General features: G+C 39.7%; 4 protein-coding genes, 1 non-coding gene and 2 pseudogenes across 9 annotated transcripts; 4 read left to right on the forward strand and 3 right to left on the reverse strand.

The window, feature by feature from the left end:
• Positions 1-9,768: 9,768 nt before the first annotated feature.
• Znf30 (zinc finger protein 30) lies at positions 9,769-119,032 on the reverse strand. Its single transcript, XM_078033099.1, is given in 4 exon segments — positions 9,769-10,925; positions 10,927-13,213; positions 21,238-21,287; positions 118,956-119,032. Coding segments are annotated over 2 exon segments (2,241 nt in total). The 5' UTR covers positions 12,975-13,213; positions 21,238-21,287; positions 118,956-119,032; the 3' UTR covers positions 9,769-10,732.
• On the forward strand, positions 31,763-42,392 carry LOC144370972 (histo-blood group ABO system transferase 1-like; annotated as a pseudogene).
• LOC120887937 (zinc finger protein 211-like) lies at positions 47,465-66,861 on the forward strand. Its single transcript, XM_040279527.2, has 7 exons — positions 47,465-47,564; positions 48,338-48,376; positions 50,291-50,417; positions 51,602-51,672; positions 63,963-64,089; positions 66,338-66,433; positions 66,692-66,861. Exons 2-6 carry the CDS (start codon positions 48,350-48,352, stop codon positions 66,418-66,420), a joined length of 435 nt encoding a protein of 144 aa, XP_040135461.2. The 5' UTR covers positions 47,465-47,564; positions 48,338-48,349; the 3' UTR covers positions 66,421-66,433; positions 66,692-66,861.
• On the forward strand, positions 60,169-60,275 carry LOC144371134 (U6 spliceosomal RNA). The gene has a single exon (XR_013431240.1). It is a non-coding gene; the product is annotated as a U6 spliceosomal RNA (small nuclear RNA).
• On the forward strand, positions 75,848-89,049 carry Znf599 (zinc finger protein 599). Of its 3 annotated transcripts, XM_021730044.3 has the most exons (5): positions 75,848-76,277; positions 76,587-76,663; positions 78,969-79,095; positions 81,232-81,321; positions 87,056-89,049. In XM_021730044.3, exons 2-5 carry the CDS (start codon positions 76,631-76,633, stop codon positions 88,579-88,581), a joined length of 1,776 nt encoding a protein of 591 aa, XP_021585719.2. In that variant the 5' UTR covers positions 75,848-76,277; positions 76,587-76,630; the 3' UTR covers positions 88,582-89,049. The 3 variants fall into 3 exon arrangements, with proteins under 3 accessions (XP_021585719.2, XP_005330674.2, XP_077889264.1); XM_005330617.5 differs by lacking the exon at positions 76,587-76,663; XM_078033138.1 differs by lacking the exons at positions 75,848-76,277; positions 76,587-76,663 and having other exon boundaries at positions 78,967-79,095; positions 80,530-81,321.
• On the reverse strand, positions 111,240-119,769 carry LOC106145055 (uncharacterized). Of its 3 annotated transcripts, none has more exons than XM_013360920.4 (5): positions 119,704-119,769; positions 118,956-119,028; positions 114,791-114,911; positions 114,452-114,535; positions 111,240-113,465 (listed from the first exon to the last, which is right to left on the reverse strand). In XM_013360920.4, the coding sequence occupies exons 2-5, from the start codon at positions 118,962-118,964 to the stop codon at positions 111,979-111,981; spliced, it is 1,701 nt and encodes a 566-aa protein (XP_013216374.2). In that variant the 5' UTR covers positions 118,965-119,028; positions 119,704-119,769; the 3' UTR covers positions 111,240-111,978. The 3 variants fall into 3 exon arrangements, with proteins under 3 accessions (XP_013216374.2, XP_013216373.2, XP_077889272.1); XM_013360919.4 differs by having other exon boundaries at positions 114,452-114,538; XM_078033146.1 differs by lacking the exon at positions 114,452-114,535.
• Positions 119,770-137,334: 17,565 nt separating this feature from the next.
• Positions 137,335-137,444, reverse strand: LOC120888197 (small nucleolar RNA SNORA51; annotated as a pseudogene).
• Between the last annotated feature and the right edge of the window lie 3,999 nt (positions 137,445-141,443).

Raw genomic sequence — 141,443 nt, forward strand, 5'->3', positions numbered from 1 at the left:
CTTCCATCTTTTAGTTTTAGGTTTAGTTTGTACTTATCTTACTAGTTTCCTAAGTTGTAAAGTTTGATTTTTATAAATTTGAGATTGTGCCTCTTTTTTAATGTAAGCTTTATTCCTATAAATTTCCCCATTTGCACTGCTTTTGCTATATTCCATAGTTTGGGCATATTGTATTTTAATCTCTAAGTATTTTATAACTTCCTTTATGATTTCTTCTTTAATATATTGAATGTTTAAGAGTGTGATCTTTCATTTCCATAAATTTGTGAGTTGTCCATTTTTTTTATTTTGCTGTTGACAATCTGACTTCGTCTTTTTGTGGTCAGAGGAGATACTTTATATTGATATCTCTTTTAAAATACACTGAATCTTTATTTATGGCCTAATATATGATCTAACATGGAGGATGTCCCATGAATACTTGAAAAGGATATGTATTATGTTACTGTTGGATAGTGTTCTGTATATTTCTGTTAGATCTAACTGATTTTTTATATTTGCTATGTCCCTTTTTCTTCATTGATCTTGTGTACAGTTCTATCTATTATTGAGAGCAGGGTATTTGAAGTCTTTCAACTAGCATTATAGAACTCTCTATCTCTTCTTTCAATTCTGTCCAATTTTGCTTCATATATTTTCATAGCCTATTATGTAGAATCATTAGTAACATCTCCACTTTCATTTCTAATTTTAATAATTCTAATCTTCTATCTTTTCTTTTTGAGAAATACTTTATTTTTAAAATTATTTTTACTTCTTTTTGTGGTGCTGGGAATTGAACCCACAGCTTTATGCATGCTAGGCAAGAGCTGTACCCCAGAACTTCCTCCCCACACCTGGTATGTCTTATTCCATTTGGTGTTGCTACAACAGAATACCTGAGTCTGGCTGCTGTCTTAAGAAAAGAGATTAAAATTCTGGAGATTCAAGAGCATCTTCTTGATTCTTGCAAGGGCCTTTTGGCTGCATCATACATGGTGGATGTCATCATGGGAGCACATGTGAGGGAGAGATCACATGACAAGACAGAAAGTAAGAGACAGTGGAGACCCATGAACTTGCTTCACAACAATTAATTTTTGTGAAAACTCTTCCACTCTTTGAGACCAGCATGAACCCTTCTTAGGCCAGTACCGCCATGACCTCACCATCTCCCACTAGGTCCTGCTTGCCTCTTAGAGGTTCTACCACCTCAACACCATCACAATAGCAACCAAGCCTCCAGTGTGTGAACCTTGAGAGACACATTTAAACTTTATCCAAACCACAGCAGTGTGTAAATGTTTACATGTGTTCTTGTTATATTGAATCTAAATATATAATGCCTTTTGTTTATTGTTTTCTTAAGTATACTTTGTTTAATACCTGCATAGCCACCCCTATCCTCTTTTGGTTACTATTTACATGGAATGTCTTCCCATCCTTTCACTTTCAACTTATCTGAACCTTTGAATCTGAGTCTTCCACAGACAGCATACCATTGGATCGTGGGATTTTTCAATTGTTTGTATTGTTTTGTAAACCAGTCTACCAATCTCTGTGCTATATTTAAAGTAACTATGAACAAGGAAGACTTACTTCTGTCATTCTGCTACTTGTTTTTGATGTTTTTTGTTCTTTATTTTATGCATTACAAGCTTCTTTTATGTTTGATTTTTAAAATGTGAAACATTTTAATTTTCTTTTTTATATATTTTATGACCACTTTCTTTGGGATTACACTTAATATCCTAGAGTCATAATACTTTAAGTTGAACTTATACCACCTTATTTGATAACATAGAAAACTCTGTTCTTATGAAACTCCATTCCTAACACCTTCAGTTATTGATGTTACAAAATCTTTTTTTTTTGCATTTTATGTCCAAAAACCTAGATTAATATTTTTTAAAATATATCATTCTCTTAAATAGTATAGAAAAAGTGGAGCTACAATAACACAAGCTTTTAAAGTTTCCTGTGTATGAACCTATGCCAGTTATCTTTATGTTTTCACATAGTTTTGAGTTACTGTCTAGTGTCCTTTCATTTTAACCTGAAGGGCTTCCTTCAGCATTTCTTGTAGAACAGGTCTATTGATGATGAACTCCCTCAAGTGGAAATGCATTAATTTCTTCATCACTTTTGAAGGATAGTTTTATTGGATAGAGACGTCTTGTTTGGAGAGAAGCACACAGAGATGTGTGCACACCAAGAAAAGATCATAGGAGGACACAGCAAGAAGGTGGCCATCTGTAATTCCACAAGACAGGCCTTAGGATGAATCAAAACTACCCACACCTAAATCTTGGTCTTCCAGCCTACAGAATAGAAAGAAAATATTTTTACATTGCTTAAGCAACCCAGTCTGTGGAATAATGTCATGACAGCCTTAGCAAACATATCAATTAATACATAGATCATCTTGCCACCTGAAAACAATGATAGTTTTATTTCTTCCATTCTAATCTGTTTACATTTCCTGTCTTGTAGTAGTGGCTAGAATTCAAGTTACAGCAAGAGTGGTGTCATCAGAAATCCACTTTTTGTTTCTGATTTTAGGTGGAAAGATTTCAATGTTTCATCATTATGATTGAAGTTGCTTGTTCATTTTTTTCAGTAGTTATTCTTTATCAAGTTGAGAAATTTCCCTTCTATTTCTATCTAGTTTGCTGAGGTTTTTAATTATTTTAAAATCATGGTTTTATTTGGAAAATACTTTGTAAGTATCCTTTTATTCTTCACTTGCCAAGTGTCCCGTGGGTTTGGCATTTATCATTTCTGCAGGTTTGCTCATGGTATGCACAGGGAGAACCTTGGGGAGAAATGGATGGCCCAGTACTGCTGAAGTATTCTGTGCTGATGTGCAGCCACAAGCAACTTAAGAAATTAATTTGGAGGAAATAGCAGTTGCCAGTGTGGACTTCAGCTAGCATTGGGTAACTAACGAGAATGAGGTAGATGGTGGCACAAAGGTGATCTGCAATCAGCATGCTCTCCTCTCCCTGGTCTCCCTAATGTCAAGGTTATACTTGGCTTCAGGCTAGAAATTTTTACAGACTCTTAGGCCATTGTCCAAAGAGTTTCCCCTTTGGGATAAAGAACGCTGGGAATATCTTACCAGGCCTCAGTGAGGCACTTGTCCCTTTCAGAATCCCAGACATTATTGACAATGACCAAGTACTCTTCTCACTTCTCTAAATGCGCCTGCTGGGCACTTGCATGAGACTCTCAGTGGAAAGCCCACCTTCCTAGCAGGCTTCAGGCTTCAGGTCTCATAGCGTGCTATAATGGCTGTTGTTAACAAGTCAAATTCAGTTAAACAAAACATGGCATGTTTCAGGTCATCAACCAAACTTCAGGGGTGAATTGTAATGAAGAGTCTGACTCCACTTTTTGATGTTTGCTCATAGCTTTTAAGTCTCATCTCTTTCTTCTTCTTGTACCTCACATCCAGTCAAGCTGGTAAGAAAGTGATCCCACATCTTAACCACAATAAAAACCCAAGCCTGACCCCAGGGACCTCACTATGTATAACAACCCTTTCACATGTGTGTGTGTGTGTGTGTGTGTGTGTGTGTGTGTGTGTGTTCATCAGTCTCCATATATGAACTAAAGTTTAGGTGTGTGTGTGTGTGGGGGGTCCATCCTGTCTTGTAGGGGTGGCTAAAACATAACTTTCTATATATTTTTAAATATGGCATCAGACATGTTAATTATTTCTAAATATTTAAGTTAAAAGTACTGAGCACTTTCATTTTTATAGTAACCTTAGTAATGTTGTTCTGAAAATATTGTGTTTCCATTATAACAACAAGTGGAAAGGGGCTGTGGCTGTGGCTCAGTGGCAGAGTGCTTGCCTCACACGTGTGAGGCACTGGGTTCCATCCTCAGCACCATATGAAAATAAATAAACAACATAAAGATATTGTGTCCATGTATAACTAAAAGAATATTTTTTAAAAAGTAGACAGGAACTTTGTTAACTGGAAATGAAGACATTTAGTCCAAGAAGGAAAAAAAAAATACAAAGCCAAAGCTAAACCTAATGATTATTATTTTTTAAATGGACACTTTCTCTATGTAAAATAAATAAATTTGGTTAAAATGTTTTTATCACTATGAACTGAATTGGTTAAGAAACATCACCTAAAATGTAGTGAGCAGAGCATCCAGGGTTTTGCTTTTATCTTAGCTCAAGTTGCTATAGCAAAGCACCATAGACTGGGGTTTAAGCAGTGGACATTTTATTTCATCCACAGTTCTGGATGCTGGAAGTCTGAAATGAGGTTGCCTGTGTGGCTGGGCTCTTGATGACAGCTTTCCTTCTAGTCTGCTTTCTCCTGTGTGTTCACAGGGCCTCACCTTGATGCATCCACATGGAACACATGGAAGGGAGAGAGAAAACCAGCTTTTTTTGTTTTGTTTTTAGATGGACCCAATATCTTTATTTATTTATTTTTATATGGTGCTGAGGAACGAACCCACTGCTTCACATGTGCTAAGTAAGCACTCTACCACTGAGCTACACCCTCAGCCCCACCACATCTTCTTTTAAGGGCACTAATCTTATCTATCATGAGGGCTCCACACTCTTGACTTCATCTAAACTTAATCAATGACCTAAAGCTTTACCTTGAAATAACATCTCACTGGTAATCAGAGCTTCCACCTATGAATTTTGGGGGGCATAAATTTCAGTCCATAACATTTTCCCCCTAGTCACCCTCAAATTCATATCCCTCTCACATGCAAAATAAATTCATTCCATATTACCCCCAAAGATCTTAACTCATTCTAGCATTGAGTTTTTTTTTTTTCTTTTGGGTACTGGGGATTGAACTCAGGGGCACTCAACCACTGGGACACATCCCCAGCCATATTTTTCATATTTTTATTTAGAGAAAGAGTCTCACTGAATTGCTTAGCATCTCGCTAAAGTGCTGAGGCTGGCTTTAAACTCGCAATCCTCCTGCCTCAGCCTCCTGAGTCACTTGGATTACAAGTGTGTAATCCTACAAGTGTGTAATCTGTGCCCGGCTCCAGCATTGACTCTTAATCCTAAAGTTCAAAATCTCATCTAAATATAATCTAAATCACATATGGGTGAGACTTGAAGTATGATTTAACCAGAGGCAAAATTCCATTCTACTTATGAACCCAGGAAATCTGACAAGCTATGTTCTTCCAAAACACAATGGTAGAATAGACAATCCAGTCCAAAAGTAGAAATTGCAATGAAGAAAGAGGAGGCGAAACCCAACCAACTCTAAAACCTATCAAAGCAAATAAGACAACATGGTAAATTTTAGAAATAATCCTTTTTTATTCAATGCTCCACTATTTGTGATGCTGTGAGCCTTTCAGGTACAGTTGCATCCTGAGTATTGGTTTACCCAAAGACACTGCTAGTTGGAGGTTGTGCCCTCAAGACTCCAGACTGCTCCATTCCCTGGGCTCTCAGCAGCTGCAGTGTGGTCTGTTGAAACTGAGGTGTTGGCACCCCTGAAAATAGCTCTGTAATTCAGTCCTTTGATATCTAAGAAGTCAACAGCCTTCTTCATATTTTCCTGTCTCTGTCCCCTTCAGTTCAAACTGACAGAGTTTTTGCTGAGAGCTGATTAGGTTGCTGGTTCACACCCACACTAATCTTACCAATGGTACCTTGCCATACCCTTGGATTTTTCTTCCAAACACACTTTCTCATTTTGTGACACATAAAAAATCTTTTAGTTTATTTTTTGTTATTGTTTATTTTGTTGAACAAATAATTCTTCAATTCATTTCATCTTTCTTATATTTCACTATAAGTCATCAATAGGACCCAAGCCACTTCTTTATGACTATGCTTAGAAATCTCCTAAGCTAAATATCCAATTTTACTTCCTACAAAACACTACAATATGAACAAAATTTAGCTAAATTCTTTGCTGCTTTATACCATGGATAGCCTTTTCTCCATTGTCTAACACATTTTCCACATTTCCTTCAGAAACCTCATCAGAATGGCCTTTACCATCTTTTTTTTTTTTTCAAAATTCTGTTCATGGTTATTTATATATTCTTAAAGGAGCTGGAAACTTTCTTTTTTTTTTTTTTTAAGAGAGAGTGAGAGACAGAGAGAGAGAGAGTGAGAGAGAATTTTTTAATATTTATTTTTTAGTTTTTGGCAGGCACAACATCTTTGTTTTGTATGTGGTGCTGAGGATCGAACCCGGGCCGCACGCATGCCAGGCGAGCGCCCTACCGCTTGAGCCACATCCCCAGCCCCAGAGCTGGAAACTTTCTGTACAACTTTTTTTTTTTTCCTGAGCCCTAACCAGAATCATCTTTGTAAGTCCTTTTACAGCAATCTTGGCTTCTCCTAGCTTGGCATGTGTCTAACATGCACCTCAAAATTCCTTTCTCTTAGTTCCACAACCACTTCCATATTTTTTAGATAGTTGTGTAACAGAACCCATTTGTAGTAACAAGATCTGTCTTTAATCAGCTCAGGCTGCTATCACAAAATACCAAAGATTGGGTGTCTTAAACAACAGACATTTATTTTTCATAGTTCTGGAGGCTGAAAAAGTCTGAGTTCAGGATGCTAGTGTGTTGAGTTCTGGGTAAGAGCACATTTCCTGGCTTGTAGATGACTGCCTTCTCACTGTGTGCTCACAGGTCTTTCTTTGGTGGGGGATGAGGGGTTGAGAGGGAGGAATAGATCACTCTTCTTTTTCTTGTAAGGACTCTAATCTCATTATGGGGGCTTTACCCTCATGACTCATCTAACCTAATTATTTCCCTCACCTCCAAATATCATACTATTGTTGATCTTGGCTTTAATGTATGCATTTTTTTTTGGAACACAAACATTCAGTCCACAATGTTTCATCTTTTATATCACTCCCTACAAATTTAATTGAGATTTCTTAGAGAAATTATTATTTCCAGCAATGGTGCAGGGGAATTGCAAGATGATCTTGGGACAGCTTTGTCCAAAAAGCAAAAAATTAATATATTTTATAAAACACACAGTAGTCAGCTTAAAGGATTTCTACTGACATGAGTTGTGATAATTTGAGCATGTCAGTACAAATCTTTTCAATCCTTAGACAAAAGCCAAGGATGTCCACTCTTACACTTTCAACGTGGAAATAGAAAACACAGTATGAGTTGAATATTGAGACTGGATAGAAAGAAATGTCTTAATTTTGTGTATAGAAATCCTAAGAAATCTACAAAAAGCTACTGGAACTCAAAGGAATTTAATTAGGTAATAGGAAAATTAAGATGCAAAAAATTATTCCTACAGTAGTTTAGATCTTTTTCTAATTGTTTACCAAGAGTACTTGCCATGACAGAATTATTACTTAATTAGGGATAAATTTCACAAAATATATAGAGGATCTGACTCTGATTATTACAAAATATTGCTGAAATTAGAAATCTGAATAAAAGGAGAAATACATGCTGTGGGTGGTGGACTTAATAGTGTTAAAATGTGAATTATCTCCATATTAACTAATAGATTCAATGCAATCCACTTTATAATCCCAGCAGCTTTTTCCTCTCCATAGAAACTGATGTTGATTTAAAAATATGCAAGTGAAAAGGACCTACAACAGTCAAATAATTTTGAATTGTCATAATCAATATTCTTTGATATTGAAGCAAAAAAAAAAAACCCATGGCACAGTGGTATCTTAGTCCACTTGGATTACTATAACAAAATACTATAGACTTGGTGGCTGATAGACAATTCACTTCTCCTGTTCAGGAGGCTGGAGACTTCAAGATCAAGGTGCCAGCAGATTTGATGCCTGATAAGGGCCTGTTTTTTTCATAAACTGTCTTCTCACTTTAACTTCACATGGCAGAAAGAGTGGTGGTGGGGTCTCTCTTGGCCTCTTTTTTTAGAAAAAATATTTTTTTAAGTTGTAGTTGGACACAATACCTTTATTCTATTTATTTTTATGTGATGCTGGGGATTGAACCCAGTGTCTTGCATATGCTAGGCAAGCTGCTGAGCCACAACCCTAGCCCCTCTCTTGGCCTCTTTTTGAGGAAGTAATCCACTCATGAGGGCTCTACTGCCAGGACCAATAAATTCTCAAGGCCTCACCTCCTAAAACCATCTTTGTAGGGATAGGATTTCAATATAAGAATGTTCAGACCACAGCCAATGGTATTGAAGAGTATACATTGAGAAATAATTAAATCAAGCTTGTGGTCTGTTGATTTGCAACAGAGTGACTCAATGAGAAAGGTAATTCTTTTCAAAAACCAGCCCCAGAACAACTGAATATGATTATTTCTTCTTTTAATAGCTTTAGTAATTACATATACTCTGGCAATTATTACATTGGTGAAGAATGAAGAGGTTTCCTCTTGGTATTAAACTATTGGTATTAAACTGTTGGTATTAAAACTATTATATATAAATAAATATTTCAATTTTATAGCTTTGGCCTCAAATTATAATACTGCCAGGTATGGAGGCCTGTGCCTAGTATTCCAGCTACCTGTGAGGCTTAGACAGGTAGAACACTTAAGCCCTGGAGTTCAAGGGCAGCCTTGGCAACATAGCAAGACTTCATCTCAAAATAAGTAAGTAAATACAATAAAAATTAAAATGTTTCTGATGCATAGACATCTCATGTTGCTGTTTTCTAAATAGACAAGAATTTCAAAATTTGATTTTCTCTTTATAATAACTATACAAATAGAGATACAAAAATATCACCATTCAGATTATTCACTGTATAAGGGAGCCTTATAATAGACTCCAACAATGCATCCCAAGTTTTAAGTTTGACTAACTATTGAAAGTCTGTATTACATGTTTCTACATATAGGCAGTATCAGCTTGGAAATATTCTTTAGAACCCAATGAAATCTTTATAATATATGTATGTAAAAAGGGGATAAAAAAGAACAAGTTAAATGACAGTATAAACAATCAAATGCAGAATGTAAGGCATTTTACAATTTCCTTAAACTCTTCCATAAAAATTCAAAATTGTGTAAAATGATGGGGCTCAAAAGTAATAGACTAATATTTAGGGGTGACAGCTGATGTTTTCTCAAATGTAGAAATGACTGTACAAGAGATACAGTGACAGATAAAATAAATAAGACAGCATGTTATTAACAATGACAGCAATTTTACTATTGTTTCTGCTTTTCTCCATGTTGAAAGTTTTCATCATAAGTCTTAAAAGAAAAATTTCAAGTGGATTACTTATATTTGCTACTCTATTATTGATTTCTAATTTACCTTGAATTTTAGACAAATAATGTGGATCATAGGCTAGTGTCAACACATTGTAACAGTGGATCTTTCAAGAATTGTAACTCACCTTATGAAATGATCTCTACATGAATCACCTCTACTGTTCTGTTTTATCTGGAAAGATTTATCTAAAATGGATGAGTGGATACAGAGGCATTTATCAATTAATTATATCTTTAGGGGTTAACTCTCAAATTTTCACTTTATTTATTAAAAAAAAAAATCAAAAGAACCAGGTTCAGTGGAACATGCCTATAATCCCAGTGAGGATTGAAAATTCTAAGCAACTTCAGCAAGTTATCAAGGCTCCAAGCAACTTAGCCAGACCCTGTCCCAAAATAAAAAATAAAAGGGCAGTAGATGTGGCTCAGTGGAGGGCGGTGGATGTGGCTCAGTGGTTAAGCTTCCCCGAGTTCAACCCCAGGTACAAAAAAACAAACAAACAAACAAACAAAAAAAACAAAAAAAACCACCCACCCAACCAACCAAACAAAACTATTATTGAGCACAGGTTTTTACAAGAACGTAGGCTTTATTATCAACACTTTAAAACAATGCCTTGAGGTGATAAGTATCAACAGGCCTGTGGAATGATGATAGTTAACATGTTGCTAAAGGCTTTCACTGTATTACATGAAATAGTTTTTAAAAACCAAGATGAATTACCTAAAGTTCAACAATGGCTTCAGAGTTACAGGGAGGTTTTATTCACGTATTCTTGTTCATTCAATTATATTAGAATACAGCATACAAAATTTCAGAATATCCAAGCTGTGAGAACTAAGTATTAATGTTTCCCACCTTTCCTCAATTGTCCACCAATTCTGATACTGTAAACACAAGAAAGACAAATGGAAGCTTTCCTATTTTCTGAATTACATTATGAATTCTCTAAAACAGAGGGTCCCTGACTTAATGATGGTTTGACTTAACAATCTTTTGACTTTTGGATGATGTGAAAGTGATATGTATTCATTAGAAACTGTACTTCAAATTTTGATTTTTTTCAATAAATTACTGATATATTCAACATTTTATTATGACATAGGCTTTGTGTTAGATGATTTTCCTACAAATTAATATAATTGTTCTGAAAAAGGTTAAAGTATGTTTGGCTAAACTATGGTGTTTGGTAGATTAGTTATACTACATTAAATGTGTTTTCTATCTGTTTATTGGGACATAATCTCATTGCAAGTCAAGGAGCATCTGTTAAGAAAGATGAGAATATTTTCAAAAGGTCTACCAACATTCTTTACTTCAAAAGTTTCTTACCAGTATACTGAACAATTATTGAACCACATATAAAAAAGACTTCCAATAGGTATAGTAGCATACACCTGTAATCCCAGCAGCTCAGGAGGCTGAGGTAGGAGGATTGTGAGTTCAAAGCCAGCCTCAGCAATATCAAGGTGCTTAGCAATTCAGTGAGACCCTATCTCTAAGTAAAATGCAAAATAGGGCTGAGGATGTAGCTCAGTGATGGAGGGTCCCCGAGTTCAATTCCCAGTACCAAAAAAAAAAAAAAAAAAAAAAAAGAAAAGAAAAAAGAAAGAAAAATATACCCATATTTCTGAAATTCTTAGGGTTGTACATCCATATGCTTTCTCTGATGTGCTTTAAGGGCTGAACTATGCCTAAAGGCCTTCCCACATTTTTTACATTGAAAGGGCTTCTCACCAGTATGTATCCTGTGATGTTCAGTAAGAAATGAATTCAGTCTAAAGGCCTTTCCACACTCCTTACATTCAAAGGGTTTCTCACCAGTATGAACACTTTGATGTCGAGTAAGGTGTCCATACACAGCAAAGGCCTTTCCACATTCTCTGCATTCATAGGGTTTTTCACCAGTATGAATTCTCTTATGTTTAACAAGGGATGAGCTAGTAGCAAAGGCCTTTCCACATTCTTTACATTCATAAGGTTTTTCACCAGTATGAATTCGCTGATGTTGAACAAGGTATGAAAAGGTACTAAAGGCCTTCCCACATTCCTTACACTCAAAGGGCTTCTCACCAGTATGAGTTCTCTCATGTTGTATGAGGTACGAGGCCCGACTAAAAGTCTTTCCACATTCCTTACATTCATAGGGCTTCATATCAATATGAATTTTCTGATGCTGTGTAAGATGTACATGCACTCTAAAGGCCTTGCCACATTCCTTACATTCATAGGGTTTCTCACCAGTATGAACCCTTTGATGTACAGTAAGTTGATGGTGACTAATCAAGACCTTGCCACATTCATTACATTTAAAGGGTTTTTCAACAGCATGAATTCTCTGATGCTGAACAAGGTATGAGCCAGTACTATAGGCCTTGCCACATTCCTTACACTCATAAGGTTTCTCACCAGTATGAATTCTTTGATGTTGAACAAGATATGAGGCACGACTAAAGGCTTTCCCACATTCCTTACACTCATAGGGCTTTACCCCTGCATGAAATCGCTGATGTGCATTAAGAAAAGAGCTAAGCCTAAAGGCCTTCCCACATTCCTTACATTCAAAGGGTTTCTCACCAGTATGAACACTCTGATGTCCAACAAGTTGAGCATAAGCAGTAAAGGTTTTCCCACATCTGTTACATTCATAGGGTTTCTCACCAGTATGAATTCTTTGATGTTTAATGAGGTATGAGCTAGAACTAAATGCCTTCCCACATTCCTTACACTCATAGGGCTTCTCACCAGTATGAAGTCTTTCATGTTGAATAAGATATGAGGCACGACTAAAGGCTTTCCCACATTCCTTACACTCATAGGGCTTTACTGCTGCATGAATTCGCTGATGTGCATTAAGAAAAGAACTAAGCCTAAAGGCCTTTCCACACTCCTTACATTCAAAGGGTTTCTCACCAGTATGAGTACTTTGATGTCGAGTAAGTTGTCCATACACAGTAAAGGCCTTTCCACATTCCTTACATTCATAGGGTTTTTCACCAGTATGAATTCGCTGATGCTGAACAAGGGATGAGCTAGTAGCAAAGGCCTTCCCACATTCTTTACATTCATAAGGTTTTTCACCAGTATGAATTCGCTGATGTTGAACAAGGTATGAAAAGGTAGTAAAGGCCTTCCCACATTCCTTACACTCATAGGGCTTCTCACCAGTATGAAGTCTTTCATGTTGAACAAGATATGAGGCAAGACTAAACGTTTTCCCACATTCCTTACACTTATAGGGTTTTACGGCTGCATGAATTCGCTGATGTGCATTAAGAAAAGAATTAAGCCTAAAGGCCTTTCCACACTCCTTACATACGAAAGGTTTTTCACCAGTATGAATATTCTGATGCCTAATAAGTTTTCCATATGCTGTAAAAACTTTCCCACATTTCTCACATTCATAGGGTTTCTCACCATTATGGATTCTTTGATGTTGAATAAGATATGAGCCACTATAAAAAGCCTTTCCACATGCCCTACATTCATGCAGTTTCTTACCAATATGGATACGCTGATGTACAATAAATTGATGGCTACTGTTAAAAGTCCTTCTGCATTCCTTACATTCATGAGTTTTCTCAGTAGTGTGACTTCTCCCATGTTTAACAAAGGCTGATTCCCTAATGAAAGTCTTCCCACATTCCTTACATTCATAGGGTTTCTCAACAATGTGAGTTTTTTGATGTTGAATAAGGTATGAAAAAGGACTAAAGCTCTTCTCACATTCCTTACGTTCATAGGATTTCTCACCAACGTGCAATCTCTGATGCATAGTGAGTTGATGTCCACTACTAAAGCTCTTCCCACATTCTTTACATTTGTAGGGGTTTTCACTAGAATGTATTTTCTTGTGTGGAACAGTCTTTGAGCCTTGACAGAAAGTCTTCCCATATTCTTGACATTCACATGGTTGCTCTCTACTAAGAACTCTTTGATGTAGAGCAAAAGATGTACAATTTTCATAAGGGGGAATTTCTTCAAGGCTGACTATTTCCTTTTCCAACTGCAAATCTGAAAGAAATTTTAAAAAACAAAAAAGTTTCTTTTTCCAAATAAGAAAAAATAATTTCTATGAAAGAGAAAATAAAAATTGAAAAAAATAAACTAGAAATAAACAGCTTAAAAAAATAAAAAATAAATAAATAGCTTAGATAATAATTACTATAAAATTCAAAAAGAAAAAAATGCAGAGTTAATGGGAGTTCATAGTAAGATTAGTGATTAGTGAAATGTTTCATGTCTGATATTTAGGTATAGATCAAAATCTTCAAAGGGCTTGTTAAAAAAACAAAACTAAACTAATGTTCAAGCACTATCTAGAGCCCTGAATCAGGATATACAGAGAAGTTCTTGGGCACTGATGTTTTTAACATTTCTAACAAATGTTTCTGACACAGATGAAACTTTTATAACCCATATTTCATCCTCTCATAGTTTCTTCCTACATTTAGATTAAACCCATATGCCTTTTTATAAATAATATAGTCCCTGTTTACATGTCAGGCCTCCTATGAAGCCACAGCTCCCTTTGTTCCCTATTTACTTCACATCCCCCTTTCAGCACCTAGAATGTGAACACAAATTTTTTCATCTTTTGGTTCTATGAGCAGGTAGCACCATCTCCCCAAAATTCTTTGGCATGTGTTGTTTGCCAACTGGATCTTTCTCATCCTACATAGGTAAAATGTCACTTTACCAGGAATACTAAAAAACTGCTGGCCTTGTCTAAGGATGTCCATGTCTTTCTTTTTTAATCCAAAACTTCATTTCTTGACTTCCTACTAGTTTCTGATTCTATACTTAAGATTTTTCTGTTATGATTTTAATTTATTTTTCCCAAACACCTCTGTAGTAAAGAATATTTTGGTCCTCATGATCTTTGTCTGCTCATCATGCCCATGAATATATTGTGCCACCTGGTAAAAGGTCTATAAATAAGGCTACTAATCGGTTGATTTAAGGATACTTAAACTCTTAACATTTGTTAGAGTTTTCTCCTAGCTGAGGACAACAGAGGCTCAGAAAGATTCAGCAGAAGGGGAAGTAAGAAATATTTAAAGTGTAAAAAGGAGAAGCCTTACTAGCTCTTGGCTTAAATAAAGGTGGAAGGGGCCACAAGGAAATAAATTCTGCCAACAACCAGTGAGCCTGGAAGAGACCCCTGAGTACCAAATGATAGCAGCTATGACTGATACCTTGATTTAGCCAATCTGTGCTGACTTTTGACTTGTAAAACTATGTGATAATATATGAATTTAATGTTAAGCTAGTGAATTTGTGGTAATTTGTTGTGAAGCAACAGATAACTAGTAATACAATCCTCAATTCAGGCCCAACACATCTTTCATTCAGGACTGAACTATAAGCACACAGTAGTAATTAGCTGATTGCAAACAAATCTCTGAACAAAAGAAATGAAATTAGAGCAAAATTAAGAGATAGTATTATAATAATAGTTCAATGATAATCCATTAATATAAATCAGGAAATCCTTGATGGAACAGATAAATTTCCAGAATGAGGCAGAAGTACAAAGTGAGACTCAGTCATCTTATACTAAAAAGGAAGAATAATTTCTAAGATTGATGGGTTTCCAAACTCATCAAATTATATTAAATATGTACAGCTTTTTTTGTATGCCAATCATATCTAAATAAAGTAGTATAAAAATTGAGTTTCATGAGTTTGTCCAAAAAAAAAAAAAAGACTTAATTTGGAGCTCTGGTAAAAACAATAACAAATCTAATGACAAAAATAATATGCAAATAATTATTTTGAATTATAAAATCAATGACAATGAAAAATGAATACATATGATACAAAGACCGATCCATATTCTGAGCTTCCCTGAATGTAGATCTCTTCTAAATTACATGTCTCTTGTGAGGACCCTGGAGACTATACCTATGGCATTGTTACAGATACTAAATTCTGTGAAATATAATCTTCTTTAAGTCATGGCAACTCCCAAACCTGCCTGATGTGTACCTCACTTCTTTGCACCTTACTTTTTGGATGACTGTGAGTGTATCCTGCATGAAACACTCCAAGGATTCATACTAAGAGGAACAGTTGATGCTGCTGTGTTGGCAAGCTGGAGTTCCTCTTGTGTGATCTAAAAGAATGAGCCAAAACACCAAAGACCACCTTAGTCTTAATTGAGCCTAAGATGATCCTTTGGTGGGTACTGCCAGTGAAACATCACGTGTGGGGACTGGGGATGTGAGAGTTTAGGGAGAATAATATCCTTATTCTTAGTATTTAAGGACAAAGTGTTACAATCTGTGAAGCTTACTTAAATAATATAGCTAAAGTTTTATACATATAAGGTATACAGCAAAGTGGTAAGCACTGTGAATCTAGATGAAGATTTTAAGGATGGGCATTGTATTATTCTTTCACCTTTTTATGTAGTTTTTAATTTAGTTGGCAAAATGCTAAAACAAACCAAAATCCTACACCTTTAAGAATAGTATAATATTCCCATATGTTAGGAGATACAAATATGATATGTAACTAAAACAAAATATGCTCAAAGCAATATAAGTAGTCTGCTAAGATACAAGGTATGCTGGATTGAATACTTTCCCCCAGAACTTCAGAACATGATTTTACTTGTCTGTTTCATCTTTTCTGAACCAAAAGCCTCACAAGAATTATTATACTCTCAGGGGTTCTGGCCCTCCAGATCACCTCATCCAGTACTATGGCCTTAAATACTAGCCATATGCCAATAAATCTTTCTTTCTTTTTTTTTGTACATGAGCCTAAATGTTCCCTAAATTCTGGAACTGCATATTCAACAGCCTACTCAGCATCTCTCACTGGATGATTAGTAGTCATCTCAAAATTAACATAGGTAAAGCAGGTATCTTTAGATCTACCTTCTCATTATCATCTCAGGCAACTGTTACTCTTTTAGCTTCTTAAGCCAGAACCTGTTGATTTCCATCTTTGCCTCCATATCATATCATGAAACTATACCTTCTCGCCATTTTGGAACCATTCATGTTCTAAACCAAATACTATCACCCACAGTTTCTACTACTCTTGTCCCCATTCAGACTACCCTCTATAAACATCCACAGCAATTATCTAAAATAGAAATTAGAATTAAGGTGGAAGTACTAGGACTGTTTTTTTTTCAATTTAACCAAATAACTTCCATAAAACAAAGCAAACAATAGAGCAAAACTACAAAAAAGCTATACACAACATACACCCCAAAACTACGGGGAAAGGTACTCTTAAAAACTCTTTATTAGTGGGAGGATGCAAGATAATACAGCTGAGGTTTATGTGGTCTACATATTTGTGCAGGAAAAAGAAAAGAGAGCAGTGTGAAATTACTTGACAAACCCAAGAACCCAAAAACCCCAATAGGTAATCAACAAAATGTTTAGTAGGCTAATTTGAGAAGAACGTGTGAAAGTGGGAGATATGGGATACCTAGAAAAGTTTGAAGTGGCTAAATTATTAATTAGGGAGGGAGAAAAAGGATTTATAATTCGACAGAGGCATGTGAAAGACTTAAGCAATAGTAGGACAATTTTATTTCCTCATTTGGAGAGGGATATATGAAAAATCTTTGTAGAATTTTTTAACTTTTCTGGAAGGCTGACATTATTTTTTTATAAATGTTTAATCTTCTGAACCATTATAATAACTCATTAAGCTGAATATTTTAATGTGTTTTTCTAGTATCTGTTTCATATATCACAGAAATTTTTAAAATTTAAAAATTAGATAAACATAAATTAGATCATAGCCACTAGTCACTTTTAGAGAAATAATTCAAATACTTGACAATTAATAAAAAAACTATATAGAACCTGGCTCCTCCTCTAGCTTCCTTTTTTCTTCTTATTCTTCCCTATTAATCTGCTATCACTTATTGCTCCTGACAGAGCTCATTCCTACCTCAAGGTATTTGTTCACCCTACTTAAGATGTTCTACATAGTCAAATGGCTTGAGCCCTTACTTCTCGTTCTTGGGCCTGATCCAATATTACTACCTCAGGATATATAAATAAATCTAAATGTAAAAGACAAGCTGAATGCAAATTCAAAATACAGATGAAAAATTATACTAGGAAAGAATGTAAACCCCAAATAAAATGAGAGAGAAATAAGAGAAGGCAAATAAGGGTTAAAATGGGTAAACATGAGGCTCCTTTGGAAAGTTTGGTGAGATATCTATTTCTTCCCCAAGTCTCAGGCCTTTTCCACACAGCTCTTTGAAGAAAAACTTCCAACCACCCTACGGTATGCCTCCTCCCTGACAACCTGGGCTGTTTCCAGCAGTGATGGTTTCCACACCTGACTCACTCTTACCTGCACATCGTCTTCTTTTATCTTTCCTCCCTGTCTCCCATGGATCCTTCCATTGTTCCAATAAGGTAATCACATATGGTTTAGAAAGAGAATGCCCTGCTTATAAATAAGCATGCCAAATAATAAAGCAAAGAAAAATATTAATTCAAAAATACCTTGAGCTTTGGTTAATTTTTAATAAAGGCTAAGACAATTTTGATAAATACTTCAAAAAAGGGAAAAGGAGTTCAAGTAACCAGACAGGCAGGGAAATGGTTTTATTTTAAATGAAATCTATGTATCTATCTACATATCTACTTATCAACATATTTATCTTCTGTGTCTTTAACAGAAAGTATGACTATGCAACTGAGAACACAGAATGCAGAAACAAAGTGCCTGGGTTCAATTTTACTTTTGCTACTTATCAGCCATGTGATCTTATTAAGTAGTATGTAATTTACTTAAAGAGCACTGTCATTTAAAATGACTGTAAAAATAGTACCTGTCTTAAAAATGATCCTAAGGATAAAAATCAGTTAATATAAGTATCTATTAAAGATTTGACAATAGTGACTCATACATGGTAAGCATAGCATAAACTATTCACATTACAATGGTCATTTTGCTGATTTTTGAGCATAAACACAATAGGAAACCTGGCCTCTCTGTCAGTGTTTATACTATAATGGAATTCTAATCTTGTTTCATCCTTTCTAGCCTAACAAAGCTAGACTCTTTGGGATCATGGAGAATCAATTGTGTTCACTTAAGACAGCCCTAAAATTTATAATGGACAAAGTTTCAGGGAATACATTTTAAGTTATTTGAGAGAAGTAAACTTACCCAGTGAGACAATATTCCTATAGTTCTCCAACATCACATCTCTGTACAAGTCTCTCTGAGAAGAATCTAGACTTTGCCACTCTTGCTGTGAGAAAGCAATGGCCACATCCCTGAATGTCACTGATTCCTGAAACTGCAAACTCATATAAATCTGGTGAGAAATTAAAGAAGTTATTTCTCAGTTTCAGTGTTATAAGAGAACAATAATATAGCAATCGAGTGATCTGGAAGCCTATGATATGGGAATTGTATGGGAAGCAAAGTATCAGTATATTGTAGAAGAATCTTATTGCCACAGACAAAATTTTCTATATGTTCTAGATACTTCAATTCTCTAGACCTACAGGGAAATGAATAAAATAATACAATTTCCCCTGTCATATAATATAGCACAACAAAGGCACTGCTTGCTAGGTACCAACTAATAGAATCTCAAGAACTATTAGTCTCTATCTTTAAGAGAAAAAAACTGTTTTTTTTTCTTTCAAGTAAATTTCTATTTAAAAAGTAGGCATTACAAAATTTGTTAATTCTTTACACTTCAAGATCATTCTGTCAAATCAAAAGTACTTTTCTTTCTGTTGAAATAAAAATTTTCCATGAAGACATAGAAGATAACTCATCTATAGATAAGAGTTGTTGAGAGCCACAGCCCAAGGGGCCATGCTTACAGTGAAGGGTGCTTGAGGACCATTGGTTGTTACAGCCTCTTTTAGCTGCTTCACTTTTTTGAAATTTAAAGCATGGTGAATTCGCTGCCCTCCTGCTTGCTCAAATACAGGGCATGCTAATATTTGAGATCCTGTCTCAGGATTCCAACTATCAACTGCGGGGGTTGGGAGCCTCCCAGCATATGGAGGTGGTGCTGTTGGTTGGTCACTTACGCCCTCTGGTGATAGAAAGGTGTTAGTAGTAGTCTCCTGTAGAGGTGGCGCTGTTGGTTGGACACTTACACCCTCTGGTGATAGAAAGGTGTTAGTAGCAGTCTCCTGTTGTAACTTTTCCCCTGATGGCTTTTTCTGCTCTACACTTTTGTCCTCTGTCTGACTAGCTCGAGAGACCTTCTCTTTTACTTGAATCTTTTCCTCTGTCTGACTAACCTGAGAGACCTTCTCTTTTACTTGAATCAATATGTCTTCTCCTTCCTCTACCATTGTCTGAACTGAAGGCTTTGGACTAAGCAAACAAGATACGAACGTCCACAATGGCAATGTGCCAACTGGCAGAGTCCTTGGGCTTTTCTTTTCTATTCTTTTTAAATCTTCACCGTGATGGTTCCATTGTGATATATTTAACAACTCCTCCTTAAAAAGCCATAGGCTACATTTTTGTATTGTATCAACGTATGCCCTGACTGCTCTTGATTTTACTGGGATGCCTCCTTCCTCTAACAATTTACTTAACTCTCTTTCAGTTTGTTTTTTAATAATTTCTGATCCCATATTTCTACTATAATACAACCCAACAAGATGACGCCAAACAAAGCCGAGACAGAATGAAACAAAAATGGAACAACACAAAATCTTTATATCAGTCTTTCTATCCTCCTGAAATGTCCATCCGTCCTTCTCCCTATCTGTTCCTCAGACGCAAATAGTTTTTCCTCAGATGTGAGCGGTTTTTCTTCCATCTCACTCATCTCCAGGGACAGGCAACTTAAAACAAAAGCGAAATAAAACAAAAGAAGAATCTTAAAATGGCTACCCATCCTCTCGCCCTGCCCTCAGGGGCGAGCAGTTTACCTTATCACTTACCCTCAGTCATTCCCCGTACGGGCCACCAAATGCCACAGTCTGGCTGGGCACAATTCAGGAGCCACTTGTCAAAAGAAATGAACTTTATTTTTAGAACACACACACCACACCACACAGCTCCTCAGGAAAACCTTCAGAGCCCAACTGCCACCACCGGCTTCCCACAAGCCTCTCCACCTCCCCCACTCCTCCTGCTCTTGAGGCCGATTGGCTGGGTTGCATGGGTGGAGCCAAAAAAAGTCCCCCAATGAGCAGCTCCGTAGTCTGAAAGGGCGGGGAAAAAAGCCCAATGAGCATCACCGCAGAGGAGTTGGCAGCTAGAAGTTTGATGGGGCCGCTGTGAGCCAATCATCAGCTGGCAGCTGGAAGTTTGCTGGGGCCCCTTTGGCTGTGGCTCTCAACAAAGAGTTAGCAAATTATTTCATATTTATAAATGTAGACTGGACTGTCTCGGGTTTCCCCAATCTGTAATCTATTAACCTACTACTTAGGAAAATATACTTGAATTGTTATACAGGATTCCTCACTTGACACTTTTTGCTGTTCTTGAATCAGTGGATTATTATCAAGATGACTCAGAAACAGATTATGCTACCATTACACAAGACTAACCTAGCATCACCCTCAACATCCCCTGGCAAAACCATATGAATGTTTTCATGTCAAAGTGAAGTTCCCAGTCAACCTTAAGAGCATGTTATCTCATCATACTAAGATTGAGATCAATCAATACAAAAATTCCAATTTATCAGGATTCAGGGAAACTATGAATCTTTGGATATGTGAACTAGTAAAGCCAACAGCTCTAACTCACCAAACCAAAGACAGAGTAAGCTCAATAATTCTCTCATGGATTTCACTCCTTCATTATTTTATCATAGCCCTTCCACAAAGACTTATCACATAGTTCCTGCACAGTTATTTGTTCAATGAATTCATGAACACTGATTAGAAGAACAGAGGACGTTGTAAGGAGGAAACAGTTATTTGGCATCATTCTTTCAATGAAGAATCAATAAGCAATTAGATGGTGTTCTCTTAGGCAGATCAATTCAGCTTAATTAGTGAAAATGGCTATGTAATCTAAAAATCCCATTATTTTAAAAATAAATACTAACTTACCCGGGCCATGCTTTTTGAAATAAGGGGTTCCTCTTCAGAGAAACTCAGAGCTGAAATAAGAAAAGGAGGCTTTAGTATTCCCAATGATGTAAATTGATAAACTTTTTTTGTCTCTTCATTTTAGCTTCCAAACCATGCCACAACTACCATTAAGCAAAATTTTGAGGAAAAACAAGAGGATTCAAACTCCAGCAAATCAAGCCATTCCCCTGGATGCAAAGTTGTGATGAAGGCAGAATCTAATTTCATCACATGATTTTACCTAACCATTTACATTACACTGAACTTATACAAGATCATTATCAGATATTAAAGTATTTGCACATCAATGGTTCAAAGTATTTTTATGATGCATAGTATCTTTGTTAATAGAATAAAATCACAATGTTTCTCCCCAGAAAAATATGTGTGTGTGTCTGTTTATTTTCTACATACAATTCCACATGCATTTACAGGTGGGTTGTGATCACCTGGAAGGCTCTTAAATAATGTCAAATATATCATTTTAAGAATTTTATTTTTTTAGCCAATTGAGTTTATTTCTGTTGCTACTGAATTCTGAAGGAGAATAATCCAGAATTACTAACTAATAAACAGTTAATATTTCCTGAACATGTGTAATGTTCCAGGCACTGTTTTAATGGACTTTACACATACTAAAACATCTTATCCTGCTGGATGAGGTGGTACATGCCTGTAATTCCAGCAGCCCCAGAGGCTGGGGCAGGAGGGTCACAGGTTCAAAGACAGCCTCAGTAATTTAGTGAGGCCCCAAGCAACTCAGCAAGATCCTGTTTCTAAATAAAATTCTAAAAAGGGCTGGGCATATGGCTCATGGTTAAGCAGCCCTGAGTTCAATCCCTGGCATTGCCCCCCCCCAATTCTTATCCTTATATCCTTATGAAGCAGAAACTATTATCAATCCTATTTTAGAGATGTAAACAAGAATGCATAAACAGATTGTTCAAACTCAAACATCTAGTAAGTGGCAGAACCAAGATTCAAAATCAGATATTAAAAATTCAAAACTCATACTCTTCAACAGCACACCACACTGCATCTTACCGGCCTAATGATTCTGAAATAGACTCTGCAGTCAAAACTCAAAGAATACCTAATAAGTTTCTCAGGACACAGAGCAACCTATATATGCTCCAACCTACAATCACATTGCCACTTCTAGAAGCTTCACCCAGAATACGACTTTGTCATGTTTACTAAAATCATTAAACTGATTTCTGCTTTGCTAAGCTTTGATAATGATGCCTCAGGCAAAAATGTTACCTAGCATGCCATGCAACATAGATACTAAGTGTCCTCCTTACCAAACCAGAATCTAAAAAGTAGTTCTAAAAGCCAACTTCAGAGTTGTATTTCTCCACCAAACCATCACAATGCTTAGAAAGAGAGCACAGAAGAGGATCTGAATGATTTGTTCAAAGGGAACAAGAAATTAACGAAGAGATAGAGAATGAGCAGTCACAGGGAACGGAGGCACAATCTCCCAGGACCTCATTCACAAGATCTAGAGAGGTCACAATTCCGGAGAATATTTCAGGCAAAGGAAAGTAAATATTCTCATATTCTGAAAACAATGATTTTATGTACAAAAGAGAAACACAAATTTTCCTAAATCTTAATTCTTACTTAGGCAGCAGTTATTTCTTTGCGTTAGGGTCTGTCTGTCTCTTAAAGAATGACAGAATTGGAAAAAGAGACCATGGAGACAAAAGGCCTTTTGGGGACTCAGAAAACCCTCTCCAGGCCAAACTCAAACCTTCCTCACACATATAACCGGATGGAAGTGAATGGGAGGCAGAACCTGTCGTCAGTGCCCCGGGAATGCCGCGTTTCTCAAACTGAAACTGGCACCCACAGACGCCCCATCTGGGAGGAGGGAGATTTCCCAATCTTGTCGGTCCCCCCCCCATCCCCCGAAAACACTTCAACTCTAAAATTCCCATATAGAGATCATCTCGAGCCTTCCTGCGGGGAAACTTCATTCCAGAACTGAGCTCGCTTGGGGGCCACCTGTTTGGGAAAGACCCTGTCGCGGTTTGGAAACGGGTGCAGAAGGCAACGGGAGCCCAGAACACCGGGCACCGCGGCGCACCCCGCCGCGGAGAGAAGCCAGCTTCACAGATCACGCACCCAGTCTTCCTGGGGACACAGGGTCCCTGTCACAGGCGCGGACGTTCCCAATCCCGCCCCGCCCCCCAGCTCCCGCGCGCGCACACACACAGGCTTCGGATCCGGTCTGGACTAGCTCTGTCGCCGTCCTGTGTGTCCCGTCCACTCCACGCTCAGCCCGCGGCCGCGGACTCAGTCCCCCAGCCCCACAGCTCCCCACACTCTTTTCCTTCACAGAAGCCCAACTTACCCCGTGGGGCTCGCCCGAGTCTGCAAGACCTCGGCCTGAGGCCGGGCGCTGATTTTATTTTCCTCACAGAAATCCAAAGTTCGCTGCCAGGTTAAAAATCACAACACCCTGGACAGTCAGAGCGCAAGGCGAAGGTGCCCCGGTGGCCTCTGGGAAGCGTAGTTCCAGGCTAAATTGGTTGGATCGCAGTGGCCTACGGGACAGGGAGTCCGGAGCCGGAAAACCGGAAACGTGCGCGGCCACCCGCCCACTCTGTGCCCCGGAGGTTTGTGGGAGTTCCTGTAGGTGCTGGGGCGCAGGCGCAAGCGTTCATCTTGGTTAACCCGTGTTGACTGTACCCACCTCAGAGGTGATATGCGGATTTGAGGGGTCGGTGGTCGTCGCCCAGAAGAGAGGGGGCCTGGGCGCGCCAGGAGTTCTAGATTTCTCCCCGTCTGTGACCCGAAGTAGATGTCCAGTTTTCCAGACAGCCAACACCAGAAGAAATAAACAACAGCACCACCAACAAAAACCCACAATGTGTACTAAAATGGTTTATTATCTCAAACCTATGAAAAATAGGTGTTTGAAATGATTTTTCTTTATGGAATGCTATTATTTAATAGAACCTTAATAGGACTAATTTAGAGTGGTGATTAGTACGACTAATTACACATGTGTGTGAGGACAATATTTCCACTGGTACAGCAATTTAACTTTAATTTATTAGACAAATTCTGTAGGCTATATTACTGTGTATTCTTAAGAGGCATAAATGTAAGATCTTTTAAAAGGAGAATATAAATATGAAATGACTAACTATATTTAAAAGACACGTTTCTGTCCTGTATATATTAGGATATTTTTACTCTTTCGGCTGCCTTTTCCAATAATAACACTTCTGCCTCTAGCCTTTATGGCATTCTTCTTGTGTAGTTGTAAAACTTAGTACAGACAAATGTAAAAATCACTTTGACTTGCAGTTCTGCTCGAGCCAAGCCCACATGACATTGATTCTTGTTGTCCGTCCATAGGATGACATTGACTTAAATATCCTTTCAACAGAAGTTGAAAGGATATTTGAGTGTGTTATACTTAGGATTTTACTTCCTAGCAACAGCAGTATTTTTTAGCTTTGCTAAAAAATTCCATCCAAATGAGAATGATTACAGTATCAGTACTATCATAACCCAGAAATCACCAAAAGAAAATTCTATATAACTATTCAGTTGGAAGAATACATACAATTGACTTAGGTAAATTCAACAACATGGTGCACAATAGGAAGGACAGATTTTCATATTGTGCATGACAGACAACAGCATGAAAGAGGTGTTGGAGATGGGGATTTTGCAAGTCCAGGATGAATCATAGAAATAGTTCTAAGTCTAAATTTTAAAAGATTGATGTTTGTCAAAAATGAATAGCTAAAATATCTTGGACATAATCACATGAACAAACATGTGTTCTATCATTCCTTTGTTTATGAAACTGAGTAAAGTTACATTTCCTGATCCAGATATTGTAACAAAAATAACTTGTGGTTGAAGAAAATGAGACATTTTGATACTACCTATGTTTACCCCTTACAGTGCAAAGATGATTATATCAGATCTTACCTATCATAGTGTGATGTATGGGATCATGAAAGCACAAATAAAAATATTTCCTGTGCTTCTTGTTACTTTGATTTGAAAAAATGGAGTTTCAAATGGTACTTATTTCTATGAAGATCATAAATGAACCATATAAAACTGAAATAAAAGATTGTTAATATCCACAAACAAAACTTTAATCATTTATCTGTATCTTCAGTAAGCAAAGAAGGTGTAAATTTTGGCAAAAATTCATCCAGACCATAAATTTCTTATTAAATAAAATGAAGAGATCTATTTGCTAATTGTTCTGGACAACCAATACACAGAATGACTACAAGTGATGTTGCCAGGTTTCTATTCCCAACTAAAAGGCTCAGGAGTCACTCCAGGTAAACTGGGCTGACTGGGCTGCACAAAATAACCACACAAGAGACACAAATCCTTTTTCTTTGGGGGCACTGTGACGGCTCCTCTGACCTTAAGGGTCCGCAGGAAGAGAGAGAGCCATGCTCTGACCCCTTTTATTGAGGAGAAGCTGTTCAAATGAGGCAAGGGGTCAGGTTTCAGGGGGCTGAGTCTATCTTCATTATGTCCACTGTCAGCAGGTTGACTGACACCTGGGTAGGCCACACCCAAGGGCACAGTAAGTGAAGGGGACACACTCAAGGCACTTCCATGGAACATTCTATCCTAAACAGGGCAAGGGGTAATATTACAAAGGAACAAGTGAACATAGCTCCACCCATGGGGCTGTAGGATGCTTGATGCCACATCGCCCAGCAGGGGAGTTAACTCAGTCACATGCGAGGCTGGTCTCCCACATGATGTCATTTGCTTATCTATGATATTAAAGACTTTACTAAAGTTTTTGGCCACTTCAGTTTCCTCAAAATGTGGAAAAGCACTTTGTAGACTTTGTAGAAATGGAAGAAGACTAGACATGTACTTACAGTAAACACAAGAGTCATTGTTGTCAAACAAACACTGGTTTGTTGACCTCCATAAAACCATATTTTCAAAGTGTGGGACAAGAAAGTGCCTTTCTGTAATTTGGAAATGCATTGACAATAAGAGTGGAGGAAAGGATTACAGTAAAACAGAAATGTGTATGACATCACCCCGTGATTGCCTGTTCCACAGTGACTGCTCTGTGATGAATGTTAACCTGTTATGTAAAATAGTCACACTTCACATCTACTTTCATATTTCAGCCACAGACCCTTATTCCATCTGGGTCACTGGTCACTGTCTAGGAATTTACATATATTCTAACATTAGGTTATTTCACATAAAATAGATGCCCGTGTGCTGTGTTCACAAGTCAGTTCAATGGAAATGCTTTTCATCTGCACTGTCAAGCATACTCCAAATATGAATTTAATGTCCCTGAACACTGAAATGATTTATTTCACATTTATTTTCTAGGCATTTAGATATTTTCTAGTTCACTTTTTGTTCTCTGACTCATTATATCTGTTTCCATTTTGCTTTCACTACATCAGTTCTTTATGTAACTGTATTTTATGATTAATGTTTCCTTTAGTTCTTTTATATTATTAATATACTTAATTTCTTCTTTAAGCAGTATTACTGTAATCATTTTTATTATTGCATTTAAATGGATTTTTAGTATTTTCCAAAGAGCTGCAGTCACTTGAGATAGGAACCTGTTGCTGTAAGCAAAATGTTGCAGGTAAATTCAGGTGGTTCTGGGAGAATATGGAGAAGGGCTTTTATGCTGATTTACTTCCACTGCTTGAGTCTCCCAAATAATGTCTGCCAGCACCAAACATCCCTACAGTATTCAAACATGATTCATCACTTCACATTTGAATCTTCCCCATATCTCATATCACTCCTTAACTGACTATATCATTAATATGACACATGATGATTTCATATACATATCTCTCCTTACGGAGTATGAAAATAAAGAGCACATCAAAAATGTAGCTACATTGTGAAAATAAACTTTATTTCTTCACTCATAAAGGAAAATTTCCATCACATTTTTTGCATAAACCTACAGAAATGAAGGCACTGTCAAGGTTAAATCTCTCAGACTGCTCTCCTTGAGTTTATGGAAGTTCCTTTATGGCAATTTCCATACAGTGGCAGGAAAATTTAGAGGTGACAATGAAGATATTCAGCCCAGTAGAACTGTGGTAATCAGCCATGCCCCCTGGTCTTTCTGTCTCAGCCTTCTGTCTTTAAATTTTACTTTTATTTTTAGAAGTTATTGAGTAGCTATGAACAATGAATGAGTTCAGAGGTAATAGTATTTGCATGTTGACCATATACTTTCTATAAAGTAGGATGAATATATTTTCCCAGTTTCCTATGTGTGCATAGGAAAAATCTAGCAAAACAACATGTAAATGAAATCTAATGTGTGATCAAAACACAATACCTAAAGGTGATGCGGAATTTCCCCATGTCCTTGGATGGTGCTTAATTTATTTGCTTAATAAATCTAAAATTCATAAGTATGAAATATAAACTTTCATTTTTCTTTAAAAATAAAATGCTTACCATTTCTTCCACTTTTAAAATTTTATGTAACCTCTTGTTCAGTCAAGACTAGTTTGTTTATTCTTCTTCTTAAAGTTTCATTCTTGCTCCTACTCAGCAATCAGGTGCAACCCGGTAAGCAGATTAGTTCTTTTCTCAGTATCTTTTAACCATACCATAAATTCCCTACTATATTCAAATTCTTCTATATATCTTTTATTTTCTATTGGCATGTATAGGAAAAGAACATATTTCTGTGTAAAAAAAATGAACACATAAAACAGCTTGTATTGCATATATATTCAATAAAATGGACATACACTTCCAAACACTTCCAAAATGAACTCAAGTAGATGTAGAAAATATGAATGGATCATAATAGGTAGAGATTAAACCAGCAATCAAAATTTCAATACAACGAAAAGTCCAAACTGGATCATTTCTATGATGAATTTTTTAAAATAATTTTTTATAATTACTACTTAAGCATACTAACATGAACCTAATGAAAGTGTCAGATGGAAAAGAAATAAAGATGGGACAGAAATCACATTCCATCACTATTGCTGGTCCACACCATCATCATCTCCCACCTGGACTGTGGCTTTATCCTCCTGACTGTTGTTGCCTCCACACTCACTCCCAGGTAAAGAACAACACTGCCAAAAATCAAATCAGATCAGGCTGTCCTTTTCTCTAAGCCCTTTAATTACTCCAATCTCTGAGTAAAAGGCAACTTTCTTATGACCTCCTGCAAGGCCCTCCTAGACTGTGTGTTGTCCTCTCTCTGCACTCTTCTACCCTCATATTTGTTGACTCTATTTCATCTTAATAACTACTCCCCGAGGACACCAATCTATGCTTCTCCCTACCTGCAAATTCAATTCTCCACGAACCGTTTTATTCTCTATAGCAGTCGTTATCAACTAGCCTACAAAATAATTTCCTTCTTTATTCTGTTCGTTGATGTTCTTCCCTCTAACTAGGATATAGATGTCACTTAATCAGGGATTTGCCTTTTTTATAATTACTACTTAAAATTGTCTTGAGCACATCCTCACTTCTAAGTATGTTAAATTCATATACAAATGAATTCACGGCCCTCTAAATATCACCTGGATCTTCACATTTAAAAATTAAACTTATTATATGTTTCCCAAACTTCTCATGTCCATTGATCCAAACCTGGTAGCTAAAGTCATCGTGGCCTCTTTGTAGACATCTGCTTTACCTTCTCTTCTGTTGCTTCCTCACCATCCCCACAATCAGCTCCTCTAGACTAGGAGCACATTGACTTCTTTGCTTGAGTTGCTGCAAAGAGTCCTTTAAGCCCCTTTGTCCTGGTAGGCATTAAATATGTGATATTATGCACTACTCTACCTTCTCAGGCACACACAGAGGTATTTCTAAAGTACATAATATAATTAATGTAATATATATTCCAAGATATATATCTTAGAAATAATATATATTAGAAATTATATATATTAGAAATAATATATATTAGAAATTATATATTAGAAATTATATATATTAGAAATTTTATATATATATATATGTATATATATATGTATTTCATTCTTTTTTACTTGTTTGTTTGTGGTATGCTATGGTTTGAGTATGTTCCTGAGAGGCTCATGTGTTGGAAGTTTGGTCCCCATTGTGGCAATGTTGAGATAGTGGTAGCTCTAAGTGGTGGTGCCTAGTGGAAGGTAATTAAGGTCATCGGGGGCCTCACCCTCATGAATGTATTAATGCAGATCTCGGGTATCCAAGTGGTGGGTGGGTGCGGCAGGAATGAGTTCCTTCCTGGGAGAATGGGCTGTTAAAAATGAATGCACCCCACCCCTCCCAAGTCTTTTGCTTTCTATCTCATCACCTAATCTCTTCTTGCATGTGCTCTTACCATTGTGATGCCATCTGCCAGAAGCCTTCACTGAAGCCAAGCTGATCCTGCATCATGCTCTTGAATCTCCATATTTGGAAGTTCTTTCCTTTATAAAGTACCCAACTTTTAGTTTTGTATTTTGTTATAGCAACACAAAATGGACAAAAATATAATCCTTCATGTCTCTTCATGTTATAGACCTGCTTAGATTATGGCTCAGCTCATAAGCACCCTATATAATGAAGGATATTAATAGATAAGACAAGGTAATATAACAGGATAAGTAATGTTAAGTTATCCTGGCTATAAGTTAGAAAGAGTACTTAAAAGAACTTAGTCTGAGTGACTCCATTTTTAAGTTCCACCATAGTAACCTTGATATAACCCTAGTTATATAACTTATTTTTTGTAAAAGTTGGTTTTGTACTAGATGTGTTGGGAACAAGGATGTGGTTATATGCATTGGCTGGCTGACTGCCAACTTTAGCTTCTGTGTCCTGCTGGCTTGCCTGCGCCTACATTTTCAAGGATATGGTTTTTCCCCTTGTAAACCCTATAGAACTCGGACCCAGCGCTGTTCCTGGCACAGACAGTTTGGGTCCTGCAGGGAGCAGTCTCCATCTGGCTAAATAAAGACTCTCCAATTTGGACAAAACTTGGACTGAGTATGTTTTCTGAGTGATCGGCCCATAACATCCATATGTTTAGGATCATGGAAAAATCATACGTCCTTATTGTAGCCACATCTCCAGCTTTGGTTTCAGTTTCCACCCATACCTGATTACCTTACCTTTTCCACTGGCTTAATTCCTTACCTGGATTTTTTTCATGCTATTTCATTGACTTTGGAAATAGCCCATCTCTACTTACTTGCTTCTTTAGGCACAAGTCAAGTTTTGTCTCCTCCTAAGTTTTAAGTCCTTCTTATCTGCTCCCATATTCCTACAACTATTCTTTTCAATTATAATTTATTTACTAATTCATTTGTAGTCCACACTGATTATAATTACTACTGTGGCAAGAGATGTCTTTCAACTCATTATGACTAGGGTCTAGGAAAGACTGTAGTGTAGAGTCAGAAATGTTTTATAAAATAATATGTAAGATTGAAGGTTCAGTCCTTTCAACCTTAGAGACAAATTGGCTGATGGATACTGTGGCCTTGGCAGTGAGTGTCTGCTCCACACTGGGTTGGGCTTGGTCAAATGGGAGGAAGCCCTTGTTAGGACCTGAGGGAGACCCAAAGATGAAAGTCTGTGAAAACGCAATGGTATCCACATAGCTTATACCCAAGCACAAAGCAGGCTTGAGATTTAGTGTTTAGATGTGCAGCCTGCAATGGTGGAGTGGTTGCGAGCGCAGTGATTGAGTGGTTGGTGGAGACAGGAGTAACTATGTCACTGACTAGAGGAGAAGTCTGTAAGGAAAAGACAGAAAAACCCACACGCATAGAGGTCGCTGACGCATGTGGCAGGAGGTGGGCTTTAGGAAAATGATGAGGGATTAAGAAATCTGCAGCTAAGGAACTTGAATGCAAATTGCCTCCATTCCCATTTATAAGTGGAGTTCCAAAACTCATATGGAATTTAAGAGAGAGAAATGGAAGGGATGGGGGGAAATAAAAGGACCACAGTGGCCAGACATGGTGAATTCTTGTTGGACAGGTTATCAGAAACCTTTCCTCCCTGTGTCTTCTCTATCTTTGTGAGGCTAGAGAACTGGATCAAAGACCCACATCAAGCTGTTCTTTTGTTGAACTTTCTAGCAGCAGAGGGCCCATTATAAATGGACCAGAAAGTGTGGGGCTCACTTCTAAAGAACCAGGAATCCTCCAGCAGACCAGCAAGAGCGGATGAAAGCCTGGCCTTTGAGGAAGGAGCTCATACCAACCTCCAGGAACGACTGCCTGCTCAAGTGACAAGGGAGAAGAGCCAATTAGCATGTTGAGTGACAGATTTTGATATTTCTGAGTGACTGAATATTGGAGTCACTAGTAGTGGGCAATGGTTTTTTTCAGAGAGTCCTGCCTTGACGCAGGAGAGGCTGCCCGAGAGGAGCACCGAGCTCCTGAATCAGATACCAACAGCAGTGAGGTAAAGCCCAGGTGATAAAGACTGAGCCTACAGTGGAACAGCCTTCCAATAGTCTCACCCAAATCCCATGCAGGCGATGGAATTGGGGTCCCTCTGTGTGGAGTGGGCTGGCTACGAAATAGAAGGTAAGAGAGAGAAAATGGTGAAGTAATTTTGAAAAGAAATAAAAGGTAAGAGAGAGAAAATGGTGAAGTCATTTTGAAAAGTACATGGGAAGTAATTTTGAAAAGCTGGGGCAGGATGGCTCTTTGATCTTAGGGATCCAGCTTCCACAGTGGAAAGAGAGATGGAGCCCACCCCTGCTTTAATTATAGTGTGGGGGGGACATCAATGGTTTTCCATGGAATGTTCTTTGTCAAGTAAAAGGAGGAGGTGGGATGTTCAGTTCCCAATGGGTTACACCCAATTCCGGAGCTAGGAGAGCTGTCTCACTAGTAGAGCAAAGACAGAGATCTAATGCCTTGGGCAGTCTGATACCGCGGGAAAGCTGGGATAGTTCCCCAGGAAAAAAACCTAAGTCTCCAAGGTTCAGTACCGAGTAAAGACCCCTCGAGTAGTTCACGGGGAGGCGGGGGCTTCCCACAAACCAGGGCCCAGAATAAGGCAGCCATCAGCTACCAGGTGACCCCAGCCAGACAGAGGATCACTGGTGGCCAGTGGCCAGGTAGCAGGAGGAGCAGATATGAAGCTTGCTGATGAAGTTGCCTATGAAAAGTCGCCTGTTGATTGTGAGATCCTTGGAGTGGGGTGGGAAACTCAGAGAAGTGTTTTGGTTGCCAACGCCTTCAAAGAAAAGCTTACACTGTTCAAGCTGATGCAGGGGAGATACCATTGGAACACATGAAAAAGATAGGGGACACAAGAAGAGGACAAAGGGTGGGCGAGGTCCAATGGCCAAGCCCAGTTAGACTCTCAAACTTTGAGCTTTAGCTCACTTGTCTGCAGCCATTTGGCACCAAGTGCCGCTCCACCCCCTATCTCCCAACCCCTTGCCCCTACCGCCATAATTGCTCAGGAAGGACCACAGGGGTGCTCATCATCTGGCCTGGGGGCATGGGCTTCAGTAGCCAGGGCCTGTAAGTCCTGGCCTAGCTACTGGGATCACTGGAGGCAGATCCTGGCAAAAGTCAGAGGTGGGAGCAACCCACATCCCAGAAAGAGGACATGTTTATAGGGAAGGGAGGGAGTAGAAATGAGAGGTTGGTGTTGCTTCCTGACTCTGCCCAGTAGCCAGGGATCCTACATCTTGCCTGTGCTCAGGTAGGAAAGAGAACAAGAACAAGAATAGCTGGAGCAGAACTATTGAGTTCTATAGTTTCTTTGTTCAGCTTTTGTTTGGAAGATCTATCTAGTGATGAAGGAGGTGTGTAAAAGTCACCCAAAATTATTGCGTTTTGGCCTATTTGACTCTTGAACTTGAGAAGAGTTTGTTTGATGAACATAGATGCTCCATTGTTTGGGGCATATATATTTACAATTGTTAAGTCTTGTTGGTGTATGGTTCCCTTGAGCAGTATGAAATATTCTTCTTTATCCTTTTTGATTGACTTTAGTTTGAAGTCTACTTTATTTGATATGAGAATGGAAACTCCTGCTTGCTTCCGCAGTACATGTGAGTGGTATGATTTTTCCCAACCTATGAAAAGTCGCCTGTTGACTGAGATCCTTGGAGTGGGGTGGGTGAGTGGTATGATTTTTCCCAACCCTTCACCTTCAGTCTGTGGATGTCTTTTTCTATGACATGAGTCTCTTGGAGGCAGCATATTGTCGGGTCTTTTTCTTAAATCCAATCTGCTAGTCTATGTCTTTTGATTGGTGAGTTTAGGCCATTAACATTCAGGATTATTATTGAGACATGATTTGTATTCCCAGCCATTTTTGTTTATTTTTGGTATTTAACACGAATTGGTTTCTCCTCTGATTAGATACTCCTTTAGTGTAATACCTCCCTCTGCTGATTTTCATTGTTGTTTTTCATTTCCTCTTCATGGAATATTTTGCTGAGGATGTTCTATAGTGCAGGCTTTCTAGTTGTAAATTCATTTAACTTTTGTTTATCATGGAAGATTTTTATTTCATCATCAAATCTAAAGCTTAGTTTTGCTAGATGTAAGATCCTTGGTTGGCATCCATTTTCTCTCAGAGCTTGGTATATGTTGTTTCAGGATCTCTTGGCTTTGAGGGTCTGCATTGAAAAGTCTGCTAAGATATAAATTGGTCTCCCCCTATATGTGATCTGCTTCCTTTCTCTTGTGGCCTTTAGGATTCTATCCTTATTCTATATGCTAGAAATTTTCATTATAATATGCCTTAGTGTCCATCTGTTGTAATTTTGTACACTTGGTGTCCTGTAAGCCTCTTGTATTTGATTTGCCGATTCATTCTTCATGTTTGGGAAATTATCTGATATTATCTCATTGAAGAGATTGTGCATTCCTTTGGTTTGAAACTCTGTGCCTTCCTCTATCCCAATAACTCTTAGATTTGGTCTTTTGATACTATCCCATAATTCTTGGATGTTCTGTTCATGGTTTCTTACTATCTTCACTGTGTGATCAACTTTATTTTCCAGGTTGTATACTTTGTCTTTGTTATCTGATGTTCTGTCTTCCAATTGATCTAGTCTGTTGGTGATGATTTCTATTGAGTTTTTTATTTGATTTCTTGTATCCTTCACTTAAATGATTTCTGACTGTTTTTTTCCAGAGTTTCTATCTCTCTCTTGAAGTAATCTTTTGCTATCTGAATTTGCTCTCTTATCTCATTGTTGGAGTGATCGATTTTTGCCTGTTTTTGCTCATTTAGGTCATTCTTTAATTCACAGATCATTTTAATTATGAACCTTATGAACTCCTTTTCTGATATTTCATCAACTGCACTGTCCATGGGTTCTGTTATTGTAGTATCCTGGTTTGTTTCGGGCACTTTCCTCCCTTGTGTTTTTATGTTGTCTATGTGACTTCCTTTCTTGCAGTGTGGATCTGAGATATTACAGTCTCTTCCCTAATATTCTTGTAGTACCCATGCAGATTGTACCTCATCTTGATGTTGGGTTTCCAGACCCTACTGGTGTCCCTCAATGTATGGTACTGCATCTAAAGGTGGTGGCGGCAATAGCCGAGGTAACTCAAGATAATAGTTGAGGTGTCCCAAGATGGAAGCAATGTCTTACAGAGATGGGGCTGAAAGGTGGGCTTCACACTCCCTTTGGGATTCCTGCTCTGAGATGCAGCTGCTTCTAGGCCCTGTCTGTTGTCAAAATGTTAGGGGCCACTGTGTGGGGAAGGCTATGGCAATGACTGCAGTGTCCCAAGATGGAAGTGGTTTAGGCTTGGGCTCCCAGGTGGGGGCAGGGGGATAAACTTGAACCTACCCTGGATCTGGGTCCTGAGCAAGTCCGTGTGGGTGGATCTGGGCCGGGCATGGGCTTCTGCAGTAGTCTGCTGGTCTGAAGAGGCAGTCCTGTGCCAGAGGCTGGACTCTGGCGGTGCCTGCCTGTGGAGGGATGGTCCTGGGCCTACTGTGAGCCTGGATCCTGTCCAGGCTGGTGTGGGCAGATATAAATTATTATTTATAATAATAAATATTTATAGAGCACAGGGTGATAATTCAATGTATTATATTAATTTTTGAATATTTAAACCAACATTGCATTCTTTATTTTTTTGAGGGATCTTTATTTATTTATTTATATGTGGTGCTGAGAATCGAACCCAGTGCTTCACACACAGGCTGGGCAAACACTCGACCACTGAGCTACAATCCCAGCCCTCAACTTTGCATTCTTGAGACAAACCCCATGAGTTGGCTGAAATAGACAATATCTTTTTATAATTGTTATATCTTCTTGATAAACTGATTCTTTCTTCAGTATTCAATGTCTTTCCTTTGCTTTTATAACAGTTTTTGAACTAGAGTGTATTTAGGTGACATTAGTAGAGCTACCCCAGCTCCCATTTGGTTACTATATTTATCAGGTAATTTTTCCCATATTCTCATTTCAGTCTGTGTCTTTGGATCTAAATGAGTCTCTTTTAGATAGTGTGTATTATATCTTGGGGTTTTTTTAATTATTAAATCCATTCTTCCAGTTTGCATCTGAACTGAAGGGTTTAATTCATTTAAATTTCAACTGATTACTGATAAGGAAGAGCTCTACTATTTTTCTATTTGTTTTCTGTATGCCCTGTACCTCTTTTGTTTTTCTTTTCCTCTATGTCTGCCTTTTTGTGTGTGTGTTTATTGATTTTTTTTTATGAACTGCTTCTATTCTGGTCTCATTTCCTTGTGGTTTACATGGGAATTACATTTAACATCCTAAATTTATAATTTAGTTTGAATTTAGTTCAAGTTAACTCCAGTGGCATATAAATATCTACTACATAGCTCCTCCCCCTTTTATTTTATTTTTATGGTTACACATTTATACATTGTGTGCCCTGAAATGTGTGTTTTCAATTTATTTTATGCATTTGACTTTATATTATGTAAGAAATTTAAAAAGTGGACTTCTAAGTTAAAAATGCACTAAAACTGGCTTTTATGTTTGTTTGTATGGTCACCATTATTAGAGAAATTTGTTTCTTCAGATATGTTTATTGTATAAAGCTCTTCCTCTAAAATGTAAAAATAAAGTAAGTATGCCCACTGACAACAGCTCTTGCCAACTATGGACATCCTAGCAAGAGCAACTAGGAAAGAAAATTTTTTTAAAAAACATCCAATTTGGAAAGAAAAACTTATTGCTACTTATAGATGGTGTGATCTTATATGACAAATAATGATTCTACACACAATAATCCTGTTAGAAGCAATATACAAATGCAGAAAATTTTCATGAAAATTAGTGCAACCACTCTGGAAAGCAGGATGGAGAGTCCTCAGAAAACTTGGAATGGTACCACCATTTGACCCAGTTATCCCATTCTTTGGTATATGCCCGAAGGACTTAAAATCAGCATACTACAGTGACACAGGCACATCAATGTTTTAGCAATGTAATTCACAATAGCCATGCTATGGAATTAGCCTAGGTGCCTGTCAACAAATGAATGGATAAAGAAAATGTGGCATATATAAACAATGGAGTATTACTCAAGCATAAAGAAGAATGAAATTATGGCATTTGCCAATAAATGGATAGAAGTGGAGACAATCATGCTAAGTGAAATAGGCCAGACACAGAAAGTTAAAGGTCAAAGGTTTTCTCTGATCTGTGGAAATTGGACCAAAATAAGGGGTGGAGGGAAAGGAAAAAGAAAATGTGGAGAGGGAATTCCATAAAAAGAAGAAAGAGGTCTGTGGATTAGAAGAAGGGATTAAGGGGAAGGAGGAGGAATGGAAAAAGGAAAGAAGCCTGGAATGAATCTGACCTCACTTTTCCATGTCCATACATGAATACACCACAGCGAATCTCACCTTCAGGTTTTCCACAAAGCACTTGCTTCAGTCAGCTTTTTCACTGTGGTGACTTAAAGACCCAACCAGAACAACTTCACAGAAGGAAAAGTTTATCTGAGTGCTCACGATATTTTCAGAGGTCTTAATCTACAGAAGGCTGGCTCTATTCCTCAGTGCTTGAGGTGAGACAGGACATCATGGTGGAAGAGTGTGGCAGAGGGAAGCAGCTCACATCATGGTGATCAGGAAGCAGAGAGAGACTCCACTTGCCAGATACAAATATATACCCCCAAAGCCATGCCCCCAATTCCCACCTCCTCCAGCCACACCCCACCATGTCAGTTACCACAGTTAATCCCCATCAGGAGATTAAGCTTTGTTTTATTTTTGTGTAATCCTGAGGATCAAACCCAGGGCCTCGCACATGCTAGGTGAGTTCTCAGCCCCATCAGGGGATTAGTTCACTGATTGGGTTAAGACTCTTACAACCCAATCATTTCTCCTCTGAACCGTCTTGCATTCACTTGAGCTTTTAGGGGACACCTCACATCTAAACCACCACAGCACTAATTTTTTAAAAACTATAAATAAACAGAATAAAGATCAGTAGAAGTAAGGGAACAGTGGGAGAAAGGAGAGGAGAGAGAGGAGAAGGACTGGACACTGGATTAGAGCAAATTATATTCCATGCTTGATAATTATATCCAAATGCACCCTAGTATTATGTCTAACTAAAATGAACTAATAAAAAGTTCCATGATATGAAATCAAAACATAAAATCAGTTGCATTACTAAATACTAACAATGTAAAATTCACTGTGTTATATAAGAAAACAACTACTTACCATAGCAACAAAAAATACTTAAATGATGCAAAGGACTCATATAGTGAAATGTATAAACCTTGCTTAAAGAAAACACATAAATTCAAATATATATATCTCCATTCAATGCATCCCTATCAAAATCTCAACCACATTTTTTGCCAAAATAGAAAAATTACTCTAAAATTCATATGAAATCTCAAGGAATCCCTAATAGCCAAAACAGGTTTGGAAAAAAAAATAACGTTGGAGGTCTCACACATTCCAATTTCAAACTTATGAAAGAGTGTGGTGCTGATATAAAGACAAATAGACAGATGAGGTAGAATTGAGAATCTGGGAGTAATCCCACAAATGTTTTTTGGTGGGGAGGGGACACCAGGGATGGAACCCAGTACACTCCAACCTCTGAGCCACATCCCCAGCCCTTTTTATATTTTGAGACAGGGTCTCTCCAAGTTGCTTAGAGCCTCACTAAGTTACTGAGGTTGGCTTTTAACTTTTGATCCTCCTTCCTCAGCCTCCTGAGCCCTTGAGATTATAGGTGTGTGCCACTATGCCCAGCTCCAAGTATGATCTTCAAAAAGAATATAAAGAGCATTCAACAGGAAAAAAAACAACCTTTCAACAAATGGTGCTGGGGAAATTGGATTTCTACATGAAAAAATAAAATAAAATTGTACCCAGTGCTCTGGTTTGGATCTTGAATATCCTCCAATAGTTTCAAGGTGCGTGTGGAAGACTTGGTTCTCAGGATGACACTATTGCAGGCATGCCCTTGAAGGGGATTGTGGGATCATGGCTTTTTTTAATGAGAAAGGCAATCAGTTCTCCCCTCCACTGCTTTGGGATGAGTAGACTCCCCAGACACGCACCAGAGGCTCAGAAGCACAGGTACACACAGGAAGATTCGCAATCATATTGAGTGTATGCTCTTTATTCTCTGACATCATCTTCCCACCAAAGCAATTCTTCAGTTTACTGGCATTTGCAATATGATAGATTGTTGTATTACTCATCTTTTCATCACCATTACAAAGTATCTGATGCAGGATTACTTATGAAGTAAAGAGGATTTTTAATTCACAGTTTGGGAGATTCAAATTCCAAATGGCATAAATAACATCAGCTCTGTGGTGAGGGCCCATCCCTTAGCTATATCACTTCATGACAGACAGCAATGGCAGGAACACACATAGGAGCCATAAGATTATATCTGGGAACAGGTTTGGTCCTTTTATGACAATCCTTTCCCTAGAACTCAAGGTGTTCCAAGAGAATTTCCAAGAGCACACCCCCAATGACTTAAGGACCTCCCACTAGGCCCCACCTTCCAACAGAGCCACTTTAGAAATCAAGCCACAAATCAAAATGGACACTTGAGGGGCAGTCCAAACATATCCAAACCATAGCAGTTGTCATGGTATTTTGCTACTACATTGGCATATTGATCAGGGGTGATCATGTTAATATTCATACCCACAACTGGTTATGAAAATGTCACAACCCTGGCCACAAAGGTAGAAATGACAGTGCTTTAAAGCACACTTATCAAAACATATTCATTCATATCAAAACATATTCATTTGAGCATGTCGGGAAAGGTCATGTCATGCTCAAAACTTCCTTAATGAGTTTTCAGAATTCCAGGAAAAAACAAAACAAAACATGTCTCCGGCTGCCTTCCTCTGCAGGAGGCAGAAACAAGATTTGACAAAGCAGCTGCACTGTGCAAGAGACAGGTGCTCTCTATCTACAGTGGGACTCCTTTTTACATGTTTTTGGTCATACAGTGGGACAAGATCTAAGTCAAAGGTTTCATCTTCCAGGAGGTACATTCCTAGAAGTGCCTAGATCTATGGAAGGAGGATGTATGTTTGTGGACAATATGGTAAGTCTGAAATTAATTCCCTATCTTGAGGGCTCTGACTGAGGATCAGCTGACTTGGAAACCTAAGGCGCCTATTGACAAAAAAATCTGACTTAGAAAAAAAAAAAAGAACCCCAAAGGATACACAAGTGAGGCAGCATATCAGAATACTGTGTATCAAGATTCCACTTTGGGGGTCTGGCTGATTACTACTGGCCTTTGGCACGTACTGACTTCTATATGGTCATGCTCCAATCATCTATCTCCTTGAGCCTATTTCTCCATTTGTGTAATGAGGATCATTTAACATACATGCTCAGTCTTGTTCTGGGGAGTCAACAAGACAATGCACAGTGTTGCCCTCTGTCCTAGCTGGCGACCTAATGCTGGCTTCCCAAAATCTGACTGTTCCAATGACTTAAGAAAATCTCAAAGAAATCACACAAAGACACAGAAGTAACTTTTCAAAATCTGGGATGGCTCTCCGACCTTAGGAATCCATGGAAAAAGAGAGAGAAAGCCACTGGAATTCTTTATTCTTATATAGGGGACACACAAGGGGAGGTTCCAGGGAACATTCTATCCCAAAAAGGGTAGGATTACAAAGGAACAGGTAAGTGTAACTCAACCCCACCAGGTAACACCTACTCCTGGAGCCACACCCCATTATCCCAGGGGAGGTAAAGCCCAAGTTATTGAGGAACACAGTAATTGTTCAATATCTCTTGCTTAGGACTTAAGGGCATGCGTGTATTTGAGGAGCAGATTAAGTTTATCCACATAATTCTAAGCACAATGCAAGGCCTAGTAAGTAAATTCCCAGTGAAATTTTGTGTGACCAATAGGGGAATAAAGAAAAGTAATCCTAGATCTAAAACCATGGTCTCTTCTACCATGGCTCCCAGATCAGGCTTCTTACATGATGGACTATGTCAGCCTGGATGTAAACTGAAGACAGTCTGCCCTTGACCTTATAGGATTTCCAAAAATCTTAGTGCTAATGGAAACGTTTCAAAGCTAGTTTCAAGGACAGGCCGGAGCACGAGCCCTCTGACTAGTTGAGGAGGCCCTTTTCTGCTTTTATCACAATCTGCCTTTCATCTGCTCAGCAGCCTCTCAGCCTGTTTCAGGAGCCCTGGCTTCTCTCCTCTACTCTGGCCCAGAAGTTCTATTTGCAGGTGAACTGAGTCCTCAGCCTGGTTTTTGGAAATGACCTCAAACCAGACCTGAATCTACCAGTGTTCTGACAGCCCCACTGGGAGACACTGGCCAGACTGCTGTCAGGTGCCCCTTGCACTATGGTAGTCTCAGGGGGCATGGGTGTCTTGTGATCCACATATTCTGCCTCATCTCACCCAAGAAGCGGCTGTGAGCAGATGGTCAAGGAGAAGCAGGTGGCTAACAGCATCTGAGAAATCCAGGCTGCAACAGTCTGAAGTGGGGTCATGGCCGAGCTGCAGAGGACACTACACTGGCCGTGCTGCTTAGTGCATCTGGTATTTCATTTCCTAATAGCTCTTGCCTTGGACTTTTTTGGTTATGATTACTTGAACCCAAAGAGCCAGAACCTTAAAAGCATGCAAGCTGGGGTAAGCACGGTTGTTAGAGAATGTCATGATCCATGAGTCATAAAATTACCAAGAGTGGTATATCCACAGCCAAATGTGCTAAGACCCTCTAGGACAGATGTCCATGTTTTGACTTCTTGATTTTCCCCCATTGTGTGGGAGGGAACTTTCAACAATGACATGCTGAATGAGCAATTCCAACACCAGAATGCTACCATTGGGTTAACTGTGTTTGCAATAAGAGAGAGAGAGAGAGAGAGAGAGACACTATTTGAAGGTGTTCCTGCAGACTACAGAGATACACTTCATGGTGGGGCACAGGGTGAGCTACTATGTCTTCACTGGCCAATCCAACAATGTTCCTCAAATCCTGCTCCAAGAAGAAAGGCAGATGATCATCCTCAAAGTCCAAAGCTATGCCCACTGGCAGGACTTCTTCATGCACTGCATGGAAATGATCAGTAATTATTCTCAGGAGCGCTTCCACAGGGAGGTGAATTATCTTGTCTGTGCAGATATGGACATGAAATTCAGGGACCTTGTGAGTGTGGAATCCTCTCCTCCTTGTTTGGCCCTCTTCATCCTAGCTACTTCCCCATCCAGAGGCGGTTTTGTGACTATGAACACAACCCCCAGTCACAAGCCTGTATTCTAGAGGATGAAGGAGACTTGTATTACACAGGGGCCTTCTGGGGGGCTCTGTGACAGAGGTTGATAGGCTCACCAAAGCCTGTTACCAGGCCACAATGATGAATCAAGCCAATCACATCGAGGCCATAAGGCATGATGAGAGCCACTTAAACAAGTACCTACTTTACCACAAACCCACCAAAGTCCTCTCCCCAGAGTACATGTGTGTGAAAGCAGAGGAAAGTGTATTGTTTCAGAACAAGCCGGGCTTGTCCACCTTCATAAAACGGGCAATATTTGTGGTCTTGGAAAAGAGTTACCATTTTATGAGGGCTCATGAGGGAAGTGTCCAGAAAGGTTCAGAGAAGGGTAACATGGTCAGCCCTAGCCTTCCTCCTAATATGCTATCCTAATTTGAAATCAGTTTTATGTAACAATTGTAAGTCCACCTCTTCTATCTGTATGGATGAGGAAAATTGCCAGTGCCTCAGAATTTAGTCATATAAAGCACCATAGATCTCTGGCCTGTCATCCCTCACATCCCTCACACATATTTAGGGAGGTCACATTACACAGTTTAGGCACAAATTCATGAACTTCCACCACCCAAAGATGGATGAAAAGAGCGAACTGAGCCTGGCTTTGAACTTGCCATCCTTCCTGCCTCAGCCTCCGGAACCACTGAGATCACAGCCAGCCATGCACCACCTCGCCTGGCCTTCAAAGAAAGAAGCCTAACGAGCTCCAAAACTTGTCCCTTTGCCCAGGGCCTGCACTCCCTCTCCCCTTGGGTTTGCACCCTGCTCTATTGTTTGGTTTCCTGAATAAGAAGTCTCTACTCTTTTTGCATGGAGATTCATCTCTAATTTGTGTTTACCTTTGATACCCCCTAATCTTCAGGTACAATCTTAAAACACCTGGCCCATACCCAGGTGCAGCCAGGATGCTGGACTCCATGGCAGGACTGGAACTGAATGTGACATCAATAGGACTGACCTGAGACACAGGCAGGTGCATCAGCTGACCTCCGACAAACACTCAGACCTCATTCCTCACCTCTCTGTTACTGATTCCGTGGTTTCTTGTGCTATCAGAAAGAGTCAAACAGAGGCAGAGCAGCACAGGAACAAGGCTTTCTATCCTTAACTTGAGCACAAGGGAGATGGCACAGAGAAGACAGAAATCCCAGACTGACTCAAACAAAGGGGAAAGATGCAACAAGCTTTGATGCCATCTACAGGATCCACAGGGACCCTGTCTTCTTGATGTCATCATGTGTAGAGGTGAGTTTCAGTTGCACCTGTGCTTTTCCTCATCATGTCTCTCATGCAAACCGTGTCTCGTTATCATGTTTGGACTCCACCATGAGGTGTGATTTTTTACCATGCTAACAAGGCAGAGGTTACTGTAGGGTATTTTAGTGACTAGCCTATGCATGCGCTTGCCCATTACCCACTGGAATTTGCTTCCTATCATCTGAGAAAGTCCCTAATTTGGTTTTGGAGCAGGATAGGTCACTGTTCTCAGTGGATTGATTTTAATGATCTTGTTTTTCTGGGCTCTGACTTCCAATATCTCTGCTGACTACATGGTTTTTGAACATTGAGCTGATTTCCCAACCTCCTGTCGCCTAGTGTATTATCTTAATTTTACAGCCAACACACAGTGGCACAAGATAAACATTCCTGTTCCCAAAGGAAGGAATAAGAGAATACCAAGGAAGGACTGGACCAAAGCAAGACCAAAACTCAGCAGGGCAAACATTAAATCCTACAGCTCTATGTATGGCATGTGGGCACATGGTGGCATGATGTGAGCTCCAGAGTGCTTGGACAGCACTGCCGAAAACTTGCCCACTGAAGCCCATGTGGCCATTGTCTTGAGTTGGCTTTGCTCCTTGTCTTCAGCTTTCCTTGGCAGGCATTCCATGATCCTGCCATCTTTAACTTCCAGGGTCTCCATTGCAGTTTTGGCGTCACTCAGAGTTTCATGCATTGGCCCCTCAGGGACTTATGACATGGCCTGAGAAATTCAGCTTAAAGGAAGAAAGATTTATTTTTTCCCATAGTTTCAGAGGTTTCAGCCCACAGTTGACTGGCTCCATTGCTTTTGTTCTGAGATGAGGAAGAACATCATGGTGGCAGAAGCTTGTGGCAGAGGAGATTGTTCACCTCCCAGCAGCCAGGAAGCAAAGAAAGACAGAGGGGGCAGAGGGAAGGGGCAGAGACAAAATATACCCTTCAATGGCACACCTACAGTGACCCACCTCTTCCAACTAGGCCCCACTTTTTAAAGTTTCCACCCCCCCCCAATAGTACCATTATCTAGGAACCAAACATTCAACACATGAGCCTTTGGGGGACATTTAAGATCCAGACTCTAACAACTTTCCTCTTGTCTCAAACCTTTTATTTATTTATTTATTGCATACATGACAATAGTGGAATGCATTACATTCTAGGGGGAAAACAATAACACAACTGTCACACAAAGCTGGAAAGAAACGTGAGCAACATGAAAAGACAAGGAAAGAAAGGAGCACAAACAATACAAGACAATACAACATTAGAAGAGGTAACTTCTATAGCAGAAGGAATGTCAGATAAAGATTTCAGGATATACATAGTTTAGATGTTCTGGAGTCTCAAGGAAGACATTAGACAACAAATGCAGACAATGAAAGATCACTTTGACAATGAATTACATAAAAAAAATCCAAGAAGAAAAGATGAATTCTACAGGGAGATAGAGGTGATACAAAAAAAAACAAACAGAAATCCTAGAAATGAAAGAAATGATAAACCAAATTTTAAAAACTCCAATGAGAGTATCACAAGCAGAGTAGACCACTTAGAAGATAGAACATCAGACAACGAAGACAAAGTATTTCATCTCGAAAAGAATGTAGACAGCACAGCGAGTCTGATAAGAAACCATGAGCAGAACATCCAAGAAATATGGGATAGCATAAAGAGAGACCAAATTTAAGAGCTATTGGGATAGAGGAAGGTATAGGGATCTAAACCAAAGAAATGAGCAATCTGTTCAATGAAATAATATTAGAAAACTTTCCAGACATGAAGAATGAAATGGAAATTCAAATCCTAGAAGCCTATAGGACGCCAAATGTGCAAAATCACCAAGCACATTATAATGAAAATGCCCAGCAAACAGAACAAGGAGAGAATTTTAAAAGCCACAAGAGAAAGGAAGAAGATTACATTTAGGTGTAAACCAATTAGTTAATGGCTGATCTTTCAACACAGACTCTGAAAGCTAGAAGATCCTGGAACAACATATTTCAAGTGCTGAAAGATAATGGGTTCCAACCAAGAATCTTATATCCAGCAAAATTAAGCTTCAGGTTTGAAGATGAAATAAAAACCTTCCATGATAAATAAAAGTTAAAAGAATTTGCAGCTAGAAAACCGGCACTTCAAAACATCCTTGGCAAAACATCTCATGAAGAGGAAATGAAAAATAACAATGAAAACCAATAGTGGGAGGTAGTACACTAAAGGAAAAACTAATCAAAGAGGAAAATCAAGTCAAGTTAAATAACAAAAATAAACAAATATGGCTGGAAATACAAGCCATATCTCGATAGTAACCCTAAATGTTAATGGCTTAAACTCACCAATCAAAAGACATAGACTAGTAGACTGGATTTAAAAAACAGATCCAACAATATGCTGCCTACAGGAGACTCATCTGACAGGAAAAGACATACACAGACTGAAGGTGAAATGTTGGGAAAAGTCATACCACTCACATGGACCTCGGAAGCAAGCAGGAGTATCCATACTCATAGAAAATAAAGTAGACTTCAAGCCAAAGTTAATCAAAAGGGATAAAGAAAGACACCACATACTGCTCAAGGGAACCATACACCAACAAGACATAACAATTATTAATATATACATCTCAAACATTTATCTCAGGGTTTATGTACTCCCTTTGCACACATGCTCTAACTGTGAACACTTCAACTACTGTCCCATCCTTAGATAGCTTTTGGGAAGTCATTCTGTTATGAGGAGACGCCTCAGAAAGCACTCCAAGTCTGAATTCAAATCAAAAGAGAGCTTTATTTACCTGGCCAGGGACTGTGACCCACCACAGAGAATCAAGCTCTACGGGAGGAGAGCAGCTTCCTGGTCTATCCAAAAAGAATATAAGCACAAAACCCAACCCAAAACTCAGTGACTTGCTTATCATCATGTAAGCTAGTCAATCATAGAAATTAAAACATTAATAAGTGGGACCTGTGGACTCTTGGCAGGACTGGAATTTTCCAGTCAGCAAGCAAGTGATAAACAGAAGCAAAAAAAAAAAAAAAAAAAGCATTAGCTTTGCAGTTCAGTTGACCACAGTCCTGGGTTTAAGCAGGTGCTAGACAGTCACATCCTGAATTTGGGTGGGGGTCAGCAGGGTAAGAATCTACTTTAAAGTCATGTAGCCCTACAAAGGCATTTGCACCCAGGATATAGCTCACTACGACCACCACTACATCCTGAGTAGGGTACAATTTGTGGGACACAAAGTGCAAAAAGACAATTTTTGTAAGAAGACAGTTTTCAGTTTCTCAGAAACAGCTCTTGTAACAGTTTTTTATAGAAGGCAGCAAAATGGAGTCTTAGCCTGATTATGACAGTTCTTGATTTATAATTTTCTTATCTCACTTATCAAAATCTTATATCTATAATCTATATTTTTTGCTAATCTTTAACCCATAACTTATACTTTTATTGATTGTATTTATCAGTTCACACCACAACAACTCAGTTTGATTTAGGTGTCACACTTCCAAAAGGAATTGAATCTCTCAGCATATAGAAGAAAAAAATACTTCATAGATAAAAATAGTGTTGTTCACTGGGTCATATACAAATATTCTGAATGTCAGATACAAATAAGCTGAGTGTCACCCTTGTCACTTGCTTCAGAACAACCCAACATTCCTCTTCTGTCTTCTCTTTCATGGGCCTTTCTGGAGATTTTTCCTTTCATCCCTGACCCAACATACAGAAATTCACTGTTCAGCCTACAATCATTTGAAAAGCAAGAAGTTAATGTTTATCAGTTTCCAGCTATAATCAGGCACACTTTCTGTGTCAGTGATACAATAAAATAATCACTCCATTTGGATTTTTTATGAATGATCATCCCATTTGGGTTTTTAGCCTTTGGGAGCAACAAAAATAATGTTTAGTCTGCAAGCATGCTGAGCTTGATGAAGTCTGAACTCGTGTTCAACACTTTCCGTGATAAACACGGTCCAGAAATCTGGTTCCTTCAGGTCTCTAGGGTGCAGTACCCCTTCACCACCTGTAGGTGTAGTCGTGAGAATTACATGGCTCTTACCCAGAATGCTCTGCCCTGGAGTGAAGTAGCGTTCATCCAATGAAAAGACAAGAGAAAGCAGTCTGATTTTTGGCTGCTGAAAAATAGGGGTGGGACTTCCGGTTTTGCTTTTTTTTGGGCAGTCGCTTTGAGGCTGGTTCACGTGATCACAAGTGCCCGAGCACTGGTAACGGTAAGGCAGCGGCAGAAAATTAGAGAGGAAACGTTCCTATTGCACAAAGGTGAGTTAGAGGTTCTGAGAAGCTGCCCTTGGTGACCTCAGTCAGGGCAGGGCAGGGCTATACATTTGTGGGCATCAACCACATTTGTGGGCATCAACCCACCATGGGCCCAGATTGTAGAGGCATTGCTGTTGGCCCTGGCATGGGTTGGTACTGGTTCCTTTGGACCGTCACCCACTTCCACCTCGTTTTGTATTTTAAAGCTCTAAAATATGGTAGACTGACTGTTCAGGTCACTGAAGCCTAGGCCCTAGTGTCCAGCACCATGTGGTAGCTGGGAGTGTCTTGGGATATGACCCATTTCTGAAAGCCAGTGTGAAGAGTGATATAGAAAGATGAGTCAGTATGTGCAAAGGCTTGGAGGAGCAGCTGAGCCAGGAGCATTTGGGAAACCTTGGGCTCATGTTGTGTCTATGCGGAACAGAGTATGAAGAGAAGTCAAGTCACAGCTGGAATGGCAAGCAAGGAGGTGTATCTTCATGCCAGTGGTGTTTGGAGCCATGGAGAGATGGAAACAAAGGACAAACACCATCTGAGTTAAGAGTTTTAAAGTTTTCCAAAAACTACTTAGAAGAAGGAGTCTGGAAGAAGAGTGAGGATAATAGTAACACAAGGAGATTGAGTTGATCAAAGTCGCAAAGAAGAGGTATTACTGAGGACCGAGATGCAGGGAAAATAAAGTTAGCCTAACAGATCCAGAACTAGGCACAGATACATTGAAGGCCTGAGCCCTTGTATTTTGCCTGCTTCTTATGGTCTCTCTCTTCCCACAGGTTCCAGTACCCATGGAAGTGCTTATGGACACTACACAAGTGAGTTGACCCTCATTCACCCCAACTCCCCCTGCACACACACATGCGCACATACACACACACACATATCTTTTATGGGAGTGTGGTGCCTTGGGCCTATACCTGCCACTCTCCTTGTCCTTGTGCCTAGGGACTCCTGAAAAATGTTAAGCCCAGGGTCTGGGAACAGGGGGTTTATATGGAACAGTTTCTATGTCTAGCACAATGGAAGGAAGTGTGGAAGGTTGACGCACACAGTTATCAGCAGATGCAGATGCTTGTATGTGACAGTGACTCATGAGTGTTCAGCCACAGTCTCCTTTCCTTCTGGTGAACAGGAGGATAGGAGTCAGACCTAGAATGACAGAGAAGTTGGGTGTTTTTTTTCTAGAAATAATAGGAGCAGAGGCATACAAGCAATGATGTGATGTGACCCAGGTCCTAGAAGGCTCCCTGTGGCTGGAGAATAGACTTGAGGATTAAAGGAGGAGAGGCAGGAAAACCAGGGATAAGGCTGCTGCAGATTACAGGTGACTGCTGGTGACATCTGGAAATGGGAAAAGTAGTTGGATTCTGGATCTGGTTTCTAAGTAGGTCTGACTGTTAGATTTTCTAATGTTGAGGATGAGAGAATAAAAGGGATCAGAGATTACCCCAAGGTTTATGAAAGAAGCAAGGGGAAATAGGTAGTAGAAATAATTTTGAAGGGCATGCAGTTTTATTTTGGCCATCTTAAGAGTTTGAGATGTTCCAGAGATGAGAGGAGAGGTGTCAAGTGGGCAGCTGGACACAAAGGTCTGAAACACTTGGTAGTGTTTCAGGGTAGAGACATCTAAAGGGTAATGGACATTTTGTGGACTGAGGTGAGACTTTGGATCACATTTGGAGGAAGAATCTTCAGTTCATGGTGGTAATACTATAAGTTGACCCAAGAAGGGGAGGGTGGTGGCTTGGATCTCTTGCTTGGGCACCTGGTTGAGAATTGTAGGCCTCACAAGCACAACTGAGGGAGAGAAATGACCATAAAGGGTGGGTGTGGGGAAAGGCTAGCCTGGCAGGTAATCAAGGTTTCTAAGGGAATATTCAACATTCATATGGATTTAGAAGTATAGGCATAATGCGGGGAAGATGATACTGAGGCTGGGGCTTGTCCACAGCTTTATGGACTCATCAAGACTTGTGGATGACCCTGGAATTTTTTACTCAAGCTGCTGGTTTAATTCAAGGGCAAACATGGTCATCTGGTATAGTCACTAGACAGGCAGGTCTGGGGTTTGGATCTGAAGTCTGAATATCATTCTAGATAGTTCAGGTTAATGCAAGAAACAGAGCCAGAAGTCAGGTCTTCATAGTAGGATTTAGAGTTGTCCTGTCAGTAGAACCATTGGAGGTCGGGGTAGTACCAGGGCCTGACCAGATTTTCTAGATACTCTCTGAATGATGTGATAAGTAACACTTGATAAGGCCAGGGAGAGATCTACAGCATGGATCAGGGAAATAGTAACAGTGGGAACTGGAGTTATGAGAGACATACAGTCAAAAGACTGATGTGGCATGGAGAGGGGTATGAACTGAACTTCCCAAAGCCTTATTATTAGAGAATTAAAGATAAAGGATAAGCCCAAGTTTGGTTGTGTTTGGAGATACCATCTGTAGGACTTCCCAGTCACTTCCTGGTCGTTGTGGGTGAAGCCCTGCATGACAGCCCAGAAATTAAATGACAACTATCTGCCCACCTGCTTGTTGTTGCTGAGGGCTAGGCACGGTGACTAATGGGGCTATGAGACAGAAGAGTACAACTGGCACCAGGGTCTATCTCCTCTTGAGTTGTGGAAGTTGAAGGGAGCATGAGCATGAGGTGGACATTTAGAAAGGGGAATTGGGGAACCTCAGAAGAGAAATTGTTCATGGTTTCATCTGTTCCAATCATGGCAGAACAATATGACTTTTGAGGATGTGGCTGTGTACTTCTCCTGGGAAGAATGGTGTCTTCTTGATGAGGCTCAGAAACTCCTATACTGTGATGTGATGCTGGAGAACTGTGCACTTATGGTCTCTCTGGGTAAGGTTATCACACTCACCCAATGCCTTGGGATAGGCTCCTTCTTTTCCCCCAGGGACAGAGTCATCCTTTTCACACTACTTCCCTCCCCAGTTTTCTGGGTAGTTTCACTGTTTATAGGGCTGAGTTATTGCACTACCCTATCTTTTTCCCAAGCAGTCCCAATACCTGTTGCCCCAAAGCCTTACAAAGAAGGGGATCAGGAGTCTCACAAGACTGAGATCCCACCTTTCCTTGTTCCTGACCAGGTGACCTCAATGCCACCAATTCTGCTCCCTTTCTGTGGCTGATATATTCCTGTGTCTTCCTGTACCAGGAATTTCAGTCATTGATGGGATCACTATTATATCATCCTCTGTGGTTCTTTTTGTAATATTTGGTTTTCTTCCTTGTGGTCTGTTGCTCTGAGGCACTATGGACACTTATCTGACTAATCTTTCCATGAGATTTGTATCATATAGGTACAGTGCTCAACTGGGGGTGGGGTGGAGGGAAAAGCTGAGTCTTTCTCAGAGTGAACATAATTCTAGATATACCAAATGAGTTCAGAGAAGCCCTGGCCCTGCTGAATAGCAGATTATAGGACATGGCATTGGGTCTGTGTTCAAATCATCCCATCCTAGTAGTGTTCAAACTTTCCACTACTGTTTTGGTGCCAGTATAAGTGCCCACACCTCATTTCTATCTTTCTTTTTCCTTTCTTGACATTTTGCCAGATTGTTACTTCTCTTCTTTTGGCCCAAGGATACTTCCAAAATCTGTGGGTTCCACATCTTAGCTATTCCTATCTACTACCTCTATTCTCCAACATTGGCCCCATGTGCATATATCATTAGATAGCCTCTGAATGTGAATTACCCTATTGGAACAGAACTTTTGGGGAACTAGATTCACCCTTCTGCACAGCCCAAGGGTGAATGTCATCAGCAAATAAGAGGTGCTAAAAACCATTAGCAGAAAGAGAATTTCAGGCCCTACCTCTCTTTGTGCTACACCCCATCCTTGTGACCTTTGCCTGATGAGGCTTTAGAAGGTCATTACTGGACAGCAGCTGATTTCTCCACCTGAACTGTGAAAACAGTCCTATGAACTTACATAGACTCATTCATTGGTGTTCAGATCACATTTGTTGCCCCTTCTCACCTAAGTCAACATGCACTTCATTGGCATTTCTTCACTTTCAGGTCACGGGCATGGATTGAAAGATGAGGAATCACCTTCTGAGCAGAATGTTTCTATAGAGGAAGTGTCACAGGTCAGAACTCCCAAAGAAGGTCCCTTTGCCTAGAAAGCCTACCCCTGTGAAATATGTGCCTTGGCCTTGAAAGACAGGGAAACACATACAAGGCAGACACCATATGCTTATGGGGCCTGTGGAAAACAATTATTTAATATCCTTCAGCAACTATATCACAGCAAAGAGAAACTCTTCAGAAGGTGTGTGGGTAAGTTCTTATTTGTAAAGAGCTACAGATTCCATGTACCAGGGACATCCTTGACCTGAGGGGACATTGGGAAATATGTCTTGATCATTTCAGGTCTTCTCTAGAACCAGGCCACTTACAACAGAAGCCACACAAAGCATCCTGGCCCGAACCAGGCCACTTAAAACAGAAGCCACACAAAGTGGCTGAGGAAAGCAGCCACTCACAGTGAAAAAAAAATTGTTCAAGTGCAGTGAATGCAGAGAGCCTTCAATTGCAAACAGTTTGTTCAGCACCAGCAAGTCCACAGTGGACAAGGATTTTATGAGTGACAAATATGTGAAAGCCATCAACTATAAACCCTTACTTTATAATATCCAAGGGGCCAAACTGGAGAAAGGACTTTGAAGTTCCATGAATGTGGAAAAGCCTTCAGCTGCAAATACATACTTGCTCCTCATCAGTGAATTCATACTGCTGAAAAGTCTTAGTAGTCCATTGAAATGGTGGGAAATTACATAGCTAAGGCTCCAGCTTGATTCAGAAACAAGAGTTCACACTGCAGAAAGACCTCACGAATGCAACAAGTATACAAAACGCTTCAACTGCAACTTGAGACTCATTTGACACCAGGGAGTTCACAGTGGGATAAGGCCTTGTAAAAGCAACAAAAGTGGAAAATTCTTAATTCAAAGCTCCAGCCTTATTATAAACCAAATAATTCAAACTGGAGAAAGGCCTTATTCATGCAGTGAGAAAGAGAAATCCTTTAAGTAAAGCTCTAGCCTCATCAAATATCAGAAAGTACACACCAGAGTAAGACCTTCAGAGTGTAGAAATTCTTTTACCAGAGCTTTGGTCCCATTCAACAACATCACAGCATTCACACTGGAAAAAAAAAGACCTTATGCATGTAAGGAATGTGGGGATTTTTAGCCAAAGTACCTTGCATATCCAGCACTGAAGAGTTCACACTAGAGAAAGTCCTCATGATGTACAGAAAATGTGGATAAACTTTCAATTCAAATTATCTTGAGTTGCCTGAAAGCATGTCTGCAGCTAATGTGGGAAATCCTTCAGCCAAACACCAGCAGAAGCAGCTCCATGATGGAGAAAGAAATTGCAAGTCCCATGAATGTAGTAAAGCCTTCAAACATGTTTTGATTTAGAACAAAATATTCACTCAGATAAAGTTTTTGAGCACAGTGAATTAGAAAAGGCTTCACCCAGAGTTCTAATTTCATTCAGCACCAGCACACAGCAGTAAGGCCTTATGAGTTTAGTAAATGTGGAAAAGTTCCCAGCTGAAGTTCTTAGACATACAGGGAATATGCAATCTCCTTACTTAATATAATGACCCTGGAGAAAGGCCTTTGTGAAGACACATCTGTCCAAAACAAACCTTACCCATGTGAACATGCACAGCTCATATTTCCCCATAAGTTTCAAGTTTGTGGAAAGTTTTCAGGAGCTGCCATGCAAGTTCTACCCTGGCCTGATCCCTTGCCAGGTGTGTTGGCAAAAACAAACTGCTTATTTTTCCTTTAATCTGACTATAGTAAATACAGAAGATTTCTATGGTCCCCAAAGACATGAGGATTTCATCTGGTGGGTGCCTAACCAAATTCATTTCTGTCCACCTAGAAGTAATGTCAGATCCCACAGATTGAGGGCTCAGTCCCCAAGACTCCCCCCTCCACCCACACAATGTCAGTCAGAAGTCCCAGATGGGTTTACCTATTATTCTGATCAACCGGCTATAAATCAGGGTTTCCATAACCCCCTCCTCAGTTTTCATTATGCTTGAGCTGTTCACAGAACCCAGGGGAATTCATGCTTATGTTTATTGATTTATTATAAAGTACATCACAAAGGGTACAGAAGAAGAAGCTACACAGAACAAGGTATAAGAAAAGAGGTACAGAGCTTCCACACCCTCTCTGACCACAACACACTACAGGAACCTCCATGTGTTCAGCTACCCAAAGCTCTCCAAAACCTGTTCTTTGTATTTTTCATGGAACCTTCATTACATAGACATAATTGCTAATAGACTGAGTAAACCTAACAAGTCCTATTTATTACAAGGCTTATCCAGATTCTTCTTGGTCTCTGAGCATCGCTTACTCCAGGGGCAGGACCCTCTGTAATGAGGGTCTTGTGATCTACTAGCAGACAAATCTAGTCAAAGAAATTCTTTATGGCCAGATAGAGGTAGGGGGAAAGTAGTTTTGTGATATACCTAACTTTGGAGATGGAGTTATGAACCAGGAACTGTGGAGGAAAATGAAAATCCATGATGTCATAATACCCATAATACCCCACCAGACTTATATCACCATTGCAGAAGCCATCTCATCTCTACCCACAGGTCTGCACCGTGGCCAGTTTCAAGCTGCCAAAATGATGTCACTGAACATATAATTGAGAAGAGATGTGTAGTAGCACATTGTATTTTGTTTCCATTATATTGATGAAATAGCCATAAATAAACCCCAGAATTTAGAAAAGTGTAAAAAACTAACAAATGACAACTATTCAGTTTTAGTAATAACTTTATTGAACTTTATAACAGCTTTATTGGGTTACAATGAACTTAAACTGAACACATTTAAAGCATACATTTTGATGTTTTGATACATGCTTATACTCCTGAAACTAAAAAATAGTCCTTCTTTTAAATAATTTTTAACATTATTGCTACAAGGATATATTTTACCTTTTGTAATAGGTATTTTCAAATATAAGTAAAACTTAAAAAGGGCAAAGCCCCATGAACTAATCCCCAAATTTCCAGTATTTGTCATTCCATGGTCATTCTTTATTCATCTGTGTACATATCTGTCACTGGATTATTTATAATCATGGACATCATGTCATTTAATTTGTAAAGTCTTCATAATGCTTTCTAAAATGTAAATGCTGTATAAAACATGAAATAAATGTACTTGAAAATATCAAAATGTTATCAGAGTTCATTTTTCTCAGCTGTTTCAAAAAAATTTTTTTAAGGTAGATGCATTGTGATCAGCATCTAAAATGTATCTGTATTGCTTTTGGTAGACATGTCTCATGGGTGTCTTACCTTATAGTTACCACTTATCATCTATTTAAGTTGCTGGGCATTTGTCCATTAGAATTTGTTGCATTCTAGATTTGGCTTTTTGAATCTTTCTGATGCTAATTAACATACTTACCTTTCTTCTATCTTTCACAAATATTGATGAGATGCATAATTGAGGTCTGCTCTTGGCTGAAAGGTATGTGATGGTGACACACCTGGAAACACATTAGGTGTGACAGTATGTTTTGTTGGCACACTGCAGAACAGTCTGAAAACAATATTTCAAGTACTCGGTCCACTACGTATGTGACAATGGCACTGCAACAAAATCTACGATTGTGCATGTATATCGGTGGGACCCCAGGTGATTGGTTTGTGATATACCTAACTACAATCTAGATATCCAACATATGGTCCCCCAACATACACGCTTGGGACACTGTGTGACAGGTATTGAGACACTCCTCCAAATAGCCAAGACACACACACAGAGAAAGCATATCCAAAAAGGAGAGACATGAAACAGTACAAAACCAATGTCATAACACAAAAAACATCAGGGAGCCATGAGACAGGAGGGAGCTACTGACACCAGCAAGTAGGGTGACACAATACTCTGTGGAGACTTGTGAGAAAGGCACTTGTGGTAGGGATACCCCAAAACCTGGTGTGTAGGTCACATACAAACCATCACAAAGTCCCCATGGGCCAAATATGATGAAGCAGGACTCTGGCTTGAAGAGAACAACATGCCATTCATCCTTGTAGGTTCAGTGATTCACTGTTCAGTGTCAGAACAGGATTCTGGGATGTACATCTCAGCAAGCCTAGAGACTCATGCATAGTTAATCAAATGCGAGCACATGAGCACTGGTGGGAAGAAACAGTTGGGTAGCAGAAATGCTGTCTAGGAAGGCTTGGAAGCAGTGGTCTGACTGGGGCAAATTGGCAGGGCTGATTCAAGTTTTACAGGGCAAGTCAGCTTGTGGTCAGCCAGTTTGAGAATGATTGGTCAGCATTCTGGGGGAGAAAGGAAGTGTCCTTGCAGATTAGTAGCCATTGTTGAGCTATTTGCATTTTACCCAGAGGGAGGAGGTCGAGTGGTCTGAGCTAAGGGCACGTGCAGGAGGGTATGTGGAAGAACGACCACAGGCACCAGGACATACAAGGATGGTATGGGAAACTCTCAGTCCTTAAGGATTTCCAATAGTAGCCACAATATTAACCCTAATAATATTGAGACACAAGAGAGGAGGAGGCCTTTAGTATTTAGAGGATGCCCAGCAAGACATTGGGGATGATGAAATCCTTGTGGCAGTGATGGCCAGGGGTATCCTGTGATTCTGTGGGGGATCCCTGGAGTGGTGTTGCCATCGATGATAGTGTTCCATTGTGGTAGAAGTTTTAGAGGAAGGCTCTATACTTTCATGGACTGAGGACTGTCCTCCAAATGATGTCATCCTGCTGGTGGAGATGTCAGGATATGGTTAGTTGACAAGGGCTCAGTGGACAGTCTAAGCTTAGAGTGGGAGTCCCACCTTGGTGAGGGCAACAGTATCCTGAAGATAGATGGGACATTTATAGCTCCTGGACTCTTACAGATCTACAGTCTCCCACATCCTTCCCACCCATGTTCTTTCCTCCATCCCAACCCAATCCAGACTACTGGACATAGGAACTTGGACTTGGCGACAGTAGAAACAAAAACCAGTTCAGGCAAGGCTTTTCATTAGGGCTTCTCCTAAGAGAAGGAAGATGTAGCCCTAACCAGAGTGTCAGGCGAGCTCCCCAGAGAGGGAGGGCTAGATTATTCGTGTGAAAGGGCTGTTTGGGGCAAAGGTTTAGGAATGTTAATAGTCTTTAGGTACATTTCAAAGATGCCTCTCTTTTCCTATGAGGGTGCTTGAACTGAGGAAGTCATGATCAGTTGGTCATCCTGGAGCCAAATGTTAGTTTTTCATTTGGATACCACATGCTGCTGTAGCTGTTTAAGAGAACCCATAGGTGAGAAATGGAAGAAAAGACAGGAAACTATGGCAAGTACAAGTGAAGGCCCTGGGAATTTGCTGTTTTGATGGTACCTCACAGTTTTTATCCTTTATGTTGTTTGTCCATGGAGAGTCGTGGCAAGAGCATCCTGACCCTAGTGATGTACCTGGTCTCTAAAGCTGATAAGGGGGAGGGTAAGGCACATACCAAGCTTTTTTGTACCCAATAAGCTGTGAGTTAAGGTGAGAGGGCAGAGGAAAAAAACTTATGTTATCTTTTAATGGCTGTCAGGTCTTGAGCTAAGGCTCAGGTATGTATTTGCCCTTTGTCCCTATGTGGTCTGTCTCAGATATACAGTTGACCCACATGACCCAGGGATACCCATGTGTCACCATAGATACCAGATAAAGGACAGCCTCAAGGATTACCTTGAGATTCTGTTCATTCGCTGCACAATAACTGCAGCCATGTCCTCTGTCCCCCATGTTCCCAGCCCTCTCTGTTCCATTGCACTCAGCCAGATCTGTTCTTTAATAGTTGCCTGTTGATATGCTCTTTTGCTGGGAAAGGTTTGCATCAAGCCTGTAACTGTGTCCACATAAGTCAATGCACATTTGACCCCTTCTGATAACAGGAGAGGGCCAATGTACTCTATCTGCCATTGCTGAAGAGAGACCTCACTTCTTTTGATATGTTCCTTGGTGGCATCCAGTCACTACTGGCATACAGCAACAACATCAGACATCTTTATGGGCAGTCCCTAGAATATCACAGCTGCCCACCTAGTCTTTTGACCTGCATGCTTTAATCTATGATATAGCAAAGTGGCAATTTCTTCTCCAGGGGCTTCCCCCAGCCATCTTATCTTTGCCAGTTGGTCAGCCTCATTAGTTCCTAGAAATTGAAGAAGGCAATGGACACTTCCATGGTACTTTGTGACAACTTTTTTTTTTTGGACACATCAAGTATCTTCCTGCAGTTATTTCCCCCAAAAGCCTTGCCATTAATTATATACTGTTGTTGCTGTTGAGGCATCTTGCATGAATATGTAAGGACACAGCAAGAAAGCAATCATCTGAAAACCAGGAAGAGAGCTGAATTTTCCAACATCTTAGTCTTGAACTTCTAGCCTCCAGAATTGTGAGGACCTAAGTTTTTGTTGTTTAGGCTGCCCATTCTGGGATATTTTGTTATGGCCGCCCTAGTTGTCTGATACAGACATTTTGCAAGATCATTTGTCAATTTCATTTTTAAAAAATTAAATATGGTTTTACCATATGAAATATCAATCATACTCTTATGAATTTACCCTATTGAACTAAAAATTTATGTTCAAGAAGAAACCTACATATGAATGCTTATAGGAGATTTATTCATAATTTCCTAAAATTTTAAAACAACCAGAATGCCATTCAACATGTGAATGGATAAAAGTGTGTGGGGGGAAATCCCTGTACTATATCCATATAGTGGAATATTATTATGGGCTATCAAGGTCCTAAAAGGTCTAGAGTTTCCTTCCATGCATACTCCTAAATAAAAGAAGCCTGACTAAAAAGGCTATGCTGTATATGATTTCAATTGTGTGGCATTTTAGAAACTGTCTATAGATAACTAAGATTGCCACAGATTAGGTCCAAGAAGGTCCTCAATAGGGAAAAGGGGACCTCACCTCAATCCTGGCAGGTTCTTGATTTACACCACAAAAATGAATTTCAGGATGTGTCAAAAGAGGCACAAGTAAAGATTTATTCAAGAAAGCAAAGAATAGAGCAGCATACACACTCAAAGGGAGAAGGGCACTCAAGAGTGAAATGGACTTTGTAGGTCTCAGACTTCTCTTTTAAAGGAAATCTTGTAAAGGGTGACCACGAGAAGGATAAGGGATAAGCACCGTAACTAATAGATCTAACCAGAACAGTTGTAGGGGAGGAAAAGATTCTTTGGAGGCTCACGGTTTCAGAGGTCTCAGTCCATAGACAGCCAAACCCACTCCTCAGGGCTCCAGTGAGGCTGAACGTCATGGTGGAAGAGCATGGCAGAGGGGAACAGCTCACATGGGGATAAGGAAGCAGAGAGACTCCACTTGCCAGATACAAAATATATACCGCAAAGCCAGGCCCCCAATGCCCACCTCCTCCAGCCACACCCCTCCACCCTGCCAGTTAATCCTTGGCAGGGGATTAATTCACTGTTGGGGCAAGACTCACAACCCAACCATTTCTCCTTTGAACCTTCTTGCATTGCCTCACACATGAGATTTTGGGGGACACCTCACACCCAAACCATAACAGCTGGATTTCTTTGATCATGGAACAAAGCAGGTCACAGAGGTCTGATTCTCAGAATCTTCAGGTTGATGTTATCTACTTAATATATAGCATTTGAACCCTACCCATATTGTGAGAGTCTCATGGTGTCTTTCTCTAGACTTCTTTTAGTTAGTCTGAACACACATTCTATAAACTAACAAAGTATATAGCCACTAATTTTTTAATATTTATTTTTTAGTTGTAGTTGGACACAATACCTTTATTTTATTTATTTATTTTTATGTGGTGCTGAGGATTGAACCCAGGGCCTCTCACTGCTAGGCGAGCACTCCACCACTGAGCCACAACCCCAGCCCCCTAGGCACTAATTACTGGAGACAGTAAAACCTAGGTAAAGACCATTCCCTATAGTATTCAGCCAGTGATGAACCAGGGGGGGGGATCTTGCCCTCTAGGGAATAAAACACTGGTTGTACCAAATCTGGTGCCCCGACTACCAGACACCCAATCTTGCAAGACCATCATTAAAGTAAAGCCTACTTTTTGCTGTACATTGTGTCTCTTAGAACATTCTTTGGGCTTGGACAGGTAAGTGTGTTTCTTACAGCAAGAAAAGACAAATCTCCTGTGCAGAATTCCAATTATATTAGGTAGATACTCTATGAAGGAGGGAAAGGGAAGTATAACTCCTTAAATATGGGCTGTGCACAATGACTTCCTTTCAAAGGTACAATATGGACAATGCGGGGGGTGTAACTTAACAGCAGAGAAATTTGAGGAACACTATTTCAACCAGATGATCACATCACTTTGGTGGTATGTATATATCCTTAATATGATGTAATAACAATGGAACTCTTTATCTGTGATCTTCCTCCCCCATCAAAAAAATTCATAACTTATTGAGGAAAACCTGTAATCATGAGAAAATCATCTAATAAGTTCTAGCAGAAATATATCCTACAATATGCCTGACCTGACTCCTCAAAACTGTTAATGTAGTGCTCCCTTTGACAGCACATATACTAAAATTGGAACAATATAGAGAAGATTAGCATTGGCCCCTGCACAAGATGACACACAAATTCATGAAGTGTTCTATATTAAAAAAAAAAAGGTCAAGGTCATCAAAATCAAGCAAGTTCTACATCTTTCCATCTTCTCACTCCCACCAAGATAATCATCATTTTTCCTTCTATCTCTGTGTATTTAACATTTTAAATATTTCACATATAATGGATATCATGCAGTATATTTACAGCTTTTTTTAATTGGTTGGTTGCTTTTTTTGGAGGGGGGTTCATTGTACTGGGGGTGAACACAAGGCCTCCTGCATGCTAGATGAGCACTCTACCACTGGACTATAACCCCAGTCCTTTTTCTTTTATTCTTTTTTTTCTATTTTTTAAAAAATAAATGACAGCAAAATGCATTACAATTCTTATTACATATATACAGCACAATTTTTCATATCTCTGGTTGTATATAAAATATGTTGACACCAATTCGAGTCTTTATACATGTACTTTGGATAATGGTGTCCATCACATTCCACCATCCTTGCTAATCCCCTGCCCTCTCCTTTTCCTCCCACCCCTCTGCCCTATCTAGAGTTCATCTATTCCTCCCATGCTCCCCCTCCCTACCCCACTATAAATCAGCCTCCTTATATCAAGAGAAAACATTTGGCATTTGTTTTGGGGGGGGATTGGCTAACTTCACTTAGCATTATCTTCTCCAATGCCATCAATTTACCTGCAAATGTCATGATTTTGATCTCTTTTATTGCTCAGTAATATTCCATTGTGTACGTATACCACATTTTTTTATCCATTCATCTATTAAGGACATCTAGGTTTGTTCCAAAGATTAGCTATTGTGAATTGTGCTGTTATAAACATTGATGTGTCTGTGTTCCTGTAGCATGCTGATTTTAAGTCCTTTAGGTATAGACTGAGGAGAAGAATAGCTGGGTCAAATGGTGGTTCCATTCCCAGATTTCCAAGGAATCTCCATACTGCTTTCCATATTGGCTGCACCAATTTGCAATCTCACCAGCAATGTATGAGTGTACATTTTCCCCCACATCCTTGCCAACATTTTTTGTTGTTTGTCTTCATAATAGCTGCCATTCTGACTGGAGAGATGATATCTTAGAGTAGTTTTGATTTACATTTCTCTAATTGCTAGCAATGATCAAATTTTTTTCATATATTTGTTGATTGATGTATATCCTCTTCTGAGAAGTGTCTGTTCAGGTCCTTGGCCCATTTATTGATTGGGTTATTTAGTGTTTTTTTGTTTGTTTGTTTGTTTTATGGTGCTTACCTTTTTGAGTTCTTTACTTGGAAATCAACTTAATGAAAGAGGTGAAAGATCTATACAATGAAAACTACAGGACCCTAAAGAAATAAAACAAAGAGGACCTTAGAAGATGGAAAGATCTACCTTGCTCTTGGATAGGCAGAATTAATATTATCAAAATGATCATACTTCCAAAAGCACTATACAGATTTAATGCAATTCCGATCAAAATCCCAATGGCATTCCTCATATAAATAGAAAAGGCAATCATGAAATTTATCTAGAAAAATAAGAGACCCAGAATAGCTAAAACAATCCTTAGCAGGAAGAGTGAAGCAGGTGGCATCACTCTACCAGAACTTAAACTATACTACAGAGCAATAGTAACAAAAACAGCATGGTATTGGCACCAAAACAGACTGGTACACCAATGGTACATAATCAAGGACACAGAGACTAACTCACAAAATTACAATTATATTAGACAAAGGTACCAAGAACATGCATTGGAGAAAAGATAGTCTCTTCAACAGATGGTGCTGGGAAAACTGGAAATCCATATGCAACAAAATGAAATTAAACCTCTATCTCTCACCACGCACAAAACTCAACTCAAAGTGGATCCAAGACCTAGGAATTAAACCAGAGACTCTGCATCTAATAGAAGAAAAAGTAGGCCCTAATCTTCATCATGTGGGATTAGGCCCCAGCTTCCTTAATAAGACTCCTATAGCGCAGCAATTAAAACCAAGAATCAATAAATGGGATGGATTCAAACTAAAAAATTTCTTCTCAGCAAAAGTAACAATCTGTGAGGTGAATAGACAGCCTACATCCTGGGAGCAAGCTTTTACCTCTCACACATCAGATAGAGCTCTAATCTTTTTCTTTTGTTCTATTACAGGGTCTCAGTGATTTGCCCATTTTATTTCTGTGTCTGTCTTACTTCATTCAGCATAATGTCCTCCAATTTCATTCATATTGTGGTAAATTCAGGATCTTGTTCTTTACGTCTGAGTAATATTTCATTGTGTATGCATATGTGTGTATCAGGTTTTTTATCCACTTATCTGTCAAGAAACACTTCAGCTGTTTCTGTATCTTGGCTATTATGAATAATACTACAATGAACATGGAAGTGCAGATATCTTTACCAGATAGTGATTGTATTTCCTTTGGGAGTATAAAGAGAAGAAACCTTGCTTGGTCATATTGTCGTTTTATTTTTAATTTGTTTAGGAATCACCAGACCATTTTCCACATGGATGCATCAATCTATGGAATCAGAATTCAATAAAGGAAAAAATAGGGACATATAAGTCAAAGGACAAATAGTAGTAGTACGTATGTAGAATGAGAAACCTAGAGATCTAACATACAATGTGAGGTCTGCAGTTAATTATACTGTATTTTGCCCAAATTTTAGATTTTAGATGCTTGTTGCAAAATAATGAGTAACTGTGATATTATGAATACATTAATTTGCTTGACTATAGCAACAGTTTCACTGTATTTATATCACACCCCAATATATACAAGTATATATTTAAAACAACAAGCAAAATCTAATAAACTGTTACAGCTAAGGAGACATAATTAATGCAGCATATATCCTGGATGGGCTCTTGAAACAGGAAAGTTATATTTAATAGACACTAAGAAAATATGAATGAGCTATGGACCTCAGTTAATAACAACAATTCCGTATTGATCAATTAACTGTGATAAATGTACCACACTAGTGTAAGAGGATAACAATAAGTGAAACTTTATTGTGGGAGAGTGTAAATATAAGAGCCCTGTATTATCTCCAGAACTTTTCTATAAATATGAAACTGTTCTAAAAATAAAGCCTACCAGTTAAAAAAAGGAAAACAAATTTCAAAACTCAGAGAAAATTCTTACATAAGCCATCCACTTCAGTATTTGTGTTTTGAAACATTAATTCTCTAACAACCTGGCAATGTGGAAACTTTTATTGTATCAGTGGGGTAGTTAAGGCTCAAAGATATGAAGTGACTTCCCCCAAATCATGCACCCAGCAAATCTTGGTTTCTAGAGGCTGGACTGAAACCCAGAGTTTGGCTTCAGAGCTGGGACCCTCAGACACTTGACTACGTTCGTTGAACCCCTCAGCATGGTGCCAACACCCACCAGGGATCACTGGGCTCCTGATGCTGCTGTTGCTGTTAGCTTTATTGGAATTTTTGTCAACATTTCCTCACCCTGACACAGCAGAGCACCTGCTGTCTGCACCTTGCAGTCTCTTATCAATAGTGTCTCCAGTAGCTTCCCCAGAAAAGGCTTTTCTCTTTGACTCAACACACAAGATCCAAAGGCAGCATCTGCCTCCACAGTGAGCATGTCACAGAGTCACTAGATACACTTGGTGATTCCAGCCTTGGGTCTGTCTGCACCTTTACCAGTGACCAAGCAACAGGCTCTGATCTCATCCAGTCCAAGGCCAACATGTCTGTGTTTGACTTTTCAGTTGTCCATGGCCTTCCAGTACTTAACAATGATCTTCACCTGGGAAGAATGGGGGAAGTTGGACCTGTCCCAGAGGACCCTGTACCAGGAGGTAATACTGGAGACCTGTGGGCACCTGGTCTCATTAGGTAAGCCTCACCTCTCTCCCATGTGTAGACAGCCTCTTACTTCAGGTCTGCGTGGTAGGAAGAGCCTCTGAGCCCACTCTCCCTGCCCAAAATTCCTGCTGTTTTTGTTTCACTTCCCCCTATCTTACTATCCCTGTCTACCCAGGCACCCTGAGGGGCCGAATACAGGAAATCAAGAACCAAGCCTGCACTCTCAATTCTAATATCTAGCACAAGCTGCCCTCTGTCTCCGGTCCTTAGTCCTGATCCTCACCACAGGGAGACTGAATGGGCAAGCTTTGTTGGTTAGGTGTTCCCATGACCCAGTTTGCTTGGGCTGCAGATGATGGTCCATTCTTTTAAAAAGTCCATGAATCTAGCAGGCCAGCTGGCAACTTTCTAAATTACACAGTATCCATTACGCTCACTTTTACCTGATGTCTACACCATCATCCTTGATTCCTAGGGTCTGTCTCATAATCCTCTTTAGGTGCAGATGATTTTAAAAGGTGCACAAATGTATCATCACTGTATCATTGATGGCATTAAATGGAGACCTCTGCGCTGCTTTCTGATTGTTGTCAGGAGAAAGTCTTAATTAGTGATGAGTCTCTGGTGCCTGCCCTAACTTTTGCTAATTTTCCTTTTCAACAGAGGAAGTAGCGATAATTTATAGCACAAGAATCTATAGCATTATTTTTATTTCATTGTTGTATTGTGATGGCATCCTATTTCTGAAAAATGAAACTAGTTTTCCTATTTAAAAGTCATACAAGATTCCATTTCTGAAAGAATCTATTTAAGTAAACAAAATGTGTGTCAGCCCAAAGAAAAAATAGTTTACAGTAATGGTCACACTAATGTCCCTTGAACACTAACATCATGTCAAGCCCTGTTCCAGTCACTCCCCCTACTCCACTGATTTAATCCTCACAACGTCCCTTGTGAAATGTGACTTTATTGTTGTTGTTTAAGGCTACTGGCTCTGCACCCAGTTCTCTCCCCTGTAGAAAGCTGATGCCCAAAGACAACAATGATATTTTTAGCATTAGGGTTTTTTTTAATAAGCTTCCTTATCGAGGTATACCTACTATTTGGTAATTTGTATGATCCTAAGTGTCCAGCTGGTTGCACATTTCATCTGTGGCTTTCATTCCTGTGATTTCCACCTGGATCAAGCTTGGACATTCTCAGCCTATGACAGATTTCCCCCACTGCCTCCCAGTCAGTTCCCCACAAAGGCACCGCTCCACTGACCTCTGTCTCCATAGATTAGATTGGCCCCTTCTTGAACATTATATGAATGGACTCACACTGCATACTTCTCTGTGTCTTGGGTCTCTTGTTCAACATTCTGTTTGAGAAATTCATAGCACAAGTATTACTTTCTTTCCTGAGATCATTGATGCAGATGTTCCCTAGTTCATACACTTTCCCTTCGCTTTACTCTGCTTCCTTAGAATAGCTGTTTTCCCAAATAAAACCGAACAAGGTCAGAGTCAGATGTAGACCAATTTGAACCATGCTTTTTCAATCCTCCCTGCACACTTGGAGAGCTTTTAGAGCTACTAATGTCCAGATCTAATCCCCAGAGATTTTGTTCCATTTGGTTCATGAATCACATCAGACATTCCCAGGTGGTTTTAATGTCCATGGAGATTGAGACCTACTTACTTAGGTTAATTCGAAAATAGCTTTTTCTAGAGGGGGAAAAAGGAAAAGAAAGATATGGCCAATCTCATGTAAATCAAACGGAGATCAGTAGAGGAAAGGGCCTAAGGGGTAGGAGGTGGGGAGGGAGGGGGGGCTTGCTCAGAATTGATATTGGCCAAATTATGTTGTTATATTGTGCATTGTGTGCATGTCTGAATATTTAACAACAAATACCATCAGTATGAACAAATATAATGTGCCAATTTTATAAAATGTAGGAAAAAGAAAATAGTTTCTTGAATGAAAGGTCTCATTCTTGCGGTCCCATGATTCCTTTAAAGGAGGAAGGGCTGCTCCTGAACAGAGTCAGATTCTTCAGGATAGAGATCCAGGGGAGTGGCTGTTAGGTAGATGGCCATCACTACCCTCTGCAGACTTTTGAAACAAGGATGGTGTTTGTGCTCTTGGTTTCCAGGTTACAGGTCAGCATTTTCTTTTCATGGTTGGAAGGAGTAGCCGCATTCTAAGATCTTGTTCTTCCGTTGAATACCATATTGAATATAGAGGTTCATTTTGTCTTTACCAGAATATTGCTGTCCTGTTTCTCCATGTTCAGGGTATCCTGTTCCCAAACCAGAACTGATCTGCCTGCCGGAAAATGAGCAAAATCTATGTATAGTAAAGAGAGGCCACTCCTAAAGTTCCTGCTCAGGTAAGTGTCTGAGATCCAGGCAAGTGGTGTTGGTGGGGAATCCCTGTACCCTACAGACAGTAGGGAACCTCTTGTTGGGAACAGGAAAGGATCTTGTGACTTTCCTGGGGGCTTGGGAAGCCATGTAGCCCTGTGATCTATTCTTTCCGCCCCCTCTCAGTACATACTTTTTTGAGACTCTAACGTGGCATCTTTCTAACTTTGCAGTGGAACATTAGTCATTTTATACAGATAATGAGCAATGTTTTTAATCCACAGATGCACTTCTGTCTCAGATCTTCATTTCATCACTTATCGAAGATATTTCACCTGAGATGACTTTTCATCATCCTTAAATAGAATTTCCTTAAATAAGAATTCCATCTATGCAGTTTATTTTTCATTAAACTTTTAGCCTGAAGTACTTTCATCTCATGCTTTCTTCAAAGACATTTTTACTACATATAGAAATTTAGGTTCATGGTTCTTTCTTCAGCAGTTTCAACTGATCCCCGAATCATAATTATGTATACATAGGTACAGAGTGGTAACAGATAATTTATTCCATTCATAGCTTTCAAGTATTAAGTTAGAATGGGAACAGAAAACCCTAATACTGAGAGAGCAGTGATTATTGGAGGAACTTAGGATTTTTGGTAAAGAGAATGAGAGTATTGGTATGTAGGAAAAATAACATGAATATCTGCTAATCAAATCATTGTGCTGTGCTAGGTGCTCAGCAATCCCTTTCTCCCTTCCTGGACCTGGCTTCCCTTACACTTAAATTGGTTCTCACTTGAGGGACTGCAGATTCAGGTAGTGGAATAATTAAATCTTGCTGAGGGTGATACCAGGTAACTGAACCACTGAATATCAGACTCTGCAATCTCTCAACCCAAACTTTGTACCTGGTATGGCTGCCCTAAAGGTCAGAGGGGAGGAGAAGAGAGGTGAATTTCCTGAGAATTAGAGACTTGTCAACTGATGTCAGACGCTTGAAATCATGTCATCTGCACTCGCCACTTTGGCCAATGGGTAGCTAGCCAGTTTTCAAGTGTTGAATCATGTATTCTGTGAAAATTCATCACAGGTAATAGGCCTACCTATTCATGCATGATCTGTTTCTAAAAATAAAATTTTAAACGGAGCCACATGTTACAAAGATGTACTTTCATGTAAAAACTTTAATGATTACTCTGAGGCCACTTGCTTAATTGTAGTGATTATATTTTATATTTTTAAAATATTTTTAGTAGTCAATGGACATTTATTTATCTATCTATCTATTTATTTATTTTTATGCAGTGCTGGGAATTGAACCCAATGCCTCACACATGCCAGGCAAGCACTCCTCGACTGAGCCACAACCCCACCCCCTGTATTTTATGATTTGACAAATATCCCAAATGCAATACAAACAGGACATCTTAGACTTGCAGTGTAAATGGAAGTCTCATGATGATTCATAGAAATAGCTAGTGTGATTATAGTGAGTAGTATGCTATACATGGTATACTACATGTGTGCCAGATCCTGTGAAAAGCACTTTTTATATCCCTTCCCATGAGGTGTGTAGTATTATTTTATTCACTATGTTATTCACTGGGTTTTAATAAGCATGCCCTTTCTCAAACTGGATCTAGCATCAAAATTCCCTGGAGGACTCATGGAAGCACAGATGTCTGGACCTACTCTCAGAGTTTCTGATTCACTAGATTTGGGTAGGGCCAGAGGACTTGCATTTTTAACAAATTCCCAGGTAAGACTCTTGATAAAGATTTGGGAATGACTGAATTAGAGCAATACTTAATGTCAGTACACAGACTCCAAAAGAATAGTATTTTCTTCTTTTCCCCAAGTGTCAAAGAGGTAAGGAGGCTGACCTTGGACCTCAGAGGCAGTAAAATTAAGGGGTTCATCTCTGAGTGTGAGACATTAGTCTAGGTGGTCATACATATCTGGATGTGGCCCCTTTAAAAGGAAGGAAAACACTGACCCATCAGTATAACCTTGCAACATCAGTATTTCCATCAGTATTTATAAATACCATCAGTATTTCCCAGAGATCTTGGAGTGCTGGTTGGCCACTGTCACAAAGAACAGATACAGGACAGACACTACACTACCCCAAAGTGTTTCTTTGCTTCCACTGGAAGAAGGCATTTTCTGTACACCACAAAGACGGTAGTGGAGTTTCTGGAGATGCTGTTAGGGATGTTCATTTGGCAGTGGTGGGTCACTCACTCCACAGAGACCAAGCTGATTCCAGGTCCTCAGGGCTGTTTAAAAAGTATTCATAAAACTTATAAAGAACAATAGAACAGATTTCACTCAGAGAGAATATTGCAAGAGGTGTAGAAACCACTTTGTGATGGTGTTTTGCAGTGGGGTGGATAGATTAGGCTCAACTCCAAACACAAGGAAAAGTTGGGATTTATAGCCAAGGAGAAGGGCGGTGGTCAGTGGAAAATTTCTAAGAGGAAGCATCAGAAATAAGGGCGCATTCAGGTTAAACTGACTTATGATTCTTGCTAAAACTGAAGAGGCAACATGGAAGTCCAAAAGTCAAGTTCTAGTTGAGAATAGAATTTAGAAGAATATGCTAGAGTCTCGTGGAGTAAAGATCTTTGTCAGGACCAAGTAAGGAAACAGTGCCAAGGAAAGGTCCTTCCTGCGCTCCTCTGTGTGAGCCATGAGTCCCCAGGTCAGGAGTTTTGCCAGGATCCTCCAGAGCGTCTGCACCCACCCTTCATCTCCATGATGCCACAGGCCTTGTGTGTATTTTATATTGGTGGAGACCAAAGCTTGGAGTGCCAGACATCACACCACACCAACTGTAGAACAAAGTGGGAGCTGGTTGAGCCTGGGAGGCACACTTGTCTCTCAGCTGTCATGACCCTACTGCACCCACTTTGTTCACTGGTGGTCCTGGTGCTGACAGACCCAGTGAGTGAGTAGAAGATCTCAGGCCCCAAGATGTTCGACTCCTACTCTCAGGTTCTTGGTGCCAAGATATAAAGAATGATGTTGACCTGCGCCTTTCCCCCTGCCCACATGTGGTGATTTAGAAAGAGGAATTTTCTGGTCATGATGGCAACACTAGTATGTACAAATAAAGGGGCCAAAGGGTCACCTTGCTTGGGCAAATCAGTGAGGTAGTAGGTATCACAGGGACAGGAGAGTGACTATGAGAGGGTACATATAGGGAAGATCAGAATATGGCAATGTCAAATTGTCCCAGGGAGGGTCAATTTGAGAGGGATGCTAAGGCTTAGAGGGAATGGAGGTCAAATTTCAGTATGACCTGTGAGGGAGCTTATTCACCCTTGAATGGATTCATCAGGCTTTGGTGGTGACTGGTCACCACTCCCTGGGTGAAGAGACACAATATGAAACACAGTCGAGAAAGAGGATATGAGGGTATTAGATGTATGTATGGTTGTGAAAGGTTGAAGCCCCACATGGCCAGGCAAGGTCTTCAAAATAAAGTTGGTCCTGTCCCTGTTAGTGGGAACCATCAAAGGTGTATTGAGTTGAATTGTGTCCCTCTCCTCACCAAAAAAAAAAAAAAAGATGTTGCAGTCTCAATAATCAGTACCTCAGAATGTAACCTCTCTTGGAAATAGTCTTATACAGAGGTAAGCAAGGTAAAAAAGAGGTCATGAAGGTGAACCTTCATCCAATATGACTGGTATTGGTATGAAAAGGGGAAATTTGGACACTGAGACATAGAGGGAAGACAACATAAAGACACACAGAGACCTCAGAAAACTTGAAATGAGACCACAGTTTGACCCAACTATCCCCCTCCTTGGTATATACCCAAAGGACTTAAAATCAGCATACTACAGTGACACAGCACATCAATGTTTATAGCAGCTCAATTCACAATCGCTAAGCTAAGGAACCAACCTAGGTGCCCTTCAACAGATGACTGAATAAAGAAAACATTACTCGGCCATAAAAAGAATGAAATTATGGCATGTGCTGGTAAATGGGTGGAACTGGAGACTGTCATGCTAAGTGAAATAAGCCAATCCCCCAAAACCAAAGGCCAAATGTTTTCTCTGATATGCGGATGCTAGCACACAACAAAGGGGGGCGGAAGAATAGAAGTTTGTTGGATTAAACAAAGAGGAATAAAGGGAAGGGAGGGAGATGGAAATAGGAAAGACAATAGAAGGAATTGGACATATCTTTCCTATGTTCACATATGAATGCATGATGAATGTAACTCCACATCATGTACAACCATGAGAATGGAATCCTAATTGGAACAAGTTATACTCCATGTATGTACAATATATCACAATACACTCTACTGTCAGGAATATCTAAAAAGAATTTTTAAATGATAAAAAAAGACACAGAAGACAGCCAATGATTGGAGTGACGCCTCTTCAAACCAAGAGACACTAAAGATGTTGGCATCAAGTGTCAGAAGTTAGAAGAGGGAAGGAAAAATTCTCCCCAGAGCCACCAGAGAAAGCACAGTCCTGCCAACACCTTGACTTAAGTCTTCTAGAATCCAGAACTGTAAGAAAAAAAGTCTGCTGTTTCAAGCCACCCAGTTTATGGTACTTTCTTACAGCAGCTCTAGGAAACTGGTATGCATCTAGGGCAGGGTGAGATCTTCATTGCTTTTACTGACAACTCTGAATGGTGTGTGCAGAGAGACTTGCAGCCAGCCCATGCAGATGTTGGTTTGCAATGGCAATGGGGTTCACAGGTGGGATCTAGAGTGATATGCCTGTGGGAGGAAGCATTAGTTTGGGGGCCTGGTGTTGGGGGTTAAGGAAGATGATCAAGTTCACTTTTGTCTGTATCTGGAAGGTATATTTTATGATGCTTTGACATCTTGGGGCCTGGCTTCAGTCTCCTGGAGAGCCCCCCTTTCCCAGAGCTGGATAACTCATTTGTAGTAAACAACTTGGCAGTAAGCAAGTTACTGATATGTAAACCTATGAATCTGAGTCCATACTCCTGCCTACCTTCTACAGTCCAGGACACTATCCCTCTGCCCTAAACCACTCCAGGCCAGGTACAGAACCTCTAGGAACCACACTTATAGCCCAAAATTCACCAAAATTATTCAAATTTTTCGAATCCTTAACTGGCTCAGCTTACCTGATCTGCCCCTGGGTCATGTTTTTCCCATCACGTTTTCTTCTTTTGTTTTTTCAGAATATCAAAATTCTTTAGCACTTTATTAAGTAGTTACAGCCATTCCAAACATCAGTCAATCAGCCAGAGACTTAGCAAAGTCACTGCTTCCCCCCCTCACTTCCGCCTCCTGACTTCGGATGTCTGTCAGCTCTATAGTGACCCCTTCTCTCTCATTCCCGGCATTAGCAATTTGTATATTTCTTGGTAAAACTTAGCTAGATAATTATCCATTTTACTGATCCTAAGGATTTTGATTTCATTACTATTCTCTATTTTTTCTGCTCATACACACACACACACATACACACACACACACACACACACACACACCCGTGAAACCAGTATCACAATTAAGATAATGAGCACCCCTGCCACCTCCAAGAATCCTACTCTGTCTGTCCCACTCTTGTAATAAGAATACCTGACTTAAAATTCACTCTTTCAAAAAAATTTTAAATATTATGTCATAAGCAGATCTAGAACTTATCCATCTTGCATAACTGAAACTTTATAATTTTTAATATTTATTTTTTAGTTATAGGTGGACACATATCTTTATTTTTTTATTTTATGTGGTGTTGAGGACTGAACCCAGTGCCTCACACATGCTATGCTCTACCTCTGAGCCACGACCCCAGTCCCCACTCCATAACTGAAACTTTATACCTTTTAGTCAGCTTTTTGTTATTGTGACCAAGATTCCAGACAAAAACAATCCAGAAGGGAAAAGTTTATTTTGTCTCATGGTTTCAGAAGTCTCAGTCCAGAGTTGGCTAACTCTATTGCTCGGGGATGGAGGTGTGGCTGAACATCATTGTGGAAGGGTGTGGCAGGAGAGAGAGAGAGAGGTGGGGAGGGAGGAAGTGGGGGCATCCAGGGACACTCCTGGTGCTCTACTTTCTCTAGCTATGCCCCACTTGCCTATACTTACCATCTAGTAATCCATTCAAATTATTACTCTACCAAATGGATTAATCCATTAATTACGTTATAGCTCTCAGATTCTAATCATCTCACCTCTGAACATCCCCAAATTAGCAATATCCATTCAAACCATAACTATAGCTGTTGGACAGCAGCTCCCCATTTACTCCTTCCCCAGTCCCTGGGGCCACCTTTCTACCCTCTGCTTCTGAGTTTGAATATTTTAGGTAACCCATGTAGGTGAAACCATGCAGTTTTGTCTTTCTGTGCCTGGCTTATTGCATTTGTTTTAGTGCCCTCTGGGTTCATCCCTGTTGTTGCATTTGGCAAGACACCACTCTTTTTAAGGCCAAATGATATTCCTTTTTTGTATATCCAAGAGCAATCTTTTTTAATTGATAAGGTCTAGTATTTCTGAATTTTCCCCTTTAAAAGCTTTTGTATCTTGTTCAAGAAATTTTTACCTAGGCTTGGTCTTAATCATTTTCTCTTGTACTTTTTCATAAACCTTTATAGTTATACATTTTGTATTTCAGTCTGTGCTTTACTTTATATTTATTTTTTAATTATAGTTGTACACAGTATTTACTTATTTATTTTTATGTGGTGCTGAGGATGGAACCCAGGGTCTCGAATGTGTGAGGTGAGTGCTCTACCGCTGAGCCATAAACCCAGCCCCTTAAATCTCATATTTTATAAAAATAAGATTTAAGGGGCTGGGTTTATGGCCTCACGCATTAAATATAAAAAATTATGAGGTTTAGGTGGAGCTTTTTTCGCCCAGTTACTCTAACATTATTTATTGGGAAAAAAAAAACTGTCCTACCTCCATTTAGTTGTTTTGTTCATTTATTAAAAATCAGTTGATTTTATTTTGGGGTCTACTTCACAGTTCTTTATTCTGTTCCTTTGATCTGTGTGTTTATCACTTAGCCAGCACCACATTATTGTATCTTGTTTACTGTAGCAACATAGTGAGCTTAACATCAGGCTGAGTGATTCCTCCTATTTTATTCTTCTTTCTCAAATTGTTTTAGCTACTCTAGATCCTTTACCTTTCAGATATATATATATTTAAATTTCCTTTTTAGTTGTAAATGGACACAATACCTTTATTTTGTTTATTTTTTTTACTGTGGTGCTGAGAATCGAACCCAGTGCCTCACACATGCTAGGCAAGTGAGCCACAACCCCAGACCCCATATATATATATATATATATATATATATATATATATATATATAACTTTTCTATTATTCTATTATTTTAACTTTATTATTTATTATTTTTATGTGGTGCTGAGGAAGGAACCCAGAGCCTTGCACATGCAAGGCAAGCGCTCTACTGCTGAGCCATAACCCCAGCCCCGCCCAGATATATTTTTTTAAAGTGTGCTTATATCTATAAAAACTATTTCAGTGATTTTGACTGGCTTTTTGTTAAAGCTACAGATCCCTTTGGGAATAATCAATGTTTTTATTGTGTTGATGCATAAAAATCCATGAACAGTATACCTGTCCATTTTTTTAGGTCTTTGATATCTTTGTGTCTTGTCATTTTTCACATATTCAATACACATTTTGCACAATAGTGTTCCATTTCTTCAGTGATTATAAATGACAGTGTGCTTTTACTTTCAGTATCTCCATGTCTGTTGCTAGTAAATTGAAATGCATCTTAGTTTTGGGTGTTGATCTTATGTTCACTTACTTTGTTTAATAGTATTATGCAGATAACGTGGGTTTTCACATAGATCACCATGTTCTGCAAATGTAGACAGTTTTATTTCTTTTAATCTTTTTCATTTGTATTTTATTTCCTGCCATGCTTTGTTGCCATGGCCAGAATTCCAGTTATAATCAGAATAAGAGTAGTGTGATAAAATATCCTTTCTGTTTTCCCAATCTTAGGAGGAAAGCATTTATTCTTTTGCCATTAAAATTGATGTCACCTACAGATTTTTTTCTGTAGTTATTCCTTATAAGGTTGGAAGAATAACTTTCTATTTTTAGTTGATCTAGAATTTTTTATTATGAATAGATGTTGGAAAATTATATTCTAATTTCCATTTTAATATTTCTTTGACCCATGGATTATTTTTTTATTTAGATTCCACATATTTGGAAATTTTCAAGATTCCATATATTTTTAATTTTTATTGAATTCCATTATGATTAGAAGACAAACCTTGTGGCTTAAAATTTTTTAAATTTATTCAGATTTTCCTTGTAGCCTTAGTATATAGATTATACTTGTAAATGTTCCATGTTCACTTGAAACAAATGTGTTTGCTGCTATTGTTGATTGTGGGATTCTGAACTTGTCAATCGTATTCTCTAGGTTTTCTATACTCTTACTGATTTTCTATCTATTTAGTCATCTGTTATTTGGAGGATTTGATTATTTCATTATGGATTTTTGTTGTTGTTGTTTTGTTTTTTGGTACTGGGCATTGAACCTAGAGGCACTTTACCACTGAGCTACACCCCAGTCCTTTTTTATTTTTTATTTTAAGACAGAGTTTAGAGTCTCCTAAAGTTACTGAGGCTGGTGTTGAATTTGCAATCCTCTTGCCTCAGCCTCCTGAGCCGCTGGAATTCAGGCATGCATTACCACACCCAGCTTCTCCATGCAGTTCTTTCAGATTTTGCTTCATGTATTCAAAAATTATGTTATTAGGGGACTAAACATTTTTAATTTTTATATACATGTTTTGTTTTCGTTTTTGTGGTACTGGGTGTTGATTCCAGGAGCACTTTACCACTGAGGAACATCCCCAGCTCCTCCCCTCACCCCTTTTCTTTTGTATTGAGAAAGGGTCTCACTAAATTGCCTAGGCCATCCTGGAAGTTGAGATCCTCCTGCTTACAACTCCCCAGTAGCTGGGATTACAGGCATGAATCATTACGTTCGGTAAACTTTATAAATAAATATTTGCTGGAGCATCAAAACTCCTAGAGGACACAGTGTCTGATGTAATGAATCTCAGGTAGGGTCTGAGAACTTGTATTTGTAACAGATGCCCAGGTAACACTGACGTGATCTAAACATTTAATATTATTATGTAAAAGAATTATCTTAATTTTTCTTATAAATTTCCAATTTCAAGACTCAAAGACATTAAGTGTTGGTGCGGGGCAGGAAAGTCAAGGGATGGGTCACCTGTTAAAGACTCTGGAAAATCATACCTTCAACGCCCTCTCTTTGGAATCTTAAGTAGCAGTTTCATAGAGTACAGGAAGTGTGCTCCAAGTTCCACTCGGTTCAGGTCAGAAACTACATTACCCAGAAGGCAGTGCTTCGGGCGTCGAGGGCAAGCAGGCGCTGAGTCAAAGACGGAACACGAAGGGGGCGTTTCCCAGGGCCGCGGGGGCGGTGCTTCTGGCGTCCCATCCTGGGATGTCCCTGGGCTGTGGCTGATCTGTCCTTACCGGTGCTGAGCCGAAGCGGCTTCCCAGGCCTTTCAACACCAAACGGAGAAGGACGGTGTGGAGAATAGGACCAAATTCCACCTTTTGTGCGAACCGCTACCCGCTCCTGCCCGCCCCTCAGCAGAGTTCCTCGCTGAGCGCTTTTCGGGACCTTGGCATCACCGGTCTCCTCAGCACCCGGAGACGGCGCCCAGAGCTTTGTGCTCATTTTACGTGGCAGAGACTGAGGTCCTAGGCTGCCTCGGTCTGAAGTGAGGGATCACCTGAGGCCGCCGGACTAGCTTTTGTAGCCTCCGCACACGGCCTCGCTCTGCCCACTGGGTCCCATGGCTGCGCCAGCGTTGGTGAGTGGAGGGTTCCTCCTGGATCTGGGGATCCTGGGGAAGGAGGGCAGGAAGGGACAGGGGCACTGAGCACTTCCAACCCAGGATTTCAATCTAGGACGGGGTTTGTAGGAATTACACATTTATGGCTCTACCTTGGCGCTTGTTGCCTGGCTACCCTTGTCCTCTCTTCCCGGGTCTGAAACGGGAATATTAATAATTATTTTTGAGGGAACTGAGGAAAGTGACTTGTGCCCTTTAGTGCTCAGTACATAAGCATAACTGCCATTTCTGGAGAGGAACTTCTCAGATCCTGCTGTTTTATCTTAGGGGCCCTCTGGCCTTCCTGTCTAAGGCTTCTATCCACCTGAGAGATGGGAGACCAGATGAGAATCTCAAGGACAGAGGTGAGTTGGGAGCAGCATTTTTGGAATTGCTGCTCTTTGACAGGAGTAGAAAGTACCCCAAGAGGTTAAGAGACAAGATCACTGGATTCATCTTTGCAGATGTCATCTGTTTATTACAAGTGAATTTTGCTTACCACTTGAACTCAGTGAATCCGTTTTCCTGTTTAACACATTTGAATAGGCAAAGCAGATCCATTGCAGTATTCATTTCATGACAGTGTACCAGCAATGTTTTGTCTCTTGGAATGTGAACACAAAACAGGCCCCAAGTTACTCTCCAGCATGCCACCCTGGTTACTCTCATTATTACCCTGATAACCTTCAGAACCTGTCTTATTTATTTTTGCTCTCCTGACCTGCTTTCTCACTTCATTCCAGCCTTGTTCAGGGTCCCTTCAGAGATGTCTTCCCTGGCTGCCTCATCTAACGTCTCCCCTAATCTTTTTGGTCATCTCACTCTCTTGTTGTTTTCAAAGCCCTTAGAATCATCTGATTTTACCTTGCTCATTTATTATCGAGAAACCATCCCCAACTCTGGACTGTGAGCTATTAGAACAGGCAGGACCTGTACCACTTACTCAGTAAGTGGTTGATGAGTGAAAGTCTCTGCCTTCTGGAGCTTCCATCATCTTTAGATTAACCCTCCGTGTGGTTAATCTAAACTTTTTACCATGGCTGATAGTTTCCACCAAGCTACTATTTCATTATTTTCTCTGCCTTACCCTTGGGCCATGCTGGCCTAAATATGCCAAACTGATTGCCCACTTTTCTCTGTCACATTGTCACCAAATCTCTGCAAGACTGCCCCTTGGAGGTGTGCTACATTGAGCTTTCCCAGGGTGCTAAGAAGCAAGTGGAAAAATTCTTAACAATATTCCACCCACAATGGGTTGTGAGTTCTAGGGTCGATACCTAAAGTAATCTTTGCAAGAGGAAGGTACAGGCCTATCTCTGGAAAGTGGCCATGGAAACAAAGGGGACTTTGGGAAACTTCAAGGCAAAGGGAGCTGCCAAGGACAGAAGCAGGCTTTGTTCAAGAAGGCATGAAAGGACCTGGGGGATTACCAGGGGCTCTCATAAGCTACTGAAGTGTGTCTCAGGAAGGTGAGATTGTGTAACCCTGGATCCACATCAATCATTTCATCTTCAACCAAGATAGACCTCTTACTAAAGGTTGCTGCCCATGTTCTGAGATCCATAACCTGCAGTATCCTTTGCCACTTGTGTTACATGGTGCTTATGTAGCAATACCTTAGGGAAATGTGCTGACAGTGGCTCAGAATGACAAATAATAGACCGGTGATTCCTTATGGAATCTTTCAGGGAATCTGCAAGTCCCAGCTATAGCTTGAGGGCAGAGAGAGCTTGTTGGAGCACTGCCAACTCCAGACAGTTGGCACCTGCTCAGGTAACTCTTCTGTGAGGCACATGACAAGGGCTCTGCTCTTCTATATCTATGGGAATATTTTCAGGAGTGGCTGAAATGCTTTTTAATGTCGATATTGGAAATGTTTCTTGCCCTTGTTACTGTGGATTCACTGTGGTAATAGAGAATTATACCCTTAGACCTCGAATCAGAGGAATCTGGGTTCAAGTTCTGCCTCTTCTCATTACATGTACAGCTCTGAGTGACTTGACTCAACCTTGATTTGCTGATTGTGACGTGGAGATGATGATTGCATTTATCTTATGGGCTATGGGATGATCATAAAATTTGCAAACTCACAAATCTATCCCTGTGACATGTGGCAGACTCTGCCATGTTTGCTTTATGAACATTTTCTCTTTAATACCCATAACAGTCTAGTGAAGTAGGAACTATTGATGTATTCATGTGGAAATTGAAACTCAAAGTAATTAAGAGATTTCCCCCAAGGTCAAACATCTGGCAATTATTGGTTCAAGAGGCTGGATTGAAACCCCAGGAGACTGGAGACTTTTAGTTGCTTTAACCAGCATGCACAGTCTTCAGGGGCAGGCAAACAGGCTCAGATGCTGCTACTGTAAACATTGTTGGAATTATTGTTTTCCCTCACTCTTCTAATGTCCCAGAGCACTTATTATCTGCTCCTCACAGTCCACATGGGACTATCATTGTCTTGTGGCTTCCTATATAGGAAGCTTTTCTCCCCCATACCTTTGTATTTTGTCAAAGCCACGTCTTCCTCATCCTAGGCCCAGTACCAAGCTAGGTTCTCTGGATATGCTCAGTGGTTCAGGCCTTGGGACAGTAACCAAGCAATAGGCTCTAATCTCATCTGTTAGCCACACAGTTCCCCGACCACCACTCTGTTTGGCTTTCCAGGCATTGGTATCATTTGAAGATGTGGTTGTGACCTTCACTGGAGAGGAATGGAGGCATCTAAACCTGTCCCAGAGGACCCTCTACCAGGAGGTGATGCTGGAGATCTGTGGGCTCCTGGTCTCACTGGGTAAGGCTTCATTGTCTTCATGTAGAGCCTGAACTCTCTTTCAGTCCATTCTCTCTCTCTAGGCATGACTGGAAGAGAAGGCCTCAGGAACCCACTTCCCTCTTTCCTGCCGCCTCAGTGTTTTGTGGTCTGATTTCCTCTTGCTTGGTTTCTCTGCATCTCTGTCAGGGATTGTTGTGTAGGCTACACAGTCCTTCTCAGCACTTTCAGTGTTTAATACAAGCCAAAAGCAGTCTTGACATCCTTTCTCCATAATCCCACATGAAGGAAGGTAATTGGCCCAGCATCGGTGAAGCAAATGCCTTCAGTCTGGTTAGCAGGATTGACCGAGAATGGGAGGTTCTTGTCTTATTCAGACGAGCAATAAGAAGGCATTTGTCTTCAGAGCTACTAGTATCTTTCTAAGCAACAGTCTCATCTGAAAGGCTTCTTTGGGATCAGGCACAATGATATACACTTGTAATCCTAGCAACTCAGGAGAATGAGGCATGAGAATCACAAGTTCAAGCCCAGCCTCTGCAACTTAGCAAGACCCCGTTTCAAAATAAAAAAGGACCGGTGATTTAGCACAGCAGTAAAGTACCACCTGGTTTCAGTCCCCAGTCCAAAAAGAAAAGGTTTCTTTGATCCCTAGTACCTGCACAGTTGAGCCTTATTTAGGCATGTGCCTTGCTTCTCTGCTTGTCTGGGTGATGACTTTTAGCTGATGTATGGACAGGTTATCAAATGGCATTGATGGGCATCTGAGAAAGCTGTCCTTTCTTACATTCCCATAGCTATTGCCTAAAAGCAATAAGAAGTAGCCCCACACTCCCAACCTTGAGCAGGTAGCATGAGCTTCTTGGGACTTAATATCATTTTAATTTTGTCATTTTTATGGTACCTTTTTTGCCAGTTTCTAAAAGCAAGTGAGCTAATATTTATAATGTGCTTAGAAAAAAAATGGGAACAAAGCAAGTTTTGCACATGTATTTGTTTGTGTAACAAATGAATAAATCCCAAGTGTTCTCCCATCTAAACCTTTGACAATGGCCACTTTATCCAGAAATTGGTCTAAGTAGGAATTGAATAAGACCCGAGGTCTCCATTTTCCCAGATGTTCGAATGGTTACCTCTGCTAGGCTTCTACCAGTCTTGCCATCCTCGAGGATGTTATCCTATTAAGTAAGGAGGACAAAATAACATTCTTGTAGATTTTATGACAGCTGAGATTGAAAGAAGATGCATGGAGAACAGCATTCTAGCAGAGTCCCTGAGGGGACAGGGAGCTCGAATCCTCAACAGACATAAAGGGTTGATTCACCTTTACCACTGCCCCATCACCTACCTCAGCAAACATTGGCTAAGTGACAACTGGATGCATTCTAGCCTGCTGTCCAAGATTTTCCAGTTGATATTTGTGTCCTTTTTCCTCAGTCTTTGACTTCTCTTCAGAGTTTTATTTTAGCCTTCACATTTGGCCAAGTTTGTGTGACTGAGTATAATGGAAGACCATCTCATGCTGTTTTCATCCCGAAGAAAAGAAAAATTACCTCATCAAATAAGAAACCCAAGGTAGTACTGGTTCCCAGGTTGATAGAGACCAACCCAGCTCTGTTCATCTGTTTTCCCTCCTGGTCTAGATCATCAGGCCAGCACCTTTGTAGGGGCCCCAGGATGATACCAAAGCAACTAGAGCAGGAGGCTGCCACATGGACTTCTCTCCTCCAAACATGAATTAAAAGCTTTTTTTTTTTTTTTTTCAGAATGGGTAGCTGGCTTAGGTCACCTTCCTGCCTCAGACAATTGACTGTTAGTAGATCTGCTCATCTATTGATTTGGTCCAGTATTTCTAATCATCCCTGGGCACAAGAATAGCCTGGGAAACTTTAAAAACTAGCAGTGCTCTGTCCTGATGCCCAAAGATTTCATTCACTTCATTCCATTTTTGGAACCAAGTATTGCTAAGTAGTTCTCAGGCACAGAGAAGTAGAATCTACTGACTTGGATTTGTTAGAGATTACCTTCAGATGTGAGAGTTGGGTCACCTTTCTGTTGTGGCCTAGCAGCATGTTAAAGATACGTACTCCCATAAACTTGAGACTTTTCCTCATGTCTTTACCTGTATACCTATGTTCTATTTATTTCTTATGCCAGGGCATCCTGTTCCGAAACCAGAGACGATATTGGATCATGAGCAGGGACTATGGACAGAGAAGAGACACCTCTCCCAAAGCACCTGTGCAGGTAGGTGATTAAGAATCTGGCACTGGGTGTCATGGCAGCCTGCAGACTACCAAAGGATCACTGTGTCTGAAATTTATGGGCAGCTTTTTTTGTGGACTTACTGGGGTCAAGTTTGTATGGAGCACTTGGAACTGTGGTCCCCCTACCTTCCCACCTCACACACACTTAGATAGGAGATAAACTCTAGGCTGTAAATTATTTGGCACTCCCAGCCTCTTGATCCTGTGGGAGCTGCACAACCTCACTGTTCCTGAGTTAATGCTACCTGCTCTCAAAGATGAACTCCAAAATATTGGAGGCTCAACAGATTTTTTTTTCTCATTCATGCCATTCTTCCATGTGGGTCAACAGAGGCTCTGTACCACATATTTATTTAGGGATCCAATTGTATTCTGTTGTCAACATGTGTTTTTCAGTTTTCCCTGGCCCATAGAAATAGGTGAGAAGGGCAGCTGTCATATTTACTCACACATGCATGTCACTTCATTTACATCTCATTGATGAGAACTGGGTATTAGGCTACATGTTTGACCAAGCTGGGAAATGTTGTTTAGTTTTGTGCCCAAGGAAAAGATCTCAGGGGTATGGTTGGCCTGCTAAACTTTGGGAAAGGTAGTAATAATAGTTTCTTCATCCTTGGGTTGTTTGAGAATGTAATTGGATAACAGGAAATTATTTAGCACACAGTATTGGGGTCAATGCCCAGCATCTCACTGAGGGGTTCTTCTTCCTTCCCAGGAGAATCTAAGCCACCCTAACAAACTTAAAATCTCAAATAATTATTGAATAACAAAACACAAATATTCAGAAATATATTTACAAAAGGCAAAGCCCCTGATAGATCTAGTCCACATGGGTTCTAGAACTAGCAGTTCACACCCATCTCAGGCCGAGCTTGAGGGGGAAGTTCACCTGCTTCAGGCAATCAATCCCTGTGAGGGTGCCATAGGAAGTTCCCAAAATGCCAGACCTATCCCCTATATAGAAATTATATCTCAGTACAAAAATACAAGGGAAAAATAGTATAGGCTATTTTAGGCTACTATACGAAATATAGCCCACACACAGCCCACGGATGGCTCATGACAACATAACCTGACCCAGAATAGCTCAACAAGTTCCCTGTGGTATTAATATTTATGCTTTATTAGTCATAGTGAATAGTGACATCTAAACTTCCTTCCACATTCATAAGATGGGCCTTTCTTTTTCTGCATGTAACTCCAGCTGTACTCTGCATCCCATCCTCTTTCCCTTCTCCAGACAGTCATTTCTTCACCTTCCATCCATGCACGTGACTCGCCTTCCATTTGTGAATCAGATGCTCAGAAGCATCCCCTAATCCTGTTGTCCTCTTGCCCTGCTGTCCTGTAAAATCCTCAAGGTGACATGTTTTCCCTTGCCAGTCTAAGAGCATCTAGAACTATCAGGTGTATGTATTGCTGACACTGCAGATTCATGGCCTCTCCCCTCTAGTGTTCTTTCAGGCTGCTCAGCCAGCTTCAGCCCTCTCCCTAATTCCCTATCTTCACTTGAATGTCTCAGAGGCACCACACTCATCATGCCTAAAAATAACCTCATGATCTTGCCCACTCCTCCCTTCTCGTTTTCAACTAATGGCCCTTTTAATCAGTGGATAAGTTCAAAAACAAACTTAGAAAACCCACCAATATCTCCATCTCTACCAAACCCAATATTCAGCATTCGGAATCTTGACCATTTTATAACATATGTAGCTCCAAATCTATCACCATCACCCGTCCCATCAGCTCCAGTGATAGCACTCTGGGCTAAGCTGTTTCTACCACTTAACCTGCATGATGCTAACAGATCCAGAACTGGTTTTCCTACATCTGCTGCATGCCGCAGCTCAGTGTGTTATATTCACTTCCCCATTTACTCACACACTATTCCAAATGTCACCACCTGCTTTGCCATTGATGTCTCAGCATATGACCTACTTCATGTTGAAAACAAAGCCTACGTGCTTGTCTTTCTTGCTCCTTCATCCTTACTGAGTCGACCCTGCAGCTTCCTTCTCACCTTGTGGAGGCATTCTCAACCCCAGCGTGGCTCATTCCCCCAGCAGAGTCCAGATTACACCTCTCCTGCCTTCTCAAATGTGTGAGTTATCTGTTGCTGTGTATATAACACAGACTTTGCAGCCTGAGAATCCCTCATTTTATCTCATCCAGGCACACTTAGCTGGGTCCTCTGTAAGGCCACAGTTGTAGGCAGCTGACATCACATCAGCTCACTTCTTCAAATCAAGCAACTGTGTGAGAGACTGCAGCAGGCCTGAAGCTGCAATCTTATAAAATCAGATATATTTTATCACATACATTCTTTCACTTTTTCATAGTCTATTCTTTGGAAGCAATATCCTGCCAATATTCAAATGGAAGGGATCATAAAAGGGTATAACAGGTGTGAACATCATGAGGGTGGGGATTGTGGGAGGCCATACACGAATCTTGAGTGCTGCAGCAGGAACACACTTCTCTTATTTCCTACTTTTCTATCCTCTCTACTCAACCTTAAAAAAAAAAAAAAAGATGAAGTTCTTGACATTTGGGAGAAACAAAAATTAAAAATTTCTTGGCTTTCCAACAGTATCTAAATATTATTGATTCTATCTCATCTGAATAACCAAGCTTTTTGGAGTTTTCTCATTCTTAGAAGAGACATCTGCACAAGATCTACCCTTTATATTTATTTGTAGACATATGATTAGTTTAATTGAAACCATCAGTTTTAGAGTAACTGTACCATTTTACATTTCTACCTGCCCCATATGAGTCATCATTGCTCCACATACCCCTGAGCAACTGGCGTCTTCCTTTTTACTCTGAGCAGTGTTTCTCAGCACCATAGATTAGAAATGTTCTTACTCAGATCACTGTTGCCAAATATAATAATAACAATAATAATAATAATATATAGTGGTCTGCAATTTACTGCAATTTACTCTTCACATGCAAATGGATGTTTTATCTCACGTAATACTCATAACAACTTGTAAGGCAGGAACTGAGAATCTCTCAGTTTTTCAGATGAGGAGATTGAGTTTTTAAAAGTATTACTACTTCAACTGCTGAAACAAAATACTATACAACAGGTATCTTGTGCAGTAGAAATTTACTTTTTCTCTGGAGGCTATAAGTTCAAAGTCAGGGTTCCAGCATGGTTAGGTTATACAGATGGCTGCCTTCTTTCTGTGTTTTCATAGGGTCCCTGGTGCATGCATGCAGAGAGAGAGAGAGAGAGAAATTTCTCTCTGCCAGGCAACCAGCGCTGGCTTCATGAAAGAAGGTTTGATTCATGAGTAAACACTAGGGAGATCTAAATTAAAGAGACAAGACTTTAATTACCTTTAATACCAGCTCTGGGACTGCTTCTCCTAGCTCCCGCCTCCAGCTACCTAATGCAGTAGCGAGGTTTACAGAAGAGACTAGAGAGAGAGAGAGAGAGAGAACACGCCAGGGAGTGGACTTTTATTGGGGAACAAAAAATTCCAGGGAAAATCTCATCCAATGAAGGTTAAGGGGGGCAGCATCCCAAGGTCAGGGGCAACAATTAGGTCTTTGGGGCAGTGGCCAGACACACGCCTCTGCACGGACAAGCCCTTGGACCTGGAGAAGGTAGGGAAAGCTCTGACACAGCCATATCTAAGCGCCTCTCACCCAGCCAGGGAGGTAACTCAAATCACATGCGAGGATGGCCTCCCCATCTCTCTAGTATCTCTTTTTATAGGAACATTAATCCTAATAGGTCAGGGCCCTATCCTTATGACCTTATATAACCTTAGTTACCTTCACAAATGCCTTATCTCCAAATGCAGTCACACTGGGAACTAGGGTTTCAACATAGTAATTTTGGAAGAATATAAATATTCAGTTCCTAACAAAAAGCTAATTTGCCAGGAACGCCTAGCTTTGGTAGAGGCTGAATTTGAACAAAGTGTTCTGGCTTTATAGTCTACATGCCTTATGATACTCTGCTGCTTCTCAGTTACCCCAGAAACTTTCCTCACATTATCATGCTGCAGCTTTATAGCATTCTGTTCTTGTTTCTTCTTTCCTTCTTCTGACTTGACCTTTACTATTGTTTTCTGGTTCTCATCCATTCTTCAACACTGGATTCATGGCCCTTTCTTTCTATTCTGTACAGTTTCTCTAGGTATACTCATTCATGTTTACCATCAACTTTAATCCTAGTGCAGTTGGCCCATAACAAAGCCATGACAGGGATGCTGACCCAGTGCCTGTGCCTTACTACGGACTGTGTATGTGCTGTTTCACATCATCCTCACAATAGTCCTTTCATTGAACCTTTAGGAATTCAAGTGGGTCACTAAAGGTGACAGAGCTAGTGTGGGGTATTGCAGGAATTTCAGAATGGGGTGTTTATCTTCAGAGTTCATGAAGTTAGCTGCAGTACTCTGTAGGTCCTCTCTGACTTTTATAACTGTCTTAAGGTGTGCAGATTTAGAAACTCACTAACTGTGATGTATAACACACTACCATCATTGGTCAGTTCATCTTAGTTTTCTATTGTATTTTATTGTGTTAAGGTATTTATTTATTCATTGCCTTTTAAAAAGACTATAATGAACAACTATGAACCCTTCACCCAAGTACAAAGTTGTCTTCTTCCCACATCTGTTGATATGCTTCTTCCTTTCCCATTTCTACACCACTTCCCTTGCTTATATGGCTACTTTATTGTGGATTTATTATTCTGTGGTGCTTGTTCCATAGGAAAATAATTGTTTTGGATAAATACAGGCAATCCATGTATTCTGTTATTTTTTGTATTAGCTTTGGTAATTTGACTCACTTAAGGGATTTGTCTATATTATCTGATTTGTTTATATATATATATATATATATATATATATATAGCTTTTAAGTGTATCACAATTTATCTTGTCTTCTGATATTCATACTGTTCAACAGGATATTACTAATTCATGATGTGTATAGCAGTTCACTTTTTTCTGCTATACTCATTTGCATGAATATAACAGTGTATTCATCCATTATTAGGGGCATTTACATTATAGTTTTTTGTTCTCACAAACAGTACTGCCATGAAAATTCATATACATGTAATGTTCATCAGACTGGAATTTGGGGATTATAAGGTTAGCAAAAGAAGAGCTTTACTAGATGATACTCTGTTGCCTTCTAAAATAGTTACAGTATTATAATAAAACAGAACAATTATAATAATATACTGCAGTATATTATGTGAATATATATGTATTCTCTCCTAAATCCTTGTCAGGTAACTCTTACTCTTCTTTAGACATAAGCTCCCATAGCGCCTTTTCCAGCTGCATTGCCTCCACCGATGTCTTTCTCCCACCTGTTGCTCCCTGTGTTGTTACAGTGCCATGGGGCTTCTTCTCTTGGAGCACATTAATCACATAGTGTAATCATTCCTCTGCCCACCCTCCCTCATTCCAGAGAGTGAGGCAGTCTCCACTCCATGTTCTCTGTCCCCTCCACCAACTTTTCCTTATATATTTCCCTTGAAATATACCAAGAGCCCAAGGATTAGAAAAGAAAGAAATTGCAAACTTAGTTTTAAGAGGTGTACAAAAAAAAAAGTGAACAAATGCAACAGGCATCAGAGACTCTATTTTCATCTTCATTCTTTTACTAAAGTGATGATTTTCTTTGTTCTGTGTACATCACTAAAACACCTTTTTATGCTGGATTTCCTTCAGGTGAAAAAGCAAAACCCACCATCACAGCACCTACTGCTTCTCAACTGACCTTCTGTGAGAAATCCTCTTTTCAAGAACAACTGGCACAGAGGTCCTCAAAGGATTCCAGATTGGGGCAAACCAGAGATGAGGAAAAGCCATCAGAAATGCAGGAAAGGAACTGGAGACCAGGAACAGACCCCTACAAGGAGACATGCCCTGGAAAGTGGTGCCATAAAAATGATGATTTCGAGACAGATGATAATCTGTGTTTAAGAGTTTTACAGGAGCGAGTCACTCCACAAGATGCTGTCCATGAACATGACTCCCAAGGATCAGGAAAAGACACTGGGATTAATTCAAGGAGCAGCCCCTATAAATGCAAAGAATGTGGAAAAGGGTTTTGCAAAAATTGGGCCCTTGTTCGACATCAGCAGATTCATACTGGAGTAAAGCCTTATGAATGCAGTGAATGTGGGAAAGCCTGTCGTTATATGTCCGACTTTATTCGACATATGCGGTTTCATACTGGGGAAAAACCATACAAGTGTAAAGAGTGTGGGAAGGCCTTCAAACGCAGGTCTCACCTCACGGAGCACCAGCGTATTCACACTGGAGATAAGCCCTATGAATGCAAAGAATGTGGTAAAGCTTTCACCCACCGCTCTTCTTTTATGCAGCACAATATGACCCATACTAGAGAAAAGCCCTTTTTGTGCAAAGAATGTGGAAAAGCTTTTTACTACAGCTCTTCATTCGCCCACCACATGAAGATTCACACTGGAAAGAAGCTGCATGAGTGTCGTGAATGTGGAAAGGCCTTTACTCACCGCTCCACTTTTATCCAGCATAATATGACCCACACAGGAGAAAAACCTTTTTTGTGCAAAGAATGTGGAAAAGCTTTTTGTCTCAACTCATCCTTCACACAACATATGAGAATTCACACTGGTGAGAAGCCCTATGAGTGCAATGAATGCGGAAAGGCCTTTACTCATCGGTCCACTTTTATCAGGCATAAGAAGATCCATACTGGAGAGAAGCCCTTTGAGTGCAAAGAATGTGGGAAGGCCTTTTGTGATAGCTCTTCCTTGATTCAGCACATGAGGATTCACACTGGTGAGAAGCCCTATCAGTGCAGTGAATGTGGAAAGGCCTTTACACACCACTCTGTTTTTATCCGACATAATAGGACCCACAGTGGAATAAAACCACTGGAGTGTAAAGAATGTGCAAAAGGCTTTTATTATAGCTCTTCCTTCATTCGACACATGAGGATTCACACCGGAGAGAAGCCCTATGTTTGCAGAGAATGTGGAAAAGCCTTTACCCAACCTGCAAATTTTGTTCGGCATACTAGGATCCACACTGGAGAAAAACCCTTTGAGTGCAAAGAATGTGAGAAGACTTTTTGTGACAACTTTTCCTTAACTCAGCACATGAGAACTCACACTGGAGAGAAACCCTTTGAATGCAGTGAGTGTGGAAAGACCTTCAGCCACAGTTCATCCTTCACTCATCATCGAAAGACTCATACTAGAGTTTAATCCATTTTGTCTCATCAACCCAAAGATGGAACACCTATAATAATAACTCAAACTGAGCAACAGATATACCCCTGTGGTCACTCTGAAATAAGTGTTTTTACAGTTTTATTCTTTTGATGAGAGAAAAAAAAAAAAGGCCTCATCCTCAGGAGAGTTGGACCATTAAGGGTAGCCTTGCCAACACTTATTAAAAGCATTCTTTGTACCAAAATATTGTCATTTCTACTCTTAAGTAGCATAAGATTTTGTGAGGGAAAAAAAGCGTGAGACATGAAATACCCACATGCACACTTCTCTGTATTTGCAGTGAATTCTTGTTATTCATAGTAGTTATGTCCTATGAATTTGCAACACTGAATTAGTGAATACGGAACCATTGTTGATAGGGGAAATAATACAATTAGATTCCCATAAGCCTCTGGTCCAAACATTTTCATTAACCAATAAATTCATGTTTTTCACTTTTAATTTAAAGACAACTTGTATTATGAAAAAATACATATGTGTGTGTGTGTGTGTGTGTGTGTGTATATTTGGTACCAGGGATTGAACCCAGGAGCACTTAACCACTGAGCCACATCCCAGCCATATACGTGTGTGTGTGTGTGTGTGTGTGTATGTGTGTGTGTGTGTGTATACACACACGTGTCTCTAAATGAAATATGTATTTCATTTACATAATCTTGCTAAGTTGCTAAGGCTGGCTTTGAATCCAATATATATTTTGTAAAAATTTATAATTACTTTCCTTTACAATAAATATTTTAATTACAGTATTTTGGTATAATGTACTATAGTATATTAGTGTACTGCTTTAACTCAATTATATACATACATGCACAGTATACATGTACAGTACTCATGTACAATAAACACTGTGTTATTCATTGGAAACAGTACTTTGAGCATATGGTCTATATATCCAGGCAAAAAAAAAAAACAGCCATAGAAAAAAATCTATTAAAGATTTAAATTTTACTTTCAGTGGAGCTGCAGGATGTGTGATAAGACAGCACTCAGTGTGATGAAACCTCTTGACCTTGACTTGCCCCAAGAAGAGGCTGATGAAACTTATTCTGCAGAAGAGTAAAACATTTATGAGGGTGACATGTTAACATCTGTTAGTGCTACCTCAAGAGCTTGACTCGCCACTTGTTGACAGTATCAGGAATTTTCCCTCCAAAAATGGCTTGAAACTTTATCAGCCCTGTTTGGCTTTTCACTTTAAGCATTCCACACAAGTGAAGTTGGGGCATCAATCTGAAGTTGCATTTAAGCATAGGGTTTTATTCTTAGATGTCATTGAACATTTTTCCAAGGCAGAATTCCAGTTTGATTTTTTAACTGCTGTGAGAAGGACAATTTTTGGAATCAGGCTGACTTTTTCACTATCCTGTCATTACTGGCTTCAGTGCCTCATTTTGCATCTTGTCTGTGTCTCCTTGGTGGGTTCTAGGGCCTTTCCTGCCAAAGTGTTCTCCATATTTTCATGTCATTGAGGCCTTTTCTGCTTACTTGCCTTGCACTGTGCATTCTGTTCGATACTGTTCTTCCTACTTTTTTTTATTGATTGTTCAAAACATTACAGAGCTCATGATATATCATCTTTCATACATTTGACTCAATTGGGTTTTGAACTCCCATTTCTACCCCAAATACAGATTGCAGAATCACATCTGTTACATACTCACATTTTTACATAATGGCATATTAGTGACTGTTGTATTCTGCTACCTTTCCTATCCCCTACTATCCCCCCTCCCCTCCCCTCCCATCTTCCCTCTCTACCTCCTCTGCTGTTGTTCAATTCTCTCCCTTTTTCCCCCACCCCCTTGCCCCTCATAACCTCTTATAATTTTGTGTATCATTGAAGGTCTCCTACCATTTCCATATGCTTTCCCTTCTCTCTCCCTTTCTCTCCCCCCATTCGTCTTTGTTTACTGTTAGTCTTTTCCTCATGCTCTTCCTTCCTGTTCTGTTCTTAGTGGCTCTCTTTATATCAAAGAAGACATTTGACATTTATTTTTAGGGCTTGGCTAGCTTCACTTAGCATAATCAGCTCTAATGCCATCCATTTCCCTGAAAATTCTATGATTTTGTCATTTCTTAGTGTTGCATAATACTTCATTGTGTATAGATGCCACAATTTTTTTTATCCATTCATCTATAGAAGGGCATCTAGGTTGGTTCCACAGTCTAGCTATTGTGAATTGTGCTGCTATAATCATTGATGTGGCCGTATCCCTATAGTGCACTCTTTTAAGGTCCTCAGGGAATAGTCCGAGAAGGGCGATAGCTGGGTCAAATGGTGGCTCCATTCCCAGCTTTCCCAGGAATCTCCATACTACTTTCCAAATTGGCCTCACCATTTTGCAGTCCCACCAGCAGTGTACAAGTGTACCCTTTTCCCCACATCCTCGACAACACTTATTGTTGTTTGACTTCATAATGGCTGCCAATCTTACTGGAGTGAGATGGTATCTTAGGGTGGTTTTGATTTGCATTTCTCTGATTGCTAGAGATGGTGAGCATTTTCTCATGTGCTTGTGGATTGATTGTATGTCCTCCTCTGAGAAGTGTCTGTTCAGGTCCTTGGCCCATTTGTTGATTGGATTATTTGTTATCTTATTGTTTAATTTTTTGAGTTCTTTGTACATTCTGGATATTAGGGCTCTATCTGAGGTGTGAGGGATAAAAATTTGTTCCCAGGATGTAGGCTCTCTATTTACCTCTTTTATTGTTTCTCTTGCTGAGAAAAAAAACTTTTTAGTTTAAGTAAGTCCCATTTGTTTATTCTTGTTATTAACTCTTGGGCTATGGGCGTCCTATTAAGGAATTTGGAGCCCGACCCCACAATATGTAGATCGTAGCCAACTTTTTCTTCTATCAGACGCAGTGTCTCTGATTTGATATCTAGCTCCTTGATCCATTTTGAGTTAACTTTTGTGGCTGGTGAGAGAAAGGGATTCAATTTCATTTTGTTGCATATGGATTTCCAATTTTCCCAGCACCATTTGTTGAAGATGCTATCCTTCCTCCATTGCATGTTTTTAGCCCCTTTATCAAATATAAGATAGTTGTAACTTTGTGGATTAGTCTCTGTGTCCTCTATTCTGTACCATTGGTCCACCTGCCTGTTTTGGTACCAGTACCATGCTGGTTTTGTTACTATTGCTTTGTAGTACAGTTTGAACTCTGGTATCGCTATACCTCCAGATTCACACTTCCTGCTTAGAATTGCTTTTGCTATTCTGGGTCTTTTGTTTATCCATATGAATTTCATGGTTGCTTTATCTATTTCTACAAGAAATGCCATTGGGATTTTGATTGGCATCACATTAAACCTGTAGAGAACTTTGGGTAATATCGCCATTTTGATGATGTTAGTTCTGCCTATCCATGAACAGGGTACATTTTTCCATCCTCTGAGATCTTATTCTATCTCTCTCTTTAGGGTTCTGTAGTTTTCATTGTATAAATCTTTCACCTCTTTTGTTAGGTTGATTCCCAAGTATCTTATTTTCTTTGAGGATATTGTGAATGGGGTGGTTTTCCTTATTTCCATTTCAGAGGTTTTGTTGCTGATATACAGGAATGCCTTTGATTTATGTGTGTTGATTTTATAACCTGCCACTTTGCTGAATTCATTTATTAACTCTAGCAGCTTCTTTGTAGACCCTTTTGGGTCTGTTAAGTATATTATCATGTCATCCGCAAATAGCGATAATTTAATTTCTTCTTTTCCTATTTTTATGCCTTTAATTTCTTTTGTCTGTCTAATTGCTCGGCTAGTACTTCGAGAACTAAATTGAATAGAAGTGGTGATAGAGGGCATCCCTGTCTTGTTCCAGATTTTAGAGGGAATGCCTTCAGTTTTTCTCCGTTTAGGATGATGCTAGCCTGAGGTTTAGCATATATAGCTTTTACAATGTTGAGGTAAGTTCCTGTTATCCCTAGTTTTTCTAGTGTTTTGAACATAAAGGGATGCTGTACTTTGTCAAATGCTTTTTCTGCATCTATCGAGATGATCATATAGTTCTTGTCTTTAAGTCTATTGATGTGGTGAATAGCGTTTATTGATTTCCGTATATTGAACCAGCCTTGCATCCCAGGGATGAATCCTACTTGATCATGGTGCACAAGTTTTCTGATATGTTTTTGTATTCGATTTGCCAGAATTTTATTGAGAATTTTTGCATCCAAGTTCATTAGAGATATTGGTCTGTAGTTTTCTTTCTTTGAAGTGTCTTTGTCTAGTTTTGGGATCAGAGTGATGTTGGCCTCATAGAATGAATTTGGAAGAGCTCCTTCTTTTTCTATTTCTTGAAATAGCTTGAAAAGTATTGGTATTAATTCTTCTTTGAAGGTTTTGTAGAACTCCGCTGTATACCCATTTGGTCCAGGGCTTTTCTTGGTTGGTAGTCTTTTGATGGCTTCTTCTATTTCTTCCTTTGTTATTGGTCTGTTTAAATTGTGTGTGTCTTCCTGTCTCAATCTGGGCAAATCATATGCCTTAAGAAATTTATCGATATCTTCACTGTCTTCTATTTTATTGGAATATAGGGTTTCAAAATAATTTCTAATTATCTTCTGTATTTCTGTAGTGTCTGTTGTGATATTGCCTTTTTCATCCTGTATGTTAGTAATTTGAGTTCTCTCTCTTCTTCTTTTCGTTAGCATGGCTAAGGGCTTGTCTATCTTATTTATTTTTTCAAAGAACCAACTTTTAGTTTTATCAATTTTTTCAATGGTTTTTTTTGTTTCAATTTCATTGATTTCTGCTCTAATTTTAATTATTTCTTGTCTTCTACTACATTTGCTGTTGTTTTGCTCTTCCTTTTCTAGGTTTTTGAGGTATCGTGTGAGTTCATTTATTTGTTGGTTTTTTCTTTTTTTGAGGAAAGAACTCCAAGAAATGAATTTCCCTCTTAAAACTGTGTCCCATAGATTCCGGTATGTTGTGTCTGTATTATCATTTGACTCTAAGAATTTTTTCATCTCCTCTTTTATGTCTTCTGTAACCCATTGATCATTCAATAACATATTGTTCATTTCCCATGTGATGTAGGATTTTTCCTTCCTTCTTTTATCATTGATTTCCAATTTCATTCCATTATGATCAGATATGGTGCATGGTATTATCTCCATGCCTTTATATTTACTAAGAGTTGCCTTATGGCATAATATATGGTCTATCTTTGAGTAGGATCCATGTGCTGCTGAGAAGAATGTGTATCCACTTGATGATGGTTGATATATTCTATATATGTCGGTTAAGTCTAGGTTATTGATTGTGCTCTTGAGTTCTATAGTTTCTTTATTCAGTTTTTGTCTAGAGGATCTAATGGTGAGAGCGGTGTGTTGAAGTCACCCATAATTATTGTGTTGTGGTCTATTTGACTCTTGAACTTGAGGAGAGTTTGTTTTATGAACGTTGCAGCTCCATTGTTTGGTGCATACAAATTGATAATTGTTATGTCTTGTTGGTGGATGGTTCCTTTTAACAGTATATAGTGTCCTTCTTTATCCTTCTTGATTAACTTAGGTTTGAAGTTGATTTTATTCGATATGAGTATGGCCACTCCTGCTTGCTTCTGAGGGCCATGTGAGTGGTATGATTTTTCCCAACCTTTTACTTTCAGCCTGTGTATGTCTTTTCCTATCATATGAGTCTCCTGAAGGCAGCATATTGTTGGATTTGTTTTTTTGATCCAGGTTACTAGCCTATGTCTCTTGATTGGTGAGTTTAGGCCATTAACATTTAAGGTTACAATTGAGATATGATTTGTACTTCCAGTCATGCTTCTTTATTTATTTATTTTAGTTTGGCTAGTTTTACTTTTTGGTTATTTTCCTCCCCCTTTACTGAGCTACCTTCTGCTGTTAGTTTTGGGCACTATTTTTCAATTCCTCTTCTTGTAGTATTTTGGTCAAAATGCTTTGCAGTGCTGGTTTTCTTGCTGCGAATTCTTTTAGCTTTTGTTTATCGTGAAAGATTTTAATTTCGTTGTCAAATCTGAAGCTCAATTTTGCTGGATACAGTATTCTTGGTTGGAATCCATTATTTTTCATCATTTGAAATACATTGTTCCAGGATCTTCTCGCTTTCAAAGTCTGTGATGAGAAATCAGTCGTTAACCTAATTGGTTTACCCCTGAATGTAATCTGCCTCTTTTCTCTTGTAGCTTTTAATGTTATCTCCTTGTTCTGTACGTTGGCTATCTTCATAATTATGTGTCTTGGAGTTGGTCTATTATGGTTTTGAATGTGTGGGGTCCTGTAGGCTTCCAGGATTTGGCAATCCATTCCATCTTTCATCTTTGGGAAGTTTTCTGCAATTATTTCATTTAATATGCTGTCCATTCCTTTGGTTTGAATCTCTGTGCCTTCTTCTATCCTGATGACTCTCAAATTTGGTTTTTTTTTATGACATCCCATATCTCTTGAATAGATTGCTCGTGGGATTTAAGCATCTTTTCTGTGTTGACTATACTCTTTTCAAGTTAATAAACCTTGTCTTCATTATCTGATGTTCTGACTTCTACTTGATCAAGTCTATTTGTAATACTCTCGTTTGAGTTTTTAATTTGGTTTATAGTTTCCTGCAATTCTAGGATTATTGTTTGATTTTTTTTAAGATCTCTATCTCCTGGTAGAGCTCATTCTTTGCCATTTGAATTTGTTTAATTCATTTTCAAAATATACTTTTATTGCTTGGATTTGCTGTCTCATGTCTTCTCTAATATTCCTTTCCATTCGAGTTAGGTATGCCTTGAGTTCTTTCCCTATCCCTGCTTCTGATGTTTCTATGTCCTCCTGTAGAATTAAGTTGTCTTGCATTGTTTGTACTCCTTTTTTCCCTTGTTTTCTCATGTTGTCCACGTTACTTTCCAGCTCTATTTGATTATCATGTTTCTGCTCTCTTCTATAGGTTTGTTTTGGTTCTGTATTACTCTGATGTCTCTCCTTTGTGTTGTTAAACTATGCCTGCTACCGTGGATTCCGCTGGGAAGGAATTCCAACGTCCGAGCTCCAGTGACGACACTACTCTGCTATGACAGGCCCCAGGCTCCTTGCTGGGGTGTCCTAATGGGGGGGGTGTGACTGGACTGTCTCTGTTTGGTTTCAGCTCCCGGTCGCGGCAGGCGGGCGATCTCCAGCCACCCAGTATCACAGGCCGAGGTCCGGTGATTGGTCGCTACTGGGCGGGCATTCACCTACCGCCCAGTTACGGGGGCAGTAGGTGAACTGTCGCCGGCGGGCCTGCAGTTTCCAGCCGCCCAGTCGCGAGGGCCTTGCCTCTAGTCCCCTGGTTTCTCCTGCTAGTCTTGGTTTCTCCTGCTAGACCAGATTTCCCCTGAGTGATGGTTCTCGGCAGATCAAACTGTACTCTGGGCCTGCCGTTTGTTGGGTGTGGAGGGTGACTATTGGGAACCCCGGCACTCTATTGTTTTGTTTCCATTGTGGGGGATAGAACTGTACCGCTTCCTTCCCCCTCTGAAATCCCGTACTCAGCCCAGGGGTCAGTGCGGGCTTGGCTGGTGGGATTCCACCGAATCGCAGCCACTTTTCTCCCTGCTTGCTAATTAATTGCTTCTCTGAGGCGCCACACCTTCTGTAGCCGTGGGGCAGGCCGCGCAAATCCGCCAGCCCAGATCTCCGGGGTCACACAGTTGGCTATTGGGATTCCAGGCACTCTATCGTTTTGATTTTTTCTGCTTGCCCCTCCCCCAGCGCTGCTAGACAGCGTTTTGGCTGCTGATGGGAGGGGAAGTTGAAGGTCAGGTGTCTCTAGTTTTCCCCTAGTCTTTATGCAGGCTCTCTCTGATACTCCCTCCCCCGGAAAGCCTAGGAGAGATTTTATGTGAATTCCCCGATGTCTGGGGGATGAGCTGAGTGACACACACCTGTTTTATTGTTGCAATCTGTTGGAGAGTGGCGGTGGATACTTCAGCTCTCCAAGACTGTGGCCGCTGATTGCCTTGGTGGAGTGTCCGCTGTGGGGGATAGGACTGTACCGCTTCCTTCCCCGTCTGAAATCCCGTAATCAGCCCGGGGGTCAGTGTGGGCTTGGCTGGCCCTTCCTACTTTTTATAATTTTTTCAAAGCCTTCAAAATGTTTCATGTGGTCCAATTACTCAAATAGTTTTCCAACAATCATTGATAGTGGCTTGCTGAGCCAATCCCAGGCTTTGCCAGCACTATAACTACTTATAGTGACTGACTTACATTGGTCTTTCATGGTGGTTTCCTAGGTGATGAGAGCCTTGCAAGACTTGCTGTAAAGCTCCCTCGTGTTGAAACATTTTGGAAGCTTTTTAAGTGTGCCCTGGTGTTCCCTGATTGAGAGATTGGATAACAAATAGAGCATTAGGGGACATGAAAAGAACACCTAGTTTGGGGTGAGAATTTTCAAGTTCTTGATGACAATGGAACAGGGCATTATCCAAAATTAAAACCTTGAAGACAGGTTTTTTCCCTGAAGATAGCATTCAGCTTTGTAGGGTATGATATAACATGTGGGACATGTTGCATCAGAAAAGAGGAAACCTAACTTGCTACCCACTTCCCTGTCCTAAGGCCACATGTGGCTAAGACAGCACCTGCTGTCAGCCAGAAGGTGTTGCCGTGGGTGTGACAAAAAATCAGACCACCTTTAGGATAGGCTCAGAACTCTTCAGCCCTCTTGGACAGCTCGTGTCTCCCATTACAGCCTGTAGGATGGGTGTACACATGAACTCGCCCCACCCTGCTGACCTTTATCCTGATTGGCTCCTGCACATTATATTAGCTGTGTGTGTTTTCTCAATAAACTGAGATCCTGCTTTGACTGGTCTCCCGACTGATTGTCCTCTAGTGGGGGACGGCTGAGTGGGACGGTCAGTCGACCTTTGTGACCTTTGCCTTTCTTGGCTTGCCCTAGTTGGGGCATGCTCTCCCCAGTCTCTCCTGCAGGTCAGGAGGGAACAGGAGGGTGGGGGGCTAAAAACCCCAACCCAGCTTCTTGAATGAAACTGTTATAAATCCAATCACAGAATCTTAAAAAAAAAAAATTTAGTTGTCAAGGGACATTTTTATTTATTTATTTATTTATTTAGCCTCACACGTTAGGCAAGTGCTGTACCACTTGAACTACAACCCCAGCCTGATCACAGAATATTTTTGATGTCACTCATATTTTTTGTTCCACTTACAATGGACTAGAATGCAGTTCAAATTTTTCCCTTTAAACTCCTTGGAATTTGGGATTCTATACACCAATAGAGATTTGCACAAAAGAGTCACCATTGCTATTGACACAATTGCAAGACTGCACAATATTCAACTAATAAAAATGAAGAACTTTGGAGGCCATTTGGTTCATTTGCCAATGATCTGGATCAGCATTGATACCTACTTTTCCATATAAGCCTTTTCCTGTGTAGAACTGATTATTCAAATATTTCTACAGCTCTCTGATCTGCTAGTTTCACTTTTTTTTTTCGGGGGGGGGGGTTACTAGGGATTGAATCCAGGGGCCCTTTACATTTTTGCTTTAATGTCTTCGTTTCACTGCCTTTGTCACTCTGAGCCTATTTTGATTGATTGCTTGCTTTTTCATCTCATTTTGGATTTATTTTCCTGCTTCTATATACCCATTTATTTTTTATTGCATGTCAGATATTGTGGTTGGAGAGTTTATATTCTTGTAAATGTTCTTGAGCTTTGATTTAAAACACAGTTAAGCAATTGGGAAGCAATTGGACATTTCTTGGAAAGTATGTCCTTTTGGGACTTTCACTTAAGCTTTTTTAGGAAAGACCAGAGAAGTGTTTCATTTAGGGCTAATTTTCCCATCGCTGTGATGAAATTCTGGAGAATTTTAATGATGCTATATGAATTGAAAGGTTTTTCTATTTTGATAGTAGAATAGACAGTAATTGGGGGCATTTGTGCTATCTGGGCTTTTTTTTTTTATGTAGAATCTCACTAAGTTGCCCAGATAGCCTCAATCTTGTGACCTCCTATGCCTCCTGAGTCGCTGGGATTACAGGCATGCCACCACTCCCAGCTCTCACTTGTCTTTTTGATCGTTCTTTTCCTGCTCTGTGGTAGTTTCCTCACACACTCATTGGTTCTTGAATGAAGACAGGAAGGGACCCTTTGCAGATCTCTGAGGTGCTCACATGTACGGTTTTCTCTGTTGTTCTGGCTGTGAATGCTAGGTGCCTCAGTCCCCCCACCCCATATTTGTAAATCCATCCTCTCACCTGAGGGGATTTTCACATTCCATATGGGTTGCCTTCCCATTGGTATTTTCTCCAGCAGAAAGAAATGTGACAATGGTAGGGCTCAGTTACTTTGTGCCCATCCCTCAGGGATCACTGTCCTTTGCTTGGCACACAATATATTTGGAACTATTTTTCATATACTGTGTGTGCCTTTATAGCTTTTTGAAGCAAGAGAGTGGTTGTACATGGAATATTTTGACTTTGGAAAAGTTGCTTGACATAGGAAATTAATTTAAAAATTAAAATGTGAGGGCTGAGGCTGGGGCTCAGCGGTAATGTACTTGCCTGGCATATGTGAAGGACTGGTTATGATTCTCAGCACCACATATAAATAAAGTTTTATCAACAACCAAATACATATTTTTAAATAAATAAATAAAAATTTGAATATAATTGATTCAGCAAAATCTATATACTGGCTGAAGATACTTCCCTAAGCCAATAGTTGTATCTTTCAGATAAGAATAGAACAATTCTTGGGCTGGGGATATGGCTCAATTGGTAGCGCACTCGCCTGTCATGGGCGGGGCACTGGGTTCAATTCTCAACACCACATAAAAATAAAATAAAGATGTTGTGTGCACTGAAAACTAAAAAATAAATATTAAAAAATTTTCTCTTTCTCCCTCTCTCTCTCTCTCTCAAAAAAAAAATAGAAAAACTCTGGGGTTGGGGTTGTGGCTCAGTGGTAGAGCGCTCACCTAGCATGGGTGAGGCCTGGATTCAATCCTCAGCACCACATAAAATAAATAAAGGCATTGTGTCCATCTGTATCTAAAAAAATAGATATTTTTTTAAAAAAGAATAGAACAACTCCTAGGTAGACTTTCTAGGAAGAAAAAAGGTATCCTCAGATATTAAGAGCTATGTGGTGGGGAAAGTATATCAACTTTCACCTCCAGGGACAGAATTGCACATAGGTTTCTGATCAGTTGGTGCTACAGTTCTAATGAAATTCTCTCTACCACCCTGAGTTGTACTTGGGTACCTGATCTCAGGTCCTCTTTTCCTAAATATAACTCCTGACTCCTAACTGCAGACAACATGGAGGGTCTGCCTGGAATGAGAGTAAAAGTCTACAAAAGTCACATGGGGTTCACATACTTAAGCATATAAAGAATGATAGGTAAACATAAGTCATCAGGGTTCAAATTCTTTGTGTGGTCAGCCATGGTTAGTTCCTGTAAAAGAGCCTTCATTCCATAGGTGAAAAGACATTTACTCTTTCCACAACCTTAGCCTCTGGTCATCTCTGGGATTTTTAACTCAGAAGCTAACTTTAGGGGCTGGGAGATGTTTTCCAAGCAGACCTCATAGGTGCCCATCATTTGATCTGTGCATGTTGTGGACAGGAAGTTCTATTAACCTTTGTTTTAGGCTGAGTCCTGGCTGCCCTGAGATTCTACTTCTCCTCTCACAAATGATAGCACATGTTTTCCTGTTTCCTCAACCAGTAGGGGACACCTTCCCCAGACCTCTACACCTTTTTCAGTGTCATCCTTTCAACAGTTCATCTGAAAAGTCTTGTTCTTCATAACCACTTAAATCCCCTTATTTAGACTGACATCATTGTCTTCCTATTTCTTTGTTCTTTACTGAACCTCAGGCTGAACTCTGGTCCTCTGCACCTTGAAGTTTCCTAAGTGCAAGCTGTACCTGTGAATTTCAAAACTCAAAGAAATATTTATATTTGTTTGTTTTAGGGACCCAGACACATAAAGAAAATGGCTCAATGATTTAGTGTCTAGGAGTGTTTTTGTCTTTTTAAAGGATATCCAAGGAAGCAAAGTACTCTTCTAACTGTAGTCCTCATGGCTTCAGGGCAGTCATTATTTCCTCAAAAAATTGAAATAGCTATGAATACTCAGAATTTTCTATATTACCCTGGAGAAAAATGTTGACCCTCTTTTGAATATACCTCACCTGGATACTTTCAGACTCAGAAGTAACTCATAATGTAAGGTGTTGTCTTGCTTTATAGATGTCAGCAAGAAGGTCCATTTTGGTCTCTTTTTTCATTTCCCTGTCTTAATTGAGATTTGCACTAATGCATCAGGCTCTGGTATTTATAATCACTTAGCCTCAAAAGCCCTAAGCAGACCTGGTAGATATGCAGAATGATCCAAAGAAGACTTTGTTGCTAACAGTGAGAGAAACAGTATATCCATGCAGCAGCTCATTTATTCACACTCATTCATCAGATATTTATTGAACACACACCTCAAATCTTGCCAGAGCATTCTAACTGCAGCTACAACCACTGGTTCAGGAATTTCTTGTGTTCCCCGAGCCAATTCCATTAGTATTATTAAGACTTTCTGCTAGAATTTCGAGGAAGGAGGGGCTTTTTCCTGGGGTTTGATTAGCCAGGAGGTGGGAGCTGTGTTGCTGGAAGCCATCTTTCTTCTTAATGGAGAGGCCTCTCTATGAACTAGTCTTTGTGGAAAACAGAGCTATGCTATGGCAAGAGAATTTCCTTAACATGATTAAAGCATGGCTGTTCCTGAACCCAGTGGTATCAGGTAATAACACTGAGGACAAATTGCTGTGTGTCGGGTAGAAGTCTCACTTCCAGGTGACTCTGCTCTAAATGGCTTCAATAAAAATGAAATGATTTATTGGTTCATGAAACTACATCACCATATTGTATAAAACTGCTGAGCCACATCCTCAGCCCTTTTTATCTTTTATTTAGAGACAGGGTCTCACTGAGTTACTTAGGGCCTTGTTATGTTGCTGAGGCTGGATTTGAATTTATAATCCTCCTGCCTCAGCCTCCCAAACTACTGGGATTATAACTGTGTACCATACCCAGCTGTACAATAGATATCTTAAACTGATCCTCTCTAACTGAAAATATGCATCCTTTAGGCAACATCTCCCCAACCTACCCACCCCCATTTCCTCCTAACCACAAATTTACCCTCTACTTTTATGAGTTAACTTTTATAAATTCCACATAAGTGATATCAAGCAGCACTTGCCTTTTTGTGGTTTATAATTATTTTATACATTTTTCTTTCAAGTTGTTTAGAAAAAAAACAGGAGTTACAAGCCACAATTATAAAATACTGTCTTTTAAATTTGCCATGGATCTTAATTTCTTCATGTGTCTGTTGAGTTACTCTCTAGCTTCCTTTCATTTTAATTTGAAAGAACTTAGTATTTCTCAAGGGAATATCTATTTGTAAGGAATGTCTTAACTTACTCTCATTTCAAAGGACAGCTGTGCTAGATACAGAATTCTTGATTAAGGGGTTTTTTTCCACATAATACATTTATTTATGTATTTACTTATTCATCAGTATTGAGGATTGAACCCAGAAGTGCTCTACCACTGAGCTACATCCTCAAAATGATCAGCCTCTTTGAAATAACTCAAACCTTTTATTTTTTAATTTTAAGACAAGGTCTCACTAAGTTGCCAAGGCTGGCCTCAAACTTGAGATCCTCCTGCTTAAGCCCCCCATGTAGCTAGGATTACAGGTATGCACCACCTGCCCAGCTGCAACATTTTACACATATTATACTTCTGCCTTCTGACCTGCAGGGTTTCTGCTGCAAAATGACCTAATGATCTTACCAAGGATCCCTTGTAGGAGACAAGTCATCTTTCTTTTGTTGTTTTCAAGATTCTCTCTTTGTAAGCTTGACACAGTGGTACATGCCCATAGTTCCAGCTTCTTGGGAGCTTGGGGCAGGAGAATCATTTGGGCTGAGGAGTAGAGTCCTATAATCCCAGAGACTTGGAAGGCTGAGGCAGGAAAATTGAGAAATTGAGGTCAAGCCTTGGCAACTTAGCAAGAACCTGTCTCAGAATAAAAACAGTTGAGTATATAGCTCAGTATTAAAAGTGCTCCTGGGTTTAATTACCAGTACCACAATTTTTTCTCTTTGTCTTTGACATTCAGCATTTGATTATGTCTTCATATGGATCTCTGCAAATTTATCTTCGAGTTTATCAAACAACTTAGATCTGTAAGTCCATGTTATTTCCTCAGTCTGGGAAAGTTTTCAGCAAATATTACTTAAAATAATTTTTCTCAGGCTGGGGCTGTAGCTCAGTGGCAGAGTGCTTCCTAGCATGTGTGCGGCACTGGGTTTGATCCTTAGCACAACATGAAAATAAATAAATAAAGGCATTCTGTCCATCTACAACTACAAAAAAAATTTAAATAGTTTTTCCATCCCTTCTCTTTCTATTCTTCTGGGACTCCTATAATGCATATAATGATCCACTGATGGTTTCCTATAAAACCCTTAGACGTTGTTCACTATCTCCATTCTTTTTTACTTTCTACTGCTCAGATTCAATAATCTCAAATGTCCTACCTTCAAGTCTGATGATTTTTTTTCCTGCTCAAGTCTACTATTGAGCTTCTCTAGTGAGTTTTTAAAATCAATTATTGAATTTTTTCAGCTCCAAAATTTCTGTTTAATTCTTTTTTCTAATATATAGCTTTTTGTTGATATTTTCCTTTATTATTTTTCTGATATCCTATAATTCTTTGTGCTTCCTTTATGCCTTCAAGCATCTTTAATACAATTATAAAATTCTTCATCTAGTTAGTCTGATACCTGTCTTGCTTCGGAGGTGGTTTCTGATGCTTTATTTATTTCCTTTGAATAGGCCATGTTTTCCTATTTCTTTGACTTGTGATTTTTTCAATGAAAATTGGGCACTAAAAAAAAAAAAAAGAAAAGAAAAAAAAGAAAGAAACAGAAAACATCCCCTTCTCCAGTCCTTGCAAACTGGCTGTGTTCCCAGAGAAGCCTGTTGTGTTCCATGACTAAACACTCAAGGTCACTTCAGGTGAACTGGGCTGCATGAAATAATCAGAGAGAGAGAAATACCTTTTTCTTTGGGTCCTATGACAGCTCCTCTGACCTTAGGGGTCATGAAGAGAGAGAGAGGAGCACATCATGAACCCTTTTATTGGTAAGAAGCCATTCAAAGGAGACAAGGGATAGGATTACAAAGGAATAGGTGAGTGTAGCTCAACCCCCACAGGTGATGCCTACACCTAAGACCCACCTTGCTATTTGCACTGGGACAACACCCAAGTCACCACAAAATGTAGTGATTGGTCAGAGCCTTGTGCTTCAGGACTGGAAGGTGTGGTCATTCAGAGTGGCTTCCCATAGAAGCCCTTTAATACCAGCTGGTTATATTCTGAGACTTGAGACCAGTGTGAGGAAAAAGTTTAAGATTTTCAGGTATTTTTTCCCCCCTTTTCTCTCCCTTTCCCTCCCATCTCATGTCTCTGTTTAATGTTAGTCTTTTCTTCCTGCTCTTCCTCCCTGCTCTGTTCATAGTTGCTCTCATTATATCAAAGAAGACATTTGGTATTTGTTTTTTAGGGATTGACTAGCTTCACTAAGCATAATCTGCTCTAGTGCCATCCATTTCCCTGCAAATTCTATGATTTTGTCATTTTTTATTGCTGCATAGTACTCCATTGTGTATAGATGCCACTTTTTTTTATCCATTCATCTATTGAAGGGCATCTGGGTTGGTTCCACAGTCTAGATATTGTGAATTGTGCTGCTATGAACATCCATATGGCAGCATCCTTCAGGTATTTTTTCTGAACATGTATTTTGCCTGGGTCTCCTCTGTCTTCTGATTTCCTTGAATACACACCTGCATTTAAATATCTTGATTTCTCAGGGTCATACCGCAGGTTAACTTGGGAACTTCACCTGAATTATCTTCCTCCTTGTGTCTGCAGGGAGTCTCCTTGAAGCTTTCCCAAGCAGTGCCTGATGTTTCTTCTACCCAATATCTGAGTTAGGCAAGGCAGAGCTCAGTCCTTCTAGCAATCCCAACAGGTTATAACACTTCAATAAGATCTGCTCTGCTACTCTAATTCAAAGAAGAGAATTGGAAACTATAATGCTGTCTCCTACAGACCACAACAATGCCATAGCATGATGAACTGTAAAAAGAATGCACATGCCAGAAAACTTCTTTCTTTCTAAAATCTGGTTTTACTTAATTGGACATTTACATGGTTGCTATTTTCTCCTTTGTCCAAATTCCTCCTAACCTCTAACTAGGATCTAACCCTGGGTTCTTTTTTTAGTCCAGTGGCTTTGTCCATTTAGTCTGATTTTAGCAAGAATTCTGATGAGTCTGTTTTGCAAACTCCCCAACTCTTGATATTGTATCAACCTGGTCTGCCTTTAGCAATCAATAATCTGTCAATTCAGTTTAGTCAGAATTCCCTTTGTCTCTGATGTTTCCTTTTTTTGTAATTTTCTGTCTGCTTGACCCTCATCCTGATCCTTGATCTCTCATTCTTGTTGTCCTTGGAGTTGAGTCCAGTCTTTCTCTCCTACAAAAAAACCCTATTATAGCAGCCCCTTTGAATAAAGTCTGCCTTCTCCCTTCTTTAACAATTCCAATAAGGTTATTTTAGCTAGTTTTTGTAGGTTTTTTTTTCTAGTAAGTAGAAACTTGAACTGTACATCTTTTTTTTTAATTAGTTACACATGACAGTACAATGATCTTGACATATTTTATAGGGTTTTTAAAAATGTCTTCTTGGAAATAAAAGGGCTTGGATGTTGTAAAGTCCACCATTTTGCTGATGTCAATACTGTTTTATGGGTTGTTAATATATTCTGGATATTAACTTCTTATCAGCTATATCATTTGTAAATAATTTCTCTCATACAATAGAAGGATGGGATAGTATCCTTTGATGCACAAAGTTTTTAACTTTTATTAAGTCAATTTATCTAATGTTACCTCTGCTTTCAATGTCAATACCCATAAAACTGTTGCCAAATCCAGTGTCATGAAAATATCTCCCAAATTTTTCTGGGAGTTTTATAGTTCTAGCTCTTACATTAAGATAATTGATCCATTTTCAATTCATTTTGGCATATGGTAAACAGTAAGAGTGCAACTCCATTCTTTTCAAAACTATTTTATTAGTTATTAATGGACCTTTATTTTTTTGTTTATACCCAGTGCCTCACGCATGTGAGGCAAGCGCTCTACCACTGAACTACAACCCCAACCCCAACCCCACAACTCCATTCTTTTATATATATAGTTTTCTCAGCACTATTTCTTGAAAACACCATTCTTTTCCTTTTTTAAATATTTTTTAGGTGTAGTTAGACACAATGCCTTTATTTTTATTTATTTATTTTAATGTTGTGCTGAGGTTCGAACCCAGGACCTTGCACATGCTAGGCGAGTGCTCTACCACTGAGCTACAACCCCAGCCCCTGTCCTTTTCTTTTTGATGGCCTTGACATCCTTGTTGAAAACTATGTATGTAAGAGTTATATAAGGGCTCCCTATCTATTCAGTTGATTTATGTTTATCCCTATGCTAGTACCCATGTTTTAATTACTATAGCTTTGTACTAAGGTTTGAAGTTAGGTACTATGAGTTATTTATTTATTTAAATCAATATTGATGTTAAAGAACTGGCTTTTCCAGTTCTGAGTTTTGGGATTTTTATAGGAATTGCATGAAATCTGTCTATATCCTTGCATAGTAATTACATTTTTACACATTACATACTTCTATCCATGAACACGGGATATTTTTCCATTTTTTAAGTCTTTCTTTGATCTCATTCCGCAGTGTTGTTTAGTTTTAAACATAGTTTTATTTCTAGTATTTACTCCCTATAATTATAAGTTGAATGTGTTTCCTAATTTCCTTTCTGGATTGTGTGTGTGTGTGTGTGTATCATACACAAATACATTTTTATACATACATAAAAATTATTGGGAGGAATTGATTTTCCAAATTTACTAGGTTCATCAGATTTGTGGATTCTTCAGGATTTTCCTTATATAAGATTATGTCACCTGTGAACATAGTTTTACAATTTCTTTTCCATTCTGGATGCCTTTTCTTTATTCCTCTTGTCAAATAGTTCTGGATAGAGTTTTCATTGCAGTTTTTAATAACAGCTATGAAAGAAGATATCCTTGACTTTTCCTGATCTTGGAAGAAAGATTTTTATTCTTTCACCATTAAATATGATGTTAACTGTGATTTCTCACAAATATCACTTATCATGATGAGAAACTTTCTTGTTCCTGAAAAATTTTATCATGAAAGGGTACTATATATAAATTGATTGCATAGAATTTTCTTCATTCTATTAGTGAGATGAATTACACTGATTTTTTAATATTGAATCATCCTTGCACTCCTGGGATAAATCCCACATGGTCATGAAGAATAAACCTCTTATGTGCTAATGGAATCTATTTTGTTGAGAATTTTTATGTTTATGTTCATAAAGGACATTGGTCTATAATTTTCCTGTGATATCTTTCTCTGCCTTTGCTATCAGAGCCATGTTGGCCTCATAAAGTGATTTAGGATGTGTTCCCTTCCTTTAATTGTTTGGAAGTGTTTGAGAATTGGTGCTAATCAGTACAACTCATTGTTGCCTCTGACTGTTGAGATGTTCTATTTCTTCTTGAGTAGATTTAGGTAATTTATGTATTTTGCCTGACTATTTTTTTTTCTAATTGCTGGCACATAGTTCATGTTTTTTTTTTGGCTCACATTTTTTAAAGGTTTCAGTTTGTGAGTGTTTGGCTCATTCCTTTGACTTTCTGGAAAAGCAGTACATCATGACAGGAGAACAAAGGAAGCTGCTCACCTCCTGGCAACTGGGAAGCAAAGGAAAAGGAAAAGGAGGCCCAGGTCCCAATATTCCTTTCAAGGGCACACTCCCGATGACCTCACTTCTTTCCTTAGTTCACCTCCTAAAGGTTTCACCACCTCCTGATAGTGCCACAATTGGGGACAAAGCCTTCAAAATAGGGGCTTTGGGGGAACATTCAAGATCCAAAGTATAGCAAATAGTAAGGAAGACGGATGTTCAAATCTAGCCTATGTTCCCTAAAAGGGATAACTTTGGGGAACTTGTTAGAACCAATTGAGTCTCAGGTTACTATTAACATGGAGATGATTATGGAATTTGCCTTATAGTCTGTGGAAAGATTACTAAAAGAAGAAAAAATACACCACTCAACTTACATGTGCCAAGCACTGCAGTGTTTACTTGATGAATATTTTCTAATTCTTATACCACCATTTCAAAGCAGAAATCAGGAAAAATGTGACTTCCCCAAAATTATATAATTGGCAAATGTCAGAATCAATAGGCTGATTTCAAACACAGGTCCAGAACTGGGAATATTTAATTTCTTAATTAAATTTATTAATTTAATTTATAAATGCTGCCCCCAAAACCTCCAACACACACCCATAAGGTTCAGTTGCTGCTATTAACAAACACTGTATTATTATTGAATTTTCCCCTATACACATTTAATGCCAGAACACTTATGTTCTGCACCTCTTAGGCCCCATGGCTTTGTCATTGTTTTCTTTCATCAGTGGCTTCTCTACATAGCCTTTTTACCCTAATTGCAACCTGCTTAAAGATAGTGTCTGACTCCCCCTGGAAGTCCAACACAGAGCGAGGCTCCCAGAAAGTAATGTGGTATGTGCCTTGATTTCTTTTCTAAATATTTACTAATGACTGATCAAGAGGTTGTAATCATGCCCGACTAGCCCAAGCCTAATAACATGACTGACTTACCAGGCATCAGTGTGCAGTGACATGGCTGTAACCTTCATTCAGGAAGAGAGCAGTTGCAGGCAGCCCAGGGGATCCTGTACTGGGATGATGCTGAAGATTTGCAGGCTTCAGCCCTCACAAGGTAAAGCTTTTCCTCTTCTCCCTGAAGTGACCTAAAACTTCTTTATTCTTCTCCTTATCCAAATCTATAGGATTTGGAAGTGTTCCCACATCCCTACTGCATACTTGTTTCACCTTCTGCCTGGTCTCTTGTGTCCTTGGATTATTTGGGGCAAGAAACATGTTTCCCTTCAAAATGGTTCAGACACCAAAGGAGATATTAGAAGGAAATGAAGGTGTTTTATAAGGCCTCTCCCCACAAAAAGTGTAACAGTAAGTAGAAGAGTGAAAAGTGATTAGGAAGACACACTAGATGTGACATTTGAGACTAGAATGACAAAGCAGCCACGAAAAAATGATTAAATCAATAGCTAATATTTACTGTTTTTGAGGTGCCACTGTTGTGTTTTAGACCAAGTAACTTATTTAATCTTCATAATAACTCAGTGAGATAGGTCTTATTATCACTTTACAGATGGAAAAACTAAGGCAGGACACACTGGAATAATTTGTCCAAGGTCACACAAAGCCAGTAAACATGCAACCTGGCTCAAATCCACATAGCAGGCTCCAGAGTTTGTGCTCCTCACACACAACACACAAAGCTTTTAGCTCTTGAAAGGTATGGTCTTATTTATCTAGCCCACAGCAGATGTTCAAGAAATGGTTAACAGACCTGAGGAAACAATATTATTCTGTCAATTAAGGCATATTATTAAGATCTTAGCCCAATTTTTTACCATAAGGTAACATCATTTCATTGCTTTTCTAAAACCCTGTCTTTATTTTAAAATTTGGTTTCTTATCCCCTAGTTTTGAGCCATTGTAAAGGCACTTTAACTCAAGAATTGTAAAATAATGAGTTCACACTGATACTTACATGATTCCTCTCATAACAAAATGTCAAAGTGGTATAAACTATGATAGTGGGAGCTGGGGCTGTAGCTCAGTGGTAAAGCATTTGCCTCGCATGTGTGAGACACTGGGTTCAATCATCAGCACCACATAAAAATTAATTAATTAATTTAATTTAAGTTAAAAAAAAAACAATGGTAATGAAAGGGAGTAAAATCTAGTCATTAAATGACCATAGAACTACTTCATTGTTGCAGTACCAGTTGCTTGGGAGAGCATGGGAAAGAAAATGAAACACAGCTACTGCCATTAATAAATAAATATATATACACACACCATGCCATGCTTCCTTAATTATAACTCTCTTAAAGATCCTTCATCATTCCACAGCATTTCAAAATAAATCTTGTCACTAAAAATAAATCAAAGATACATCCCGGTGAATATTAAAAACTTACCACCCCATGATGTCTTAGTGGTACAGCACTTGCCATGGGATGCATGAAGGTTTGGGTTTGATCCCCACAACAAAGAAAAAAAAATCACTATCCCATTCACAGCCCACCATCTCTACTGAGCATTGGGCATTGCTATTGAACTATGCTCCCTGCTTTGGCTTTCATTTAAAGTTACACAGCTATTAGAGAGCATCTTGCCTGAAATCAGAAACCCTGTCATTCATTCCATGATATTTTATATCAATAAAAAATTCATTTTTAAGACAACATTTTATTTGTAACTCCAAAATGCCATAAAGAACACAATATGAAACATAAGCTACGTAACTGCCCATTGCTTGTAGGTGACCATACACTCCTAATCACATTAATCTGTGCTTTCTAATCACAAAATAGGAAGCCACAGGGTCACAGAGACTATTCCATTTCTTACCAAGAACTTAGAATATGTGAAGCCATCCTCCTCACATACTATATTAAGTTTAGTGCAGAAAACAGAAACTCTTTAAGTATTTTAAGAAAACATAATACAGGAAGATAAAGCTTTCAAAATTGGCAGGCTGGCAAAAGTAATGACTACTACTTCTGAACTACTGATTTCAAGGTAAAAACCTATAACTTGACCAAGGGATGGAAAAATGACTCTGTTACCAATGCTGCAGGCAGCAGTATTTCAAAGCTACAGAATTTGAAATTAGACACTGGAACAGAATCCACCTATACAACGTAAGAAAGAACTTGCTTGCCTATTTTACCTAGAATTCCACAGCACACACATCTACAGGACACATGGTTACAAAATCAGGATTCAGATTAAAAGCTCACCACAGCAAAGCACACTCTAATCTCTCGTAATAGATTGCTTCTTAATTGTTGTCACAGCATTTGGGAGTTATTGCAAATTTGCTATTATTCTCTTTTGACAGCTCCAATCCCTGAGAAAAGGATAAATTTATTAATTGTTACAGTGGTTATCAAAAGGTGCTTCCTGGCAGGGAGCATTAGTGTCACCTGACAACTTGTGAAAAATGCCAATTCTTCACCTTAAGCTAACTGATACAGAAATTCTGGAGGTGGAGCTTGCAATCAGTGTTTGAACAAGCTCTCCTGGTGATTCTGACATACTACTAAAGTTCACTAAAATTCCTGACCCATGGACCTGTAATATATGAGTAATGCTCAACAAATTATCTTGAAATATGTGAATTAAATAAAGCCCATAAGAAGTGAACTACAAATTTTCTTCACCAAAATAATATCCTTTTCACACAGACCAGGCTATTTTTCCTTAGGTTTGCCAGTTTCCCATTAAAGTATGACTAAAATTAGCTTTAAGAAGTAACAACAACAAAAATTCTGCAAGAAATAGAGCCACAGTGAAATTTCCTTACGTATAAAATTGTTTTATTAGAGACCCCATTCTTCTTTTGCAGCTTTGATTTTTCAACATTGTAACATTTATTGGATCCACTGGATGACTAAGTATCTTCACATACCCATTAGCTAAAACTAATTTCCATGTAGGTCTCAAATTGCAAGTTTCTGCTATGAGATGCATATTTATTTATAATATGCTTGTCTGCTCTTCTGTAAAACTGTTTACAAATAGTATTATTGCAAAGAAAGATATATACATAATTCCTACAACTTTCAAGTTGTTCTACGATTCATGTCTTGATGTCTAGCAAACTAACCCTTAGCAAATACTACCTTTTTTACATCAGATTTCTCTCCAATGTGAATTCTTTGATGTAAGATGAGGGATACATTGAATGAAGGACTGCCCACAATTTCTGAATTTTCTATATTCCCATAGCTTTTCCCCCATATGAGTTTGTAAGAGATTCATACTACCTAATCTTTCCTAAATCTGCTATGTGTATAGTTTTTTTTTTCTTGTCTGTATTTACTTATGTCAACTAAGGGATTAATACTGACAAAGGCCTTCCCACATTTGTTATCCTCTTATGGTTTTCTATAGCATGAACTCTGATAGACAATAAAGGTTTCATCATAAACACTAAAGGTCTTCCCATAAACACTACACTTGTAAGACTGTTCTCAAAAATTTTGATATTGAATTAGGATTTGTGGCTGAAATTTATTATAAAAAATGATGCTTCATATAGTTTCTCTCTTGTATGATTTCTCATATGCATACTGATTTATACAGTCTAAAGACCTTTCCATATTTACTGCATTACTGGGTTTTTGTCCATTATGTGTTTTCTGATGGGCAGTAAGATTTGAACCTTTACTAAAAGCTTTTCCACATTCATCACATTTATATGGCTTTTCTCCAGTATGAATTCTCTGATGTACAGTAAGGTTTGAACTACAGCTGAAGGTCTTCCCACATTTAATACACTCATAAGGTCTTTCTCCAGTATGAATTCTGTGATGTTGAAGCAGGGATGACCTGTGACTGAAGGCTTTCCCACATATACTGCATTCATAAGGTTTCAATCTAATGTGATTTCTCAAATGCATATTCAGTGATTCAGGCTGGCTGAAAGATTTCCTACATTTCTGACATTCAAAGGGTTTTTCTTCAGAATGAATACTCTGATGTTGAATAAGAAATGAGAGGCTACTAAAGACTTTCAGACATTTGTTACATTCATATTGTTTCTCGATAGTGTGAATTCTTTGATGTCGAGTAAGGTGTGAGCTACAGCAAAAAGCTTTCCCACATTCACTACATTCATAAGGTTTCTCTCCAGTATGTATTTTCTGATGGTGGATAAGAGATGACCTATGAATGAAGGCCTTCCCACATATTTGGCACTCATAAAGTTTTTCTTGAGTATGAATCCTCAGATGTTCAATGAGATGTGAAACACGACTAAAAGACTTTCCACAGTTCGTACATTCATATGGTTTCTCTCCAGTGTGAGTGCTTTGATGATTAGTAAGAGAAGAGACATGACTAAAGGCCTTTCCACATTCAGCACATTTGTAAGGCTTCTCTCCACTATGGCTTATTTGATGTCGAGTAAGGGATGAGCCATGGCTAAAAGTCTTCCCACATTCACGACAATGATAAGGTTTCTCTCCTGTATGAATTCTCCAATGGCGATTAAGGATTGATTGTTTACCAAAGGCTTTCCCACATTCACTACATGTAAAGATCTTCTCTCTATTAAAAGTCTGATGAAGGGTAAGAGATTTGCTTTTGCTAAAAGTTGCCACACTTTCATTAGAACTCAAAACTTTCTTTCTGCCACTGATTTTCTCGTTTTTTATAACTGACCCTATTGGTAAACTCTTCTTTAACATATCATATTTATGCAATGTCCCTTCAGCAGAAATTCTCTGTGGTTCAGAAAGAGTAGGCTTTACATGGAAGATGCTTCTAAATGACGTACTGTATTTGTCAACACTTTCCCCAGAGGGGCTCTCACTAAAGGTGAGGGTCATTGGTCTGCAATGTTCTACCTGATGTCCATCCTTCCCCTCCAACTTCCCTTTATATTTTCCGTTCTTATTAAAATATGAAAATTCACAATGCCGCCTTATGTTTTTTTCTATTTTTTCTGTTTGGGGTGAATCTTCATCATAAATATCCTTTGTTGATAATTCCTTGTTTTCCCATCTTGATTCCCAATCTGAAATACATCAAGAAAGCAAAGCAATGCTTTTTCTATACTTTTGAAAGGAAACTTCTCGGATGGAAATAGGAGAATTAGATAAGAAACAAAGCCTCTAGAAAACACATGGCTCTAACAATTCATGTATTTCAAAGATTCTGAACAATGCTGAAGTGAGGCACAGAAAATACAGAGAGCTCACAGAAGCAGGAACAGAGTATAACAAACAAAAGGAGGAAAATATAGACACCACTATTTGAAAAAAATGAAGCTATTCCAGGAAGAAAATGTAGAAGGCATTCTGTATTCAGCCATCATTTTGTGCCTATACTCATAGGAAAGATCACATTCTACTTTACATTTTTCTTGTGCAACTTTCAGTTAATCTCAACTAGCTGCCAGATTAACATGCATGAAATACAGAATTTATACTACTATATTAAACAGTTACAATGACAACAAAATATATCTATGTGCTCCTTTTTGGTAATAAAGTTTTAGACTTTCTGAGTTTATATAATATCTGTGTGAAATCATATGAGAACTTACTAGACATTAGAAAATATTATTCTTAGAAATATATTCTAATACATTTCTTATTTCCACTAACATTTATGTTCATGTATATCCCAAGAAACTCAGCTTTAAAGAAAAGGTGATTTTTCATCTAATTGACAACTTTTCTTAACTTAAAACAATCAGTAAGTCCATTTCTTAAATGGGATTAAAAAATAATTTGTCTTACTGGGTTATGAATAAAATAGGAATTTGAATTATTGTAATGGCAAAATCCTTCACTTCTGATTAGATGATATGAGTAATAGAGACAGAATAATCTGGGAGTGGGGTGACTGTTTTGAATCTAAGCTGAGGGTACCTCAATTTTGTTTACCTCTGAGATCTCATTTTAGTGTCCCTAAAATGCCTCCACACTCACACTCACAATAAGCATCTTTAACAAAGACCTCCTTTGCTTGATTCACTAGACTCACCCAGAAGCATACCTTTTGACAGTGTTTTCTCCACCATCCAGGGTTCTTTTCCATCCTCCAATAAAGTGATCACATATGGCTTAGTTATGGAAAGACCTGCTTACAGAAAGAATATACAACTTTTTAAAGCTATGCTCCTCAAGGTTGAGAGATCATCACAGGAGCAAACAAAGGAAGGGTGGAAGGATGTCCACTGAAATGAGAAGATAAGCTTCAGGTAGGCACAAAGGAGCTACACATTCCCTTCGGAACATGGCACAGAAATTCAGCCATTTACGTAGGAGGAGCTTCAGCAATTGGAGTAGCAAAAGAAAGATCTCCCTCACTGCAGTGGAGGGGGAGATATCTTACCTAGAGAGACCAGATTTTCATAGTTCTGCACCATCACATCCTTGTATAAATCCTTCTGCGCAGAATCTAACCATGCCCACTCTTCATGAGAGAAGTCTATAGCCACATCACTAAATGTCACCTAAAACAGCAAGATATTTAGATTCAACCACAGCCCAGGCCTCTTCTAACACTGTACAAGGGGTAAAATTTCTTGGTTGTGGAAGAAAGCAAACAAGATTCAGGACTTGTGATAATGATCAGAAATCCAAACTCAGTTACACGATAACTGAATAATTATGTGCTCAGCATTGTCATATAGTACGAATGAGAGGCACATACAAGAACTTTGCTTCAGAAGAGTTAACTTCTTCAAAGAGAATAAAAGTATACAAAATTTGAATAATCAGCATTCAACATTTGACAGTATACATTAAAGTACTTAGTTAAATCTTGTATACGTTAAGTGTTATGTAATGAAAAATAAGGCCAAACCAATTTCTCTCACATGAGATACTCAAGATGATTCACTAAGGTTCAAGGGAAAAAAGAATGATCTAATGGATTCAGAGAAAAAGACATTTTTCTATTAAAGACTGATAAACATAAACTGCTATGGTTTGCACATGACCCTCAAAAGGCATGTGCTACAAACTAAACTGCCATCATAACAATACTAAGAATTGGGACCTTGAAGAGGTAATTAGGTCACAAGGGCTCTGCCTTCATGAAAAGATAACTGATATGGTAGGAGAGAGTTCATTTTAAAAGGATGAGTTCTATATCCTGTTTCTGTGCCCTTCTGCCATGCGATAATGCAGCAAGAAGGCTTACCAGATGTTAGCCCCTTAATCTTAGACTTCTTAGCTGCCAGAACTGTGGAAAATAAATATCTATTGTTTATAATTACTTAGTCTGTGATATTCTGCATAGAAGCACAAATGAACTGACATATACATAAATAATTATGAACAAAAAAGAAAGTATATTTATGGTGTATCCTTAAGCCTTGTATTGCCAGTCACCCGATAATTAAAATAATTTGACACCCATGGGTGAGAAGACTGACAGATGGCTTCATGCCAATAGATAGTACTTGAACAGGATCTCAAAGTAAGGGTAAAAAAATAAAAGAAAGGACACATATCAGAGACTACATTCTAAAGGAAAGCTCATAGATGTGTTTAGAAATTTCTTCTCAACAGAATTCATTCATAATGTTGTTTAAAATGGCAAAACTTTAGAAAAAGTTTAAATGTTCAATAATATATTATTGGTTGGTCAAATTAAAACATATTCATTTAAAATGGCATTGTTACTATCTTTCATTTATGAAACAGACATGACTTGGCAGTGGTAAATTTTCATTACAAGAGAGGTTGATTCAATATTTTAATACTCTTGTACAGTGTTTTATATGTACCTTCACCAGTAACACATCTTTAGTTTTAAAGAGGGGATTTACCCTTGACAAGTGCTGAGAAAATAATTAAAAATCGAATCTCCTACCAATGCAGAAGATCCTCTCCACAAATGTAGAAAAGAAAGAAAAGTTGCATTCTTGAATAAGCAATAAACCAAACAGATGCACTACACAGGAATCCCACTAAAGATTGCCAGGACAGAAAGAAATCTCACTCTTTTACAAAGCCAGGAAGATATAATCCATTATATACATGTTTTCAAATAAATGGTAACTGTCCTCAACTAAGAGGACTTAACAGAAAAACATGCCACCTTATAGTTCATCCTAAATTCACCTGTTAATTGGAGTGTCCATGGGTTAGTTAATTGCATTTATCCCAAAGAAAAATAAATTTTTTTTCTGATATCTTAATGACAAGCAAGTCTTTACAACTTGGAGCCAGAACCTACGCTAAATACTCACATACAGCAGAGATGGACACTAATTTCCATAATGTCTACATTTCAAAATGATGACTTCAATACTTTTAGGACTAGCAAAATGGGCAAGAGGCTGATTTAACTTTTTAAAAAATTTACACACGACTCAAAGGGATGGGGAATGATTTTACAATTATAGATTTTTCACAAGAAAATACTCTAGAAAAGGATATAGAAGTCTCTTTCCTTTTTTATTTTTTATTATCATTTATTTAAACCTGTGTTTGCACTTAGCCAGGTACTACAGGGTTAAGTCATATGTGAACTGAATGTTTTCTAACTTTTCCTATTTTCCATAATAGTTTTTAAATTATTAGCTTTTACAAATTTAATCTGATAAACCTAATAAAAATTCAACACAAAATAGACACATAAAACATTACCTTTCATTCCACAAAGTCATTTCTTGTTTTTTTAACATATATTAATATTAAAGAAAAAATCCACATAATCTCAACAGATATTCTCTCTTCTTTATTTAGTGCAGAACTTTAGAAAATGTGTGTAGCTCCTTTGAAAGACCTGCTAAGGCCTCTCTATCTATACTCAGGGGTTTTCAATATAACTTCACTTCTATAGCTTCCTCCCTGTTACTATGTCACCACAGCCAATGTACCCTTACTTCCGCAGGGGTGGTTCAACCCTTTCTTCCTCTTCAATTGTTTGGGTATCCTGGGTGTTCACTATCTTTGTCCCAGAAAGAATTCAGGAGATTTGTCCCAGCATTTGTCCCATAATATCTTATGCTTTCTTATTTTTCTTTCAGTCCTTCAGTGCTCAATACAGTAGCCATTAACCAGTTTGGCTATATAAATTAAAAATTAGATTAAAATTATACTGAGTAATCATAGGAGGTTGGTGTCTGTTGTACTAGACAGCACACATATAGAACATTTCCACCAATGTAGAAAGTTTAGACAGTACTGTACCACATTAGGAAGTCCAATCAGTGTATACCCAAACTGATGTACAATTTTTCCTACCAAGTGCGTTATAATTGCTTAGAAGATAAATCAACAAATGATTTTGGTATTCCTTTCCTTGTTTAAAAAAATAATAAGAGGGCTAGGGATGTAACTCAAGTGCTAAAGTGCTTGCCTAACATGCATGAGGCCCTGGGTTTGATCCCCAGTACCTCAAAAAAAGTTTTTCTAATAGTCTAATTTTCTCAAAGCTTCACCTTCCACTCCATAATTCTGCCTATTTTTTTGTCACTTATTTTATTCACTCAGTAAATATTTACTAAGCATCTGCTTGGTGCCAGGTACTACTCTGAATACACAAAAAAGAAAAACAGTATTCCTTCCAGTAAGAGGAGACAAACAATGAGCAGATCTCAACACTGAACACATGTAACACAAAGCAGTGATGAAGGCAGAAGTGACAGGTCAGGGAAGGTGGCTATAATTTTAACAAGTTATTCAGAGAAGTTTTCCTGAGGAAGTAATCATTAAGCAAAGATACAAAGAAGGTCACTGCAAGCTTGTACATATCTGGTGAAAAAACATTCCAAGAAGATGATACAGCAACTTCTAAGGCCTGGCAGCAATCACTTGCACTCACAGGGACAAGAAAGGCAGAAAATGAGGTGGGATCAGAGAGACAATATCCTAATTGTTCAAACTTCATACATCATTGCAAAACTAACTTCCATTTTGAGTTGGGGCCACTAAAAACTTTTAAGTCAAGGGATGACAGAATTTTAGAAAACAACAGAATCCACTGTGGCAGTTCTGTTGAGAAAAGACTGAAGACTGAAGGGCAGAAGCAAGGAATCTAGCTAGTATCTACTACAATAATCCAGAGAGCTTGGATCAGAGGCGCAGTGGTAGAGGGAGTGGTGGGGTAACCAAGTCAGATTTTATATATATATTGTTTATACTTTAGTTCCAACTAGAGCATTTGAATGTAATACATGAAAATAATCAAGGACAACTCCAGACATCTCTTCAATTGAGCAACTTCAGGACTCATACACCATTCAGACCACATGATAACCATAAAGCAAACAACTTAAAACTCCAAACTTGTGTTTTGAATTATAATTTTAAATTTTTGGAGGACGACTCCAGAGAGTCTTCTAGGATAAAATTATGGTTGAACTGAGAGAGAATAGTACCTTGCAGCTCTTTTGTGGGCTCCATCTTTTCCTATATCAGAAGGAACCATAAATCTAATCCCTAAATGTTCTTAAGTGGGAACTGGAAGCAGCCCCAAAGTGAACACTAGAAAGTGCTAGTAAGAAAGCATTTCAGAAAGATTTGGGGACATGCAGACTTACCTGAGTCATTACAATTTCCAATAGTCCACACCGTTCCTTTTCTAGCTTTGTGGCTTACGGATGGGTAGTGTTCCTGAGAAACAGATCAAGGGGGGCGGGAGGGAAAAAGTCAGGCATTTGTTGGAGCTCTGTGATACACAATAATGGAAAAGCACACTGGTAATCATTCTCTTGGGCTCTCATCTCTGACAGAAGTAAACCTTCACCAGGTGCCACCGGTGACGAAAATCAACAACTGTGTACTAAAGAGGCAGATGCATAAAGCAATAAAATAATGTGGAGCATCACTACGTTCTATCTTCCCTACTATGCATGACAGGCGTTCACGTTATTCTGGACTTACTTTTTAAATAATGACAACAGAAACCCAAAACATACTTAAAACGTATGATCAGGATTACAAAACCAGGGCGTCAGGGTCCTGACTGAATTACATTCAAACTGTGGATGGCGACTGTCTTGAGCCCGTACTGCAGGCACTCGCCCGGTGCGTTTCCCCGGCTCTCGGGAGGCCAGCGCCGTCCCTCCTCACTCCCCCTCTACAGAGCAGGACACGGAGGCCGGGTAACGCTAAGGCCGCACTCGAGGCCCCGGCGCCGAGAGAACCCTGCAGTCGGCCAGGTCCGGGGATCGGGTGAGGCGCCGTGCTCCGCCGGCCGCCCTCCGGGAACCCACACCTGCCCGAGTCCTCAGCAGCACCTCGCGGGCGCCAAGCCGCCAGGCGTCGGGAGCGGGCATCTCTGCGTACCTGACGCTTCGGACGCCGGAGAGCTGGCAACGGCCGCCGCCTCCCGGGAATAGTCCGCACAGATTCCCAACCGATTCCAGAAGAGCGGAGCCAGGCCGGGCAGCGCCGCGGGACGAGCCCAGAACGGACGCCGCAGTCCAGCGACCTGTCCAGACCCCTCCGCGTCCGGAACGGAGGCTCCGGGCACTGGGGACGTGGACCTCCGGAAACCACACTTCCCGGGAGCCTCTGCGGCCGCGGCGCGCCACGAGGAAAACGGCCTCAGCTTTCTAGGAAATGGTACCGCCCGGAGACGTCGCCCCAAAGCGGGCCAACGGGGACGTGCGCGCAGCGGGACGGGAGCACACAGCGTCTTCGGGTTCACTATCCTTCCCAGGACAAAGGCGACGCTCTCCTTGCGTGAACGTTCAGACCACGAAACTACACTTCCCAGAAAGCCACGCGGCAGCGACGACCGTCTTCCGGGTCATCGGTGAGCTCCAAAAGTGCTTTCCTCCTTGGTGGCCCCCTAGAACTGGCCTTTGCTTAGCCGACTTTTGCTGTCAGGCTGTCCGCTTGTTCTGAACTGTTATAGCTCCCACGATGCCCAGTGGCCGCACCGTCTCAACAGTCGTCGTCCACCAACCCAGGACATTTCCGGAAATTCATGAGGACAAGACATCTGGATGGCACTAATGACGGCCATTCAGGTGTGCATTACAGGCCCACAAAAAACCTGGAAATAATGAACTGCAGCGAGCGTTTTGATGACAGTAACCCTGACCCTGGGAAGAATCGCTCCTCTCACAACCCTCAGCCTGACCCGCCTCTGTCCCCTGACGTGCTGCTTTGGCTTTGCTGACTGTCCAGCCTGCCTAAAGGGGTGGTGGACACCCTTTAGGAAATTTTTAAAAATCCCTTGGAAAGAGAATTATGAATGGCTGATAGAGCAGAATAAATTACACAGATTGTAATTTATTCTGTATCTGCCATTCATAACTTACAAAATTATGAATTTTTTTCAGCTCTGTATAGGCCAGAACAATCTAGTATTGGTGTATATTTGGTTATTTGCCTTCTTTTTACATTTTAAATTTTGACTTTTATAGTGTGACTATGAATTTTCTTGTCCTTATGTGTCTGGTGTTAATTAGATAACGTTTTGTCGGTCTATCTTGTGAATGTGGTATTTAATTACTGTAAGGGCCAGAGTTTTAAAAAAAAAAAAAAAAAAAACCACTATGGCTTCAGCTGGCTTCCTCCCAAGGCTTAGAGTATATAGTAAGGAATAACATTTGCCAGGGCAAAATATATTCCCATCTATGACTTTATTATACAATGACAGATTGCTTTTCAAAGTTGTACGGATTGACCCTCCTACCAGAGTTCATGTGTATTTTGATTGCCAACCATTAGTGTCACTGCTCTATTTTGTGAAACTGAAAATTTAGCATTCTATTGGGTGTGAAATTGTAACTCATTGTTGTTTAAATTTGCATTTGTTTGTTTTTAGATTGAGAATCAAGTCATATGTTTATTGATCTAGTGTGTATTTCTGAGAATTCCATGTTTTTTGGTCAATGTTCTTTTAAAATGATGACTTTTTTAATATTAAAATGCAAGTTATATAGAAAAATTCAGGACTAAATACTAGTGCATCTATATCTGGGATCGCTATTCTGTTCCATTGACTTATCTATTCTTTCACCAATACACACCGCCCTGAGAACTGTAAGTACTGATATTAAATAATGTCAGTTCTCTAACATCAAGCAAGAATGGAGTAGGCTGGTGACCTAAGCAAGGAAACATTTATTTTCTCTCCATTAACTGTAATGTTAGTTAAATGGTTTTTTATGTGGCTTGTATCAAGTTGAGGAGATTCTACTCTATTACTAGTATGCCAACAGATTTTATCATGAGTGTTAAATTTTGTCAATGTTTTCTGTATATATTGACCAAGTCCCAGTTTTGTTCAAATTGAAGAGTTTTTATGTGGCCAGCCAGCTGGCGACTGCTACCTGCAAGGCAGGCAAAAACCACATCTGGATTGATGTAGCTACAAGCAAGCAGGTACAGAAGGTGAATTGGGCAGTTAGCAAGACAATGCAATGGGTACATTGGTATTTCCCAAGGACTTTCCAGGTTGGCATAGCAACAAGCAAGCAGAAGGGAAGTGGGTCAAAATGACCCTAGTTCAGTACAAGTTAAAGAATGGTTACTAATGTCTAGAGAATCAACCTCTGACAAGGTCCATTGCCCAAGAAACATGGAAACCAAAGAGAACAATTTTACATTGTATAAGAATTGCTATTTTGTGTTGCCAAGTATGTTATGCCAGGTGACTGTGAATGGGTACAGAGTGGGGCTTTCCCACGGAAGAAGCGTTTCTTACATGATATGGAGCTCAGGGTAAAATGGAGTCTGTTTGCTCATAGCCCATGTAGCCTGGCCCATAACACAATCATAGGAGTTTCCTTCTTCAGCCCAATAATGTGATAACACTGATTTTTAAATTTCATTGCTATGAACTAAATATGTCCCTCCAATTTCATAGGTTAAAACCACAATGTCCAGTGTAGTTGCATTTGGAAATGGGGCCTTGAGGCCTTTGGGAGGTGAGAAGAAGATGAGGGTGAAACCCTCGTAATGAAACTAGTGCCCTCATGAGAAGAGATAAAACCTCCTTCTTCTCCTTCCCCTCTCTGCTCTCTGCCTACCTGAGGTTACAACCAGAAAACAGTCATCTGCCATAGAGAGCCTTCACCAGACACTGGATCAGCCAGTGTCTAGCCTCTGGACCTATCACAAATAAATGTTTGTTTTTTAAGCCACTCAGTCTATGCTAATTTGAACTGAGACAGAAATTAAGACACCAGTAGTATACAATTAAATAATAGCTTGCAAATAGAATACAATAGTATATGATTTACCACATTTACTACGCTCATGAGACTTGTGTCCAGTGTGAATTTTCTGGTGTTGAAGAAAGCTGTGTGTGTAACTGAAGGATTTCCCAAATCCACTACACCTATAATGTTCTTTGGCAGTGTGAAAAGCCTTTGGGTACTCAGGGTTTATGGGTAAATACTCCTTAGTGTGAGTGATCTGATGATGCAGAAGGCATGAGCTGTGTAGGAAGTTCTTCCCACCACCCGCACAGGAATCTCTGGCTTGTATACTCTACCATTTTTAATATCGAAAGCCCTGACCTTACCACCTCTTTGGTGTTTCTTCCCACTGTGCTGCTCGGGGCTAGGGCATACTTATACTAAACCAGAATTTTCTCCTACATGCTCCACATGTATGCATTTTGTGCCTGGGATGCATTCCCTGCTGTTCAGTCAGCAACAAGACATCTTTCATGACTGGACCACACATTCCACAAGGGAACTGGCCTTGGGAGCCCAAGCCTGTGACCTTCCTTGAGAAGATGCCTCCTCACGCTCCACTTGAAACCAAGAACCTGCAAGCAGAAAATGTTGTTGAAGGATATGAAGACGTTGGTGGGAGTAAGTGGCCCTATCAAAAATGCCTGTGTTTTAGAAGAGAGAATACATAGAATGAGAGAAAATATTTGAAAACTATACCTCTATTATGGGGTTAATATGCAGAATATATGTTGACAATAGCAACATATAAATAACCTGATTCCAAAGGGGCAGTAGAAGTAAAGAAACATTTGTCAAAGGAAGACAACACAAATATTCAACACATATGTGAAAAAAACAATGTTCAACATCCCTAAGCTTCAAAGAAATGCACATCAGAACCTTAATGAGATATCACATCGTTCAGTTGGACATTATGAGAAGGCCAAAAGATAATAAGTCTTCGCAAAGATGTGGAGAAAAGGAAATCCTTACACACTGTTGGTGAGAATGTAAATTAAAGTTAGTACAACCACTATGGAAAATGGTATAGAGGGTCCTCAAAAATGTATAAAGAGAGGGGCTGGGGATGTGGCTCAAGCGGTGGCACGCTCGCCTGGCATGTGTGCGGCCCAGGTTCGATCCTCAGCACCACACACCAACAAAGATGTTGTGTCCGCTGAGAACTAAAAAAAATAAATATTAAAAATTCTCTCTCTCTCCTCTCTCCTCTATCTCACTCTCTATTTAAAAAAAATGTATAAAGAGGGGCTGGGAATATAGCTGAGTGGTAGAATGCTTGCCTGGGTCCTGAGGTTGATCTCCAACACAGAAAAAATTTTTGAATAGAATTATTGTAAGATCCAGCAATTCCATTGGGCATATATCCGAATGAAATGAAATCAATTGTTGAAGAGACTTCTGCATTCCCATGTTGATTATAGCACTATTCACAATAGCAAAGAAATGAAACGATCTGTCAATCAACTGATGGATGGATAAAGAAAATATGGTAGATATACGCATGGATTATGAATGAGTCATAAAAAGAATAAAATTCTGTTATATTCAACAGGGATGGGACTGGAGTTCATTACATTAAGTAAAATAAGCTAAGCACAGAAAGATAAGTTGCCACGTGACTCACTCAGCTATGAGAGCCCAATAATTTGATACATGGAAGTTTAGAATAGAATGGTGGTTACCAGGCCTGGGGTTGTGGCTCAGTGGTAGAGCGCTCACCTAGCACGTGCAAGGCCATGGGTTCGATCCTCAGCACCACATAAAAATAAATAAATAAAAGGTAAAAAAAAAAGTAGAATATATGATAAGCAAAAAAAAAAAAAAAAGGAATGGTGATACCAGAGGCTAAGGAGAGTCAAGGGTAAAGAGAGAGGTGGATCAGTGGCTAAGAAGTAATAATCAAGAGCAAATTCTGGTGTGCACAATAGAGACTTTAGATAATTAATATAGTATTCATTTCAAAAAGGTAGAAGAAAGGACCTTGAATATTTTCACCAAGAAGTGATAAATGTTTAAGGAGATATGTTTACATTGATATAACTATTACTCAATGTATAGTTATAGTGAACCGCCATGACACTTAAAAACATATATAATCATTATTATACATTTTCAGTTAAAAAAAAATTAAAGCTAAAAAAGATACACCAGGTTCTGTGTTCCATTTCCAGCACTGCAAAAACATAGCATTTAATTAAATAACCTGGAGGGGAGGTTTTTTCATACAAAATGAAAAAAGCTTGAAAATAAAAGGTCCTATTTGACACACCAAAGCCTATTTTCTCTCCAGTTAAGTGTTCATGCACTGAAGTGCTCAGAGCTAAACTGTAAAGACTGACACATGAAAAAACAAATGTGTCTAGAACCGTGGACATCAGGATAGAATGGTGGTTCCTGGAACAAGTACATGGACTCTTGGGAGCACAACAAGGCTAAAGGCAGTGGGGTGAAGGGTTCATGGTACTGAGACCGGCGACAACACGCAATGGGCGAGACCCCTGTGAGTCAGGGAAACTGTGCACTGAGAGGTTCTGGTACCAACAGAACCCAGCGGGCATGGAGCCATCTCTCACTTCCTTTTTTAACTTTTATTTGCCTTTACTTCATGCTGAATTTCTCTCCATGCCATACATTGTTGTTTCTTCAGTTTCTTCTGGGATGTCCCTGTCTTCTGTGCAACCTCTCCTCCAGGTTTGGGAACAATTTAATTTATTCTTTTTCAGTGAGAACATCTCAATGCAGCACGGGGTGGGGGGGCTCATGTATGGATTCAATTGACCATATAACTGCAGCAGTGCATCTCAGGTGCTGCGTTCACCAGGATGGGTTCAAGGTATAAACCCTTAAGTTTAGATTACTCTGCATTTTTAAGCAAGTGCTGCAAACTTTCAATCCTCACACCCCAGAGCCACCTACAAACCCCTGCTCCACACTAAGACATCTCCATGACCTCTCTCCACATTCTATTCTGCACATGGCATCCAGAGAGTACTCGGGACATTCAATCATAATTCTATCCTGTTTCGGACCTCTGATGGCCCACAGTGCCAGAGGAAACCCCAAGCCCTGCTTTTGAGACCATTCTACCTTGCCCTGCTTCTCGCTTGGCTTCAGTCACCCAAAACTACTTGCAGGCAGAAGAAATCATAACTCCTTTTGCACAAGCTGCCCCCTCACCCTTCTTCACCATCTTCTTTCCACCAAAGCCCTACTCAGTGCTGAGAACCACGGGTCCCCCAGCCTTTGCAAACTCTCTCGTTAGCCACAGAGCTTTTACACCAGGCTCACTGAAGCTCTCCAGGCCCCACCAACACAGGCTAGGGAGACTTTCAAGGGTTGACAAGGGTTGTAAGCCCTGGCCTATCATCTCACCTCCATTTGTGCCATGTTTCCACATCAACCTCATTGCCACTCTACCTGGGAAGCCTTGGTCCTCCACCAGTCAGCTGTAAACCCACAGCCACCATTTTCTCTTTTCAGTCTTTGTGACACTCACTAATCCCTTTCAGGGGCCCAAAACAGACCCATAACTTTTTATCTGAGCCTCCCCTTCCTTACCCCCAACTCTCTCGCCATGACATGAATTCTCTCCCTTATGCTTCCTCCCCAGTCTATACATAGGCCACCAACTTGAAGTGTCTCCAACCAGAACACCTCTCCTGAACTCCAGACCTGTATGTCCAGCTGTCCATTCGAGGCCTCCTCACAGTGGTCCCTGGAACATCTGACTTAACAAGGCCAAAAACCTAATTCCTGACATTCCTTCAAAGAAGTATCCTACAAGTGACTTCCCCGTTTCAGCTGATGGCACCTCCTTTCTTTCAGCTACAAAGACCAAACACCTGGCATCAGGCCTGACTCCTCTACTTCTCTCTCAACCCCCATATCAGGTCATCTAAGTGGACCTACAACAAATCCAAAGTCATACTCTTCTCCCACATCCAAAGCCATCACCCTGATTCAGCCACAACCTGAAACAACCATCACTAATACTCTTCTTAACTGCTGCAGCTGTAGCCTCTGCCCTCACAGTTCGGCCAGAGGAAGTAGGTTAAGACCTGATTCACATGACTCCTCTACTCCACTGCAAACTTCCATGGTTCTCAATACCCTCAGGATAAAGGTACAGTTCCACATCCCACCATTTCAGACCTAAACTCTGCATCCCAGCTCTCTGGCCTCACAAAACCCACAGAGACCTGGAACAGCCAGCTGCCAGCTCAGTCTCACCTCTAAGTATTTGCACAACTGATTACTGTTTGTAATACCTTCTACAGGACATTCTACAGGTGACCAAGACACTGGGTCATCTCCATATAATCATATAATCCCTGGCCTGGATTCAGGATCCTATGTCCAAATAGACCCCAGAAGCACCAAACCCAATGGTTGGTAGAACAGTAGGCATACAGTCCCGGACCTATCCTACAGACGATATAAGCTGAACTTGGTGAAGAGGAGAGCCTACAACACCCTCTACTCACTTGTGCATGGCTCTTTGTTTCTGAAGCCATGGAAACCTGTGGAAAGACAGACTGTGAATGGAGGGCATCCATGATGCAGATCCAAGAGCTCATCTGACCCCCATCCCAGCCCTGCATCTGGGTGACCTCCACATGACCATCTTAAGTTCTTGGCTTCAGTCTTTGATTCTCCCACTTATTGGCTTGTGACCTTGGATAAGGATTCAACCTCCCTGTACCTCAGTGTCTAATTTTGTAAAAAAAAAAAAAAAAAAAAAGGCATAAGAGCTGGGTGTGGAAGCACACTCCTGTAATCCCAGCGGCCCACAGCTCAGGAGGCTGAGGCAGTAGGATTGCAGGTTTGAAGCCAGCCCCAGCAGTTTAGGGAGGCTGTAAGCAACCTAGTGAAACCCTGTCTCAAAATTAAAAACAAAAAAGGCTGAGATGGCTCAGTGGCTAAACACCCCTGGGTTCAGTTCCTGGTTAAAAAAAAAAAAAAAAAGATATAAGAATGGCACCAATCTCAACAGAACTGGTGTTGGTATCAATGCATTAGTACATATCAGGTTCTAGACATAAGCCATCAAGGTTCACAGAATTAAGGCTTCTATTAATGTTGTCAGTGCAAATGATGTGAATTTTAAAACTTTAGATGTTTATTGTACTTACATTGCAAGTATTCATGAGACTATAATATTCATAACTTTTTAATTTTTTAAAAAATACATTTTTAGTTGTAGATGGACACAATACCTTCATTTTATTGGCTTATTATTACATGGGGCCAGGGATTAAACCCAGCACCCAACATATGCTAGGCAAGCGCCCTACCACTGAGCCACAACCCTGGCCCAATATTCAAAACTTTTAGCATAAAATGTTTTGTGATATATTGTTAGGTCCCTAAACATTAGTAACTCCATTTGGTTATGGGACTCCATCTTGACCCGAAACCAATACTTATAAACTGCCAAGAAAAAGAAACTTAAGATACCCTGTTCCCATAGCCCCCCACCAAGGTCCCTAAACACACACACAAAGATATTTCCCAACCACCAGCACCCAAGATCAAGTCTAGCTTGCTCTTGTTCCTTGTCCAAAAGATATATAAGTTTCTATTCAAATGACACTGGCTGCTGCACCTTGCAGAAGGGCAGTCAGGCAGATATTCTCTGTCAATGAAACTTTGCTTGAACTCAGATCTGTGTCCTTCGTGGATATTTGTGCCAACTTCCCTAACATTAAGGTGTGAACCTAATATTAAGTGCTTGCTTCACTTGTTAAATTCACACATTTCAATATGTACACTTTTAGAGAAATGTTGATCCCTTTACATTCAAAGAGGCATTTCATAAATTCAAATAAAGAACAGCGTGGGGTGGGGTATGCAGACTGGTGGATGCCTTTTCTGTCCTTAAAAACGGTCCTGTAATTGTACAAACTTTGCTGCTGCTCTGGCCCATCAGTTAGGTTTCCTGGTTCCGTTGCAGTAGCCGCCTCAACGTATCTGGTCTCCACTCAACAACCCTCCCTCCCTCTCACGCCCAGTCTGTTTTCCTTTGTGCAACCTCTGAGAATCTTTTTAAATCCTAACTCTGATCTAGTAAGAAAGCTCAGAGGCTCAGGCGACTGTCATTCCAGAGCTGGATCATCTGCTCACAATGTCTCCCCACAGATCCTCAACTGCATCTCCAAGCCTCACATGCTGGTCGCTCTGTGAAAGAACTCTTCCACTCCTCATCACGCTGGGTGTCAGAAATGGGGACTTCCCTAGCAAGGACAACCTGTCCCGAACAACGCAGCCTGGCCGATGTGACCTGGGCAGGTGCCCCGCACTGTGAATTTCAGGATTTGGAGATAGGGATCCGAACACATGGCAGCCGGGGACGGGAGAGAGGGACACAGCATCCAGCCTCAGCTGAGTCCCCCACTGTGCAGGTGCCGAGCAGGGAGAGGCGGGCGCCCAAGCCGAGCCCCGCACCAGCCAGTCCAGCGCGGACTCGGCCCTGAAGCGCCCTCCCGAGCCACGACCCCGCCTGAGCGTCCCGGACAACGGTTCCGCGCGCGCTCCCGCACGGCTACGTTGGGCCACCTGAGGGCCAACGGGACACAGCCGCCTAAACAAAGCGGGAAGTCCCTGTGCTCCCCAAATACGAAACCGCCCCCTCCCCCGCCCCGCGCCGTCGACGCCCGCGCAGAGGCTTCTGGGTAATGTAGTCCCCCGGCCGGAACTCGCGCGAGCCGCGCCCACTCCGACCACGCCCACTCCGACCACGCCCACGCCCTGGAGCGCGAAGCCAGAGCTGCCAGCGGCGCCCCGGAGTCCCGGACCGTGTCTGGCTCCAGTTAAAGGGGACGCACCGGGAATTCCGTGGAGGGGACTGAGACCGGTCACAGAAAACTTGAGAGACACCTTATTTTAGATCTCAAAATCCAACCAACACACCAAGCCAGGTCAGTTCCATGCAAAAAGCGTGTCCACCCATTATCTGGAAGCATACGAGTGTTACCTTTCTTTTCAGACTCAGGTAGACTGGTCCTTTAGAGTCAATTCTGTGGCATCAAGAACGTTTGGGCAATGACAATAGAAAAACACTCTAGTCAGGGTCATGATGGGGAAGCCGCAGGGTGGCTGGAGCAGCTGGACACGAGTGGACTGAGCTCTGTCGCTGCATCCCACTGGAAACGTGCTGCCTGTGAAGTCAATCAGTGGTTGTGCCCAACTCAGCAGCAAAACCATTTTTTCCAGATCATTTGTCTTACTTGGTATCCTGAGATATAGTCATCATTTCGGTAAGGAATTTAACGTAGGTCTGAATAGGAGGGCTGTTTACCAAGGAACACTTGCTGTGGAGACAGCATCTTCGTGGGGTCTCTGGTGGAGGGTGTGTGAGGAGAGGCAGCTCATCAACAGTCACAACCCAGCTCATCGGTTGGGTTCCGCCAACCCGTTTTGCTGGGATGACTGTTATTTCACTATCAATTACAGTGAAAATATCCAGAGTTAAGATTATCCTAGAAAATCAATTATTAAATGTGCAATGACTAAAAACGTTAAATATGGCCCACATAGTTCTGAGGGAACATATCTGTGACATGTGTACACAGTTAGACTCAATAGTTTGATCAAAGGACACTGATGTCTGAGAATCGAGAGAATGAGGTTGATGACATTGGAAACTTGGCTTTCACTTTTAAAGTGTGATTTTTAAAAGAAATTTTAACTGAGAGGCTGAGAAATGTAAGTTTTAAAGGAGAGTAAGGAAAGCATCTGGATAGAGTTGCCAGAATCTTGAGAATGGGTGGAAAATCATATTGACCTCCAGCTTCAAGAATAGTCAATTAATTTCTACTGTATTCCAGGCACTGTACTGTAGATACAAGAGACACATCAGAATGCAATGAGACGATAACTTGTACCCTAATTAGCCCTCCAGTAGACCTACATCATAGTCAAGAATAGTAGAGTATAAGTATGGGACTAAATAGTAAGATATATTTCATTTCATTTGTGATGATATGTGTGATGGTAAGAAAAGAACAAGATCAGGATCTTAAGAATTGGGGGATCAGAGCTGGACATGGTGTTCTTATATAACCTAAAGATTCTGTGTGTGTACTCTTAAAAAGTTGATCTCGGGTCTGGAGTTGTAGCTCAGTGGCAGAGTGCTTGCCATGTGTGAGGTACTGGATTCCATTCTCAGTACCACATATAAGTAAGTAAATAAAATAAAGGCCCATCAACAAATATATATATATATATATATATATTTTGAAAAAGAAAAAGTTGACCTCATAGAAGCAGAGAGTAGAATAGTAATTACAAGCGGCTAGGGAGGAAGAAAGATCAGTCAACAAGTAAACAGTATAATTATACAGGAGGAATAAGTTTTGTTGTTCTGTTGCAATAATTTGGGTGACTATAGTTAACAATATTGTTTTGTACATTCCAAAATAACCAAAAGAGAGGATTTTCAATTTTCTCACCATGAAGAAATGATATTTGAAATGACAGATATGCAGATACCCTTATTTAATAATTACATAATTTACACTGGGCATGGTGGTGCACGCCTGTAATCCTGGTGGCTTGGGAGGCTGAGGCAGGAGGATCGCAAGTTCAAAGCCAGCCTCAACAAAAGCAAGGCGCTAAGCAACTCAGCAAGACTTTGTCTCTAAACAAAATAGGAAAAAGGGCTGGGGATGTGGGATGTGCCCCTGAGTTCATTCCCCAGTACCAAAATAAATAAATAGTTACATCATTTGTACATGTATCAAAACATTACACTGCATCCAATAAATATGTACAGCTAGGTGTATTGATTTAAAATGAAACAAAAATACCTCAAAGTAACAAAAGAGTCATTCATAGGGCTGGGGTTGTGTCTCAGTGGTAGAGCGCTTGCCTAGCATATATGAGGCACTAGGTTTGATTCTCAGCACCGCATATAAATAAATGAATAAAATAAAATATTGTGTCCATCACCCATATAAAAATAATTTTTTTTTAAAAAGTCATTCATCAGCAAGTAAACCAAACAGCATGTACAGAGTCCTTGTATTATTTTTTTTGGGAACATAAAAATTATATTTACTAGAACGTAATTGGTGATTATGTCATTTCAAAGCATTTTATTTATCATATTTTATTAAAATTAAAGTGCACTGTGTTTCTCAGTCCTAAGATGCACAACATATGTCCTATGAAAAAATGAAAAAAGGGCTGGGGTTGTGGCTCAGAGGTAGAGTGTTTGCCTACCATGCACGAGGCACTGGTTCAATCCTCAGCACCACATAAAAAATAAAATAAAATAAAGATATTGTTATAACTAAACATAAATATTTTAAAAATGAAAAAATACATTCCATTTGATTCTGCTTACTGTCTTCTCTGACTCAAATTCTTACTACAGATCAATTTCACTAACATAGACATATTCAATTCAGTAATGCACTGAGCCCCCTTTATATGCCATGTCTGCTTATTTATAAAGTTAACTGTGCACAAAATCTTCTAATCTCAATACAGCAAAAAATAATTAAGGTATTAGTGTCTCTATACAGCAAAAAATCTAATGGGAAGAGATTACTCCATGACTGAATATATCAAGTGTACCCTATAATTCATATTAGCACGATGTATACAAAATGACTGTTACCCAATGCTTCTACTGCTTAATTCTCACCTGCTTGGCCTCACCACCTACTCACCTGTGGGTGTTTGGACAGTTCTGTGTAGGCTGAGGCTCCTTTCACATTGACATGATCTCACCCCCACCGTTCTTGATGCTATCTCATGCAAGACATGTTCATGTTCAGCCAGGAAGTATTAAGGAGTTAGAGTAACATCCCTGAGGTCAAACTAATCTACGTGGAATGAGAGCTGACAGATGGAGGATTCTCCCTCCCTCTGATTAGATAATTCTGGGAGATATTCTGTACACTTCTCTAGAGAACTTGGTACAACAAACCTGTGATGCCTATTAATGGGATATCCTAGTGACTCCATTATAATTCTAGAACTACATCTCAACCCAAAAGCGAACCTCATAAACTGCCAAGAAAAAGAAACTTAAGATACTCTGTTCCCATAACCTACACCTTTCCAAGGTCCCTAAATACAAAAATCTGTTGTTATACAACCACCTGCTCCCAATGTCAATTCTAGCTTGCTCTGGTTCCTAGATAAAAAAAAAAATTTAAAAGATATAAAACTCTACTCAAATCATTCTGACTGCTGCACCACTCTCCCGAAGCAGACTCTGGGCATGGTGGTGCATGCCTGGCAGTCCTTCTCTCCATAAACTTTGCTCACTGAGCATGAGACTCTGCCTCAAAAGATTTCCCTGAGCATTCTGTCCTAACACCCACTAAAGTCCTCTTGACACTGTACTCAAGTAGTGGCTGGTATGAGAGTTTTCTAGAGGAACAGAATCAACAGTATGATTATACAGAGGGGATTAATTAGATTGGCTTATGAGACAGTCCACAAAACCATCTGCAGTCCACAAAACCATCTGTGCAGTCCAAGAGACTAAAGCCCCAGAACAGGAGGGACCAATGGTGCTACCCTAGTCCAAGACCAAAGGCTTCTGGAAACTCCCTAGAGAATCACTGGCAGAGTCCGATTTGGGAGAGTGAAGATGCAAGAGTCCAATATCCTCAGGTGATCACAGCAACAAACAAGAACCCATTCAAGAAGAATCAAGCCTGCATCTGCTGCTGCTCCCTTGTTCTTCCAATTTTTATTCCATCCAAGTCACTATCCTATTGGACAGTGCTGCCCACGCTGAGGGAGGGTCTCCAGTTTGCTCTCCCACATGTCAGTCATTCCTAGACACACCCATATTGACACAACCAGAAGCCACTTAATCATCTGCATTCCCTCAATCCAATCAAGTTGACAATTCAAATTAACCATTACATGGCTTTTTCTTCCTGCCTGCCTTACTCTCCAAGTCCTTCACTGTTGCCACCAACATCACCTTCCCAATGAAATGCATGCACAGCAATGCTTGTCTCAGGCTCTGCTTTGGGGTAGGGAGCCCAGACTAACACTCTATTAGCCTGAAATATCCTCAAGATTGTCTTTGCAGGTGCTATGAGATAAATGCTATGAGAGAAAGAAAATTCAACCCAGGCATCCACTGCCTGGTTTGAATTTTTCTTTCTTTCTTTCTTTCTTTCTTTCTTTCTTTCTTTCTTTCTTTCTTTCTTCCTTCCTTCCTTCCTTCCTTCCTTCCTTCCTTTCTTTCTTTCTCCCCCCCACATCTATCTCTCTATCTATCTCTATCTCTCTTTTTTGTTGTTGTTGTTATAACCATCCTGTTAAAGTTTATTATCTGTGGCCCCACTTTGCACAATCAGAAAGAAATTTCCCTGAATGAAATGACAGCTTCTCAACTGTAACTAAACCTTACCATTTTAATGGTATATTTGTGATGTCTTGTTTCCCAGGGGAACTTCAGTTCATAAAATTCCAACACTTGACTTTAACTCATTGCCTCTTGACTTCCCCTCTCTGCTCCCCCACAAGCTTTCTAGGGTGAAATTCTCTCCTGAAGGATTAGATGAATTAAAATGCCTGCAGCTGAAATTCTGTCCTGAAGGGTTAGATGAATTAAAATGCCTGCAGTCTGTTTTCTCTTAAACTTCTCAGCCACAACATGGGGTTTCTATACCCACTCCTTGGGTAGTAGAGAAGGAGAGTTTATTACCTATATTTTGTGCTACGTGTGAGGGTTTTTTTTTTTATTAGAGCATTGTAGTTCTCATAGTAGCTGGATTCATCCCAGCAAAAACATACATGCATGGAACCTGACCCACTCCATTTCAGACCCTATTCCTCCCCAAGTCCCCCACTTCTCTTCCCTCCCTCTCTTCTCCACTGATGTCCCCTTGCTGATCCATTATCCCTTCTGGACTGATGCTTTCCATACATATGCATAAATAAATTCCCTGTGGTATATTTATATATGAATGTAATGTGATTTTGTTAAATTCATTCCACCAGTCCTCTCCTTTCCCATTTCTCCTCCCTCTTGGTATTCTTCTATTCTGCTTATCTTCCCTACATCTTTATGATATCCAATCCCCATACTATCACCTTCTTTTCATTATTTGGCTTTAGTTTCCACTTATAAGAGAAAACATTTGATCCTTGATTTTGAGTCTGGCTTATTTCACTTAGCATGATATTCTCCAGTTCCATCCATTTACCAGCAAATGCCATTATTTCATTCTTCTTCTTTATGGCTGAGTAAAACTACATTATGTATACAAACCATATTTTCTTAATCCATTCATCCATTGATGGGCATCTGAGCTGGTTCCATAATTTGGCTATTGTAAATTGTGCTGCTACAAACATTGAAGTGACTGTATCACTGCAATATGCTAAGGTTAGTTATTTGGGATGAATGCTGAGGAGTGGGATAGCTGGGTCATATGATGGTTCCATTCTTAGTTCCTTTATTAAACTTTACACTGTTCTCCAGAGTGGTTGTAATAATTTGCAGTGTGCCAACAATATACCTTTCCCCCAATATCTTTGCCAGTATTTATTTGTGTTTGTATTCTGGATAACTGACTAGAGTGAGATAAAATCTTAGCATAATTTTGATTTGTATTACCCTGATAACTAGAGATGTTAAAAAAAATATGTATTTATTGGTCATCTGGTTTCTTCTTTTGAGAAATGTCTGTTCAGTTATTTTGCCCATTTATTTATTGGGTTTTTTTGGGGGGGGTGTTTTGTTTTGTTTTGTTTTGTTTTTAGTTCTTTATTCTGGATGCTAACCCCCTGTCAAAGGAGCAGCTGGCAAAGATCTTCTTCCATTCTGTTAGATCTCTCTTCAGACTCTTAATCATTTCCTTTGCCGTGCAGAAGCTTTCTAATTTGATGGCACCTTATTGATTCTTGGTTTTATTTTTGAGCTTTAAGGATCTTGTTAAAGAAGTTGGTGCCAGCACCAATATGATGGAGGGTTGACCTTATGTTTTCTTCTAGCAGTGGCAAATTCCTGGTCTAATTCCTAAGTCTTTGATCCATTTGATTTGACTTTTGTGCGGATTGAGAGTCAGGCATCTAGTTTTATTCTTCTACATATGTATATCCAGTTTTTCCAACACCATTTGTTTAAAAGGCTGTCTTTTCCCCCAACATATATTTTTTTTATATCTCTATCAAGCATCAGGTGGTTTTAAGTATTTGGGTTTGTCGCTGTGTCTTCTATTCCATTCCCTTGGTCTTCATGTTAATTGTGATGCCAATACCACGCTGTTTTTGTTACTATAGCTTTGTGGTATAATTTGAGATCAGATAGTGTGATACTTCCTGCATCCCTCTTCTTGCTCAGGATTTCTTTGGCTATTTTGGGTCTTTTATTCTTAATCAATTTTAGGACTTTTTTCCCCTAGTTATGTGAAGAATTTTATTGGCATTTTGATGAGGATTACATTGAGTCTGTACATCACATTTGGTACCATGGCCATTTTGACAATATTAATTCTGCCTACCCAAGAGCATAAGAGGTCTTTCCATCTTCTAAGTGTTCTATAATTTTCATTGTAGAGGTCTTTCACTTCTTTTGTTAATTTAATTCCCAAGGGTTTTTTTTTTTGGTTGGTTTTTAGTTTTTTGTTTCCTTGAGGTTATTGTGAAAGGGATAGTTTTCCTGATTTCTTTCTCATAAGAGTTGCCGTTGGAGTGTAGGAAAGCTATTGACCTAAGAATGTTGATCTTTAACCTTCCAGCTACTTTGCTAAATTCATTTAGCAGCCCTAGAAGTCTTCTGGTAGAGTTCTTGGAGTCTTGTAGATGTAGGATCTTGTCATAGGCAAACAGGGATAATTTGTCTTCTTCTTTTCCTATTTTGAGCCCTCTAATTTCCTTCTCTTGCCTAATTGCCCTGGCTAGAGTTTTGAGAACCATACTGAACAGGAGTGGTAAGGGTAGACATCCTTGTCTTGTTCCTGATTTTAGAGCAGATTTTGTTTCTTGATAAGGTCAGAAACATGACAGAAAAGGAGTGGGGATCCTGAGACCTACGATGGGGTTATTTAATCAGTCAATCCTAAAAACTTCAAATCCTGCCTCCTCTGCAAACTCCAGCTAGCAATTGCAGATCCCTCCCATTTGGCAATTTGAGAGCCATAAAACTGGACCCTTGTGGAGTTCACAGTGAAGCAAATTGACTGCCATGAGTGGCTCCATTCTGTATGCCTCCATCTTGTTCTTGGGGACATTCTTCTCTAGATAGATTTTGTGAGGAAATCAATCAGGTGTACGAAAGTTCAAAACAACTCGAGCTACACACAGCCCACTAGCATCTCAGTTCTGAAAACAGAACTTTTCCAAGAAAATTATGACACTATCCAGGAAGGAAAGTTAAACATTAACAGGAGAAAAACATCTTGTATTTTTATAGTGAAATTTCCTGCTTGCTGGCATGTAGGGCTCTCCCTGATCACAAGAAAAGAATGAGAAGCCCAACGGCTCATTTGCTCAGCTCACTCATTCATGGTTTAAACTACTCCATGAGTTAGTTTTCCTTTATTTCATTGCACCTGCAGACTGTAAACCAAAGGACCTGACATTCTGTAAGCCCTTTTGGTAAGGAAGTCAAATAAATTCCCTGGTCCCAAATTGTGTTGCAATGTTTCCAATGTGTCAAAGACCAACGCTGTGAACATTTCACAGGGAGAAGATCAACCCTTTCAATCCATGCTCCCAGGGGCCTGCTTTCTCCAACTGTCCCACCTTCCAGTAGTACATTCAGCCATCTTTTTCTTTTTCAAGTGTCCTCATTCACAATGTAGATCAGGCCTGGTCTGGGGTAAATGTCCTCTGCCTCCTCTTTCTGTACAGTGGAAGCACACAGTCTATGGCAATCACCAGGAGGCCATCCATTCAGCTATCAATGGATTCATCCAGCAAATAGATTAACCCACTGATGAGATCAGAGTCTTCATGTTCTGATCACTGCCTAAAAACCCCACCTCCGAACCTCGATGCTTTTAATACATGAGCTTTGGAGGTCATTCCAGATCCAAACCCTAACAGCAGCACTCCTGGAGACTTAAACAAGGCAGTGCCAGTGCTGTTCATCAAGGCCCATTTTAATTCACCTGTGTATCTCCTGAAAACATATAGAGGAGGTATTTTAGTCCATTTTGTGTTGCTATAATAAAATACCAGAGGCTGGGTACTTTAAAAAGAAAAGAGATTTGTTTGGCTCACGATTCTTGTGCCTGGAAAGTCTAAACAGCATGGCATCAGCTCTGACTGTGCCAAAACTGGCAGAGAAGTGGAAAGGGAACCAGCCACATGCAGGAGGAGCACGTGTGTGAGCAATGAAGCATGACAGCAGGAAGGGGCCAGACTCTTCATAATCCACTCTGGGGAACTCGTCCTCCAAGAGCTATTTTAATCTTCGCAGAGGACAGTGTATCCATGCTCCAATCATCTTTCTTTTTAAAATATCTTTTTAGTTGTAGATGGGCATAATACCTTTATTTTATTTATTTTTATGTGGTGCTGAGGCTCAAACCCAGTGCCTCACACTTCTTAGGCAATTGCTCTCTCTCTGGTCCACAATCCCAGCTCTCTAATCATCTCTTAATGGCCCACCATATTAAAATCATTACAGGAAGGACCAAGCTTCCAACTAGAGAGGAAAAAAAGGAGAAAAGGTGGGAGATGGTCACTTATGAAAATAGAAGGGAGACTAGTAGAGGAAATAGACCTGGGGAGAAGATGTGGGAGGTAAAGGGGAGGTATCGGGGAATGATGTTGACTAATTTATATTTGTAGTCTCATTACTATGTATAGTTGTAATGCACCAATTATGGGGGAAATGATGCACAAAATATGGGAGATTTTTTTATATAGTTAAATAAAAAGGTTAAAAATAGACAAAGATCCAGCACATGAACGTTTGGGGTACCCACTAAAACCATCTCTAAACTGCAGCAGGAGAAATCCATAAGAAACATAAAGCCAAAGATCCATAGCCAAGGCTGAGGTCGTGGAGCCTGCCTCGGTGGTCACAGACATGTGTGTCTCTTCGCAGGCTCTCAGGCACACAGACCTGCTCTCAGACCACAGTTGAGGGGGGGCTGATTTATAGGGCTATTTCAAGATCCATAGTGGGGGCCAAACACTGAGGGGTTTTCCTCCCTCCTGGTCTTGGGAGGAATAACTGCTCTCAGACATCCACTGGGAGAGGTTGGAACAGGGATCCAGGACCATGCAAAATCCTCTTTGGGACCAAGGTGGGCAATCTTGGCATGGTGGCATACATGGCCTTATCTTTCAGGGTCTCTGACTAGGCAGATCAGCTCCCAGACTGCAGCTGTGGGGCCATGATTCAGGGCTGTTTCAGGATCTGCTGAGACCCAGGTGGGCAGGCCCATTGGATGGCATAACAGGCAAGTTTCCCAGAAGTTCTCTGCACAGGTGAGATTGCTTTGGCCAAGAGGGGTTTGAGCCAGGATTCAGGGCCCCTGAGGACAAGTGTGTTTCCTGCATGAAGTCTGCTGTCATTCTTACCCTTGTTTCTCCATTCCTCTGGATGTTGTTAAAAGAATATTGGTTTTTAAAAGAATATTGGTTTAAAGACCCTGCTTATGATTGTGCCTAAGTATAGCATTTCTTCATGTTTCTTAAGCTGAAGGTCAATTGAGTTTTGTGGATTGGTAGGAGGATAATTTTGATCAAATTTGAAAAATGTAGGGCCAAGTAACTATGGACTGGCCTAAAGGCTGTCTCAGAGCTCACTGGGACAGACTTTTTGTCATTTAAAAACATTTTTTTTTTCTGGGCTGGGGATGTGGCTCAAGTGGTAGTGCACTTGCCTAACATGCGTGAGGCACTGGGTTCGATTCTCAGCACCACATAAAAATAAAATAAAGATATTGTGTCCACCTAAAACTAAAAAATAAATATTTAAAAAATTTTTTTCTTTTCTCCCTTTTGATAGTATCTATTCCTCTCTCTTTCAAACACATTAGTGTTTCCTTTTGCAGTGTTTAATCTGCTATTAATTCCATCCAGTGGAATTTATTTTCTATTTATACAAATGTGATTTGAGTCATTTTGTACCTCTGTTTTGGCTTCCATCTGCACATGCTCCTCTCCCTTCTTGAACATTTAATACAAGTTGAGTAACTTTGAGAATGTTTTTCTTCTCTGATTCTACATGTGTATCATGTCTGAGTCTGTTTATATAGATTGGCTTTTCTGATAATAAGGCATACTTTCTTTTGCATGTCTGCTAATTATTTTTTGAATGCAAACTATTATGAAATTTAGTTTTTTAGGTGCTGAATAGTTCTGTACTTCTGTAAACATTCTAGAGTATTGTTCTGTTACTTGGAAATTGTATGAGCCATTGGAAGCCTTTTAAAAGTCTTTTTAGGTGGGCAAAAAAGCAGCCATATGCTATAGTGAATTTTAATGCTTTTTTGGATGAATGACTTAATGATCCATGAGCAACTTAGGATATTCTTCTCTGGCTCATAGGAACACAGACTACTTCCAGCCCTGTGTAAATTCCAGACGTTGTTAGCCTTGCTACTTTCAGGTGGTTATTCTCTGTTAGTATGGTTCAGATGTTTCCCCAAAGTTCATGGGCTGGAAACTTAATCTCCAAAGCAATAGTGTTAGGAGATGGTGCCTTTTTTTAATTTTCTTTTTTTTTTAGTTGTAGGTAGACACAATATCTTTATTTATTTATTTATTTATTTTTATGTGGTGCTGAGATTCAAACCCAGTGCCTAACATATGCCAGGTAAGTGATCTACCACTGAGCTACAATCCCAGTCCCAGAGGAGATGAGGCCCTTTTATGCTTTTATTAGTACATTATAGTTACACATAACAGTTGGCTTCGTTTTTTTAAAATATTTTTATTAGTTGATGAAATTTTTTATTTTATTTATTTGTATGTGGTGCTGAGAATCGAACCCAGTGCCTCATGCATGCTAGGCAAGCACTCTGCCACGGAGCCAACGTCCCAACCCCAGTTGGCTTCATTTTGACATCATCCTACATACAAGTGCATCATTTCCCCCCCCCATAATTGGTGCATTACAACTATACATAGTAATGAGATTACAAATATAAATTAGTCAACATCATTCCCGATACCTCCCCTTTACCTCCCACATCCTCTCCCCAGGTCTATTTCCTCTACTAGTCTCCCTTCTATTTTCATAAGTGACCATCTCCCACCTTTTCTCCCTTTTTTCCTCTCTAGTTGGAAGCTTGGTCCTTACGGTAATGATTTTAATATGGTGGACCATTAAGAGATGATTAGGGGGCTGGGATTGTGGACCAGAGAGAGAGCAATTGCCTAAGAAGTGTGAGGCACCGGGTTTGAGCCTCAGCACCACATAAAAATAAATAAATAAAATAAAGATGTTGTGTCCATCTACAACTAAATTTACTTAGGGAGTAAATTTCATTTACTCCATAAGATATGGGACCTTCAAGAGGTGATTTCGTCATGAGAACTTTGCCCTCATGAAAGAATTACTGTCATATCACAGCAATGGGCTCATTGTTGGTGACAGTAGATTTGATATAAAAGGGGTGGAGATGTAGTTCAGTGGTAAAGCATATGCTTAACATGTACAAGGTACTGGGTTTCCCCCAACATCACTCAGCCCTCTTTCCTACTCTCTCATATATATATATATCTGTCTCCATTTGATGTATGTATTTCACCATGTAATGAGCAAAGGGAAGACCCTCAGCAGATGCATCCCTTCCATCTTGGATGCCCCAGCCTCCAGGGTAGTAGTTAAGTCCACTCTGTTGTTTATTAATTATTCCATCTGCTGTATTCTGTTATAGCAACTGAAAATGGACTAAGACCCCTAGTCTTGGGCTGTTTTGTCAT

Source organism: Ictidomys tridecemlineatus, chromosome 15 (assembly GCF_052094955.1).
Source record: "Ictidomys tridecemlineatus isolate mIctTri1 chromosome 15, mIctTri1.hap1, whole genome shotgun sequence".
Classification (NCBI taxonomy): Eukaryota; Metazoa; Chordata; class Mammalia; order Rodentia; family Sciuridae; genus Ictidomys; species Ictidomys tridecemlineatus.

Coding starts and splice junctions, on each gene's coding strand:
- LOC120887937 (XM_040279527.2), top strand. CDS start 48,350: ATGGAAGTGCTTATGGACACTACACAA. Junction 48,377..50,290: donor TGCTTATGGACACTACACAA/GTGAGTTGACCC, acceptor CAATCATGGCAG/AACAATATGACTTTTGAGGA. Junction 51,673..63,962: donor CTATAGAGGAAGTGTCACAG/GTCAGAACTCCC, acceptor TTGACTTTTCAG/TTGTCCATGGCCTTCCAGTA.
- LOC106145055 (XM_013360919.4), bottom strand. Junction 114,539..114,790: donor TGAAAATCTGGTCTCTCTAG/GTAAGATATCTC, acceptor TCTTTCTGTAAG/CAGGTCTTTCCATAACTAAG. Junction 113,466..114,451: donor GGAGAAAACACTGTCAAAAG/GTATGCTTCTGG, acceptor GATGTATTTCAG/ATTGGGAATCAAGATGGGAA.
- Znf599 (XM_021730044.3), top strand. CDS start 76,631: ATGGGAGACCAGATGAGAATCTCAAGGACAGAG. Junction 76,664..78,968: donor TGAGAATCTCAAGGACAGAG/GTGAGTTGGGAG, acceptor TTGGCTTTCCAG/GCATTGGTATCATTTGAAGA. Junction 81,322..87,055: donor CTCCCAAAGCACCTGTGCAG/GTAGGTGATTAA, acceptor GATTTCCTTCAG/GTGAAAAAGCAAAACCCACC.